We start from the raw sequence: 142269 nt of genomic DNA, 5'->3' as shown, positions 1-142269 counted from the left end.
TCCTATCAGGTACCTGAGGTGACAGTAGTTCTCCTTAGCTGTTTTGAACCCTTTATATCATATTCTTCTGGAATAAGGGAGAGAGAAGAGGGGCGTTGGATGAAGGTGTCAGGTACTCTACCCGGTCCAGGTTTGTCTTTGACCAGCCCTTTGCCAAAGGGCTCATGGTGACGCCTAGATTCCCTGGGACTGAACAAGATCTTGCCCTGTTTTTTTGTTTTGTGTTTAAGATTTGTTTATTTATTTTATGTATGTGAATACACTAAGCTGTCTTCAGAAACACCAGCAGAGGGCATCAGATCTCATTACAGATGGTTGTGAGTCACCATGTGGTTGCTGGGATTTGAACTCAGGACCTCTAGAAGAACAGTCAGTGCTCTAACCACTGAGCCATCTCTCCAGCCCCCATTCTTTTGTTACCCAGGTGTGCAAGCCTGACTCTGTTGGGGAGATCTGGGCACGCTTGTTTGGCTTTGAAGCCAGAATGCAAACCACTGAAACACAAAGTGGGTGTTTATTTTGATTCTCTCTACAATGAATATAGCAGAGGCTTTCCCGCTCTCGCTCTATTTCCTTCCTTTCCTTCCTTTCTTTGTTTTTTGAGGTAATGTTTCTCTGTGTAGCCCTGGCTGTCCTGGAACTCACTCTGTAGTCCAGACTGGCCTCTGAACTCAGAGGTGCACCTGCCTCTGTCTCTTGAGTGCTAGGATTAAAAGCATGCACCACCTCTGCCCTTTGGGCTCCTGCTATCTTTAAGGGTTAAGGTGACTTTGTATATGAGCTGCTTCAGTCCGTGGAGTCTGTGCCAGGTATGAGGGAGCAACATCTAGAAAAGATACCAGGGTACTGGTGACAGAAAAATAGGAACCATAATCAAATTGGTTTTAAAATTCAGCCCAAGCAAAGCAGTAAAACTCATCGTATAGGACTTGTGTCAGTCTGGAAAGCCGTCCCAATACATTGACTCAAAGTGCAAACAAGTTCAAGCCACACAGATGCTCTGGCAGCAGTCCTCCAGAGAGCACAGAAAACAACAGGGTACTCACTGTATCACTACCAGATGGAGGACCCAGGGAGCACCAGCTGTGACCAGGCCCGGGGCTGTTTGTCATTGTCCTTCAGCCCTTTCAGGGCAGTGAGCCAGCTGCTAAGAAGGCTGAGCTAGCCCAGAGAGACCAGTTCCAAGGCAAGAATGGTTCAAGCCTCATACTTCCTGTTCAAATCAGAATGCACTTAACCCTTAGGGCTACAGAGATGGCTCAGCGGGTAAGAGCTGCCAAGCCTGGTGACCTGAGTTCTGTCCTTTGGACCCACATAGTGGAAGGAGAAAAAAATCCATTCCTGTAGGCCTTCCTCTGGTCTGCAGATGTGTGCTATGATACATGTAGATGTATGTGTGCACGCATGTGTGCACTCATGCACACAGGCAAACACACACACACATACACACACACACACACACACACACACACACACACACACACAGATGTGGTTTATATATTTCTTATCACCCAAGGCTTCACATCCCACAATACATATACCTGATAATCTTTTTAAATTTTATTTTATGTTTAAAGATTTTTTTTACTTATCTATTTTATATACATGAGAGTATACTGTAACTGTCTTCAGACACACCACAAGAGGGCATCTCTCCAGCCCACTAATAAGATTTCTCATTAAACTACTTCAATATGTACCAAGTTAGCAAAAATGGAAATCAGGAAGAATTTTGAGAATTTACCATTAGTCCAGATAACATCTACATCTCCCTGGATTGACTTAGCTTGAGGAGGACATACCCATGTCTCACATCCAGAATCTTGGCTTCAAATTAACAGCATCTCAGGCTAGCGAGATGCTTCAGTGGCTTAAGAGCACCGACTGTTCTTCCACCAGAGGCTCTGCTGTTCTGAAGGGCACACGTTAATCCTTGAGAATGTGGGTGCACATGCCCAGATCCCAGGAATCGAGAAGCTGAGCGGGAGGGTCCAATTGAGGCCAGGCTGGGCACAATTACAGTTAAAATCAGTGTAATGTACACACTTAATTTTTTGTTTAACGTAGTAAAAATCAGTGTACCTCCTATCCCTGGTTTCTCTCTCACCACACATACATTTTTCAAACAAAATCTCCGTTAGATTTTACCAATAAAGACTCAGGAGCCAGAGGCTGAGGTGAAAGCCTTCGAGCTCAGAGAGGCAGAGTAGGCACCCAGCTGCCCTTCCTCTGTCCCAGAAGCCGTGCCCCTCTCCCACACCAACTCAAAAAAACTTTCAAACTGAATGTCCCTCCCTTCGACTTCCCATCTATCTGTCCTTCTGACTTCCTCTTAGTCTCTATTTTTTTTTTTTTTTAAATAATGCTATGTTTACTTCCTGTCAGCCTGTTGCTTGCTTCACCTCTTGGCCTATGGTTGACTTTATTTAATCCTGTTTCCAATATCCAAGCAGAAAGCTCTTGGATTAAAGGTGTGTGTTAAGGCTGAGCTATACCACAACTAAAAACAGGTTTTCCCAGTAACTGTCAGGGTGATCAAAGACCCTGCAGCACACACGCTAATTTCTGTGTGATGCAGTAGTTTTAAATCAGCGTAACGCCTTTCCCCGGTTCGCTCTGGCTGGGGCTCAGATGGAGCAGCAACTGCTACCGCCGAGTGGGCCTGACTGCGTTTCGCCTCTCATTTTATGGATCCCTCTGGCTGGCTGTAGACCGGCGAGTAAAGAGGGCTGTGGCACACAGCCGTCCCTAAGTGCGTCCCGCAATAGACGACGTCCCACAGGCCTTGTTAGAGATGATGCGGTTTCGTGTCTCAAGGAGCTACAGATTCTAATCTGGAAGAACCCGTGAACACTTCACTGTGACCCCCAGGGGGACGCCACCGAATCACAGACTATACAAGTAATCGGGGTGCCACGAACTTTCTGGAAGGCGTGAGGGAGAAATAACCACGTACGGAGCTTTGTGGCTCTGATTTTTATTCTCAGAGACAAGAGCTCATGGGACCGATATGGGGGTCTGCCCTGAGCTGAGCTCAGTGCCGAGGCGACTCTCGTCCCGAAGACGGCTGTGGCAGCCTGAACTTGGAGAGGTCCAGGTTCAGGTCTAAGAAGGTGTATGTGTTGTAGTCATGATGCTGCAGGTTCTTGTAGGTGGTCATGTCGGCCGGCTCAGGAGTCAGCGTGGGCTCTGTAGAGGAAAGTGACAGGACAGTTGTCACACACATACGACAGTCTGGGCATCTTAGGAAGCAGAAGTCTCTACGCCACCAGTTTATATCTCGTGAGCACTCTAACTAGAAGACAGAGTCCCGTATCTTCAAGAGTAAAAGAGTCACCTGAACATTCATGCCGGAGATCTTGGTCTGCCTTACCAGTTAAGCGTAATCACAAAGCACAAGGAGGCAGTGCTTTGACCGTAAAACTCTAACCCCGCCGCAGAAACCTTCCCCGAGACTGCGGCACAGGCCTGCCAGGAGACAGACGACTCTCGACTTTGTTTTTGATCATAAAATGTCGGAGTCTAACATCTCCGAGAGGGGACAGGACAAGGCTGCCTCATTTCTTCTGCCGGAACGCAGTACCTCACCCTCCCTTCGTGTATTTCCAAGTCCTGGGCTCTTACGTTTGGAAGGTTCTGGCATTATGAATGGACTCCTAGGCCATGTAAAAATTTCACAGGAGAGAAATCACATTTTTTGGGACATCTGCCTGTGATGGAAATAACCAGGCACAGACACGAGAAAAACCCGAGTGTTACACTAATGGTAAAAATGAGCCTGGGGGGTGGGCTGGAGAGATGGCTCAGTGGTTAAGAGCACTGACTGCTCTTCCAGAGGTCCTCAGTTCAAATCCCAGCAACCACATGGTGGCTCACAACCATCTGTGATGGGATCTGATGACCTCTTCTGGTGTGTCTGAAGTTATCTACAGTGTACTCAAATACATGAAATAAATAAGCAAACAAATCTTTAAAAAAGGAGCATGGGAACTAGGAAGGAGCTGCAGTTTGGCCATTTTAACTTTTTGAAGAAAATTGTTATCCTCCAAACTTCAGACAAAAGAACACTAATTTCTTCTTTTATCTTAAATGGGAAAATAAATCTATAGACCTAAGTTCTTGATAATCTTAAAATTCAAAGCGTGGGACTGAAGCAAAAGGAGGGGGCTCTTCTGCGACACAAACACAAGGCAGGAGACAGCAAAGCTGGCGACAGCCAAGGGGCAAAGTCTTCACTGAGCCTCTTCCGGGATCGTGCCGGTAGACCCGACTCAGTTTCCATTCACAAACACCCCACCACCTTAAATACGCATCTCTCCATTCCAAATACCAAAGCTGTTTCTCTTCCTTTAATTTCAAGAAAGGAAGGAAAGAAGGACAAAAGGATGTCTTATAGAGTTGGCAGCTGAGGCTCTTCAGTGTGCGGAACCCACGGATTACATACAAAAGTATCGCAGGGGAGGTGACATTTGATGGGAGGGGGCGCAGCATAAATGTTTATCAAGAACAGCCCACCTGTAAGCAAGAAGCTCTGAGCAAGGACCACTTTGTGAGCCTCAGCTGCCAGCAAAGAGAGCTGGGGTTGGAAGAGAGGCAAGGTTTGTTTTTGCAGTACTGGAAACTGAGCCCAGGACATTACTCACTAGCTAAACCCCACGTTAAGCTATAACAGCAGCCCTGTGAGTCCTGTTTCCCGGAGAGACAACCTAGAAATCTTAAGTCTGAAAACTGCAACAGGGTCCGAAAGGCAGGTTCCGAGGTCTTAGAAGTCTGGTGAGCACTGGTACCTGGCGTATTAGTGAGGGAGGAGAAATGGAAAAGGAAGAAAACAGAAATGTTGTAAACATCCTGGAAGAGCTTATGGTTAGCACACGGGATGAGGGGGTGATGCAAATTAGGCGATGAGGGGGCGTGGCTGGGGATGACTCGCAGGTGCAGGAAGGTCTCGTTAGCGATGGCGCCATCTTAAGGAGGACTCGGGAACTGTGGGTTCTAAAATCAAATAATTCCTGTTTCTCAGGAATGATGATAGGAGTACTGTCCCCTTTGAAAAGCCCCTCATTAGGAACTCACTGTAGATTATACAGCTTACTGTGCTGGGAAAATCCCTCAGATACTGTCTACGGTTGCATGCCGGTTAACACTCGCCACTAAGGCACCCGTCTGGTTCAGTTCACTCGAGGGCTATCACTCCTGGCAGGATTTCTGCTGTGGGCAAGTTCATGAGCTACGTGCGTGGATATCCCTCAAGGTTATGTATGGTGATGCTAGGCTGTCATAGCTTCCATAAATTACGCCGTCTAAGAAATAGCTAAATGAGACCGAGAGAGATGCATGAAGGATCCCAGCACCTGGGAGTCGGAGACAGCGGGATTAGGGTCGCAATGCCAGTGTTAGCTACCTATCGAGTTTGAAATTAGCCTGCACTACAAGAGACTCTTGTGTCAAAAAAAAAAAAAAAAAAAAAAAAAAGATTCTTTTTTCTAAACATACAGAAACTCAAGAGGGTTCTTTAGGATCTATACACCCTAAAGGACAAGGAGAGTCTGAACCAAGGCAAGGTGTACCCTGTGTGTCGGCTGGGGCTTCCTGGGGTGGGCCTGCATCAGTGGGTGGGGCTTCAGCGGCCGCCACCTGGAACCTCCCCTCCAGCTGTGGTCCAGTTCTGTCTTCACAGGTTTCCTTCTCCTGCGCAGGATCTGTCTTCGAATATCTCACAAGTTTCTGCTCCTCCAAGGTCTCCTCCTTGGCCTGGAAGCATCCTTCTGCTCCCTGTTTCTCCAGGCTTTCTTTTCTGATCAGGGGAGAAGCTGTCTGCCATTCAGGCTCTGGCACTTTTGGTTCCAGGCGTCTAGCTCCCAACCCGGGGGCAGCGGCTTGCGGGTGTTCTGCGCTGGCCTCCTGTGTTCGAGCTGTGGGCACTGGCCCACTGGTGGGCTGTGTGGATACTGTGGCTTTCCTGTGGCCGGGTAAGGTTCCTCCAGCTTCAAATGGCTTTGTGCTTTCCTTTACTGTCTTGTCTGGCCTCAGTTTCCTCTGCTGCTCTTCTTTCTTCACATTTTGCTCCAAAATCTCACTGGACCGTGGGCTGGATGTCATGGCCTTTGACCTGGTTTCTTTGATATCTTCCACAGGCTTGGTGAAGGTCTCTTTCTTCTTAGGCTGCAGGGGCTTCTCTGGGTAGGTAACGTCTGTGTGTGGCTTTTGTGCCTTGGACTTCTCTTTTGTAGAAACTGTGGTTTTAGGGGCCCCGTTCTTTAAGGGATGGGCGGCCTCCGGTTTGGAAAACCCTGCCTTGCCTTTGCTTGCCACAGGGCGACCAACGTCTGAGTCATGCTCCTCCCCATCAGAGTCTGAATCTGAGGAGCTGGATGAGGAAGACGAGGAGGAAGATGAGGATGAGTCCTCTGTCACTTTCTGCACATGCCGCCGCTGAGCCTCTGAGGCAGAACCCAGTGCTTGGAGTGGAGGCATAACTTTCTGAGGGAATGCTACCAAAGTCTTTCTTGACAAATGCTTCGGAAGCCCTTTGTCTGTGAGCAGCAGGCTGCTGCCAGGGTGTGGGCCTGTGACAGCCCCACCTGTGTTCTCCTCTGACGGGTAAGAACTGGGTGGAGGTGGGCTTTTGGATAGTGCCGCTGCTGTGTGCGTGACTAGGGGCTTGCCCCTCTCCTCTGCTCCCACCACATCTGGGAAACGGCATAAAGAACATTTGTTATTTAAGGAACAACTCAAAACCATAGACATTGCATTGCGTACCAGCATGTCGTCATAACGCTGTTCGGGTAATTGACACGAAGTAGGCTCCAGGAACCTCTCCACGTGCCCGGGGAGACTAGCCTGAGAGGAGCCTTCAGGGAGGGGCCTTCTCACCAACCAGAGCGGCAGACTGACTCCATTTCTCACACGCCTTGCTTCCCAGACGAAAAGTACTCTAGAATGACCTCCCCCGGATTTACAACAGGCAAACGCTAATGTAGCTGTTTTCTGTTGACTACACAGGTTTTACAAGTGCATGGCTTCTTGAAGCAATAGCACCACTGAGTACTTGGTACTTCTTGAATATTAAATCTGACCTTCCTGAACAGAGCAGCAGGGGTCTAGACAGGAGTTTGCTTGGCGCATCGCTGCGAGAACAGTCAGAGGGAGGGAAGGAGTGGCAACAGCTTTTCAAGTAAAGCTGCCCTAAAAAGGAAGAAACATCCTCAAAAGTCACACGGGTCACATGGGGACTTCTTTAGCCAAGAAAACAAGCTTCACAAAACCCGAACGTCTAGAATAATTTAATACCACACACATCACTGGAAACAGATGTTAGATGCAGAAACAAACAGACAAAAGCCCAACAGGATAAGTTCTATCGGGGGAAAAAAAAAATCTTACATTTCACGGTCGTTCATGAAAGAGCAAAACTGAAAAAAGATTGCAGTAGAGCTAACTTCATTGAGTCCTCTCAGTCGTCAGTCTTTCTAACTGTACGGATCAGGAGGAAAACACAGGACAAGTTGTTAAAATGGTACCTCTGAGCTGAAGTGGAACCGAACAGTCTCCAGATGAGCAGATGTAGAGTCTTTAAGACAGGGCCACATTTATTCTAAAAGTGCCTTCCTCCTCCTCTGTGGTAGGATCAGACCCCTCTTACCCATCTTATAATGGTGGTACCCACACAAGGGGCCAAGAACCTACAATTAACTGGTAGAGCAGGAACCAGGAAAAGTGAAGTTTCACAAGAGGGAAAAAGAGTGACAGACAGACACTGTGAAGGGAAAGGACCAGAGCCAGAGCAGTGGCTGACAGCTGAAACCAGCCCTGGGCACCCAGAGTAAGGACCGACCCACTGCCTCTGAACACAGCACTGATTGCTTGGTAGTACAGCAGAGACAGGCAGTGCAAACTCCCTCTCTCTGAGCCACAGCCGTATAGCCCAGAATTCCCAGCTCCTAGCCTACTACTCACCTACATCACTGGTATTTTCCTGAGCTCGATTCTTACAAATAGAAGACGGTCTGAGAGCTGGGGTGTGGTTCTGCTGGCACAGGGCCCTCAGCTCAACCCTGCACTGCATGAAAGCTGGTGTGGCGGTACATGACTGGAGGTAGAGGCAGGAGGCTCATAAGTTCAAGGTCGTCCTCAGCAAGTCTGAAGCTAGCCTGGACTACATAAGGCTCTATCTCAATCAAAATAAACAGATAAAGATGGCTACTTGAATAGCAAAATGATGGACTGATGCTTCCAGGATGTTCTGAGGATTTCGGGGTTTGTTCTTATGCTCATGGAAGGTCCTTGGTTCAACAGCCCCCTCAACACACACACACCCTACACTGAAAACTTACATTGTGGGTTATTTACCTACAAAACCAGAAAGGACATTCCAGACAGGCAGACCGGCTTGACCAGGAGACCAGTATTTCGGAATGAGAAGTCCTGACAGTTCATCTTCTCATTGGTTATAGGAAGAATTCCAGGGAAAGGCTAACAGAGGAGGAGCTGGTTTTGCTTTTGATGGACAGGGGTCAGTTTCTGTCCTGTCCTTATCTTCGAGCCTCAGGACAGTTGCCACCACTAACCAGCATCCCCTGCAGGTCTGAATTCACCCACCAGTGGCGTAGGTCAAGAAGGCGAACGAGGCCTCCGGGAAGCACACTTGGCGTGTGGACACAGGATGTAGCATCCTCACCCAGCCTTTTAGCTACAGACTGACTTTCCTTAACAAACAGCCTAACAGGACCCCTGCTGCCTACCCCAGACTCCCACAGCCCCCTCTAAGAGCACAGAAAGGGACCATGGCAGCCTACACACAACCAAGTCTCTGAATACTATCTAACGGCATCAGCGGGTTCTCCCAGTGGCCGCGCCATCTCCTCTCGGGACACAACTCAAATTTCCAAATGTCTGGCTGAGGACGGAGAACACGGTGTTCAAGCTTTTGGTCAAAGAAAAGGAGGCAGCTGTGCACTAGTGGGGGCAGGAAAGAGGGCTCAGTGTGTAGAGCAGGTATTGTTCTGACAGAGGACCCAGGTTTGGTTCCCTGTACCCACTCTGGGTGGCTCACAGTAGAGCTCAACGCCCCCTTCTGCCCTTTAGGGGTACTGCACTCACGCATGCATAGCCGCACAATGATATAGACACACAGTCAAATAAAAAAATTAAATAAATAAAGTGCAGAAGTAATAAGACAAATTAGCAGCCCTAAAATATTCCTACGTGGGTGTCAATGGTTTGGAAAACTAACCCAGGAACAAAGCCCTCTCACAAAGGTACCTTAAACATGGCTGGAAGAGTGAGACCTACATTTCATAGGCCTAGGATTACACAAGTGTACCGACTTACAGAAAAATATTGGGGAGAATCCAGATCTCTCCCCTTCTCATCTCCAGAAGTAAGACAGTATGACTGAAACACAGACCATGGCCACGCCACATACGGCACACAATTCACATCCTTGTTTTGGATGTTTCTTAAGTATACCGGGATTATATATTCTGTGGTTGTACTTTAAGTAGTCCTCGCGTTTATGGTTTCTGTTTTTCAGTGCATCCAAAAGAAAAGAAAAAAAAGAGAGAACCGTGTTTGAAAAGTCAGCCAGGCTCAGGCAGAACTGAGTCACATTCCTCTGGAATTCACGCCAGGGCACCTTTACAGTGGGGCTGATAAAGGTGTGTGAGTAGTGCAGGAAAGGTTGTAGGCGGGCGCTGTCTAACGGTGCCAATGCTTACTGACACCAGCACCCAGACAGGGAGAAAACAAATGAATCGTAGTTTCACGCAGACATGCAGAGGAGATGCTATTTTAGTGAAACTAACACTGAACTCAATCACCACTCCCCAATCCCAAGGTAGGATGGAAGAACTGCCAAGAGGCAGCTCCGCTCACTTGTTCAAGGGTAGTTTAGGGCTCCCTGAATTAAGAAACTAAATTCTATGGATCCGATACGCGAACTGTAAAAAATGTGCAAGGCATAGGAAATAAAACTATCCTCAGAAGACAAGCACTTAAAATGTACTGCATTGGGGTCTGGAGAGATGGCTTGGCAGTTAAGAGCACTGACTGCTCTTCCAGAGGTCCTGAGTTCAATTCCCAGAAACCACACAGTGGCTCACAACCATCTGTAATGGGATCTGATGCCCTCTTCTGGTGTGTCTGAAGACAGCTACAATGTACTCATATAAATAAATAAATCTTAAAAAACAAAAAAAGATTTAGAAAGTTTGGGCTGGTGAGATTGTTCAGTGGTTAGAGCACTGACTGCTCTTCCAGAGGTTCTGAGTTCACATCCCAGCAACCACATGGTGGCTCACAGCCATCTGTAATGGGATCTGATGCCCTCTGCCGGTGTGTCTGAAGACAGCGACAGTGTACTCACATAAAGTACCGCGTTTCAGCTTGCCTGGCGTGAGGCTATCCTACACTGGCACTCAGATAGGGACAAATGTGACAGAGATCAAAATGATTTTGAAAGGAAACCAGGGGAGGGAAAGTAGGGCAAGGGTCTCACTATTTCATGCTACCGTGTGTTCCTGAAGGCTTGGAAATGCCAGAGCCCTTCAGCTCTCCCTGTTTGGTTGGTCATTTAGGAAGCACTACTCCACATCTAGAGCTAACGCAGAGTCAAACCAAAGCCATTATCACCACTGATGCCGTCCAACCTTCCATCTAGTTATGAGCCGGAGTCTTAGGTTATGTCTGGTCCAGCTCATGTCATGCTATTGACTTTGCCCCAGAGACCATCTTTGAAATCTCACCTTGCTTCTTGGAATCTGGTCCTGTCCGCTTTCCACTCTTCTTTGAGTCTGTAGACAGGGGCACCACAGAAGCCAGTTCTCCTCGGAACACCCTTGCCTCGAGGAGCGCAGCCTAGGGAGAGTCAACAAGGGAAGATACTCACCTCGATAACAGCCATTACAATGTGAGCATTATATATTAATGTCCACGTGGCACACTTATAATTTCCCAAAACAGACACTTGGGAAGTTTTTATTAAACATCAAGACTTTGCCAGCTTCATTATACAAAGCTTCAGGGTATTTTAGGAAAGAGCCTGGTCCTGTGTTCTGCAGAAACCTGGGGCTCAGGGGCTGGTAAGTGGATGGGAGACACACTGCTGAGAAAAGCTCTTGTCACATGTCCTGCAAAGCCTCAGTTAAATCTGTGTTAGCATGGGGGAGGGGGAACGGAGGAGGGAAGTACTGGCTTCTGGAGGTCAGCCATCACCTAGTAGGGCAACTGTAACCCTCAGCCTGGATCCTGGATGCAAGGCCCAGTTGGCTCTCAGCCCAAGACTCCTAGGTCTTAGACAGGGCAGCCAGTTTACTGATTATTTGGTTACTCTACAAAATACTATGTTTCTTTTTGCAAAATTATCTCCCTACACTTGGTAAAGTTGCAGAAACACTCTCTACTAGTAAAAACGATGTAGATAATTGCTCCAGAAGTGTAACAATGTGAGAAGAATCTTACTGTAATTTCGCGGGCAAGATGTGCTAGATTTTAAGATGCTTCATGCCCGGTCCCCAAAAGAACCGGAACACGTCTATTTATACTGATGGTGATCCGCGTATGTACAAATTATGTGTACCGATACACGCTGGAAAAAAAATCGCTGGAAGCAGGATGCCTGCAGGAGTAACTAAATAGTGTCCATCTGAGGATGGCGGCCCTCTGTAACCTGTATTCTATTTTGCTGTGAGCACTTCCGGTTTGGGGGCCGGTCCAATGACAGCTCTTGACAAGAAAGCGCAGAGCCCTAGGTTCCATCCACCGAACCCAACCCAAACAAACCCCAACACTGGTCTTGCTGAGGTTTCGTTTTTAAAACAGCCGAGGAATGTCGGCTTCACTTCTGCAGAGAAAATCCTCTCCCGGCCAGGTGAGCACACCCAGGTCCTGGGACCCCTCACCGCACCGAGCCCAAGCGTGCACCTAAGGGCCAGACTAGGGTCCGGGAAGCTCTCCCCGTTCGCCCTTTACCTTCAGCGCCCGGATTCGTCCTCCCCGCAGCAGGAGAGAGACCGCCATGGCACAGATGCCAAGCGCCGAGGTCGCAACCTAGGTACGTGACCTGAGCGTGCACTCGCACCACCCGAGGCTCGGCCCGTCGTCCACGTTCGCCAATCGCACACCAGGGTGGGCCCAAGCGTCTGCGCGCGCATCTTAGGCGGGCTCCCCTGAGGCCACGCCCTGACAGAGTCCACCAATCCCAGGTGGGAGCGCGCGGTGTCCGCCCCTGGGCAGGTCCTGGTGGAAGCCCCGCCCCTCCGATTGGGGATTGCCCACCTTGCCCTGACTTCACCCTTAACTCTGGTCTGCAACCTACCAAAGCTAGAATCGAGTCCTTTGCGTTTCTGGTTCGACTTGAGAATCTTCTGTGTTTGGTGAGATTCTTGTGAGTTTGTTGTTTCTTGGAAATACAACTCGGTGGTAGGGCGTTTGTTCAGTAGGGGAGTGGCCTTGAACAAACGTGGTGATGCCCACCTACCATACCAGCCATAGGGCTAGTTCAAAAACAGTGCTTTACAGCTTTACAGATCAACTGTAAGGATTATAATCAGTAGATAAACTCATTAATAAAGTCGCGCGCGCGCACACACACACACACACACACACATCCTCACCAGTTGGACACCAAGTCTTCAACACACGAGGCTTTTTGGAGAACCATATCCAAGGCATAGCTATGGAGTATATGTTATTGGTTATCAATTCCTACTCCCACTGATTGATTGGTGCCCCCTCCCACATGTTGCCCGGTGCACAGTAAGTATTTCATGCAGATGGTTATGTCTACACCTCCACTTTCCACCAAGGAAAATGCAGTATCAGTAAAAGGGTTCGGGACACTGAATGAATTACTGGGGAGAAAAAATTATTAGCGTTATGAATGTTGTGCACAAGCAGGCAGGGGGACAACCACATGATGGGAACTCCTTGGAGTGTCCAGGCCCTGGAGACATTGGCAGGTCTCTGACAACTGGAGTCAGCCCTTGTGGTAGCATCTTCTATCTCTAAGGATGGAAGGCTTCTGTGACATGAGATTGCTACATGTATTGTGGGCTGAGAATAAGCTAGATTCTAGAAGTGTAGCCTTACAACATCCTTTGAGGCTGACTGGAAATGGGCCTCTGAACAACATCTGGAAATCTCAGGTGACTAAACTGTCACCATCAAGAACCCCTTGACCTTGGCAGAGCTTAGGAGGGCAGAAAAGTCAGGTGCAGGTCTAGACAGCAGTGTGGACACAATCCATTGTCTCTAAAGGAAGAACACACACACAGCATGCTAACAGAATTGTCCTTTTTCACCTAATCTTGTCTCCAGGGGACTCTCCTGTTCAACTTCCTGTAGTGTGCTTGCTTTCCAGGTGAGTGAGTAATACTGAAGGGAACAGGCACTGCCCGTCCTTTGCGGAACCAGAGTTGGAGCTGCAAGATCATAGGACTCAAAGTCTCCACTTCTCACAGCTGACTAGTTTAGATGTAGGAGGAACTGGGAGACGCAAGAACAAACACAAGGGAAAGACTCCTCAGTAGGAGAGCTGTATGCGTTTGCCCCTCTGAGGGCTCATGAGTTGGAAGCTCTTGGTCTCCAGGGTGGTGATGAGAGTCTAGAAGCAGAAAGAGGTGGGGCCCATGGGAAGTAATTAATCATGATGGGTGCAGCTCTTGGGAGGGACTAGTGTTGCTCGTGTGGGCTCCTGGTAATTCTCATAAGACGGGTGTGATGTTTTGGGGGTAATTGGCTTGGTTGATTTAGATTTTTTTTTTTTTTTGAGACAAAATCTCTTTATGTAGCTTAGGCTGCCCTTGAACTTACTCTCCTTAGGAATCTGCCCTTTCCTCCTTCTTCCTTCATTTCTTTGTTGTTGTTTCTTTCTTCCTTTTTTTGATTTTTCAAGACAGAGTTTCTCTATGTATCCCTGGCTGTCCTGAAACTCTCTGTAGACCAGGCTGGCCTCAAACTCACAGAGGCCACCTGCCTCTGTCTCCCGAGTTTTGGGAGGCATGTGACGGCCTGGCTTATTTCTTTTTAAGACAGGGTCTCACCATGCAACTTTGGCTGTCTTGGAACTCACTATGTAGATCAGGCTGGCTTTGAACTTACTTAGATCTGCCTGCCTCTGCCCTCATGTGCTAGGATTAAAAGTGTGTGCCACCATACCCGGTTATGATTTCTTTATTTTTATTTTATGTGTGTGAGTGTGTTGCCTGAATGCATGACTGCACACCATGTGTATGCAGTACCTGCTGAGCTCAAAAGAGGGTCATAGATCCTCTGGAACTGTAGTCTTAGTTGGGAGCTGCCACTTGGGTCCTGGGAATTGGCTCTGAGTTGTCTGAAAGGGCAGCTAATGCTCTTAACCCTTGGGCTATCTTTGTAGCCTTCCAGGCTGAGTTTTAATGTGAATTTTAGTAGATACCTTGAAACAGCACACATCATGTTAATGTTGAAGAGATTCATCTCAGCAGGAAGCCACCATCTCCTTTGTGGTGGAGGTTACCATAAAGGCAGTGTAGGAAACCAGGACCACCAAGGGCTTGGCAACAGTGACAGCTGTTGGGGATTTGTATCTCTGCCCAGGCATTCTGGCTAAACCCAAGTGGCACAGCTGACCTGAAGCCCTAGGAGCAGCCTAAGGTGATCCCTCCCTCTACAAGGGCAGATGGCCACATGCAGAGATAGCTGGCATCGTCTGCTAGCAAGTCCCAGGAGGTAGTGAGAAATAAGATGAAAATTTTATTACAGAGTTCGGCAGAAGTGCTGGGTGCAGGAGCAATTTACAGAAACACAAACTACAATGACAGGAACAATTACAAAACATAATTTTAAAAGATCTCCTGGGCTGGAGAGATGGCTCAGTGGTTAAGAGCACACTGACTGCTCTTCCAGAGGTCCTGAGTTCAAATCCCAGCAACCACATGGTGGCTCACAACCATCTGTAATAAGATCTGATGCCCTTTTCTGGTGTGTCTGAAGACAACTACAGTGTACTTATAAACAATAAATAAATAAATAAATCTTTAAAAAAAAAAAAAGAAAAGTAATTTTAAAAAAAGATCTATTAGCAAAACCCCATATATTGTGGTAAGGATATATTTAAATATTTTGTCTGTGCCCTTAAAGGATAATGTAAGATAATACTGAGCTAAGGGAAAAGCTATTAGAGGTAGAGCCAAGGTGTCTTTCAGCAGTGAGAACATGCTAATTTTATTCTAAACAGTCTAATACATTCAGTTGTTTCCTTAATGACTTACTTATTTTATTCTTATGAGCACATTGTTGTGTCTTCAGACACACCAGATCCCGTTAAAAATGGCTGTGAGCCACCATGTGGTTGCTGGGCTGGGGATTGAACTCAGGACCTCTGGAAGAGCAGTCAGTGCTCTTAACCACTGAGCCATCTCTCCAGTTCCACATTCAATTATTTCTTAATCAGTATCCCAGCAGAGGCCCCGAGGGAATCTGACAATTGAATTGTAACAGTTCTGTGAAAGTGGGAGAAAGGAACCTGAACATTTAGTGGTGAGGGAGGAGGGAGAGAGGAGGGGTCAGAGGGAGAGGAGAGGAGGGGGTGGGGACACAGGCAAAGTGTAAATCCTAAAACTGAACCTGCTGCCAGAGTTGGGGGTGGGGTGGGGAGTGAGGGGGAAATCCTTGTCTCAGGAGTTTGATGATTTGCTAGCAGCACACAACAGGATCCAGGGAGGAAGCCACAGCCACAAGGACTCTGAATTTTGAGGTTTAGGGTTTGTTTGTTTGTTTCTTCAGGTTTTCTATGTAGCCCTGGATGTCCTGGAACTGCACCTGCTTGCCTCTTCCTCCAGAGTCTTGGGTTTAAAGGCACTTATCACCACCTGCCCAGTTGGTTTTGACATTTTTAAAATTTGCTTATTTTTATTTTTAAGTTGTACATGCATGTGGTGTGTGTGTGTGTGTGTGTGTGTGTGTGTGTGTGTGATTTGTGCATGTGAATTCATGCTCATGGAGGCTAGAAGAGGGCATCAGATGTTCTGTAAGAGGAGTTAGAGGAAACTGTGAAGCTATGGGCTGCTTGATTTGGGTGCAGGTGTTCTGGAAGAGCAGCACACACTCTCGGCTGCTGAGCCATCTCTCTTGTCTCCTCCTCCTTCTTTCTCTCCTCCTCCCTCCTACTCCTTCCTCTTTCCTTCCTCCTCCTTTTTCTCCTCCTTCATCTTGAGGCAGGGTCTCACTGTGTGTAGCCTTGACTAGCCTGGAATTTGATACCTAGACCAGGTTGGCCTTGAACTTAGAGCCACCTAGCCCATTTTTTTTTATTTCTAATATTTTTATTGAGAGTGTCACACATGCATAGGGTTTATCTTTGATAAAGTCCACCTTCCATTACTTCCCTGTCCTCGACACAACTATTCCTTCCCAATTGGGTATTTATGTGTTTATGCACTTACATATGTGTTTGTGTGTATGTGTGTGTGTGTGTGTAATTTACTGAGTCTACTTAGGGCTGCCAGTATATGCAAGGGTGTGGAACCCATCTACTAGATCATGGGTCATGTGGCTTCTCAGAGGTCGCATCCTGAAGAAAGCTGACTCTCCCTCTCCTGGAAGCTATAAACTGCCAGGGAATTCTCAGCGATGCTTAAATGAGAGCTCATCTTTTCTGGGGGGGTGGGGTGGGGTGGGAGTTAATCCTGAACAGCCTTCCAGAAAGCTTCAATAAAGTACCACCAACTGATGCAAGGCAAACTGGGTAGTTGTGCATAGTTTAACACCAACAAAGGCTTCTGGGTTCCAGATTTCCTAAGGGCAGAAAGGGAGAAAATCCGCTTAAAGGGCACCTTCTTCAAAGTAGTCAAGAAGGTTCTCGAAAAGGAGAGGCCTAAGAGGGCATATCTCAGGCCTTGTCAAAGCATAACCTGCTTGTGAGTACTAAGAACTCTGCCCAGTGGGCTTCAGAACTGTGACAGACCAAGGGATCCTGGGCTTCGCCCAATGTCACCTTCATGTAAGTGTTAGTCTTGAGTGAGCTGTTGCATAAATGGTTGTTCATACCTGCCCACAATGTCAGCACTGTGTATAAGGGCATGGTGACAGGTGGGGTCTGTGATGCCTTAGCATTAGGTCATTGCTTTCTCTCTATAGTCCTGGGAAGGGGCTTCCATTTCTCATTGCTATATGGTGTTTGATAAGCTCAAGATCCAGCTTCTCTGATATGATTTTGGTTCACCCGTGATTTAACTTAATTACCTTTGTAGGTGGTGATTTCATTTGCATGTGATTTTTTTTTAAGTTAATGGTCTTTTTATTGGAAAAAAAAGACTAGCACTTACAACTTGGAATTGATGTAGATTATAATTTCCTGAACAGCAATGTTGATGGTTGTGCTCCAAGTCCACAGACACAGCTTTTGCTGGTTTTAAAACAGAGTCCAAAGATGCTCCCTTAGTAAACATTTCTTATTTAAGTTGCACGTGGTTTTTAAATTGTTTGTTTATTTATTCGGAGACAGGGTTTCTCTGTCTAGCCCTGGCCATTCTGGAACTTGATGTGTAGACCAGGCTGGCTTCAAATTCAAGAGATCTGCTTGCCCTGCCTCTCAAGTGCTGGGAGTAAAGGCCTGTGTTACCTACCACTTCACAGCTTGCACAAGTAATTCTTATCAATCCATGCTAGTCAGAGGGTGAGTGTTTACTTGCACAAGTAAAATGAAGAGTGGTTCAAAAAGTCAGCCAACTGCTGCTTTATGAGATGGACTCACTCAGAACTGCGCAGCCTTGACAGCGGTTATACATAGCATAGCAAGTGTGACTTTGAAACACTAACTGGATCAAGTAGTTTGCTTTCACTAGGATGTGTTGGGTGGGTGGGGCAGATAAACCATTTTTTTTTTTTTAGGAGCTGTCTTGGGGGGAGTCCACATCCATCCTATAAGAGACTACAGCGTTCTGGACGTTGTGAGTCACTGGGATGAATGGAATGAGTCTTTTGGTGATCTGGGCTGGCACACCGTTAGATAGACACATTTGATAGTTGGGAGGTTCAAGACATCTTTGTCCAGCCACATATTGGACCTGGCTATCCAGGACTGATGCCACGCAGCAGCTTTTTTTTTTCTTTTTTCTTTACCGGCACAAACTGACTACCAGGCTCTGTCCAAGAGGAACCACCTAACCGGTCGGGCCGAAAAGTCAATCAACACGAAAGATTCATGGTGGCTCTGTAGCCTCAGCACCTCCGAGGTACTCAGCTCAAATGAGACCCTTCCCAGTGCGCATGCTCCTGGCCCGCACGCCCTTCGCGCGGCACTCCGTGACGTCACTGTCCGGCGCCAGCAGGAAGGGCGCTGCGCGTCGCACGTGTGCGGAGGCGGCGGGCGGGCCCATGGCGAGCTCTGCGGGGCTGGCACTGTGCGCACAGACGCTGGTGGTGCGGGGAGGCAGCCGGTTCCTAGCCTTCTCCACTGAGAGCAGGTAAGAGGCCCGGGCTGAGGGTGGTGGGGCCGGAGAGGCAATGTTCCGTATCCTCCCGGACTCCCTGTCCTCGGCATTCCTTCACCCCGACCCACCGCCCCATAACCTGCACGGCGGGTCCGGGGTGCTCTCTCGGTTTAGAGTAGCGGCACTTTCGGACTCGGTGGCGCCTGCGCGGCGTCGGGAGGGCTAGGTCACGTGGGTGTCGCATTGCCCAGGCTACTAGGGGTCCTGGAGTTCAATCCTGACCCGTTTGGAACCTCCCCGACGAGAGGTTAAGGAACCCTACAGGTTCTTATTGAATACAAAATGTGCTCTTTCCCCCTGCTCAGCGTCAGCGTCCAGCAACCCGGCTTTAGTTGCTCTTCAGGTTTTTTAACCCGACACCTTCCAAACCCAGGATGCTTCCAGAGCCTGAAGTGGGCAGATAATCTCCCTAAAGGCTTTTCACACGACATAAAGTGTTGTCTTTATGTATACGTTGTGGTCTGTGAAAGGATTCTTTAAGCAAGTAGTTGATTTCCACGAACCTGGAGAATTCGTGGGAGTCCGTATTGGTTTCTTTTTTATTTCCTTTCCCGTTTAGCTTTGGTACTTAGACATGTGAAGATTAGGAATGTTCCTCAGGTTATGCCTTTTGGGGAATGCCATTGTTTCAGACTTGGAAAATGATTTTTCTTTCTGCGGTTAAGTGTTTAGTTGGAAAAGTTTTTGGTGCAGCCACTTTATAGGTTGTCAGTAGTACCAGATGCTTTACTGTGCCAGGGTGCATGGTCAGAGCAAAAGAAGGGAGCTTAAATTCTAATTTGGAAAGTATGTGATTCCGGTATGAGTAAGGGCCTGAGGCTTATGGGGGGCAGGTGAAACTTGTTTCTGAATTATTTAAAACCTCAGCGGTTTTAAATCTGGAAGCAAAACTGAGTTGAAAACTATCAGAAGGTTGGAGAGATGGCGCAGAGGTTAAGGGCACTGGCTGTTACTGGCTGTTTGAGAGGTCCTGACTTCAATTCCCAGCAACCACATGGGGGGCTCACAACCATCTATGATGGGATCTGGTGCCCTCTTCTGGTATGCAGGCATACTTGCAGACAGAACATTGTGTGTGTGTGTGTGTGTGTGTGTGTGTGTGTGTGTGTAATGTATATACATAATTAAAAAATATCAGAGTGGGCAGGGTAGTGGGGGATGGGTAGTTGGCAGGATGGGGGGATGGGGTGAGTTGGCAGTGGACACCTTTGATCCCAGCATTCAGGCACAGTCAGGTAGATATCCAAGTTTGAAGCCAGCCTGGTCTACAGAGTGAGTTCCAGGAAAGCCGGGCTACACAGACAAAAACCACCACCATAACAAAAACCAATATCAGAACATAATTCCTTAGACTTAACAGGTTGGTGGCTGGAAGAAGACTCCATTGATTCCAGGTTTGCACCACCATGCCATGCTGAACTGATCAGAACCATGTTGACTGTTCATGATGTAACCTAATAGGTTAAGCAGTGTCAGTTCTTGGCTCTTCTCTGTCATGGATAAGACTTATAATGTAATGTTTCAAGAGTTAGATGAAGTAATCCTGTGTGTTTGTTAATAACTGCTCACTCTTACCTCTTCCCCTTAGCAATGATGACTGCGTCTTCACATATGACTGCAGCACCGCAGAGAAGAAGTCCGCGCCAGAAGATAGAGGGTGAGATGGTGGGGAAGCATGTTTGTTCACCCATGGTTTGAGCGCTGAGACCTGTGAACCAGCACAGGAGTTGCACACTGGCTGAAGTCCTAGTTCCTGTTGTGCAGCTAGGTGAAGTTCCATTTCAGATGGAAACGTGAAAATAACTTTAAATGTAGGCATTCGGAATATGTAGGACCTTCTCAAGTACTTTTAAATTGTTTTAATTTTTTTAGTACCCAGTTTTGTTTCTGTATTCTCTTAAGTAATAGTGACCATTTTAAATGAAATGCATTGAGGGCAGGTATGGGAAATTAACTAATTGAAAGGTTAAGCAGTGTGTGACTGTTTTGTGTGGTGGTTTAATCTTTCAGCTCAGTTTGTTATTAATTTGTATTGGTCCCTGCCTCTCGTCTTGGATTAGCCCATGTCTATGAGGGCTAGGCCATGTGGACGCTGAGGGTCCTTCCAGCCTACACTGGATGTTAGCATGTTGAGTTAGGTTTCATGCTTGGAAAATTAGAGCTGTTCTTGGAACTTCCCCGGGTCCCCTTAATCAGTCATTATGATCTGGCTACGAGAACTGCCTGGCCAAGCATTTTCTTCTACCTTACCTGAGTTAGAATGGACAAGCCTAGCAGCTCAGGCAAGACCTAATTGTTTCCCCTTCTTTCCCTGCCCTTTCAGGGAGGACGGACAGCCTGCAGACAGGGGGAGTGACTCGATTCTGGCGTCCACCTTCTCCAAGTCTGGCTGCTATTTTGCTTTAACTGATGACAGTAAGCGTCTGATTCTTTTCCGTACAAAACCATGGCAATGTCTGAGTGTCAGGTATGAAATGCTAACATTGAGTCATTAAGATGTCCTATGCACTCCTTGTACTTGCATGTCAGTAGCTGTAGTGACAGTAGCCACTGTACTAAGCAGCTAACGTGAAGTACCAGCTACGTGTGCGACACCGATTTCAGAGCTTTACGTGTATTAACTGACGGGGTCCTAACAGCATGCGGGGTGGCATGGGCCGCCCTCTCACGTAGGGTGGTGTGGGGTTAAGTAGCCAGTTTCGGGCTCTTCAGCCTGGAAAGACAAGAGCCAGCCCATGTAGAGGATCCTCTGGCTGCAGTGCCTGCGTCAGTCCACACTGCCACTGTGTCGTCCACACTGCTGCATCCTCCTGCCAGCAGGAGTGGGACGGTTAGCCACACTCAGAGTGTCGAGGCTTTGGGTCAGTGGAAGCTTGGAGGCAGGTGTTGCACGCGTGTAAGCTAGGCGATGAGGTGCATTCTTGGGTGTCTGAGGAGATGATAATGGACTAGGTGTTGGGTGGGTGAGACCAGCAGCTGTACAGGAGCACAGGTGTCTATTCTGGTCCTCTCCCCAGGAGTTCCGTAAGCGCTCTGCATCACTTGCACATCACTTACTGTTGTTTCTGAAGGCACCTTGCAGGGAGGGGGATGTAGGTGGTGATGTTGAGGAGTAGGAGACTGCGTGTGAAGCTGTTTCCCGAGAAGCTGCCCTTTCTCAGTGCTACCTCGTCCCCGAGAATGGAAGTGGGTGTCACTGTGGTACACAGTGCTGGGCAGATTACCATTTTGTCAGCTTTGACAACCTAATACAGATGCTCTGGGTCTCTTGACTCTCAATTCTTCTGTGACATCAGCACACGGAGCGGAGTCAGCCCGGACCTCACTTGCCCCCGCTCCCACTGCACCCACCACCACTGATTTAACTCAGGTTGAGTTTTTGTTTTACTTACTCTATATATATATATATATATATATATATATATATATATATATATATATATATATAATAAAAATATTATACGTATAATAAAATAATGAATAAAAACTAGCTGTCCATCAGAAGAGGGCATCAGATTCCATTACAGATGGCTGTGAGCCACCATGTGGTTGCTGGGAATTGAACTCAGGACCTCTGGTAGAGCAGTCGATGCTCTTAACCACTGAGCCATCTCTCCAGCCCTCTGAGCTTGAGTTCATCCATCAGTTTTTCTGTTGCTGTTTCAAATTCCCCGACAGAAGCAACTCAAGGGAAGGAGGGCTTATTCTGGATGGTTGCTCAGAAGATGTGCTTTTTGGGACAGACATGTTGCTCATAGGCTGGTAGTGTCACGATGGAAGGAAAGGTGTGGCAGGCAGAGCTTAGTGCAGATCGATCATCTACGGGTTAGGTTCAGAATACAGGGCTGGACAGTGTCTCTCATGGTCCACCCTTGGGCCTCTGTCTGTCAGCTAGGCCTTATCTCTAAAGGTCCAGTAGCCTCCAGAACCACGCTGTTGCTGTGGAGATGAGGTTTCTCATTTCTAAGAGATGAGAGTTTTTTTTTTTTTTAAAAAAACCCTCTGGCTACTAGGTGGTATCAAGAGCAGACATCCACGCTGCCCTCTGTCGGTCAGCTTAGAGAAAGAGGCCTGAACCATTCCCTGCCGGTACATATGTTTTTGCATCTTAGATGGGTAGTAGATGTGTACTGTTTAAAAACAGCACAGTAAAAGAAACAAAAGGACACTCAATGTGCCAGGCTTCCTCAGGCCCTCCCACAGACAGGTAGTTCACCAGCAGGATGTTGGCTTTTTTTTTTTTTTTCAAATTTACTTATTTGCGTGTGCTGGTGTGCATGTGTGTGTGTACACACGTGTACCTACATATGTATACCTATATGTGTGCTTGGGTCACTACTCCTGCCCTGTGGGTCCTGGGGGTAAAACTTTGGTCCTCTGGCCTGGCAGCAAGTGCCCTTGTCCTGGAACCTACTTAGGGCTGGGCATAGACAGAATGCATTGGACTGGAGAGATGTCTCCTGGTTAAGAGCACTGACTGCTCTCCCAGAGGTCCTGAGTTCAATTCCCAGCAACCACATAGTGGCTCACGACCATCTGTACTGAGATCTGATGCCTCTTCTGGTGTGTCTGACAACAGCTACAGTGTACTTATATAGAATAAATAAACCTTAAAAAAAAGATGGCATGCATCTATGATCATGTGATCACAGCCTCCAGCAAAGATGGGCTAGAGACGAGAGAACTCTAAGCTGTTCCAAGGAAATGAAAACACGGAATACTACCTGAGGTTGTCCTCTGACCTTCACATGTGTGCTGTAGCACACACATGCTTGTGTCCACACCCAGGAACCCACACATGCACAGAAGGTTTTTAGGAGAATGTGATGGGGACCCTTCTAGGTTAAAGACTGACTGCAGAGGTAGGCACAAGAGTGACCCTCTGCTGTGCCAGGCTGGGGTTGGGGTGGGGTGGTCTGTGACTTGTTAGTTAGGTGCTGAGGATACAGCCTCATGCTCAGAGTGTTTCCCCCATGTGGCTCAAATAAGCTTATATGGTGGTTGTGCCCCTGGGCTGTGGGCTGCACTTGGGTGTGAGCTCAGACAGACCTGTGACCTTCCTCTTGCACTTGGGTGTGAGCTCAGACAGACCTCTGACCTTCCTCTTTTAGATCATGGGGCTGCACAGCCGGCCAGCGGCACAGCTAGGGGACTTGACAAGGAGACCCAGCACCTTCTAGGATGAAGGAGTATCGGAGAATGGGATGTAGTTGCTGTGTGTTGAAAGGCAGCAGCAGTGGGGCAGGCTGCAGGTGTGGAGAGGTAGCATCTGGGCGGGCCCAACAGTGTGCTTGTCCGTGTGTACACTGAGTGCACGCATGGTGCCTGAAGAGGCCAAAAGAGGATGTTGGGTCCCTGGAGCTGGAGTTCAATGATTCTGAGCTACCACATGGGGCTTCTGCAGGAGCAGCAAGCTCTTGAACAGCTGAGCCATTTCTCCAGGTCCTGCAGAAGTCCCTAAGTGTGTTTTCGTACGCAGCATTTTCTAGTCTCCATCTCAACTGCCAGTGGGGCAGTGTGGCTTCCTGCACAGGTGGTCATTTGCTTTTGTGAACTTCCTTTGGTATCTTTCAGGGGTTTTGCTGTTTATGTTTTTGTTTTCAGTAAGAGGAGTTTCAACCTTTTTTCAGAGTTGGAAGAGCTCTTTGGAAAAATGGAAATTGAGAAACTCCTTTGGAATTTTGAGTTCATGAAGTTAGTAGGGCAAAGTAAAGTCCTTCCTTCTCTGTCTGGTGTGAAGTCTGACGGCAGGGCGTGTGTGGGATGAGAGAAGGGAAGTCTGATGAGGAGGCAGCAGGCCTGTGGGAGTGGGGGTGCTCAGTCCCCTTCACACTGGAGGCTCTCATACGCTGTATGTCGTGGGCACTGATCTCCTTGGACTCTGAGGAGACCACCTTTACAGGTGTCGTGCAGCCTGGCTCCTACAGCTAGTTGCCTCTATTTGAGTTTGTGTGTCCTGCATACCATTGGGGACCCCAAGCTGCTTTGGGGCTCCCTGGCTGAGGCCTGGGTGCTATCTAGCTGTTGCCTTCGGTCTCTCTCTCCCTATCCCTTGCCCTCCTTCCCACCTTCCTTCTCTCCTCCTTTTCCTTCCCCCTCCTTTATTTCTCCCTCCCCCTCCCTCCTACCTTCCCTTTTCTCCTTTCTTTTCCTTCCCCCTCCTTTATTTCTCCCTCCCCCTCCCTCCTACCTTCCCTTTTCTCCTTTCTTTTCCTGCCTCCCTCTTCCATCCTCCCACCCCCCTTCTTTCCTTGGTTTTCAAGACATGGTTTCTCTTTAGCCCTGACTGTCCTGAAACCCCCTCTAGATCAGGCTGTGCTTCAGTCAGGGCGGGTTTAAGGGAGTGGGCCACCACACTTGGCTTCTCCCCTCATTCTTACGTGGGAGAGTTGTGGGTGACAGTGCATCAGTTCAGAGTGGTAGGGCCATAGAGACCACCACTTGGTGGGCCAGGAGCCCCTTATTTGCCTTTTGGACCAGAGACCAGGGTTGCCAGCTAAAGACAAAGGCACAAAGGGACAGTGAAACCTTTAATTTTGGTGGGTGTTTTTATGAGAGACTCTTGTGTGTGAAGTTGGACTATTCTAGAAAGTGTTCTTCAGGAAATTGTAACAGAACACAGGAGAAGGCTGCTTGCTCTGCACTGGGTTGCTGGGGATATGAAGTTGGTAGAGCTACTGTGGCAGGCGTTTTGAGATGGTGGCTGTGAAGGCTGGCTTGGGGCAGTACCGTACATATATGGGAACTTGAGGTTCAGCAGTGGGACACATTAGCAGAGACTAGCCTGTCCCCTCTACTGGAGCCTACCAGAGAGAATGTTCTGTGGGGCTCTTGGCTATAAACCCCGAGACCAGAAGATAGGGAAATGCCTACACCTGCCATGGCATAATCTGGGGTTCAGTGGGGCTTCTGCCTCAGCTCCTGGGGTGACCTCCCTGCACACAGTCTGATGATCTGACTTGGGCTCTAGCTCCAGGCTTGAGCCCACAGCAGATACCTTCCTGGAGTTGCCGCCATGCTGTAGTCTGGGAGGTTGGCCGAGTGCCGTAGACGTTCTGCCTGGAACTGAGTAGCAGCGGTGTAGCACGGGAAGACGATACAGGAAGCGAGTTCTGGGGCAGATGGAGCCCTCATGTGTCACTGCTGCTGGTTTGTCGGTCCCTGTGTAGAGCCTGTGCTTGAGTCTGGCAGTTTCTCATTGAGCCATTAACACAGGCACAGTTGCTGGGCTGCTCAGGCCGTTTGTTTTGGTTCATGGTCCCGGAGCCTAATTGTCTTTCTCCTGTTCTCTGTTGCACCCCTCTGGAGTACCTACTCTGCAGCTGCGCAGACAAGTGGAGGAGAGCAGCATTGCCCCTTCCTTCTTCTTTGTGTCTCTTGTGGGTGCTGTCTCAGGCCTGCATATGGCCAGCCCACTGCTGTGAGTGTGGGTCCTGTTCTGCACCAGCATTAGCTCCTCAGCAATGGCTGCTGCCTGTGCTGAGCACCAGAGGAAAGGGAGGGCAGTGTTTCTGTGGTGAGGTGTGTGCACTGCAGAGCAGGGTTAGAGCAATGGGTGCAGTTACCAGGGAAAGCTGTCTGGGTGCTGTCTCCTGGCACCAGTGCCCTTTAACTGGATCAGCTTGTAGTTAGGACTTACCGTGGGACCCGGGCCAAGGATTGCTGTGAATGGGTTGATTTGACAGATTTAAGTGGTCTCCACACTACTGTCCCTGTATCTTGTACTGGGGATTCCATGGTGATGATGTGGCTCACATTGTTCTAGGTTTGAAGGGCATCATGACACCAGATAGTACCCGTGGCCTTCCTGACTCTAGGCTCAGACCTAGCAGCAGTCACAGAAGTGGGGTGAAGTGGGTAGAGCAGGTAGTCCTGCTGGGTGGAGGCTCAAGGGCTGGGGCCCAGAGCACATGCTTTGTAGCATATGCACTTGTCTCCTTCAGATGAGCAGCAAAAGGTTCTGGGGAAGGGAACAACTTCTCCAGCCTTTTATTTAAGTTTCACACATGCAGCAAAGCTGGAGGTCTTCCATAGCAAATGCTCATGACATGGGCCTAGAACTCTCAGTCTTTCTTAGCCTCTGGAGTGTGCCTGCCTGTCTTTGTTTTTATGTTTTAGTTTTTTTTGAAGCAGGGTTTCTCTGTAACCATGGCTGTCCTGAAACTGGCTGCCCTAAGCTCAGAGATCCACTGCCTCTGCCTTCCGCGGGGATCAAAGGTGTGAGTCACCCCGCCTAGCCTTTCATTTTGAGGGGGAATTCTAAAAGTAAGATAGGTGGAAGGCATTGTTTGTTCTAGCTCATTGTGTTGCTTTGTGTTTGGGGCACCACCCTCTGCAATGTAAGGTGCAGGTTCTGTGTGTACAGTAGGTGGTCCTAAGTTCATTAGCTCTTCCTAAATCAGAACTTAAAAGCACACTTAGTACCCCAGACCCGTGGAGCATCCCGCCTAGTGTCACTTTTCAGATGTGGTCAGCCCGCAGCCGAGCAAGGCCGAGTAGGAGGCCTCCTTTACAGTCCCATTGGCCACTTGGAGTTGAGTGGTCAACAGTGGGAGCTGGGTGTGCCCTTGCCCTAGGTGACGTCAGAGCATTGTGAGTGTAGCCATTTAAAATTGGGACCATCTCTGGCTTTAGGGTCTGAGGAGGGCCTGCGCTGACTTGGGGCATGAGGCAGCTCAGCTCTCTGACTCTGCAGGACGGTAGTGCGGAGGTGCACCGCCCTGACCTTCACAGCCTCCGAGGATCGAGTCTTGGTGGCTGACAAGTCTGGAGACGTCTACTCCTTTTCGGTGCTGGAGCCGGATGGATGCGGCAGGCTGGAACTTGGGCATCTGTCCATGCTGCTAGATGTGGTATGTGGGAACACGCACTCAACACCGTCTGCTCCAGCCAAGGCTGAGAGGGGCAGTCTGTGGGCAGGGCAGGCAGGAGAAGCACGGGGTCCCAGAGCAGGAGGCTGGAGAGCCACTGACAGGCGAGTAATGCTCACTGCACCTCTGGACCACAGTTGGGCAAGGTAGGGAAGTGGTGAGAGCTACTTGGCCTGTGGTCTCCCTTCTTTCCCCTCCTAGGGTTTAGCCATGACTCTGACCTCCAGCCTGTAGAGCTGGGACAGCCTGAGGTGTGGCATTGAGGACTGTGTACAGTGCTTAGTATGACTCTGGCTGCTCTGTACAGTGGCGGATGGGAGGGGTGCAGCAGGTATAGGTGGGTGGCAGTGGAGCTGGTCTTAGTGTATAGAGGCAAGGGCTCTTGCCCTCATTTAAGCTGAGGAATAGGAACTGGGCACTTCTGAGGACCCTCTCACAGTAGGAAAAGTCCTTCTGTCCCTGCCAGTTCCCATTGCTCTTCCAAAATGCACTTCAGCTCCCTGAAAAGCCTTCAGAGTGGCCTAGAGAAAATCCAAGCATTCTGATATTTGCAAGGCCACCCGGTAAATCTCTTTTTGTCTCCCCTGGTGATGTAGGCTGTGAGTCCTGATGACCAGTTTGTGCTCACTGCAGACCGGGATGAGAAGATCCGGATCAGCTGGGCTGCTGCTCCACATAGCATCGAGGCTTTCTGCCTGGGACACACGGAGTAAGTGCAACCCTGTCCCCTCCCCAGACAGGGAAGTTGGGTCTAATAGATGAGGGTGGGTCAGGCCACTGGTGCTGTTGGTAGACTGGTAGGGGATCCATGCTAAGAGCTACTTGGAAACTCAGAAGCCCATAGCAGGCAATGTCTCCTAAAGGTGTGGGCTGCATGAAGCCATTGTTTTGAACTTACCTCCTGGGCTAGTGCTCCTCAGCCCATTTCTTTTTTTTTTTTTTTTTTTTTTTTTAGATTTATTTTTTTATTTTTTATATATAAGTACACTGTAGCTGTCTTCAGACACACCAGAAGAGGGCATCAGATTCCATTACAGATGGTTGTGAGCCACCATGTGGTTGCTGGGATTTGAACTCAGGACCTCTGGAAGAGCAGCTACTGCTCTTAACCACCGAGCCATCTCTCCAGTCCCCCTCAGCCCATTTCTACAGTCTCACATTGAAAACGTTCCTGAGCCCAGGGACCAGTGGTGGGCCTGGTAGCTGCAGGTTGTTGGGAGGAGTTAAATGTGTGGGTCTCTGCCGGTGCTCTCCCAGCAGGTGATCTCTAGATGGGGGCATTGGTGAAGAAAGCTGCTCCTTGGCCAGAGGCTGATTGCCGGGCACGTAGGGAACAGCACTTAGTGTGTCTGCTCTGAATGGAAAGCACATTATTGCAGACAGTGGGAAGCCTGGAAGACTTCAGTTCTTCTGAGTTGGCTTTTGACTTCTCCAGTGGGATGCAGAAGCTGGCCTTGGAGAAGGCTATGTCAGTCAGCTTGTACCTTGTCACAGCTTAGTGTGACTTGTATTTGTCCCATGTCATGTTCTTGTCGTGCTGTGTCTCAGTGTATGTGCTGGGTTCTGCTGAGCCTCAGTCCAGTGCATGCACTCCTGCCTCAGGATCTTGACACATTGCTGGCTCATGGAACTGGTGTTTACATGGCAGTCCTTTGCTCCTCTTCGTATTTTCTGCTTGGTGCTGCCTACTCCTTGGAGACTTTGCCTGTCTCCCTTCTGCAGGAACCTGTCACTTGAGCATAGTGACTTGAGAATGAACTGTTTCTGTTAGCCCTTCTGCAGTGCCGAGGATGGAACCCTCCTGTGGCCTTTTACATGATGGTTCAGTTTAGTTCAGCTTTGTGGACACTAGTTCCCATTCTTAGCTGCTGAGAACTTGGTGTGAATTAGGCCTATGAGATCATGTCCCTGGCCAGGAGGATTGCAGTGCAGGTGTGGGGTCCTGGAGAGCCAGCTTGCTCAGGCACACGTCTCAGAGTGGCTGCTACTATTCTGTGCAGTTGGAAGGGTTTTGTGGACAGAAGTTTCTGATTGGGTTTCTTGGGGCACTGGTATAGACTGGCTACACAGAGGTCTTGGGTCTTTTCTGAGTGCTCAGTAGTAAGGCCTGAGACTCACTGACCCTGCATGTAGCCATCTTGGAAGGAGGCAGGTTTGTGGGGCAGAGTGAGGTAGTGTCCCCAAGCTGGCAGGACTGGGCCCTGCCACCCTTGGTCCACATGTAATGTTGGGGACTCAGATGTGCCCAGCCACGTTCTTAGTACCTGCTGGTACGGGGGCGGGGGTGTGTGTCTGCAGTGTTCTCCCTTTCTGAGCAGGTAGAGGCTCCCTACCATGTTCTGGGTGACTTACCTTTGTTCCCCACAGGTTTGTGAGCCGCATCTTTGTAGTGCCCGGTCATCCTGAGCTGCTGCTTTCTTCCTCTGGGGTAAGTGTTGTGCTCTGCTGGGTAGTCACAGCAAAAGAAAGTATCCAGCCTCTTGTCCCCAACTAAGGTGCCAAGTTTGCCAGTCTCTGTTGGTTGTGGCTATTAGAGGGAGTGTCTTCCTGGTTCTTAAAATGGCCTCTTTCTTCAGGACTGTGTATATAGTTTATGTGCCCATGTGTGTTTGCCCCCCTGGTCCCAGCACAGCAGGAGTTGTAAGCGGACTTGGCTCAGTAGGGAGTCTGGACAACTTGATAAGGGAGCCTAGCTGTCAGAGGGGCTCTGTCTGCACCCGGCTGTGCTCACCCAGCCTTTCTTGCTTCTGGGACAGGCCTCTTGAGCCCAAATGCTAACCCTTTTGTCTACATATAGGATGGCACCCTGAGACTCTGGGAGTACAGAAGTGGTCGCCAGCTGCAGTGCTATGATCTGGCCAGCCTACAGGAGCCTGGAGAGCGTTCAGGCCACAAGGTAGCGTTGTGCTCATCTTGGGTACCCGAGTGTGTGCCAGCCACCTCCTATTGCTCTGATTATGGGGTCATCATTCAGAAATATTCCCTTGCTGCAAGTGTGTGGCTTCTTATGGCTTGGGGGACACACACAGGATTCCTAGCTCTGCAGTTCCTGATGGGAAACAGTTCACATCACACCTTGTGTGTACACAGGAGCTAGCTTACAGGAAGGTCTCCAGGCATACGTGATTAAAAAATGGTGTTGGCACACCAGCATTCTCTGTGCTCATGCGGTCCCCCCCTCCCCACTCCCCCGGCACCTGCTGTACCCATGATTCCTCTGGCATCAGGGATGTCCCCAGATTGATCAGCTTAAAATTGGGTGACATGGTGCCTATTCTCAGGCCAGCCAGTGAGAGGCATGTCCTTTTTCCCTATACTTCATGAAACTTGGGACTTTTAGGAACTTCTGTATCATCTCCTGTCCTGGGAAACATGGTAGCACAGAGGACAATTGTGTCTTTGATCAAAGCCACTCGTTCCATGTGTCCCTCCCTGCTTTCCCACTGTGGCTTTGGAGGCATATCATAGGCCTGGCCTGCAGGGAGAGCCAGGGTCATGTGTGAGGACAGGGGCGTTGGCTGCCCCCCTCCTGTTGATTTCAGAATGTTTCCATGGACTCTTGCCCTGCGTTGGCATTATTCGGGACCTTTGGTGCCTGTGCTCCGTTGAGAAGGAAGCATAGGTGGCCTAGGAGCAAGCCTGGCTAAGCAGCTGCTGTTCCCTGCAGGGGTTGGCCGCATCCAGGATTGCATTCTGGGGACAGGAGAGCTATGTGGTGCTTCTGTGTGAGTGGTAAGAACGGGTTTCCCTGTCAGTGGCGAGTTGGCACCTGTGGGCAGATTGAGGGGCTGGGCACAATTGAGGGGTTCCTTCTGCTGCTTCTCAGTGCCACAGCAGGTCTCGGGTCCTCTGCATTCTCTCCTGTGAAGCTTGGGGATGTTCTTTGCTGTCCTCAGAACCTGGCCTTCCCAACACTGAGACCCTTTAATGCAGTTTATGTTATGGTGACCCCAACCATAGTTACCTTTGTTGCTACTTCATAACTGTAATTTTGCTACTGTTTTGAATTGTAATGTAAATATGTATTTGCCAGTGGTCTCCGGTGACCCCTGTAAAGAGAGTCATTTGATACCTCCAAGGGTCGTGACGACCCACAGGTTGAGAAACACTGACATACACAGTTAGAACGGAGTGGCCATTTCACTTTTTGTCCTGTATTATTAGTTCTTGCTATAAAACAAGTTGCTCCAGAACCCAGACCACAACCACATACCATCTCCCAGGGTTTGGGTGACTCAGGGTAGTAGAGGCAGGCCTAGTGCTAGGATGTCTGTGAGGAATACTACATGGGCATGCTGCTGTGGTGACCAGTCTCTCTCCTGGAAAGCGTTCCCGTGGTCTTCGTCTTCCAGCTTGATGCCAGCAGACAGCAGCTGGTGTTCAGACAGCGGCTGACTTTCCCTCACCGAGTGTGGGATGTTGTATTTGAGGAGTCTCAAGGGCTGTGGGTTCTGCAGGACTGCCGTGACGCCCCCCTGGTGCTCTGGAGGCCCGTGAGCGGTGAGTGGCAGGTGAGAGTACACAGCATCTCCATGCTGAGTCTGTTTGTCTTGGGGTTATGGCAGGGTGGACTGAGATTTTCTCACAGGCTTGACCCTCTTCAGCCTGACCACACCTAGTGTAGCCTGTCTGCCCTGGTTTGGGTACTGGCTCCAATGTACAGGAGGTTCATTTGCCATCAGTGATGCGTCCTAACCCCCATCTCAGCCCACACTGCTGAAGGCAACACTGGGGGACATCCCTGCTAATCTCATAAGGCTTTGGGGGAGGTAGGACAGTTGCCTGTGCCTGCTCTCTCTCAGACCCAGCTTACTTGTCGCCTGCAGGCTGCTCCTGACGGTGCTGTGTCCCAGAGACTCTGCAGCCATCTGCGTGAGAGCTGGGCCATGCTGGAAGGTAAGAACTCTGTTAGGTCTGTAATGCACATAAAGTGGGTACAGTGAGAAGCAATGAGGCTGTGGGGCCAGGGTAGTGACTCAAAGTGCAACATTCAGTTGCTGCTTGGAGTGTTCACTGTTGTATTTACTGGCCAGAGAATGCTCATCCAGGCAGGACCACCCAGATCCAGTCTTTATGAAACAAACTATTACTCAGAAAAGATGTTGCAAAGCCAAATCTTAAAGTTGGGGTGTGCCAGCTGTGGGTCTACTCACCAGAGGGCCATCTAGTGGGGAGTTTTCTCTGTTGAGATAAATGTAGACAGGTGACCCAGGCTGGACTCTTGACTGCAGTGTGTGTCAGAGACAGCCTCTGCATCTTCCCCTGTGGGATGAAACTCGGGTGGTCAGGCTTGGTACAGGTGCCTTTCCCTCCTGAGCCGTTCATTCTGCTGGCCTCCTGCTGTATTATGCTCTGCCCGGCTGGCCCTTTGGGTCTGCTCAACACACAGTTGGGGCAGGGAGGAGCATCAGGCCAGCCTGTGCATCCTGAGCCTGGACTGCTGGAGGTCAGAGAACCACACCCACCTGCAGGATACTCTAGCGTGCAGCACTGAATGTCCTTGAATGTACCTCACCAGGGTGGGACTGGCTGAGGGGCTGTGCCAGTGCAGCTGAGCTGAACACTCTACTACAGTGGAGCTCCCCCACCCAGAGCCACAGCCTGGTGTTGACTGATCCTGGCTGGTCACAGGGTCCATTCCTGCTCAGGAGATGGTTGGAAGATTCAGGCCTTGGTTCAGGACCTGCAGCTGGCTTTGTCAGTGAATGAACAGGACAGCGCAGACAGGATGTCAGGCCATCCATTGTCTCTGCTTCCCACCTCTACATTCTGTTGGAATAAGTCCCCAGGTCCAGCCTGAGTGTGGATTCCAAGGGTTGGGTCCCATGTGGTATCAGGCAGGTAGAATTCCTAAGGCCATCCTGTGAAAGGAAATAGTGCTGGTCCTTGGGCCATGTTCCAAATCACTTTACCTGGCATCACTTCTTGTCCTTGTCATAGGCTCTGTTGGCGCAGATGATGGCTTCCGCAGCCTGTACAAGGCCACCTTTGACAACATGACCTCTTATCTGAAGAAAAAGGAAGAGAGACTGCAGCAGCAGCTGAAGAAGCGGCAAAGAAGCCCCTTCCCAGGGTCCCCAGAACAGACCAAAAAGGCGTGTCCAGGCCAGTCAGCCCTTAGTTGCTGACCTTGAGCTTGGCACAGCTCTCATCCCTGAGGCCCCACGGGCAGTTTTGTCCACCCGTCTGCCTGATTCGTTCCTAAGGAGGAAGATGGTGGCAGCTTAGTCCCTACCACTAGCCCAACAGTCTCTGGTCTGCAGAGACTGCCTTTGTCACTGAGCAGTCTCCTGCCCAGTTGCAGGGAAGACAGGTGGTGTTAGCTTAGCTAATGAGTCTACATAGCTGTGTGGAAGCGCCTTCACATTGAAGGATACACTGACCCACAGCACCTCGCACGTCTGTCAGTGCCCACAGTGACGTCCCCGGGGATCTTCTCTAGGGGAGGCCTGCAGGCAGGACCTGTCTTCACATTGCTGCGGGCTCCGGTGGAGCCCTGTATGGCTCACGTAGCTGCTTGCTGGTGTGAGGCAAATTTGCTTGGTGCGGTTTCTCTGTAGCACTGCACTCCTGTAGCCTCAGTCTCGGCTCAGCAGACCAAGCAAGCTTCAGGGCTGTGAGGGGGTCACCTTGCCAGGCCAGCCTTGTTTTACAGGAATGACTGGTGATCTCGTGGGTCTGTTGCTTTGAACTCTGCATCTACTGTAGAACAGGGAGTGAACAGAATACAACATCAATGAAGACAAGCTTTGTGTAGCTTTCTGGGATGTTCAGCCGTGGCCTCCAAAGCTGGTCCTAAGACAATGTGTGTGTATTCAGTTCGGATGACATGGTTCTTGGTGGTTAGAGAGGGGTGTCGTCCAGCTTGCCCACTCTCACGCTATGTCCCAGACCAGCTGCAGTGGAAACAGTCTTGGGCTGGAGAGATGTTCGGTGAGTAAGCTGCTGGGGAAACAGAAGACCTGAGTTCAAGTACCACCCATACAGAACAAAGGCAGGACACAGCCTGGCACACCTGTAACTAATACTGGGGCTGTAAACTAAGGCACCCTAAACAGTGACCTTTTAGGCTCAGTGAGATCCTGTCTCAAGATGAAAAACAGGAAGACGCCAGTGTCAAACTCTGGCCTCCATGTGGACATGCACACAGTAGAAACAGTCTTGTGGCCACCAGCTGCCATGATGTCTTAGTCACTCACTGCTATAGGAGCTAATGTCATGCACACTGGACACTGAGATGTTTGGTCCCTAGAGAAATGGATGGGCAAACAGTTGTGGGCTGGGTCCTATGACTGGAGTTATAAATAGTTGGGATCAATGAAAAAGGAACAGGCATTTGCTGCTGCTGGGACTCCACACTCCCCTGTACTTACTGCCAGCACTGTTGGGCAGACTGACCTCTGCCTACATTCTTGTACTTGGCCACTTTTGCTGGAGCCTCTGGGATGTACACACTGCACATGGCTTAAGCAGTCCATCTGCGAAGATAACTAGTCTGCTCTACCCACAGGGACTGGGTGGTTTAAAATTGTTGGCCAGTAGGAAGACTGCTGTTGTGAGCATTTGAGTTTCTGCTATTTGGTCCACAGGGAAGCATTTCTGTTGGATACAGAGGTATCCATCAGGGTCTGTAGGAGATTCTAGCACTTCCAGGATAATATGCCATGTTCTGCAGATGTTCAAGTCCCTTGCACAAGTGGATTTTGTAGTAGACTCTCCAGGTGCTGTCTCTCCAACCCCCTGAACTTGCTTCTGCTGCACTGTGAAGGTTCTCCCTCCAGCCCTAGCTCCTGAAGATTTTCTCTGATTTTTCCAAAAGGCTCCCGGTTTTTTTTCACATTTTTGGTTTGTTGTTTTTTTTAAGACAGGGTTTCTCTGTATAACAAACCAGACTGGCCTCAAACGCCCAAAGCTCTGCCTACCTTTGCCTCCAGTGTTGGAATTTAAAGCCACTTGCACCACCACACCCGACTTTCATTCCAGTTTTAAACTCAGTCTATTCTCATCAGATGTTCTGAGCCTCTCCTGTCTTGACATCCCATTGAATTGTTTCTGTTCGCTTTTTTGGATACATTTCTAGATTGTGAGTTTACAGCTGTTTTCCCCCTTATCCTTTACTGCCATGCTTTTGGCCTGTAGATGTCCCTCTGCTATGTTCTGTGAGCTGAGTCTTGTCCCTCAGCCCCTGAGCACCCACCCTACCTGCTTTGTTGCTCGCAGGCACAGTGCTGAGCTCTGCCACTAGAGGGAGCAAGAGGCACGCCAAGGATGAGAGACTTTTCTAGCTCTCAGTAGGGAAGGGGTTCCAGTGTGGGCCTTGGTTGTCAGCCCTTTGACAACCATACCATCCCGTGTGACATGGCCACTTTCAGCACACAAGTTCCGCATCTCAGATGCAGGGCATGCTCAGGGTCCTCGGCATCTAGGCTCAGCACTTCTTTGTGCCTGTCATGCCTGTCACCTCCCCTGTGATAGCTACTACTGAGAATGCACATTTTCTTACTGGGCACAGGGTGACTTTTCCTGCTACTTTTAAAGCTTTTTCTTGATCATTTGTTTTCTGTGATTTAATCTCTGTGTGCGTGTGCGCACATGCATGCATTCTATTTGGGGCTTCCTGATTATTGTTGAACTTAACGCTTTTGTCAAGTGTGGGACATCCCCAGCTCCTACCGATTTCATAGTTCTGACTCTGGTGTGGCTGGCTTGGTTTGGTGACTTCCAAGGCTCTTCTCTCGGTTCATCTTAAGGCTTCTTTTCCCACTGTGCCTCAGTCTGGGAAGATTTCAGTTGACTGACCTTCCCTTGTGGCATCTAAAATGCTGTTAACTCAAGGCCATGGATTTGACATAAGCCTTCCATTTCCCCAACAATCCTCATTTAAAGCTTTACATTCATCCTGTGCATTGGGGTACGCAAGGGCTTCTGCCTGCTCTGCCGTCTGTGTCATGTCTACATCTGTTTCTGGGGGCTGGTGGAGAGGGAGAAAGGGGAGAGAGACGGAGAGGAAGCATGTGTGTAATTGTGTGTGTGAATGCCTTAAATCTCTGTTCCTGTGTAAGTGTGGGTGTGTTCCGTTGTATGATGGGAGTTTTCTAGACATGCTTCTTAAAAATGTGTCATTTTGTGTAGCAGTTTCTGAGATAAAACATTTCGTCTTAGAGGAAGCTTGCTTATTATACAAGATGTGTTCTCTCTCACTCTCCCCCTCACTGTGTGTGTGTGTGTGTGTGTGTGTGTGTGTGTGTGTGTGTGTGTGTGTAGGGAAGCTCCTTAAGGAAGTAAGCAACCCAAAGGTTTCAGTAAGTTCTTGAAACTGACCAGATATACTAGGCCTTTTAACTTATAAGGACTAGCTGGGTAGTGGTGGTGAACAGCTTTAATCCAAGCACTCAGGAGGCAGAGGCAGGTGGATCTCTGAGTTTGAGGCTAGCCTGGTCTACATAATAAGCTCTGGGGCAGCCAGAGCTATACAGAGAAACCGTGTCTCAATCCCTCCCACCCCCCCCCCCAAAAAAAAAGATTTATAACCTATAAGGACTGCTGACAGACATGGTCAGACAACCTGGGCTTACTAGAAGAGGCTCAGGCCAGCCAAATCTCATGGAAGAAGAGACAGCTTCCACCCTGTCAAGCTGCTTGTAGGCTGTGTGGCACATTCCAGGTTTCACAGACTCACCCATGCTGGGTGGGCTTTGGTGATGCAGCTGTCTTTGAGTCATTTCTGCTCCTGTAGTAACCCCCAATAACCACGTTGGCTTTGGTGGTGTCTGTCCTTACTCTGGGTTGCTGTTGGTCCCGTCTGGGGTGCGGAGACATCCATTCACATCTCCCCAGGAACAGTCTTCTGTGTTGTTTGATGCAGGGTGTCTTGGTCATGATCGCTTTCTCTGGGTGAGCCAGCTCTTGAGCTTCCAAAGAGTCTTTGCCTCCTGAATTTCCAAGAGAGGCAGGCTGGGGTTACAGATGTGAGCACTAGTGTGCCCAGCTCATACCTGGCTTCTGGGACCCAAACTCAGGTGCCCAGGCTGGCCCAGATGGCGCTTCACCCACAGAGTCTCCCCTCCTCCCCCTTAAGTGCATTCTTTTAATACAGATGCTTGCAGCTACACTTGGATTTGCTCATGGTCCTTCAGAATGATGTTATGAAAGCTAGCTCCCCCCCCCCACCTCTTGCTTTAAAGTGGATGCACAGAACAGGAAGGAGGGAGGTGCGGAGAGATTGTCTCCTGTGAAAGCCACTGGGTATGAACTTGTTTTCTTACCTACAAAATAGAGTAGCTCTCAGCGACTAGCCATAAGCTTGTCTGTTTTTGAAACAGACAGTTGCAAAATTAAGACTTTGAAACATCCCCAAAAGCTGTAACCACAGCAGGAACATATCTCTGGATGCCAGTCCAAGGCTGCATGTTCCCTAAACCAAAAGCTGGCTTCTTTCTGCAGAGGACCAATTGCCCTGATATACATGAATAACAGATAGAAGATGAAGGGCTGGAGAAATGGCTCAATGGTTAAGAGCATTTGTTGTTCTTTGAAAGGACCTGGGTTCAGTTCCCAGCACCCACATGGTGGCTCACAACCAGCTGTAACTCCAGTTTCAGCAGATGCAACATCCTTAGACCTCAGCAAGTACCGGGCACACACGCGGTACACAGACATACTCGCAAAGAAATTTAAGACGATGAAGAAGATAGAGGAGGGGGAGGAAGAAGATGAAGAAAAGCTAGCACCATTTCTTTTTTTTCCTTATCCTCACAGACTTGGAAATGGGGGTAGGGCCCATGGGGCACGTGGAGGGGATTAGTGGGTGGCTGTTCTCACTTTGTCTACTTCCCCAATTTCATCTTGTGTGTGCTGCATCTGCTCCCTTCCCATCTGGCCATATCTTCTAGCTAGGACCACCCTACCTTAGTTTCCCCCTTCCATGTTGAAACCTGTCTGGTTTCCAGTCCCCTCGGGTCAAGTTGCTACCCGTGTAGGTAGCACTATTTGATAAACAAAGGACGTGGGTCATAAATGCCAGCCACCCTGTGACTGAACCGTATTAAACAGCCAAAGCTCAGGAGAAAAAAGCTTTTTAATCAAAATAACATGGCCAAAAGTGCCATCATTCAATGGGTAATTGATATAAAATCAATGAGATATTTTACACCATCTCATCATACTTGAGTGTTAAACCTGGTGGCTTTCTGCTCTTTCTGGGGGTCTGGCATGGCACACCAGCTTTGGCTACCTTCATAAACTGGACCACAGACCCACAATGGCACAGGTATGCAGTCACTGAATCCAGGACTTCACACTGTCACCAAAGCACACCGGGGAAGACAGGGTCTGCAGTCAGTGGAATGGCCCCGGGGAAAGGGAGGGGCTAGATACCTGGGGTCTTGAAGGATCTGGAAGCCAACCAAGATCCTTGACTTTGCTTCTGAGTGTTGGTCATTCCTGATGTCTTTCTCCCTTAAGTTGCTCTAGGTCGGGGGTGCTTTTAGCAGAAAACCGGAGGTGAAACTCAAACAAGCATTCCAACTCTTGGGGGCGAAAGGAGAGTGGTGATGCCAGAGGCTGGGGAATCAGTGCTTGGGAGGATGGAAAGTTCTAGACAGCGATGATGGCTGCATGGTAGTATGTGCGGACTCTTACCAAGCTGCACCGCAGACAGTTAAAGGATGGATGCTGTGTTGTACAAACGATCCCATGTGCAGGCATGTTTTTCCCTGCCCAAGTGAACTCCAGCTGCAGGGGGCCATTTCTTGAGGATTCCGGAGGCGCTGACAGGGAGTGGCCAACACGAGGCAGTCCTGGTCCTCAGTGGCAATGACATCTGGTCTAGAAGCCTTAGGGACATACCTCTAGTGGGTGCCTAAGGCATGTAGGAGCCACATACAACCTGACCTGTTCCTGGCTGAGGCGGCACACTCTCAGAGGCTACTAGGTAAGGTTACCCAAAGTGGGGGCTAAGCTGTTCTGCTTAGCTGTTCTGTTTCTCCCACGGCTTAAGGATGCTGATCGTGTGTGTGTGTGTGTGTGTGTGTGTGTTTCTGGGGTTTGAACCTAGCGTATTAGCACAGTAATAGGTATCATGGTGAGGGTTAATAATCAAATTGACAGACTTTAGAATCACCTGGGAGAAGGCCTCTGGGAGTGCATGTGGGGGGGGATTATTTTGATTGTGCTACACTGATATGGGAAAGGCCTTTGGTTGGTTGGTTGGTCTTTGTTTTGTGGGTTTGTTTGGTTTTGCTTGTTTGCTTATTTTGAAACAGGGTTTCTCTGCTTAGCACTGGCTGTCCTGAACTCTTAAAACTCCAAGATCTGCAGCCTCTGTCTCCCCAGTACTGGGAATAAAGATGTGTGCCACAAGGTCTGGTGGGAAGATGCATTTTAGTTGTAGGCAGTAAGAACTGTTCCCTTGCCTGGGATGCTGGGCTATATGATTAGGGAACCAGACAGCAGCCCATGTACCACTCTCTCTGCAGGAAAATAGGCAGCTCTTTCCAGTTGTGCCGCCTCAACTTCCCCACCATGAACTGTGCGCTAAGATCAGTTGCTTCTGGTGAATAGTTTGTCATAGCAACAGAAAAAAACTAAGGCACTAGGTAAGAGCTTTACCAACTGAGCTGTGTCCCCAGCCCTCTGATGGATTTGTTCAATCTGCTTAATACCCCAAATAAGCCGACTTTAACAATAAAACTCAGGTTGAAACAAGTTGATAAGAGAAAAGGTACTGTACACACACACAAATCGCAAGGACTGCTGGAGTCATCTGGCTGGTTTTTTGTTGTCGCTGTTTTAAAGATTTGTAAGCACACTGTCATTGTCTTCAGACACACCGTAAGAGGGCATCGGATCCCACTACAGATGACTGTGAGCCACCATGTGGTTGCTGGGATTTGAACTCAGGACCTTTGGAAGAGCAGTCAGTGCTCTTAACCACGGAGCCATCTCTCCAGCCTGTAATCCGGCTGTTTAGGAGGCCATCCCTAAAGGTCAGGGGCTGCCAGGGCAATGCAGTGGGGGTGGTGCCTTATCAAGCACATGACTGAATGAACGTAGGTAAGAACACGGCTGGAGTGTAATATTAGCCCCAGACATAACCAGTTTCTGTCCCAGGACAGCAGCAGGGACCAAGATGGACACCATTAAAGGTAAAAGCTGGCCTCACCCAGGAACTGGCACAGGCAAGTTAAATTCGGTTCTAGGGAGCCACTGTTGTGTGTGTGTGGTATGTGCATGTATGTGAGTGTGTGTTCTCAACCACCAAGCAAATGACCCTTTAAAAACTAACATTTAGCCAAATCTTTCTCGTCTGTCCATATTGTTGCCACTTCCCTTTTGAGCACCGTGATAAAGATTCTCTTCTTAGCCAAACTTTCCTTGACCCTTCTCCTAGGCCCCATTGGTGAACTTCCTTGTAAAATCCAGTCTTCACAAGAACTTTTAAGTTTATCAGGGACACCCCACCCTCATATCTGATTACTGTGTGGGGTTGGGGGTGGCAATGGAAAGGTCTTATGGAGTCTAGAATGCTGATTTGTTTTGTAGCTGAGGCTTGCCTTGAACTCCTGATCCTGCCTACATCTGCATCCCAAATGCTAGGGTTATAGGAGTGTGTGTCTGCTTCCACACTTAGCATGCTTGAAATCTCTGAGGAATTCCTTGGCCTCTTTGTCCTCAGGACAAAGGTGTCTGGTGACTGGAGTCTGGTCTTTATCAGGAAGCTGGTCAGCTCAACGGGCTTGACCTCAGTCAAGCCTATAATTTCCCAGTGGTTTTTGGTCCTCTGCTCTGGGGCTGTACATCTCCAGCCTCCCTTGCTGCATAAGGGAAGAGCCAAGTTCCCTGCCTGGTCCCTGCACCCACTGAGTTGTTGAGGAGCAGTCTGCCTTGATGAACTTTGACCCCCACCTCCCACCCTGCCAGTAAGTTTTCCTTTCGCAGAGGTGGAGAATTAACGTCTCTATGCTTGTACACTAGTTCGGTTTCTTTGTTTCCCGTGACCAGAGCTCTGCTGGTTTGAAGGATGATCTGAGGAGTCTCCCTAATTGTGTGGGAACAATGCTCTTTTCGGCTTTCTGAATTAGAAGAGGAGAAAGAGGTCACTTTTATGGAGCTAGAACCTAACAAGCTCCCTTGGTGAGCTCCTCTCCTGCGGGATTTCCTCCCCAGGGGTCCCGAGTAATGGCAGTCTAAGACATTATTCGATAAGCCCACAGCAGGAAAGAGATGGTGCCTGAAAACTGGGTCACCCAGGAGTGGGAGGTTAGAAAAACCCTTATTCTAATGCACAGGGTGCAGGCAGCTGCAGCTTGCTTTAGGTCTCAAAGGCCAAAGAGGACCTTAATCAGAGGATGAGCTGTGGTGAGGCCTGACCAGTTATGAGCTTTGGTCCTCACCAAAGATAAGGACAGAGAGAAGCTCAGTGATTCTGCCAGCGAGGTTCACAACATAGAGAGACATTCCATCCACTCGAGGAACCAGTTTTCCAGCACGGAAAAGTGGGTGCCAGGACAGTGCGTCACAGTTCATCAAACAGAGCTCAAGACACTTGCAGGGACTGAAATGTTACAGCGTGGTCTTTGTCCACAGTGAAATCAAAACTAGGTGTCAATAAGGGGAAAGCATCAGGGCCCAGGAAACCTAGTTTTAAGTGATCCAGGGCTAAGTAAGAGTCTCAAGGGAAATTTAAGAAGCCTGTGAAGTGGGGGCGGGGGAATGAAAATACATTGTGTCAAATTCAGCCCCGGGGCACACGCAGCTAAAACCTGGCTGGGAAGGAGATTTACAATGGGAATGCCAGGAGGGAGACAAAAGATCAAGTCTCTTAACTAGACTTCGACCCAGATAAAAAGGACCAAATAATAAACCCAAACAGATCAGAAGGAAGAAATCTAAGAGATGAAATTAAAAACGCAGGAAGTCGGTGCAATGGAGCTGCCTGTTTGAAAGATCAATGCAGGGCTGAGAGAGGAGGAGAGGTCCAAATGCTGACAACAGGGATGGAAGAGACTCTGTGGCAGCAAGGGTGTGACCAAGGGACCCTTCAAAGCACCCACACCTAGAACATTGACAGCTTATGTGAGAGGGACCGGCTGTTAGAACTGCACCAATTAGCAAATACATCTATCACAAGGTACTGATTTGAACAGCTCCTTACACCGTGAAATCACCACTGCCTGGCCATGGCACAGAGGCAAGCGGATCTTTGTGAGTTCAAGGCCATGGTGGGCCACACAGTGAATTCCAGGACAGTCACTCTATGTAAGAAATGATGCGTTTTAATTCCCAGCACCCACATGGTGGCTCACAACCATCTGTAATGGGATCTGATGCCCTCTTCTGGTGTGTCTGAAGACAGCGATGGTGTACTCATATATAATAAATAAATCTTAAAAAGAGGGCAAAATAACTAAAAGCTTTTTTGAAAAAGAAAGTAACATGGGAGGAATTGGGCTGGATAATTTAAAGAAAACTGTTGTATTGCTACAAAATTTTAAAGCTGTGTGATACTGGTAACAGGGTTGGTGAAAGTCAATGGAAAAGCTCCAACTCCACCCCCCCCCCAAAAAAAACCCCAAAAACAAACCACCAACAACTAAAAACCAATCTAGATACAGATAACGACAGGTGTGTTCCATTGGCTTCTGAAAAAACAGAACAGGGCATTCCTGGAGGAAAATGAACTTTTCTTTTCAATGGGGTTTCTCAGTGTAGCCCTGATGTCCTAGAGCAGGCTGGCTTTGACTTTCAAGACCCGCCTGCCTCTGCCTCCTGAGTGCTGGGTTTGAAGGCGGGCATCACCACAGCCAGCAGAAAGGAAGCTTTTTAAAGAAAGGTGCCAGAGCTACTGGACACTTTCAAGCACAAGCTGTACCTCAGCCCTCTATGCATGGCCAACTCTGAAGGCATCATGGACTAAAACCTTCAACTGTAGAACTTTAGGAAAAGACAGAGAAGAAACTCTCAGCATGCAGGGGTAGGGAGACTGTGCCTGGACTTGACAATGAGCTTGGTGAGAGACCTGCCAAAACTGTATTCTGGCAAAATACAAAAATTTGCTTACTTTAAAAAAAACTTTAGCAGAGGTTCTCAACCTGTGGGTCAGATAACCTTCTAACAAGGGTCTCCTAAGAAATCATAAGATGGGGGCTGGAGAGATGGCTCAGTGGCTAAGAGCACTGACTGCTCTTCCAGAGGTCCTGAGTTCAATTCCCAGCAACCACATGGTGGTCCAATGTGTCTGAAGACAGTGACAGTGTACTTCATGATTCATAACAGCAGAATTACAGTTACCAAAGTACAATGAAAATAATATTATGGCTGGGATGACCATAGCGTGAGGAGCTGTATTAAAGGGTCAGAGCTTAGGAAGGCTGATGAGAACAAGGCTTACAAGACCAGAAGTCTAGGAGGTGATGGCACACACCTGTAATCCCAACACTTGGGAGTCAGAGGCAGGAGGATTTCTCTGAGCTCAAGGCTGGCCTGGTCGAAAACGTGAGTTCTGGGACAGGCAGAGGTACACAGAGAAACCATGCCTCAAAACAAATCTCCTGAAGAGAGAGAGAGAGAGAGAGAGAGAGAGACAGACAGAGAGAGAAGGAAGGAGGAGCAGCAGTCTGGGGTGAGTGCACATAGAGACTGTCTTGTCCAGCAGCATACGTGAGACGGTTTGACCCCTGTCCTAGCTAGCTTCCCACTGCTATGACAAAACACCGACCAGAAGCAGGGAGGGAAGGGGTTCTTTGACTTACACTTCCAGATAACTCTCCATCATGGAGGAAAGTCAGGGCCAGAACTCCAGGCCAGAGTCTCGAGGCAGCAGGTGAAACAGAGACCGCCCTGGAGGAGTGCTGCTCACTGGCTAGTTCCTGATGGCTTCCTGAACCCTATACAAAAAACCTAAACCCAGGTGAGGCAAGACCCGCAGTGAGCTGAGCATCTGTCATTAATCAAGAAAATGCCCCACAGCTTTGCCCACAGGCCAATCTAATGAAGGCAAGTCTCCCCCCCACCCCCAATCAAGGGTTCTTCCCAAATGATCCTAGTTTGTGTAAAATTGACAAAAACCCAAAAGACAACTGGCCAGTGTAATCCCCAGTGTCACACACCAATCACACACAGTTTATTTAAAGGGAGGTTGGAAGGCAGCTTCACCCACAAGGATTAGTTGTACTAAGACCTTTTAAAGCCTAACAACAAAGAGAAGCGAGGGAGGTTCGGGCGGGCAGGGGGTTAAGTGCTTGCTGTGTAAACCCTAAGCCTGAAGGCCTGTGTTCAGAGCACAGAGAGAAACAGCTTGTGTGTAATCCCAACACTGAGGGGGCCAAGCCAGGCAAAATCAATGAGGACAGGCTCCTGAGAAATGGCTGCCAAGCTTGGTGTATGTTTTAATTGCATTTTTTTTATAGCTGTGATGAGACACCCTGAACAAGGCAACTTATAAAAGAAAGCATGTAGCCGTACTCATGGATGCAGAGAATTAGAGGCCATGCCTGCCATGACAGGCAGGCATGGTGCTGGGCAGTAGCTGAGTAGATCTTGATCCACACCGAGGCAGAGGGAGCTAACTGGGAATGGCATAGGGTCTTGTTTGTTTTTAAACCTCAACACTCACCACAGTGTTATACCCCCAAAGTTCCCCAACAAGGTCACGCCTAATTAATCAAAAACTGTATCACCAACTAGGAACCAAGTAATAGGTGAGCCTATGAGCGACATTCTCATTCAAACCACTGATGTGCATATGTACATGAGGGTACACACACTGTCTCACCCCCCAAAAGGAGGAAGAGGAGGAGGAAGAGGAGAAAGAAGAGGCAGATAGGAGGAGGAAGAGAAGGAGTAGGAAGTGGGGGAGATCAATTTAACAGAAAGTTCACACTTTCCTGATGTGTTCCTTCCAGAGAAATTGATCCACAGCCACACAAGCACCTGCTGGTTAATTACACAATTATCAAAAGCAGGAACCAGCCTAGGTACCTGTTTACTAATCACCTGGTACACCTGCTGGTTAGCCCACACTGTGTCCATGTGCTGGACATCAAGGAGGGGCAGGCTTTCGACAGGGCCGTGACAGTTAACCTCATCTGTCATCTTTGCTAGATTGAGTCTTCAGAGAACAAACCGCTGGACATTCTTGTAAGGGGTTATCTTGATTAGGTAGTTGGGATGGAAGACTCATGCTAAATGAGGAATCCATCATTTCTGGGGCTGTGGTCCCAGACAACACAGGAAGGAGAGTAGGTAGAGAGCTAACATCATCTCTTTCCGTTCTCGACTGTGGAGTTAATGTGACCAGCTGTCTATGTTCCTGCCCCCATGCCTTAGCTATCATAACGGGATGTACCCTCAAACTGAGAACCAAAACATAACCCTTCCTTCCACAAACGGCTTTTGCGAAGCACTTTGTCCTAGCAATAAGAAAGGTGACGCTCATAGATGTGATAACCTCCGTGAACCCCCAGGGATAGCCCGGGAATGATGCTGAGTACAAAGGCTAGCACAAATATTCCTTACGGTTCTGAGGTATAGTCCGTTATTATCATGACGGGAAGCATGGCGGCTTGCAGGTAGACACGGTGCCAGAGAGGTAGCTGAGAGTTCTACATCTGCACCCATGGGCAGCAGGGAGAGAGAGTGAGCTGCTGGGTCTGGCTTGAGCTTCTGAAACCTTAAAACCCAACCCCCAGTGACACACTTCCTTCAACAAGGCCACACCCACTCCAACAAAGCCACGCCTCCTAACAGTGCAACTCTAAGCCTAGGGAGGTCTTTCTCATTCAGACCACCACAAGCCCTTATTTCTCTGCAGGAGAGGCTGGCCTAGAGCTCTTCTGGCCGGGGCAGGTGCAAGTGGAAGTGGGTGGAAGGGTCAGGTGTCTGGAGAATCAGCTGATCCCTCTGAGTTTTGTTTCTTTTTCTTTCTTTTTGTTTTTTGCTTTGTTTTTCTTTTGAGTGTGCATGCTTGGTAACCACTCATCTTGGTTAGGGTTTTTCTGCTGTGAACAGATACCATGACCAAGGCAACTCTATAAGGACAACATTTCACTGGAGCTGGCTTACAGGTTCAGAGACTCAATTCATTATCATCCCGGTGGGAACATGGCAGCCTTCAGGCAGACATGGTGCAGGAGTAGCTGAGAGTTCTACATCTTTGTCCAAAGGAAACCAGGAGAAGACTGACTTCCAGGAAGCTAGGATGAGGGTCTTATTGCCCACACCCACAGTGACACACTTCCTTTAACAAGGCCACACCTACTCCCAAAAGGCCACATCTCCTAACAGTGCCACTCCTCGGCCAAGCATATACAAACTGTCACACCACTTTAAACAATGTAATTAAAATATTATTATCTCATTTCCCCTCCCTCCTACCCTTCCCATGTCTGTCTGCCACCCCCTCAAAATATATGGTATCCCCTTTAACCATTACTGTTTCATATACATATGTATTTAATCTGGAGCCTCCTGGATGAAACTGACCTTTGACCCAGAGTCTGGAACTCTGAGAGTAAAATGTCTGGGGGAGAGGAGGAGGCTGCAGATGTAAGAAGGGAGACCAGCAGAAGTGGGAAGGTGAAAACATCACTTTCTTGTCACCCTTGGCTAGGAGCTTGCTGCCCCTATACACTCTGTAACGATAGCACACAGCAGACAGACTTCCTCCCAGTTCCCAGGCAGGAAGCCAGATGTCTGGGTGGTCCTGCTGCAGCAGGCACTTTAGGGGCAGGACCGGCTCTGTCTTCCCCGGGGTGAAGAGCGTGCAGGGCTTCGTACCCACAGCCTCTTCAGGGCAGCACAGCACCGAGACCGTAGGTAATGAAGATGTAATAATAACCACAGGGGTTTAGAGTTCAGAAAATAAAAAGCCCCTGAGCTCGATAAAGATGGTCCCAAGAGGAAAATTAACAAAGGTTTGGTTTCAAAGGAAAGGAAGCTATATGGCCAATGAGCAAACAAAAAGCTTCCGGCTAAAAAGAAATAAAAATTAGAAAAGACCCTGACTTTACGTGCCATCCATAATATGCAAATTAAGGGGGTGGAGCATCCTGCTTCATGAGGCATGATGGGAAGCCAAATCGTATGACTAAAGACTATGGGGAAGGGTGGCCCGAGTCCTGCACCCAACAAGCTGGAGAGTAACTTATCTGAAAAGTGAGCAGCTCAGGAAGAGCTCTGTTGTGACATAGAGTCTGGCGATGTCAGGACAAAGGTTAGCACCATAAGTTGGTTAGCTGAATGGTTTAGGAGTTGCTTGTGCAGAGAGGTTAAGTTGCTGAAGCAACATCGGCAGGTTGCAAGTCATCTGAAGGCCTTCTGAGTGACTCCAGATAAGTCTCCAGTCTCAGCTCCTCCTGGTGTGGGTGGGGCAGTATTTATGGTCATAGCTCCAAGTAACCTCAGGCTGGGTATGGCTCTGAGGTCTTGGGAGACTCCTAAGTCCTGATGTCCCCAGGCTGATGCCAAGGTCCACCTGTCTTCTGTATTCTATCAGAGTAGAAACAGTGGACTTTACCAGCTTGTCACTAACTCAGACATGGCCTCCTCCTTCTTCTCCATTCATTTCCAGCTGCTGGCACCAGGTGTCCCTGAGGATAACCAGAAACCAGGACTCAGGAGTCTCCTAGAGCAGTCAGTGCAAAACTCAGAACTCAGGATTCTAGGCCTGAGGGTTGGGGGTCGGGGGAAGGCCTTGATGGTGAGGTGGGAGGGACAGATGGGACTGGAGAGTCTTTTTTCAGTCAGCATAGTAGGTGACTGTCCTGTTCTGTAGGGTGACGGGGGTGGGGGTGGGGAGCATATGGGCTCTGAGGTTCCTCTGGATTAAGGTGGAGAAGACATATGGTGTGAGGGCTGATCCAAGTGGGTCAGAGGAGATGGGAGGCTGAGGTGGAGGGCTCGAAATTCAAAGGCCAGCCTGGGCTATGTGGAAAGTTTGAGATTAGCCTCAGCAACACGGTGAGGAAACACACACACACACACACACACACAGGCACATGTGTGTATGCCCTACAAAAACAGAAGGAGATAAAAAGAGACAGAGACAGACAGAGAGACAGAGAAAGACAGAGACAAAGGGACAGAGGCAAAGAGACAGAGACACAGAGGCAGAGAAAAAGAGTCAGAGACAGAGAGACAGAGGCAGAGGAAAAAAGACAGGGAGACAGATAGGGTCACTACCCCCAGTGAATTATTCAAAGATGAGAAGTAACATTCTAGAACTTACCCAGAGGGATAGGTACTTCAAGGAAAGCCAATCCAGGGTGTAAGGGTCTCACAGTGGACCAACTCCTCATGGAGTGACCTCTCTGGTGGGTCCTCTGCCCCCCCCCCAGGGGAGTAGCACTGGTCTTGTGTCCCAGGAGATGGCTAGCAGCTTCTTCATGCTTCTTGTAAATTGAGGATTCAGGGTCCAGGTGCATGAGAGGAGAAGGGGGCCACATAAACAGGGTATGTGACCATCTCTCTTGTGACTTGTAGGAGCTGGGCTCACTGGGCAGTCACCATGAGACTTAGAATGTCTTCACTGTCTGTCTTCCAAAAATGAAGGACAGAGTCCCACTGAGAATTGGAGGGTAAATCCCAATTCCCTGTGTGCATTCAGCAGTTGTCCAGGTGGTCAGACGGAATCTGTTCACCACCCTGGTACATGGTGCCTCAGCCTGCCTCACTCCCCAGCTTCTACACACATCACTGATACCCGATCATAAACACGGGGCACGCATGCATCCCCGAGTGTTCCCCTTGTTCATAAACACAGGACACACGCACGCCCCTGTACTCGGGCACCGTTCTGACGTTTAATGTGGAATTTACATGGACCCTCACATCACATCCCACGGTTCAACCACATGATCACATGTCCAAGAGAAAACCAGAGTCCTTGGAAGCCCGAGTCTAAAACCCAAAGAAAAAATACAGATCCATTTCTGTATAAGAATATATTATTTAAAAGACAGTTTAAAAATAAAAATTCTGTACAGCATCATGGATTCCTGCTTTTTTTATATATATATCAGTGAACAAAATGGTTCTTAGAAAACATGGTCTGTGGCAGGTCATCAGGGGATTGTGTGGGCGCGACCATCCTTGGGTGGAAGATCCTGGAAGCCCGCTTGGCTCTGTCCACTCAGAGGGCACAGTTTCATCTAACTGGTACAGTCTGCTGGAAAAAGAGGAAGATGGCATGTTTTTCTCTGCGGGGCCTGGAGAAAGCACAGCCACAGGACCAAGTTCGGGGGGGGGGGTGTTGAGAGGGTAATAGAATATATTGGATAAAAAAGCAGGAAGACCTGGGCCGGGGAGAGCCAGCACTGCTCTTGCAAAGGACCCAAGTTCGAGTCCCAGTAGGTACAACTGCTTGTAACTCCAGTCCTAGGGTATACAATGCCCTCTCCTGTTCTCTATGGGCACTTGAACTCATGTGTACACACACACACACACACACACACACAAATTTAAAAATAAAATTAAATCTATTCTCCTTCCTTCCTTGTAGGATGATGTCATTATGCAGCAAGGAGGGTCACTGGATAAGAAGGAAGGGTAGGCGGGGAAAAGTCTAGGAAAGAGAGAGGAGGATGAGCAGAAGAATCAAGATGGAGCTGGAGAAGGAGGATCTAGATCCGGGTGATCTTTATTGATCATAGGTAGAGATGAATATTTTTAAGGGTTTCTATAGGTTAATTTGTCTGATCTAGGTGGGTGGTTTATATCTTTGTCAACTGGTTGTAAGCTTATTGTATGGATGTATTGTGGATTGAGAATTTAACATATAAATCTGATTGATAAACTATTGATTACTGAGTTATGATTTTACCACACTGTAGGGAATGTGAGCTGGGAGAGACAGCCGGGAGAGGGCGGCTAGTGGACCACATGGCAGAGAAGCAGCCGGGGTACACAGATCCAGCTCTGTGGCCTGAATCTCCATGCAGATCCATGCAGTGTGAGAACACATAGAAATTGGTAGCTGCTGACCATTTTTTTTAGTGTTTACTGCAACCCTTCCTTCCTTCCTTCCTTCCTTCCTTCCTTCCTTCCTTCCTTTCTTCCTTCCTTCCTTCCTTCCTTCCTTTCCCTCAACAAAAGTAAGACTGGAAAGACATGCAGCAGTTAAGAGCACTGGCTAGTCCTCCAGCAGACCAAGGTTTTAGTTCCCAATATCCACATGGTGGTTTACAACTGTAACTTCAATTCCAAGTGACCCAGTGCAGTCCTCTGGCCTCCATAAGCACCAGACATGCCAGCAGTACACAGACACAAGGAAGCAAACACACACACACACACACACACACACACACACACACACACACGAGAGAGAGAGAGAGAGAGAGAGAGAGAGAGAGAGAGAGAGAGAGAGAGAGAGAGAGAGCGCCAAAGGGGCTACTAAGTGTAGAATGAAAGGGAACCATCTGGACTGGATTGTGGGGGGAGGGGCAGGAATGGACGAGAAGGGATAAAGACACACATGTTTGAAGACACCAGGGTGAAAACCACGGCTTTGTATACATGAATCTAAAAAAAATGAATAAGCTATAAAAGAACGAGGTTGTGGCTGACATCTTTGCTGTTTTCACCTCATTCCCAGCTTCTCCCTTATCTGACAGACCCAATAGCCATGCGCTTAGTGAGAGTTAGGAAACACTGGAGCATGCGCTGGAACAGTCTCTGGAGCAAGCGCCGGCTGATGGTTGTTTGGAGTGGAGCACCGTGTCAGCAGAGGTCAGGGGACATGCCTGTGGTGACGAGGGCAAATGCTTTTTAAAAGCTGCTCTCAATACCCCCGATGCGCTTTACAGACTATTTCATCTCAAGAGTGGCACACATCCTGATAATTAATCTTTTCTCTATCCAACCCTTCCAAATCAGAGCCCAGGTTCTAATTGGGATGCACAGGATTAAAGTTTCACTTATTGGAAAGCGGGCTGCACGCTGTGGCTTGACTCGGCTCTTGCCCTGTAAGTGTATCAGGCAATTGATACTTTGTAAGTGTTCCCTGGAGTATTCTGGTGCTAATGCTCAATCCCCACTGTGAGGTTAAAGGTGAAAACACCTGACTGTAGTGTTTGGAAGGAGGCCATGGGAGGCAATTAGGATAGACAGAGGCATCAGGGTGGACATCCCATGACTGAGTTTCTGGTGCTTTATAAGAAGAGGATGGGGGCTCTTGGCCTCTCTTGCCTCCTGGCTCTCTTGCTCTCCCAACCCTACCCCTCCTATTCCCTTTCCCTTCCCCCCTCTCTCCATGTGCTCATGGCCGGCCTCTACTCCTCTATTCCCCTCTCTCTCTCTCTCTCTCTCTCTCTCTCTCTCTCTCTCTCTCTCTCTCTCTCTCTCTCTGCCTCTACCACCTTCTTAACTCTCCCATGACCTGAATAAACTCTATTCTGTACTATAAAAAAAAAAAAAAAAAGAGGATGGGGGAACCACACGTGTGCACTCAAATGAGCACATACACACATACAAAAATGCATACAAAAACACAAATGCATGCATGAGCACACACACACACACATACTTGCACACATGCTCCTGCACATATGCACACACACATAAACTTGCTCACACATCCTCCGTCCTCCCCACATATAGAATTCCAGTGGGCTCCCACTTACTGCACACACTGAGACATCCATCAGTTTGGAGGAGAATGGCCTTCACTGTCCTTCACGTCTCGGTTCTTCTCTGTGGCGTTTTCGGTGGCCCCAGATGTTACGTTCTCTGTCTTCTTCTGCAGCTAAGAGAACAGAGGTCAAAGTTAGCCCCTGGAAAGGCTTAGCATCCATGCCCACTGGGCAGCAGAATGTAAGACTGCAGACTCGGGTCCCCCAGAGCAATGGCTGATGGGAAGGCCAATGATAGCAAGGCCCCCTGCCTTCCTGGGAGAGTCCGTACTGGGAGCACCCTCTTGCTGTGGCCCTTTGGTGTGTTTTGTTCTTAGCCTTTTCCATGTTCAGAGCTGTCTTGTGTCTGTGGCAGGAGATGGCAACCAGGGAGATTGGGATTGCTGGTCTGTACTTTTAGTCCATCTGTATACCTTCACCATATGTCTGTGACACACCTGGCATTGCGAGAGGCAGATGTGGATAAGGGGGATGTGACCAAAAACAGGCCACATCTGGGAAGGAAGGCAGTTTGGGTGGAAGGGTACTGAGTGGGAAATGAGAGCCTGAGGGGTACCCCAGCTTGAGTGGGCGGGGACATGGTGGCCAAGGAGAAGTCTGGAGCATATGAGAAGTGGGGAAGGTTTTCTGGGTCATGGGTGTCCTGGTAGGAGCAGGGGGTCATGTGGGCGTAAAAAGACTACACCAGGCTGCCATACCAGGCAGGAGGTGTGAATGGAATTTTTAGTGCTAGGGTCTCTGGAAGAAGAGATGCTCACACAGGAAAGCTGAACCCCTTTCAGGAATCTGTTACGACTGTAGTGGTTCCTATCTTCTCCTGAGAGCCAACATCCAACCGCCCTAAAACCTCTCCATCTCCCAGACCACAAGGGTAGCCGAGTGGCCTTGCACACCTTGTTTCTGAAAGCAGGGACTTTGGGTGCTTGCTTTGTTCCCTTGTCTTTTTCAGTGCAGCCCCTTGCTGAACAGGCATCCTGGCTATGAGGAGGTCAGGGAGGTGCTGAGAGACGCCCAGAGGCAGTTCTCCAGGGTCGCACAGCTGTGTGTTGGCTCTCATTGGCCAGTAGGCTCAGCACTGTCCCGGGGGAGAAACTCTGCTTTGACAGAGCTTAGTGTCTGGGCTTCTTGTCTCAAGGCTTGTCTCCTGCGCCTACCCTTTGTATGCCTGCGTGCCTGCCAGTTCACAGCCCGCCTGCCTGTGCTCTCTGTATCGCCTTTACCTCCTTCATGGCATCGTCCAGCTGCTTCAGCTCCTCATAGTGTTCTCGGGACTCCCAGAGTGGCCGCAGCATGGTCTCCTCGACAATGGGGAAGAGCTGGGGAGCAGAGGGTCCTAGGTCAGCCCCCATAATCATGCTAATCTGTGGAGAATACTGGAGGAGGGCTGCCAGGCCCTTGTGGGTACTTGTGAACCTCAGGAGTGTCACTTTCTAATGGCCTCAAATCAGGGCCTTCAGGGAAATCTATGGAGTGTGAGTCTCCTGGCCAGCACTCCTCCCCATCTCCGCCTCTGGCCCCTGTCATTCCCTGCAGGACCTCAGAAAGCCTACAACTTTCTCCTGTCCCCACTCCGTCCAGTAAGGCATCCAGTAGGGATGGCCTCAGAGGGGTTTAGGCAGAGGACATATCTGATCAAATTCTTGGTGGTGGTCCTAGTAATCGAAAGGATTGTAGGTGTCTCTGAGACACCCAGAGAATGATGGACAGGGGTGAAGGTGGGACAAATGGGGTAGCAAGAGATGAGTGTGTGTTTGGGAGCTAGGGGGCTGGAAGTGGTGGCCTTGGACAGGACACATGGGAAGCTTGGGACCTGGAAGGTGGAGGCTAGGGTCTGGTTGTGGGCACTGATTCCAGTGGTTTCTTTAAGGCAAGGTCTGGAAGGACAGGAGAGCCAACAGTTGGCACAACTGGCTGGGTCTTAAAGCTGGCAGAGATGGGCAGTGGAAAAGTGGGCACTGAGGGCCCAACATGCACACATGGAGCTCTTAGAAGAGCATGGGGGGCAGAGCACTGGGCACAGCAGAAAAGAATGGCTGCCAGGCAACCATCACCATGACAGCAGATTATGATGCTGTAGAGGGTGCATGCGTGTGCGCATGCATATCCCTGAAGCATGTGTGCACATGTGTGTTTATTGCTGCTGCACCCACTCACCATGCACATCCTTGAAGTGTGCATGCATGCCTATGTGCACGCGTGTGTTTACAGCTACAGTGGCAGCAGCATGATCACTCACCTTGGTCACTGTTTCAAACATTGGGATCAGGACAAACTTGATGAACCCAATTTGGGCTGTCGCTTTGGTCACTTTGTCTCGGTCCATGAACGGGGCCACAGGAAGGCCTTCGGACTTCTCTCGGTCACTCTGCAGGAAACACAGTGACGGTGACATTAAAGGCACAGAGGCCCGTGGAAGAACAGGACATGCTGCCCAGCTGTGACCCTCCTGGTCACACAGAGACAGTATGGCAATGAGGGTACAGTGTAAAGGCTGCATATTAGCCAAGGTGAGGTGAGCAGGTTGGAGCCGTAGGGACCAAGTCTAAACACAGGCTGAGTGTCTGTCTCAAGGGCCTGACAGGGCAGCTTACAAGGCTGAGCCTGACAGCTGCTTGTCTGCATCTCCCATCTTATCCTAACCACTATCCTAGGTCATAACTACTATATGGAAAATCTCGTTTATACTCACCCGTCTATGGCGGCCGCCCCTTCCCTTGGGTCTTACTTCTCGACCCTTAGCACTTTTCTTGATTCTGTTTCTAAAAGTGTCTCTATGAGTGGCCATGGGTGGCAATTCCATCGCACTGGCTTTTTCTGGTGGCTACAGTCCCATACCTACAATACACCCTCATGAGGGCTGGCCTTGAACTCCTGATCTTCCTGCCTCCCAGCTGCTAGGATTACAGGTGTGTGTCACCATGCCTGGTTCTTAAAACAATGCCAAAAGCAAAACTGCCACTTCTGTCGGATGTCTACACAGTGTTGTAGAGACTGTTGGGGTGTGGGACGGATAAGCCGGTTGCCCTGGTCTGCTTTTCCCAGCATAGTGCTGTCCACAGAGCTGAAAGGAGTGCCCGTATTCAATGGTTCCGTGTTTCTTACCTGCATAAAATACTCTTCCAGCAAACAGTCCACCCACGGTTCTGCCACCTCCATGGGACGGACCTCATTGGAGATATCACAGCATTTTATGAGAATCATCTTCAGCTGGAAGGAGATGTGGCATTTAGGGGGTTGGTAGATACAGCCCAGCTACCGTTACTGTGTGGGTTGACTGGATCTGCCATCATAGGTGGAAAAAGGATGGGTGGGCGAGGGGTGGGGGTTGGGGAGCAGTACTGGCCATCAAGCTCTTTCTCTTCACATACACACACACACACACACACACACACACACACACACACACACACACACACACACAGAGTGCTGCTTTGATCTTGCAGTCTGGATTTCCCAGTATCCCCAGGGAAGGATGGGGACCCAGCAGATACACAAGCTTTTAGAATACCAGCTGCAAACTGTCACGTTAAAAGGTGAGGGAGGGGGCTAGAGAGATGGCTCATCGGTCAAGAGCACTGACTGCTCCTCCAGAGGTCCAGAATTCAATTCCCAGCAACCACATGGTGGCTCACAACCATCTGTAATAAAACTGGATGCCCTCTTCTGGTGTCTGAAGACAGCTACTGTATTCATATACGTAAAGTAAGTAAATATTTAAAAAAAGGAAAAAAAAAAACATAAAATCAAGGGAGGACCCCCCCTTCCCCGTGCTCTCTCATTTTTCAAAAGGTCTCACTCTGCAGCTCATGTTGACCTTCAGAACTCCAGGCTGGCCTTGAACTCCTTATCTTCCTGCCTCCCCAGCTTCTAGGATTACAGGTTATGTGTCACTAGGTCTGGTTGTCAAAACAATGCCCTAGCAAGAGCAAAGCAAGAAGATGAAAGTTCAAGGTCTGCTTATGTGGGCAGCCTGGACGGCAGTGAGACTCCTGCCTCAAAGTGCCAAGTATAGACGGGGCTGGGGCTGTGGCTGAGTGGCACAGCGTTTACCCATCGCGCAGGAACTTTAGCGTCTTGACACATTAAGTAATTTTGTGACTGAGGAAAACAGAAAAAAAAAATATGGAGAAACAAGGGTTTAAAAGGGGTGTTGAAAAGAGCCCCGAGGAGGAAGCCCTGACGGGGGGGGGGAGGGCACCCAAGTGATGGTAAAATGGTGTCAAAAAGTATGGTAGCAAAGGCCTCGAATTCCCACATTTGAGGACAGCAGGGGTGGGGGTGGTCAGTCCTACACTGGAAATTTGCACAAGACTGTGCAAAAAACAAAATGAAACAAACCAAAAACAAAAAAAACCCTACCACCACCAACAATAACAACAACAACAAAAAACAAAAAAACAAAACAAAAAAACAAAAAAAACCCCAAAAAAACAAAAAACAAAAAAAAACAAAAACAAACAAGCAAAAAAACACAAACAAACAAAAAACAAAAACAAACAAACAAAAACAAAAACAGACAAGCAAAAACAAAAAAAAACAAAACAAAACAAAAAAAAAAAAAACATGGCTTCAGTTCTGCTGATTCCAAAAGCAGAACTTTCCTAATCAGCTGCCTCTATGCCTGGGGCTACATGTCCTGCAGACACATCTCCCAAGTGTATGACTGGATGTGCCTGTGTAGGTCCCTGCCAGCCTTCAAGCCACCTCAGACAGAGCAGGTGTCCCTTGTGGTATTGTCTTGGGCCCACAGCAACCTCTTGGGTGTGGTCTCCCAGGAGGAGGTACCTCCTCCCAGGCAGGAGGCTGGTCACTCGCTGGAGTGTGGGTCACACCAGTCAAAGGATTCTGCACAGAGTTCTTCTCCTGAGCTAGAGAATTAACTTTGCCTGGCTGTGGGGGGCTGGTGTCCTGGTGCTCTGTCCTTGTAGCAGGCACAGACATCATGAGATACCGTGACCTTCCTGCATGGAAGTGTGTGTGTTTGTGTGTGTGTGGGGCTATCGTCCAGGGTTTGAGGGTGAACAGGCAGGACCATCTATCTGAGGCATAAAACCTCAGGCCACAGATCCAGACGTACTTGCTTGTTGACTTTTTCAAGTAGGAGAAGGGACATGGCCCAACTATGCCCAGCAGGCTGGATCAAAACTTCTATTTTGGCTGGGCCTTGAAGGACTTAACGGATATTTGCTGGGCAGCCCCATTTTGGGTTCCTGGGCATTGACCCTTCTTTGACGTTCTGTACTGGAAACTAGCTTCAGCCCAGAGGCAGTTACAGGCTTAGTCTGCTTGGCCTCATGGGGAAGCTGTCCCAGACTAGACACTGTGGCCTCGGCATAGGCTGGGTCAGGCATGTTGCTTTGTCTTCGGGCTGTGTTCTGGGCACCTCCGCTCCCTTGGCTCAAGAGCCCTCGGCAGAGGCTTAGACTTTGAACTCTTTCTCCCAGACCTTTCTCAGCCCCTCCCCCAGCCTCTGGGGGCCCTGCACTAATGCAATTTTAGCCAGCCAGATCCTGTCCTAGGGGAGAAGTGGAGCTCTGGGGGGTTATTTCTCCTGTATCTTCTCATCAGTGGGTGGGTGAGCAGAGGTAGCTGGGCAAAGCCTGGGTAACCGGTGGGTAAGCTTTGGCCTGGGTTATCATCCTATCTAGCCGACTGCACACTGGGCAGAGTCCTTGGCCTTTTGCCTGTCACGCAGCCCTGAAGCTAGTTTTCTTCATGTCACAGACGGACGTATGCATGGTGCAGCCGCCTTGCTTCCCTTAGCTCTTTCCCATCATCCTTTGCTTCATTCTTGAGTCTTTCCCCAGACTGTATCAGGTCTTGCCACAGTTGTACACATGGCTGTACAATAAATAGTCCTCCTTTTGTCTCTGCTTTTGCTTTCTATGTTCTCAGTTACCCGAAAACATATTAAATAGAAAGTCCCAGAAATAAAGAGCCCGTCCATCTTAACCTCCATGCTGTTCTGAGCAACACAGAAAGATCTCGCACCCTCTTCACCCTACCCAGGATGGGGTCTTCCCTCTGCCCTTGGTCCATTTTGACATATCGCCTGCCCATTGTTTATCGCGTGGCCCCCTTGCTATTCTACCTTATTTTGGTGTTAAGCTCCTCTGTGCCTGATGTGTAAGTTAAACTTTATTGTGGAGATGTGTGAATGGGAAAAAGCATCACTATACAAGGGGTTTGGCCTTCCCATGGCTTCAGGCACTCACTGGGATCTTGAGAGGTGTCTCCTGTGGACAAGAAGGCAACTGCGCCTCTCATCTTTCCTTGGAAAGGGGTTGCTCTTGGAGGCCCCAATGTGGGGAAGACACAGTCTCTCACTGTTCAGGTCTTAGCCATGAGGGCTCTTGCCTCTCTGCACCCTTGTCTGTTTACTGGGATTCGGCTTTTTTGGAGTAATGGCCCTACAAAAGCTCTGTGTCAAGGGATGGAAGCCACAGATTCAGCCTGACCTAAGAAAGGTCACCTACTGTCAGTCACTTTGCCTCAAGAGGGGAAAAGTGGAGGTATTGATTTTAAAGACATTTATGTGTATGTGCACAAGTGTTCTGCCTGCATGTGTGTATGTGTGTGCAATACCTGTAGAGGCCAGAAGAGGGCACCAGATCCTGCTGGATCTGGAATTCCATGTGGTTGCGAGGTGCCATGTGAGTGCTGGGAACTGAACCCGGGTCCTCTGCAAGAGCTTCAAGAGTCCTTAATTGTTGAGCCAGATCTCCAGTCCCATGATATTAGTTTTAAAGAAATTAAACAGCTTAAAAAAGACTACAGTGCATGTCTCCAAGGTAAGGTACAAAACAATTAACATAGTCTCTGAATGGGATGGGATATTAGTTGTTATTTATTTTGTTAACGAGTTTTGCTCACTTCGAAATGAATTAATTTTTGAGAGAGGGTCCTACATTATAATCCAGGCTAGCTAGGAACTCATTTTTTTAAAAAGATTTACTTATTTTCTATATATAAGTACACATTATTCAGACACACCAGAAGAGGGCATCAGACCTCATTACAGATGGTTGTGAGCCACCATGTGGTTGCTGGGATTTGAACTCAGGACCTCTGGAAGAGCAGTCAGTGCTCTTAACCTCTGAGCCATCTCTCCAGCCTGGAACTCATTTTTTATATGTAGCCCAGGTGGATCTACAGTTGCTGTAATCCTCCTGCCTCAGGCTTTCCAGTGCTGCAGATTAGAGGGATGAACCAGCATGATAGGTTTGCATTTTGCTTTCTTGGAAGGGACAGACATTGGACACAGTCAGGCCATCTCCTTAAAAGCAGAGGCAGTACTTGAGTCATGGAATACTCTCCAGGAGGTAGCCTTGTCTATTGCTGGCCTGGGAAGGGTTAGGACACTGAAATATAGTCACTTCAGCACTCCACGGCCAGGTAAGTCACCCAGGCTCCTGGGTTTCCCACCTGAGCTATGGCTCAGCTTCCCAAAGACACAACCTACCAGGGTCAGGTGCTCCTCATTGCTGTAGTCAAAATTCTCCATCTTTTCTTTGAAAGAATCCATAATTTCAGCGTGCCTTGCCATGTCGGTGGCCAAGATCAACGTGATCATTCCCTGAACAGTAAGAGGACATGGTGTCAGCACATACCAGAACTCACTGAGTACTCCTCACACTGTGCTCTGACCACTGCCCCCATGTGGGTTCTGTCTGTCCCTGTGCCGTGTCCCCAGGCTGCAGATCACAAGCTGACAAATGCTCACTTGTGAAACCAAACAGATCTTAGCCAAGGCTAGAAGTCTCCTAGATTTAGTCACCAAGTCTACAATTGGTCCCGCTCAGAGCTCACTGACAGGTACCAGTAATAGAGTTTCCAAGATGGTTTTCCCATTGCCTCATTTATATGTGACTGTGTATAAATTTTCTAAGTCACAACATACTTGATAACATTCCCACTCTGAGGTTTGTAAATGAGGATTCAATGAACTTGGAGCTACAGCAAAGCTGTGGTTTGAACATGGTTAATGTCCTCCTAAACTCAGGGTGAAATCTGGTCTCTGCGGTGACTGTATTAACAAGTGGAATTCTTAGGGAGTATATGAGTTCCACCCCCATGAAGCAATTCATAGTTTTGCCTGACCCACGCAGCACTGGGTTCAATCCACAGAGAGTGAATTCTCATGCTTGTCTTGACCCTCTGTCTGTCCACATCCCTCACCAGAAACAGAGCAGATATGGTTGCCAAGCTCTTAGACCTCGAGAACTGTGGGTGAACACAAACCTCTTCTCTTTTTATATTTCCCAGCCTGTGGGATTTTATTATAGTGTAATTCGAAATGATAACTTTCATTTCTCCTGCCCACCCAGCTTTCCGTGCATCTACAGAATTCTGCTTGTCTATATGTCTATCAGCCTTGCTTCCATCCATCATCCATTTACTGTCTAGCCATCTGCCTGCCACCCATCCAACCACCCATCATCCAACCATCTGCCACCCAGTCATCCACCCATCCTTCCTTACATCCATTGCTTAAGCATCTGGTATACACTCCTCCACTCATCCCTCTGCATCCAACTCTTCTAGCCACCTGCCCATCAATCCAGCCACCGATTTATCATCCATTTGCCACCACCCATCCATCATCTATTTGCCGGTCCATTCTCCATCTATCATCCATCTATCCATTTATCCATCCATCTATCCATCCATCATTCATTCATCCATCTATCATCCATCCATCTATCCATCCATCCCTCTATCCATCTATCCATCCATCCATCCATCCATCCATCCATCCATCCATCCATCCATTCATCATCTATTTGTTGGTCCGTTCTCCATCTATCATCCATCTATCCATTTACCCATCCATCATCCATCCATCTATTCATGCATCCATCTATCTATCCATCATTCATCCATCCCTCTATCCATCTATCCATCCATCCATCCATCTATCCATCCATCCATCTATCCATCCATCCATCCATCCACCCATCCATCTATCCATCCATCATTCATTCATCCTCCATCTATCTACCACCCATCAATCCATCCATCCCATAAACATTTACGTAACACCTCCATGCCAGGTATAGAGCTTCACTCTTCCAAGAAAACAAGACCACCAGCCTCAAATGCTAATGTCAGACAGTAGATACAAAAAAATCTCAAATGTATATTTCCTGCATTTTAAATTATGAACCTTTTTTTTTCTGTAAAGACTAGAATTAATAAAACATTTGGTTACCACCTCATAATCATTAATGACAAAACTATTTTGTGTGTGTGAGTGTGGGTGCACACATGTTGCAATTAGCACATATGGAGGTCGGAGACAATGGTGCTGCTGGTCTTTGCCAACCACTGTTGTTTCTTGTAGTGTACACCATGCTAGCTGGCCTGTGAGCATCAGGTGATTCTCCTGCCTCCACCGCTTATCTCCCCATAGCTGTATGATTATAGCTGCCTAGTGCTACTGCATCTAGCTTTCATGTGGATTCTGGGGAGCCTGAACTCAGGTTGTCTGGCTGTTTGACCTATTAAACCATCTCCCTATTCTGTGATAAAACATGTTTTTAAACGTGGACAAATTGTTTTAAAATCCTAAGCTTCTGGAGTTGGCCAAGCCTTGCTGTCCCCATGGTGACCAGCATGAAGAAGATTCTGTTTGTAAGGAATTTATTGTCTCCTCAGCCAATGTCTTCTGGGATGCTGCCTGATGCACCTTGCTGGGGAAAGCTGCATACTAAGGGACTGCCCCATCAGGCCCTCTGGGCAGTCACTGGGTGGCACTGGTCTGTGTGACCATCTCCCTTCCTAGCATTGCCTTTTAGCCACCTTGGAGAAGGCTCGTTATAGTCCTCATAGCAACCCATGGCATACACCAACAGGGTGGGGCTGAAAGAAAGGGCAGAAGCCTACAGAGAGAGGAGAGGGCAGAGAGGCCTGTACTGGGAATCCTCGGTTCAATATTGACTCCCATAAACATCACAGCTGGCTCCGAACCCCTCGGGGAATGGACAAATAAGGAAATAATGGAGTTTGAGGCAGCTGCTCTTTGATAGAGCCAAGCTTGTAGGTTCCCCAGGAGGCAGATGAACCTTTTCCCCTGCATCAGTACAGTTGTGTGGGGGAAGGAAGCCAGCCAGCTGAGACTCAGAGATGGCAACAGGCTACTATCAGAGAGCCTGGAGATGCCCTTTATGTGTACAGGCTGGATGGCCTTGCTGAGTGCTGCCAGGTATGGGGATATAGTCCCTTATAGTTCTGGGGTCTGGAAGGCCAAGACGAAGGTGCCAACATCTTCACACTCCTTGCCAGGTTTGAGAGAAGGCTCCTTCCTTCCCATATGACTTCTGGCAACCCATGACCTGGCTTGTCTATACCAGTATCTGTCTCTATTGTCCCATGGCCTTTTACTATGTTCACGTCTCTTTCTGCTCTGTCTTTCATAAGGATACTTGTCATCATTGGTTTAGAGCTCCATCCACAGTGGCACTGGGAGATTCTAGTTCTGTAAGTATGTGTAATGGTTTTGCATATGCTTGGCCCAGGGAGTGGCACTTGTAGAAGGTGTGGCCCTGTTGGAGTGGGTGTGTCACTGTGGGTGTAGGCTTTAAGACCCTCATCCTAGCTGCCTGGAAGTCAGTATTCTGTCAGCGGCCTTCAGATGAAGATGCAGAACTCTCAGCTCTGCCTGCACCATGTCTGCCTGGATGCTGCCATGTTCCTACCTTGGTGATAATGGATTGAAACTCTGAATCCAATTAAATGTTCTTTATAAGAGTTGCCTTGGCCATGGTGTCTGTGTACAGCAGTAAAACCCTAAGACAGTATGCCAAGACCTCCTCCTCCCCCCAGATAAGGATTCAGTCATAGGTTCTGAGGGTCAGCTATCTCTGAGCTGCTACATGTTGGCCGGGAGTCACTCTGGGTCCCTCTATCCCCTGTAACTAGCACCAGTGGCTCAGTTATGGTTCCAATAGGACTATTGCATGGGGTTAGGTGATGTTTTAAATGATTAGAAGTGTTTGTCTCAGAGCAGGGGTGACTAGGCAGCATAATTTGCTAGTACATAATTCATGGGGGAGATAAATGACCAAGTCTGGTGGGTAACAGTAGCTGAAGCTACATGGCAGATACCAGCTCTATCAGGTTGCATATAACATAGTTGCTTGTCCAGAGTGGGTACTGTAGTCTTGGGCCAGATATTCCCCTTTCTCTCCTCAGCCTCTTCCCTGACTGCAGGGACACAGGAATCACCTTAAAGGGTGTATTAATGGGTTGTGAATATGGTAAAGGCCCATCTTCTTGGGGACCACTCTGGGACCTGGTGGAAGAGGGGACAGAGGGCTAGTTTCATCCCTGACAAGCGCTGTTGTAACCAAGAGCCTCTGCAGAATGGAGCTCTGCTCTGACCTCGCAAAGCTTGGCCCCACACACCTGTCTGATCTGCCTGAAGCCCTCAGGAGGCACGTTGGCGAAGATGTTGCACTCGGGTCTCGCCAGGATCTGGAAGGCAATGGCGCAGTGGTGGTTCTCCAGCGGCGAGATGTCATTGTAGCGTACAGCCAGTTCCGTGCGGGCGTTGATCTGGTATCTAGTGGGTGGAGAGAGTGGGAGTCTCAGGCGCCCTGATAATGGCATTTGCACGCTGTGGTGTGTGTGGTGCCTGCAGAGGCTGGAGGGAAGGGCTCAAAGGCTAGTGACCGGGTACAATCTGCGGACACCTGAAAGGAACCTCTGACTCTCATGCTTCTCTAACTAGATATCCTGAGCCTTTAGGTCCAACCTGTGACCTCAGCTCTCTTCCTTGAAGATGCCTTGAAGGGATCAGAGTTCTAAAGACCAGGTTTTTAGTAGAAAGGATTTTGGAAAAGGGAAACAGGTTTAATTCTCTCATCCTCTGTCTGTCTGTCTGTCTGTCTGATTAGCCATATAAAACAGGATCTCGTTCTCCAGCACAGGTTGGCCTGGAACCTGGTAGCTTCCTGCCTCTCTCCAAGAGCTGAGGTTACAGGAGAGCCCCACTGTGCCACTCGAAGGGCTGAGATTTGTGTGCATATGTGGAGGTGGGGGTGGTAATGCTAAAATGAAAAACTCTTTGCCAGCCTCTTGTTGGCAGCTGTGCTGACCACTACAGAGGTAGAAAGGTAATAACAGATATGTTCTTGGGCAGCCCCCGAGGAGTACTCACAGCCATGGCTGACATCTATTCCGTTCCGACCAACCTCTGAGGGACATGTGTGGCTAGACCCGGGACCCACACTGTTCTGACAAATGGTGACCCTGGCCCCAGGTGCATCTGATGTTGATGCATATTCACAAAGATGGACAAAACCCAGGTGTCACTGAACGCAAGCTCACACCATGAGGGTGGCTTGTCAGTCCCATGAGATAGCTTAGTGTCCCAGATCTGGGCCCATCCTCTTGGCTCCATCACATGCATTCCTTCTGCCCCACCCTCACTCACCCTCCCCTCCCTGCCATGTTTTTAAAAGCCTGGGTAAGAAGCTTCCAGGTAGAAAACAGTGTGGAGACCTGCTGTCTCCACTTTGGGGAGGGGACAGGCTGCTGCTGCCCCTGCACCTTCCGATTCTGGTCTCACACAAAGAGACTGTGGCTGCCTGTAGGGTTTGGTGGCCTTGGAGGTTTCATCCCGGGGGTGGCCTAGAGCCCTGGACAAAGTCCAAAAGCTGGGAACTGCATTCTACAGGGCTAGCGGGTGGTCTAGGTTGGCAGCTCTGTCTGAGGACTGCTGAAGGGCGAGCTGAGTTTCCCCTGAGAGTAGGAGAGATGAGAAAGAAATCCCGAACGTACGTGTTGTTGTACCCTGGGTGGTCCAGGTCATGGCAGATGGCCGCGGTCAGCAGGACCAAGATGTCCATCTGGGAAAACTTCTCCTGGATTAGGTGAGAGTCAGGCGGTCTGTCCTCCTCATGGGAGGACAAGGAGGGGGTGGGGACAGACCGGGCTGCAGTGACAGGGGAGGACACAGTCTCCCTGGGCTGGGGGAGAGGAGGGCCCAGCCACTTAGCAGGGTTAGGGACAGAGGGCGGGGCTGTCAGGACCCACCTGGAGGCCACAGAGCCAGACCATACTGTACATCATCTGCGTGACGCAGAAGCAGTGTCGGAAGTTGTGGAAGGGGTTGTTCCTGTAGTTGTCATGTACACAGAGCTGTGGGGAAGGAAAGAGTGAACTTCCTGAGCTTGGTGCTCCCCCTTTCCCCCAGCTCCTGTAAGGCTGCCAGGCCTTTGAGTGCTCAAGCCTAATAGGAACTCCCAAGTTCACCAACACAGGACAATGTGTCCCAGGAGCCCTGCAATGTACAACTGCTCTAGCATCTGAGGCAGGGACTAAGGTGTCTCCCAGGTGCCTGCTGAGCCACACTGGGAGAGGAAGGTGGGAGCGGGTCAGGGAGCATTTCACCAGGAGCTCTAGGTTCCCGGGACTATGGGACAATGAACAAGATTTCAGATCGTGGTTAGCAGGAACATTCCACCCCTTAGAGAAAGGTCTACTGCTAAGTACTCTATACACCAATCTACATACAGCCACCCACATGATGCCCAACCCCAGACAAATACACTCTCAAAAACTCCCAGATACACACTCTTACACCCACACCGCCACAGAAAACACACCCCTTCACAATCTCACACATCCTCCCATGCGCACTCCCAGACACGCATGCACACACAAACATTTACACACTCATGGGCATAACCCCACACACTCATGTGATCTCGTCATCCACACACACTCAGACGCACGTGACACCCCCAACTCCACACACCCTGCTTTCGTGTGCTACCTTGTGGGTTTCTCCCTGATGGTTGTATGATTCCCTCACGCCTCTGAGAGGCATGGGAGAACAAATGACCTCATAGGACTTCCTTGATACCAACACCCACTATAGAAGCCTACTCTACCAGGGCATGCAGGGCGGTCCACTCCAGTGTGATACAGAGGAAGTGACAGGTCTGAGTGTGAGCTCACCACTTACCAGCCATCTGCGTAGTGTGATGGGGTTGATGCTGAAGTTCCTGACCAGACCGAGGTCATGGTACATATGTTCTAAACAGCTCAGCATCTGTAGAAACAGAATCAGGGGTCATAGGGAACAGGTATACTAGCTGCTCCTCCTTCTCATGTACTGTCCTGGACAGTGCCACCAGGGTGACCTGGAAAGGTGAGTTTTACTCATGGGTAGGAGAGGCCAATTATAAAATCACCCAGATGGGCTGTGGGTCTGTGACAGCCTATAGGTCTCCTGGGAGTGAAGTGACAAATGCAGAAACCATGAGCATTCCAGGTAAGACAGCAATTCCATGCATGGTGACACTACCTCAGAGGACGATACCAAGATGACCATAATCCAAGCAGAGGGCTAAGGGTCAGGAGGAGGTCATCTACCATCCGCCATCCACCTTGCTTGCTTAAGGCTAGAGATGGGAAGGGCTTTGATGAGCTGAAGTTCGCTCCTCTTAAGACCTGAGATGCTTCCTGATCTAGAGGGTGAAACCTCTTGTCTGAACTAATCTTATTTCCAGGAATTCTGTCATCTGTGGACACTTGGCCGGGGGTGAGACAGACATGGTATTTAACCCCACTGTTATTTTGCAGGTCTTGGCAGGCATCTCCCAGAGTTTTGACATTAACTAAGCCAGCGAGAAATTTGTAACTATGAGCCTGGTTAGAGCCGCTTTGCTTCTGGGAGGAGAAGGTCTCGGGGATTCAGGAGATCTACAATACAGGGCTGAGTGAGCCAGCCCTGTGGGCACATGGCATGAACCAGCAGAGAGCATTTCCCTAATGGTCCACATACCAGTGTCTGTCTGGTCCTGAACACCAGTGTCCCAATACTTGCACAGGGCAACAATTGTCAGCATGCCCAGTTTTCCCTGCATCTGAGCACTGAATTGTGTCCCATGCACACAGTATATTGGGACCCACAGTGACCCTCCAATGTGACCATATTAAGGATAGGTTTTCACGGGGGGGGGGGGATCACCAATGTGATCTGACCATGACTCTGTAGGGACATATCAGAACACAGACACATGCCTGAGAGAAGCTAAGGGGCGGGAGAATTCAGGAACGACCAGCCCAAGACACCTTGACCTTGAACTTCCGGTTCTGGGGAGTGAGACAAATTACACTGGTGTTGTTGAAGCCGCCCAGTCTCTGGTAGTTTGGCGCCACTAAAGCCAAAGGGAATGCCACCGAGTGATCGCTATCCTTTTTTGGTTACGTGATATGTTTGGGCTGGTCATGCTGCAGTTCAGGCGAAGTTTTGTGACTACAATATTTCCACTTCTGTCAGGAGCAGAGAATTCTACGTAGGGTATTAAGGTATAAGTTCATTTAAAGAACAAAAAGAAAAAAAAAGATCAGGGAGACTAAGCAGGGAGGCTTTAGACTGTCACAGAACATCCGGAGAGCATGCTGGACATGCATTCATCTTCCTCCAGGAGCTTTGAAGCCAAAGGTCCCAGAAGGGGCTTTCTGCAGAGTGACAGATCCTGGCTAGAGGCTCCCAGGCTGTAGGTAGCTGCTGTCCAGAGCTTCCAGCCTCTGTACCATTTTGCATGTCAGCTCTCAGGACCCTTGGGCGACAGCCCCAAACCATTGTTTTTTTTTTTTTTTTTTTTTTTTTTTTTTTTTTTTTTTTTTGTTTTTGTTTTTTGTTGCCTTAGAGGCCCAGACAGAGTTCTGAGCCACCCTGGAGAGATGGAATATCTGCTGTGAAATCCGAGTTAAGAGATGCAGAGGCCTGCCAGACAAAACCATCTGTGCCACTTCTGTGACGGACAGACGTGGTTGCTTCGGAGAAGTAGTGACGGTCTGTTTCCCTGACAGTCCTCAGCCCCAGCTGAGTGAGTGAGCCAAGTGGCTCCTGGGTGTGGGAGTACCGAGTACAAGATGGCAGTGGGTGGCCCTTCAGTGTGACGGAGCAGCCACCTTACTGAGTGCAGCCTTGGTATGAAGCCAATGGATCAGAGGCATCAGAATAACATGAGATCACATCCTGGGTCGGGGTTGACAAGGACTGGACACTGGGTAGAGATGTGGGTCGATGTGGCATGACACCCATGGGAAAGATAGGTGAGCCCGACAGGGCCCTGATGCGCCTTGACATCTCAGAGTTGGGTGGCTGCCTAGGTCCTCAGTGAATCTTCAGTTATACACCATTGCTGTCCACACTTGGATCTGCCAGAGGCACTTCTGGCTTACTACCTAATGTCAGTGAGAAGACTCCAGATGCATTCTGGTAGCCTCCCTGGCCAAAGCTATGGGTAGTGGAAGATGTCACACGGCTGGGTCAAGCTGTGAGAGACACTCGGCATGCCCACGTGCCGGTCAGAGAGCAGCTATGAGTTCAGTCTCCAAAGTGAGGGCAGAGGGGTCATACTTCTGTTACAGATGGATGAGTTCTCCAGCCTCAGGGACAACCTCCACCTCCTACCTCAGGCGGCACAGTGCTTGGAGGTCCCACAGAGTGGGTGGTGGTGGCAGAAAAAAACTCAAGTATTGGTCTCTAGGTAGCCTTTCTCATGGGTGACTTTGTCTGGTTAAGGTCAATGACTGGGCATTGAACCTTCCTCGAGGATGCTCCAGAAACAGGTCTGGCCACCTGCTGCTGGGAGGAGCCACTTGGCCTCTTGCTGCGCCTTTATTTGTCATAGTTCTGCTCTGTTCAGGTCCAGGAGGAATGACACTGAGATATCGCCTCAAATCTCTATCTTGGTTTCTGGTATCTGTGCTCGGGGGCACGTGACCCACAATGACCCAGGAGGGCTGCCTATCTAAGATGCTGCCTGAACTTTTGATTTCTGCGTTTCGGCACCACACCTCAGCGCTGGAGTGAAGAACTCTTTGCAGCTGCACCTCTGGTGGCATGCTGACGGCTGCATTTCCAAGTGAGCTGGGCTGGGTTCTGCTTTTTTGTCTTGTTGGATATGTACTTGTAGGAAGTGTGTGTGTGTGTGTGTGTGTGTGTGTGTGTGTGTGTGTGTGTATGTGTGTGTGTGTGTGTGTGTGTGTGTGTGTGTGTGTGTATGTGTGTGTGTGTGTGTGTGTGTGTGTGTGTTGGTGTGCTCCAGTATGAGAGGCTTAGCTTCCCTTGTGCTGAAATTACAAGCAATGGCCATACCCACCTGATGTTTACAAACCCTGGTCCTCACCATGTACAGCAAGTTCTTTTAGCCACTGAGCATCTTCCCAGCCTGTTCTCTGCTTTTCTGGCCAACAAGCCCCAGCCAAAGGCCTTCTTACCCTGGGCAAGCACATGCTGAAAGGACTTTATTTGGGAAATTTGGGTCTAGAGGCACAAAATCTCATCTGTGACTGATCTTGTCACAGGCCTCAGGGAGCATTTTTGTCTATTTCTATATGTCCGTGCTTTAGAAAAGCTAGGAAGAGTCCTTAGGTTTTGGTGAGTTGTCCACGAAGAATGGCTTATTCTTCCAGTCTCCATACTGGTATTTCTTAGTGAATGAGAAAGGTTGAAGGAACGTTTTCCTGTCAGAAGTGACTCCTTTCTCTGCAGACCTCATATATCCACTATCTGTGTCTAGCTGCCTGGGGGCTTCTGCTGGTGACTCTTTCCACGGCTCCTTTGGAGGTCCCTTTCTGTAGAAAATATCTGTTCCAAGTCGCTGCTTTGCCTCTGTATGACTCCCTCTCCCCACAACTGCTACATATGTGTGTGTACCCAGCCTGGGGCCTGAGATCAGCTGGTGTTTGTTTTCCTTGGGGAAAGTCCTTTTGCCTTGGGCTCTGTCTCCTTTATTCCCCCTGAGCCCATCAAATGTCCATTTGAATTAAAATCTATAGTTTTTTAATTCAGGGGGTTTTAATAAAAAAAAAAAAAAAAAAAAAAAGACAGGGGAAAGGCACAGGAGGAACAGCCTGGGTTCAGTCTCCATTCATGATTTGTGATCCTGAGCAGCTGTCTCCAGTGACCGGGGAACTCGGATGCCCCTCACCTACCTCGTTGGGTTCCCAAAGCCAGACATCAAAGGTGGGCTTCCGTAGGGCTTCAATGGTCTCTGGGGAGAGCAGGTACTGGAAAGGGTGAGAGTGATATGTTAGCTAGACAGAGAGGCTTCTGTGACCGACAAAGACTGTGACCTCAAGAGGTTTGGGTGAGCATTTTCTTCATTTGCTAGTCCCTCTCATAGACACTGTATACAGACTCAAGCCTGCCTTTCTCTGGAAGCTGTCAATGGATTCCCATCTATAGTGGCTTAGGCTAGGGCCCAAGGGGCTTCTTAGTGACGTGAAGGCCTTGTCCCAAGGTCAGCTACACTGGGCACTGAGGTTTGGGATGAACTTTCAGAATCAAGGTTGATATTTTAGACGTGAGGCAGCAGTAGGAAGCCATTTGGTTTAGCCTTCTCCATTTCCTTAAGAAGGGACTGGTGTGGAGGCCAGTACAGTTTGTTCTAGGACTGGGCTGTGTAATCTCTGGAAAGATGTAGGCCATATTTTCCTTTGTGGAAAGGTATTGATCTCCGGGATGATAACTCAGTGTATGGCTTGGACCCATATGGAGTGAATCACTAGTTAGTAGTGGGCACTGGGGACCTAGGAGGATTTTCCAGGAGGACCTGTGGGTGGCCCAACTGCAGAGTAACTGTGAGCCAGGGTTTAAGTGGAAGCATCTAAAATAACTTAACTCCAGGTCACAGCTAATTGACTAAAGGCTTGGCTACTTTCAAAACTCTCTCTCTCTCTCTCACACACACACACACACACACACAAAGCTTTCAAAAGCGTTCGTTCGTGCAAAGCTTTTTATAAAAACTCTGCTCAGGAACAGGGGAGCCAGTGAAGCGGGTTTTTAACAACCTTGTTAAAGTTTCTTGGTGGAATGTTTGTATGCAGATGTCTTTTACTGTCAGCTGTGGGTCCGGGAGGGAGCCAGAAGGCCCATTACCTCCCCACTCTGGAATCACGTCTCTAAACAAATGTCCAAGAGAAAAATTTCCTGCCTGAGAACCTCCCATCCTTCCTCAGCCAGAGACAGGGATAGAGCACAGGGCTTGTTATCACTGTGCAGGGTGAGGGGCCAGATCTGGGTTCTCTTGTCCTGGTGCTGGGGGAGGGGGGGTGCACAGAGCTGGATTTATCCCTGGGCCAGAAATCTATCTCACCTTGGGGTAAGTGGGGACATCACGCCGAGGCGTTATCTTCTTGTTTTCCAAAAAACTGTATTTACAGGGACAGTTGGTCCTGGAGGGGAGAGGAGGAACTTTGGTTACAGCCATGTACTCTGGCTCGAAGATACCATGTGTGCTGTTCAAGACATCAGAGCAAACGGAGCACACAGCCACCAGCCCCAGCCTCAGACTTGTAGCCCCAACCCTGGAACACACAGACCCAGCCCACTGGATTTGTCCTGGGAGTATCAGTCACAGAGCCTGTGGGATGTTTGGCTCTCAGTCTGCAAATAGGAAACATCCATCAAGCCAGATGCTAATGTAGCCAGAGTTTAGGGTTAGTTTAGTTTCTACGAAATCTTTTTAAATGGTCCAAGTTAAAAAAAAATCTTTTTCTTTTCCTTTGCTTTATTTCTGAGATAGGATCTCATGTAGCCCAGGCTGGCCTCAGACTTGGTATGTAACCACAGATGACCTTGAACTTCTAATCCTCTTGCATGGTAGGATAATAGAGGTGCCTTACCACCCCCAGTTCATGTGGTACTGGAAATAGAAGACAAGGCTTCATGCATAGCGGGCAAGCACTCTACTAATTGAATCACATCCCCCACTTTTGTTGCTGCTGTTGAGACAGGGTTTCTCTCTGTAAACCTGGCTGTCCTGGAACTCCCATTCTAGACCAGGCTGGCCCCAAACTCACAGAGATCTGCCTGCCTCTGCCTGCTGCGTGCTGGGACTAAATGCATGTGTCACTACTATCCTGCTCATGGTAGAACATGTTAGCTCTCAAAGACTCGGCTGCACATGACGATACACAAGTGTAATGTCAGCACTCAGCTAGTGAGGCTGAAGAATCATGAGTCTGCTGCCAGACGGGGCTATAGTAGGAGATCTTGACTCAAAAACAAACAAACAAACACAGGAGAACACCAAAGGGAAACCCTGAAGTCCTTGGTCATCCATTTCCTCCCCAAGTCCCAACCCCTGGACGCCACTCTGAGAACAACTTGGAGTGTCCTTTCAGAAGGTTCTGAGGCATGGACCACAGACATGGCTAGACATCCGAGCCTCCCAACTACGTTTGGTGTTGGGTTAAGAAAAAGAAAAGGGCTGGAGAGATGGCTCAGCAGTTAAGAGCATCGACTGCTCTTCCAGGGGTCCTGAGTTCAATTCCCAGCAACCGCATGGTGGCTCACAACCATCTGTAATGGGATCCAATGTTCTCTTCTGGTGTGTCTGACAGCTACAGGGTACTCACATACATTAAATAAATAAATAAATAAATAAATAAATAAATAGATATTTTTTAAAATTTTTAAAAAAGAAAAAGAGAAAAGGGCTAGAGAGATGGCTTAGTGGTTAAGAGCACTCACTGGCTGCTGCTCTTCCAGAGGTCCTGGAGTTCAAATCCCAGCAACTACATGGTGGCTCACAACCATCTGTAATGAGATCTGATGCCTTCTTCTGGTGTGCCCGAAGACAGCGACAGTGTGTATGTGTATGTGTATGTGTGTGTGTGTGTGTGTGTGTGTGTGTGTGTGTGTGTGTGTGTGTACTGTGTACTTATATATAATAATTTTTTTAAAAAGAAAAAGAGAAAAATCTATGACCTGGTAGGTTAAAATTGAATCTACTTATTTTTCACAGTGTTACACATGAAAAAAGATCACAAAACAGTATATTTAAGTTTCTTTTTTTTTTCTCCTTCAAAACTAGATAAATATACCTATGGGGGGAAAAAAACCCCAGGAACGGGGATTTGCAATGGATCTCAACTGAACCAGTGACCCCCTGGCCTCCATCTAGGTTGTCTGGTGTCTCCCCCAGGCCTGTGCTGTTTCCCAGCCCAGAATCATAAATCTTTTCCCTTTGATATATAGCCTTTGGTTACCTCTCTTCCAGCTGCATCATTTGCGAGAACTACCAGGCTGTTGTGACGGTTGCTGTACCAAGGGGATTCTAACAGATTTAGCAAATTTACAGGATTTGCTATAGGAACCAGCAGAAGGAGCCTATCAAATGTCCCAGAGAAGCCATCTCTACCTCTGTCCTGACCACAAACCCACCCCCTCCCATTTGAAGTCCCCTATGCTCTTGGCTATGTACCATTCCATTCCTTCAGCCTTGCTCACACACACACACACACACACACACACACACACACACACACACACACACACAAACACACACGCCGGTTCTGTTCTGAATTCTGTCTTCTGCATTCTCTGGGAGCATATGGAAGCCCTCCCCAGGCGCAGTGTTGACTGCTGGAATCCAGCTCCTTCCTAGCAACTGAGACCTCAGGGGCAAACTGGGCTGCTGGGTGCCTGCTGACCCTGTCTTGGCCAGCCCCTTCCCCCTCTGAGCCCTGTTGCCACAGGAACCAGCATCCTCCAGCAGGCAGAGCAGCTGGCATAGAGCCTCTTCTTTTTGTTCTGTCTGAAGCTCATTTTGCTTCGTTTCCTGGGCTTCCCTTTCTCCCGTCCCCTGGGGTTCGGTTCATGGTCAGGGCCGCTTGTCTGAGACGAACACAGAGATTACAGACCTCAAGCCTCAGTCAATACTCTGTTTCCGCATTACCCTACACTGGCCTCGCAGGATAGTCTTTCCCTCCTTGCATGGTGCCAGAAACAAAAGCAGCCATATTCCCCAATAAGATGCGCTCTGCCCTGAATGTGAGCTGGCCATCGGAATTTGTTCCCAGAGGAACCTCAGTGAGTCTGAGGAAAATACAGCCTGCCTAAGGCTCTGGCAGACTGTGTACGCCCCCTCTCTTGTCTCCGGGTAGGTTCTGGTGGACCCAGCCCCCTGTCAGGGTGTGTTCAGAAGTGGACAAATGTCAGTCTATTCTTCAGGCTTATGAGCTACTCTAAGTGTAGAGCAAGGCTCATCTCACCTTGTCTCCTGTCCCTTCTGCTCCTCAAGGAAGGCAAGAATGTGGTAGCTGCACCCCTCAAGGGTGTGACCTTCCTCCACAGTCTAGGTAAGTCTACACAGCCTCATCCTGGGTGGGAGGCTTGGTTACTTAGTGTGCTTCTGCACTCAAAATGGGACTCCTTCCATCCGTGAGACAAACAATACCACAGTCTCCATCCTGCATCCCGAACATTAAAGCACCGGGTTGGATAGAAAAGTAGCTACAGGTGCTCGAGCCAAGACTAGGCCTGGACTACACCACAGGCCAGAGCTTCACACCTCACCCTCTGTGAAGACTATCAACATCCCAGTGGCCTGTCTCCTCCTGACAAGGCAAGCCTCCAGTGCTGTCTGCAGAGAATGCTGTCCCTGTGAGCTTGCTGAGGCACTAGAGGGGACCTAGTACTTGTAGGGGGCAGAGGCACACTCTCACTGAGACAAGCCAAAACCCCACTACAAGCAGACCGCCAGCGCTGCTGATGGGGGCTGGCACAGAGGTCACTTGCCCCTACCTGGTCCTGGGAACCATGCCTTTTGGGGTGGTCACAGGCTGAGTGAGGTCTTGGGTCAGAGGCTGTTGAGGTGGTTCCCAGCCGAATGTCTGCCATTCCCCCTCCCCCCCACACGACTCTGGTTCTTCTTAGAGGTCACGTATAATGGACTCTCCTGGCCCCTGAAGAGCTACCTTCACAGGGACAGCAGAAGTGAGCTGATCACTCCGTGTCCTGTGGCTGTAAGCTTCTAATGGAACAAGAACTCCTTAACTCTACGCCGGCTAGCCCCGCCACATGATCCTGAATGTGACACAGTCCCCATAGGACACCATGGTTCACCTCTCTTCCCTATACTGTGCCCTCTCTGTGACAATCAGGCTGGCCATCATTGTGGGACTCTATGAGGACTAGATTTCCCAGTACTCCCTACTTTTAGGTGAGAGGCACGCCCTACCCCCAGCAGGCAGCCTGGCTTTGTTTCACTAGGGGTGTGGTCTCCAGAATGCTTAAAGTTGGGGTCCTACTGAGATAATTTGTTCAGGACTGGTCCTTACTTAGGATGCTGCACAATAGCTGTGGACCCTGGCTTTTGAGGATATTCCTACTGACAAGGCACACAGGAGGCATGTTTTACTTGGACTATTGGACACTGGTTTCTGAGGACATCACCCTTAAAGGGTTATGTGATCCAGACCATAGAAATGGGAGTACCCATTGTGCTCCTCTGACAGATGGGGCTATCCTTGGGAACTAGGACACCTCAGGGTGAAGACTGGGTACTTGTTCACTATAAACCAAACACCTTTGTCTTTTTACCGTCATCTTTAAAAACAGGTATCAGTTGGACATGGTGGCCCATGCCCTTAATCCCAGACAGAGGCAGGTAGATCTCTGTTAGTTTGAGGCCAGCCTGGTCTACATAGTGGGTTCCAGCATAGCCAGAGCTCAACAAACAAACAAACAAACAAACCCTTCCTCCAATCAAAATAACAAGAAATGGACATCCACACGTTCAAGCGTGGAATTTACTGTCACTCAGGGCTCTGGAGAAGAGTTATTTGCCTTATATGTATGAACATTTTCCAGCGATGAAACCCCTTTATAAGAAAATGTAGGGGTCTGGAAAGATGGCTCAGCAGTTATGAGCACCTAGTGCTCTTGCAGGGAACTGGGTTTCTATTCCCAGCATCCACATGGCAGCTCCCAGCTGCCTGTAACTCTGGTTCCAGAAGATCTGATGCCCTCTTTTGGCCACCACGGGCACTGGACATGCAAGTGGCACACAGATGAACCTACAGGTAAACACCAATAGACATAAAAACAAAAATATCTTTAAGAAAATGGGATGGCAGGAGTGTGGAGGGTGGAGAGATGGCTCAGTGGTTAGAGCACCGGCTGCTCTCCCAGAGGTCCTGAGTTCAATTCCCAGCAACCACACAGTGACTCACAACCGTCTCTCATGGGATCTGATGCCCTCTTCTGGTGTGCACAAAGACAGAAATCTTAAAAAAGAAAAGGAAAGAAAATGGGATGGAGTCGTTGATCTCTGATACAACAGGCTTATGCCATCCACGTTGGAACCAGATCAAGGCACATTAGCCTTTCTTTTGGGGGCAAACAAAGCCATAGCCCACCCCACGGTCTCCAGAGGCCTCCTTAGGACCTGCTGCCGCAGGCTCTGGACACAGTCTTACCTGCTGTTTCTGGCTGCCAGCTCCTCCCGCATCTTTTTAATATCGCTCTTGCATTTTTCGATCTCCACCACTTTAAGTCCTTCCACTGGTGACAAAGAGACACAGATGGGGGTCATCAGAGATAATTGCAGGGGTCCAGCCAGACTGGTAGCTGAGATCCCAGAAGGATGCTGGTTTGCGGCAAAGGTTTCTCTATCTTCCCATACTACTGATATCAGGGGTTCCCTCATTTCCCCACCGGCCCAAGAAATAAACAAAGTCAAGGAGGAGCGGGGCCGGACTCAGTCATATCCCTGGGGATCCAGATAACTGGTAAAGGAGCCTGCCAATAAGCCAGTAGCCAGCATGCTCCCTCAGAAATGCTGGGAATGCTGCTGGAAGTTGGGTTCTCAAGGAAGAAAAAAAATTACGTCTGTTACTTTATGACTGTGCCTCATTTCCCTGCTAAAGGCGTGAGCTCAGTTTCCTTCTGGGCTTTCCAGAATTTTCCAAGGTAGTGTCCAAGCTAGGATAGGGTTTCATAGGGATACTGCCTCTTCTGCACAAAGGGACACGGTCAGCTCTAGTCTGGGTGACTTGCTTCTGGGACAGAGAAATTTCTGCCCCTCCCATACAAGGCTGGTATATGCAAACCAAAATGAAGGTCTTAGGCACCAGTGTCTGGGGACAGGGCGGTGGCAGTTTCAGGGAACACAGAGGCTAGGCATATTTAGCCACCCATGTGGTCACCCTTCCTTTAGAGTGGGGTTCTTCATGCTTTCTTGTATAACTGGTATCCAGAGTTGTTAGAGGCCATTGGACGTTCTTCTGAGGACATCACTCAGACACCCTTGGGGCTCCCTAGTCATGAGTTCAGTATGGCCGCCTCAGTCTTGTGCTTTGCAGGCTGAAGGCTTGTCTCTGGGATATGGATGTAACATTCAGCAGATCAACAAGCAGAGGAAGCTGCAGCTCAACCAATCGATGCATCAAAGGCAGAACATGGAGGAGACCCAATAGATCCAAGGAGACATGTGGCAGGTTCCATTCGCCACGTGTGTGTCGCATGTAGCACAGCCTGGCTCTAACGCATGCTCTTCCTGTCTTGGTTTGTAAGTGGTTGGGATTATTGGTGTCACCTACGACTACACTGCAGGTCCCATTCACTCCTCCCACCATCAGATCCTGCGGCAGGAAGCCTGTCCCAAGGGGCGGGTGCTCCATACGGTGAGGCCTTCACAGACAATGGTGGAAGGCCACTGGGCTCATGGCCTGACCCAAGTATCATCCATAAGGGTCCTGGGGTCCTTTGAATATGCTTGGCCCAGGGAATGGCACTCTTTGGGGGTGTGGCCTTGTTGGAGGAAGTGTGTCACTGTGGGCGGGGCTTTAAAACCCTCCTAACCATGGAAAGTGGGGTGGGGGAGCCAGTCTCCTAGCAGCCTTCAGATGAAGATGTAGAACCCTCAGCTCCTCGTGCACCATCCTGCCTGGATGCTGCCATGCTCCTGCCTTGATGATAATGGACTGAACCTCTGAACCTGTGAACCAGCCTCAATTAAATGTTGTCCTTGTAAGGGTTGTCCAGATCATGCATGGTGTCTGTTCACAGCTGTAAAGCCCTATCTAAGACAGGTCCCCTTATCCCTCTCAAGCTTGACCTATGGGTAGGCACAGATACTCCAATCTAAAGTTGAGGTCACCCTGGGGACACAGCCAGCATAGGCCATCTGACGTGCTGGCCTGCAGAATTATCTGCTTTGGAATCTGGCAAGTGCTTGTGGACTTCGGAAGAGGTGCAGTGCCTGCTGAGGACAGAGAGGGCGATGGATGCCCCTGGAATTAGAGTTACAGATAGTTATGAGCTGCCACGTGGCTGAGTGGCTGGAAACCAGACTCGGGACCTCTGGAACTGCAGCCAGTGTTCGCAATTGCTGAGCCACCTGCTCCAGCTCCAACTGCAGAAGGGGTCTCTGTGGGCTTCTGTACCTTGTTCCCTCCCCCTGCCCAAAAAAATAAATAAATAAAGATTCAAGAGTGAATTCCTAAGGGAGATGCTGGCTCTGTGGAAAACGGCCTTAGCAGTAGCTAAAGGAGATCTCACCTTCTTCCACACTAAGAGCTAACAGGAACTGTGGGCATACTCTCTCCTATCTGCAAAGCTAAGGGACTCCACTCAAAGATGGATCAGAGAGCTAGCTACTTTTCAACCCTTTTTCCTGGGACTGCTCTGAAGGCTTGCCTCAGGCACACTTCCCGAACACACCGAAAGACTGGTTCAGTCCAGTTCAGTAAGGAAATTCTGGATTGTTTGCATATACCCCCTGCCTACCTCTGTCTTCGGGCGTCACCTGTGTTTAGGTTTTGGTTTAGGTCCAAGGCACAAGTACAAAGAGGAGACCGGCAGAGATGCCCTGTGTCCCCACCACAACACACCAGGAAGGAAGTGAATAGCTCCCGGCAGGACGGGAGGCAAGGGTCAGGCTGTTCCATGCTTATGAAATCACCTTTGACCCCCCCCCCCCCCAGTAATCCCAGACTCCTTAAAAGCTAAACATTTACACAGAAAGGGAGAAAAGAGCTGACAGTCACAGGAGAAACGTGTGTTTGGTTTAAGGTCAAAGAGCAAGCAAAAAATTCCGTTCACTTACAAGGTCAGCGTGACGTGGGGGTTTACAGCTGGATGTCCCTTACCCTGAGACGCAGACAACAGTTAATGACACCCAGACGGACCTGCAAGTGCACACCTGCCTTCCAGTGTGTCAGTCCATGCCTTTGGGTACATGTTTGTGCATAGTTGTGTGTCTGCATGAAGAAGAGGCTTTAGGTGTCTCCCCGGCAGCCTCCCAGCCACACAGGGCCAGGATCCTGCAAATACCACTCGATTTCAACAAAAGATCCTTGGCAGATATTAGGTAGCGTACTTGGAATGGGAACACCTTTGATTCAAACGGTGGGGTCTTTACAAGAAACTGATAAGGTGAACTTAGAAATGGGAGCCCGAGGCAAGGAGGGAACTATTCGAGGACAGGGGCAGCCGCAGCCATGTAGTGATCCCAGCCCGGGAGAGGAAAGATGGCTGCTAAGCACCAATGGCCAGAGTCAGGCTAGAGCTGACTGTCCCTCAGATCCCAGAGGAGCCAGCCCGGCTGACACTTCCTGACCGGGAGCTTCTCAGAGTGGGCATTGCTGTGACCCACACGCGCCTCCTGTGTGCTTCCCTGTGCTGGAGTGACCACTAACTTTTCTGTGGCTCCTCATCATCCTCAGGTAGGACAAGATAGTCTTGAGGACCCAAAGACCAGCTGACTCGGGGAAAACCAATGTACTTTGAGAGGTACACATGGGACCATGGGAAATATGTGTCTGCTTATTCCCCTGAGCCAGGTCTTACATGATAGAAATTTGGTTTCTTGAGGGGGGGGGGAGAGAGAGAGAGAGAGAGAGAGAGAGAGAGAGAGAGAGAGAGAGAGAGAGAGAGAGAGGGGCAATTAAGAATCAAGGGGGGAAAAAAAGGAAAAAAATGGCACCCACTCTATTATACAAACAGAGTCAGCCACATGTCTCCTAATGGCTTCCTGTTTGAATTTTGTTTACTCAGCCCAAGATAATAAATTGGGTGCCCGGGTATCACTAGGCTGAGCCTGACAGTGACAGAGGGGCCTGGCTGTGGAGCTGAGGGTGGAACGCGGGCTCCGAGGGCCTGTGGAGTGGAAGCATCAATCCTTCATGGATCCTGTCACTCCGGATGAGGTGACTTGAAGCTATTTTCCCCTCCCCCGAATCTGGCTCTTTGGAATCGGAATGGAAGTTGGATTTGACACTCTCTTGCTTGCAGTGGTCAGAAATGGAGACCAAAACGTCCCATATTCCAAAAGCTGCAGAGCCGTGTGAGGAGAAGATGCCCCTGCCCCACCCCCACCCTGCTCCCCATTCAGAGAGCCACAAGCCGTACAACTCTGGCAGAGGTTCTAGTGGGTCAGACAAAAGCCACTTGGGTCTATGGTTTGTGTTCTGTGCACAGACAAAGCTTCATGCAAGCTGCGCTGTAACAGAAACATGTGCTTAGATGCGTCCTTGTCCACCCTCTGTGAAAATCCAAAGTGGCACAGAGGAAGGACGCATTTGCCTTCATCGCTGACCTGCTCACGCTTCCAAGCAGCTAATTCCGACAGAGGTTAACAGAACATAAGCAGGAAGGAAAAAAAGAAAGAAAGACTCCACTCACATTCTACCCGTTTCTCCAGCACGGCCAGGTGATTTGCAACTTCTGCTTTCAGCTCGTTGATCTTAAATGCTCTGTGGGGCAGAAGCGGGAAGAAAAGATAAAACAGGACACCCAGGCCAGCAAATGTTCATAGGTCTCTACCTGGGGTGAGGTCTCCAGGGAGGCTGGGGAGGGGACCAAGAGAGCAGGAGGTGCTTTTAAAAGAATGCATCATGTCCCTGAGTCTGGGGGTCATCACTACTCTGTCGTGGGCTCTCTGAGTAGACTTGAGCTGGATTGACCCATGCCATCATCCTGCCCTGCCCAGTACGAACAGCTGTGGGGTACTGTCCTGCTCCATGGTGGTTCGATCATTTGGTTCAAAGTGACAATAACATACCACATAGGAGTCACGTTGGGAAACTGACTACAGAATTATACAGTGTTGGCAAACTAAAGGGAAGCCATCTACCCACACAGCAGCATCTCAATGGGAAACACTCATTTGTAAAAGGGTGTTTTGTAGATGGCTCCGAGCCTTAGAAGAACGAGGGGGATGGATTCGCCACCTCCAGAACTCATATTTTACAGGTGGCCACCGGACATGGTTTTGGGGATACGGTGAAGGTTTGCTAAGATAAGCTGGGCCAGGCTCGCTACAGAAGATGCAGAGGCCCGACTATGGCGAGCTCCTGTAAGTCTGGAAAGGAAGTACAGAGAGCATACGGTACCTGGAGAACTGTTCTGCCACCTGGGCCAGCACACCCTGGATGAGTTCTTCTCTTTCTACAAACCAAAGAAGAGAAATGTGGAGACAGGCAGGTGGCTAAGGGTACTCTCCCTGTGTGAGCTACAGGCAGTTCCGTAGAAGAATGTTTGGCCTGTCCCTCACGGGCAGCAGGGTCTTCCTGGGTACAGGTTTCTCCTCTTCTCTGCTGCCTGCTCGTTCTGGTCCGCTGCCAGTCAACCAGGGAATGATGTTCTCTGAGCACTGCCACGGCTGATAAGATAGGCAGGCAGGCTTCGGGGGCTCTAAATATAGGCAGTGTTCTCTTGGTGCTCATTTTATGGGGACAATAACCATGGCAGAGTGGGGTCAATGCACCACTGAGTGAAAACGTGGTGTTCTCAGGATGGGCCTTCAGAGAGGAAGCGGGCTGGGTGGAGCAGGCCTGGCCTCCTCTGGCCTGCCCTGTAAAACTGGGCTGGAAGGTTGCTTTTACAAGGTTCAAGTCCCACGCTGATTATAAACTTGTCTCTTTCCTATTTCCTGACCAGCCCAATTCTGTGACTTGCGGATGGTCATGACATCACCCTTTGAAGTGATTTCTCTCTGTGCTCTTGAGAAGGGAGACCTTTGTGTCCCAGCTAACCACTCACTTGGGGCCCCAAACTCAGAGACTCTATAAAGGAATTTATAGCCTCTTCTTTGTTGGCCTGATGCTTAACTCTCACCAGCAACCGAAACATAAGAAACCAAACCAGCATAGCTGAGACAGTATTTCAAGAATTTAGTCTGCCAGTGGGACTCAGAAGCTAAGAAATGGTCCTGTGGGGCTGGAGAGATGGCTCAGCGGTTAAGAGCACTGACTGCTCTTCCAGAGGTCCTGAGTTCAATCCCCAGCAACCACATGGTGGCTCACAACCACCTGTAATGTGACCTGATGCCCTCTTCTGGCATACAGGCATAGATTCAGGCAGAACACTGTACACATAATGGTCACAAACACATAGAGAAGACGATACCCGACAGCATCCTTTAATACATCGAAAATCAGCACCGCTTGTCTGTGTGTGGCGGCGGTGGTGGCACATACATGTTGTGGCACATGTATAAAGGTCAGGGGACTACTCGTAGGAGTCAGGTCTCTCCTTTCACTATGTAGATTTGGGGGACCAAACTCAGGTCACCAGGCTTGTTGGCAAGTGCCTTTAACCACCAAGCACCAAGCCATCTTGTTACATTACATATGATGTATTGTAGACTCACATTCTATTGTTGGTAATAAATTCAACGCAATACACCTTTATATCTCAGTATATGGAAGGGTGGGTCAGGAGTTGGAGGGCCAGGTAGGGGGAGAAGAACAAGTGTAAGGTTAGCTTTAGCTGCACAGTAAGATCTTGTCTGAAATGGAAAGAAGAGGAAAAGCTAAACAATCATTTAAAAATCTTCATGTCTGGGAGGCAGAGGTAGGGGGATTGGCAAATTCATGATAAGCCAGCTAGGGCTACATAGCAAGACCCTGACTCTAAAAACAAAACAAAAACCAACGGAAAAAGTTAACATCTGTTATTAGACTCAAAAAAGCGGTTTTTAGGGGCTAAAGAAATCTTCCAGAGATCAGGAACACTTGCTTTCCCTGCAGAGGACCAGGGTCTGAGTCTTAGCACCTGCATGGAGGCTCACGGCCAACCATCGGCATAAATCTCCAGTCCCAAGTGATCAAATGCTCCCTCTGGTCTCCATGGTTATGAGGCATGTACACAGACAAACATGTTCAAGTCAAACACTCCCCCTTAAACAAACCTCAAAAACTTCATTCAAATGATTTTTTAAAAAGTAACCTAGAGTGCTTCAATTTTTTAGACATGTTGGGAGGGAACCTTCCAGAATGCCAGTGGTAGCTATCTTTTGTTTATGAGATTTCCATTTTCTTATTTTTGATGCCTCAGAGAACCTTTATCCCCCCCCCCCCCACACACACACATCTTAAAACACCATCAGTCTAAGGAAGAGAACATTGCTGACACCAGAATTCTCCTTGGCTTCCCTTAGCCCCCTTCCCCCCACAGGCCACCTCTGTTCTGATCTAAGCAGATGCTGGCCCAAGGCTTTCACAGGAGTGCAGATGTGCTGTGAGTGTTCTCCCGTGTCTAACGGTGTCTGAGCCTTCTGAGGAGAGACTGGGTTTCGTTCGTGCCCCGTAGGAAGGATCTGCCTTGTTAGTACCACCAGGCTAAGGCCCCTAAAAACTCCAAAAGTAGCAGTTCAGGTCATCACCCGTGAGAACACCATTTTAAGCAGCACGTGTCGGGGTGACACTGTGCTTGTGCAGGCAGATGACATGTCACCGTTGCTTGAGGAAGTTCTGCTGTTGGGGCTGGATGGTGTGGCCCGCTATGTGAGCCCCGGAAGATGTTTCCAAGTGTGGACACCACACTCCACCTCTGTGTGCCCTCAACAACAAGCTGTCTTAACACTCCCCCCTGTGGACATTCAACATGACAGGAGCAGTAGCCCGGTCTACCCACTTCCGGGCATTTTCTGCTCCTTTCCTTTCTTGCTTCCGGCAGGATTTGCTATGTAGTCCAGGCTGGCCTCTGACTCGGGCTGTCTGTACTGCAGCTTCCCATTTGCTGGGAGCATCAATTTCATCATGTCTGGCCCCTACCTTCTCCTCTCCTCTCCCCTCCCCTGTCTTCTCCTCTACTTTCTTCTCCTCTCTTCTCCCCTCCCTTCCTCCTCTTCCCTCTCCTCTCCTTCCTTTCTCCTCTCTCCTCCCCTCCCCCTCCTCCCCTCTTTCCTTTTCTCCCCTCCCCTCTCCTCTCCTCTCCCCTCCCCTCCCTTCCTTCCCTCTCCTCCCCTCCCCTCTTCTCTCCTTCCTTTTCCACCCTCTCCTCTCCTCCCCTCTCCTCTCCTCTCCTCCCCTCTCCTCTCCTCTCCTCCCCTCTCCTCTCCTCTCCTCCCCTCCCCTCTCCTCTCCTCCCCTCTTTCCTTTCCTCCCCTCCCCTCTCCTCTCCTCCCCTCTTTCCTTTCCTCCCCTCCCCTCTCCTCTCCTCCCCTCTCCACGCCCTCCTTCTCTCCCTCCACAACATGAGGGATTGTAGGGTCACAGCACTGGGAAGGTTGAACCACTAATCAGCCTGTTAAGTGTCCTCTGCTTTACTGCCTATAGGAATCCTTCCTGTGTCATGTGACTTTACGCTCCCTGTGTGTTCACTCTGTACAGGTTCAGAGCAGGTTCATTAACCCCAACCCAGCTTCCGGTTGTCTGCCTCCCTCCCATCTACCCAGGTGTCAACCCAGATGTCTGCCTTAACCCACTTCCTCCTGGCGGCCACCTCCCTATGGGCAGCTAACTACAATCCACCTGACTCAGAAGCTGTCCTCACATCCGGCACACTCTGTGCAGCCCCATGCCCTATGCCACAGTCACCATTTCGCCAACACCGAGACCTCTCAGAACTCATGTCTGCTTGCTTTAAATCACCAATTAAAATTCCCCACGAGGAACCCTATGGGGGTAATTTCAGGACACAATAAAGGCATTAACCTAGGGTCACAATAAAGGCATTAACCTATAGGTCATCTTCTGTCTTTGCTCTTGAGCTCCTGGCCTCTCTGTGTGGCCCACAGGCAGCTGTCTATCCTAAATAATGGCATCTTTATTTGACGCCTGTGTCTCCTAATCATCTAAACAGTGCTTCCTACCTAAGACCCAGAATGCTTTCAAGCGAGTGGGTGTAGATAACCCATGGCCCCCGGCTTCATATCCTATCAGAAGAGAAGTTGCTTTTTATAGTGTCTCTTAGAAGCGCAGCTCAAAGTGTCAGTCAGAGAGGCACCGTTGAATAGTTCCTGAGTCTAATGACTGGTTTTCTGAGAGGCCTGCCCCTACCACGAAAGAGAAGGGCCTCTCTGAGCCTCTGGAAGGGCCTCAGTGAGCGTTCACAGCCTCCTTGATGCAGTGGGGTCTGAGGTTACTTATCAAGAAATCTTTAAAAAAAAAAAAAAAGCAGCAGTTGGAATTTACATGAGTTGCTGATCTCTGAGTATTCACAGAAATCCAGAAGTCATCACGCAATTAGTATTGTGTGTGTGCATATGTATATGTGTATGAGAGTATGTATGTGAGTGTATGTGTATGTGAAAATGTGCATGTGACTATTTGAGAGTGTGTGCATGTATGTAAGTGTGTGTGTATATGAGTACATATTTATGTAAGCATGTGTGAGTGTATATGTGACTGTGTGTGTGAGTGTGTATATGTGAGAGTATGTGGGTATATGAGTATATGTGTGTATGAGTGTGTGTATGTGACTGTATGCGAATGTGTGTGCGTGTATGTGAGCATCTATATGTGACCATGTGTGTAAACATGTGTATATGGCTGTGTGTGAGTGTGTGTGTATGTGAGTGTGTATGTGTGTAAACATGAGAGTGTGAGTGGGTATATGAGCATGTGTGGGTGTGTATATGTGTATGTGAGTGTGTGTACATATGTGTATGTATACATGAACGCCACATTGCACCTGTGTAGATTCAGGGATGACTTGCAGGAGTTGCTTCTTACCTTCTACCATGTAGTTCCTCAGATTCAAACTCAAGTGGTCAGGCTTGGCAGCAAGTCTCTGACCCACTGTCCACATTTCTATTTATTTCTATTTTATTCACAGGTAAAAGAGAAAGTTTCCAGAAAAAAAATAATAAAGACATTGAATTTCATGAAAATGAGCACACATCCATCAACGCTCTGTCATGGGACGAGGCTAACGTAAAGCTGAGAAGGGTATGTAACCCTGCATACTGGAAGAGGAAAAACCTCAACATAGTAACCCAGGGTCCCACTGTAAGAACCCACAGACAGAGTACAACACAGCAGGAGGAGAGACAGGAAAAAGCAGGACACAGAGAGAAAGCAGTGAAAGAGAAAATAATTAAGCCATCAGCTCTGTAAGAAGGGCCGACAAACCAACAGACTTTCAGGAAGAGCGTCAGAGATAAAGACAGAGCTATGGAGGTCGGGGACAAGCAAGGAGCTATCACTATAGTCCCTATAGACACAGCCTGCCAGGGGCCTGTGAACACCTCGCACCTACCGACTTGACAACCAGTTCCTGCAGAAACCAAACCACAATGCATCCAGGAAAAAGTATTTTGAACAGCTTTCAACTATAAAGGAAAGCAGATCTAAAGCTTAAAACTCCACCCCTCACCACCACCAAAGAGATCTCCAGTCCCCTTGGTTTCTCTGCAGAATTCAATTAAGTATATAGATGTCTTACAATTTTAAATATTTCTTCCCCAAAACAGAAGAGGAACCCACCCCCCCCCTTTGTTTTGGTTGTCTCTGTGTAGCTCTGGATGTCCTGGAACTCACTCTGTAGCCCAGGCTGGCCTCAAACTCATGATCCTCCTGCCTCCACTTTCTTCAGCAAACCCTATCAACTTGCACCACCACAACCAGCCTCTATTTATTTTATGGAGCTGCCATCGGGGTCTGATACCAAATTCACAAAGGCAATAGCAACAGATAGAGAACCGTAACCAACACCCTTCATGAAGACAGACACAAACTCAACAAGAAAAAAAATATTAAAAAACACATTCAGTAACATAAGAGAAAGAAAACCATACATGGGGGTCAGACGTAATTTGTGCCAGGAATGTGAGTTTGGTCCAGTGTTTAAAAACCAATCAATGTAATCCACCCTGGTAGCAAAGAAAAGGAAAACCTCATTATCCTGTCAATTAAGTTGCAGAAAGGCATCTGGTAAAATCAACACACACTCAAGATGAAGTTCTCAAAGAGGCAGAAACGGGGAGGAAACTCATTAAGCTTATTTTTACAAAAGCATCAACAGGGGCTGGAGAGATGGCTCAGCCTTTAAGAGCACTGGCTGCTCTTTCAGAGGACATGGGTTCCAGTCCCAGCACCCACATGGTGGCTCACAACCATCTGTAACTTTAGTTCCAAGAGATAGGATGCCTTCTTCTGACCTCGGTGGGGACTATATACACATGGTACATATGTGCATGCAGCTACAACACCCATACACACGAAATTAAACTATAAAAGCATTAACACAACTCTTCAGCTACAGGTGTGACATGGAGGGATGGGCTTCTCGTAATTATCGTTCGACCCAATGATGAAGGTTTAAGCACATGCAATAAGGTAAGAATAAGAAACAAAAAAAGCACACGGGTCAGAACGGAAGAAATAAATCAGCAGTCCTTCGCTGCTAACGGCAAGATTGTCTACACAGAACAGTCCAAGAACTCTACAAAATGCAACAAGCACCTGTCCTGGAGCTAACAGGTGAGTTTAAATGAGGTCATAAGATGCACACACAATATTAATAATACGTAGTGATTACATTAAAAATTCAAGTCCATTGATAAGTCACTCAGAAAAGCTTCCTGGCTTAGGTATGAACATAACAAAACAAGCAGAATTTATATGCTCAAAATTGCAAATGTCACTGAAAAAATATGTAGGTAAGTAATAACTCATGTTAGTGACTTAGTAAACTCGACACAGCAAAGATGTCAATTCTCCCTAACCCAGCATTGCAGGCTTAAGTTTCCGTCTGTCAAAAACCGCACTGCAAGCTCTTTTGTGGAAATACATTACTCCACAGGGAAAAACCAATGCAAAATGAATTGCCCATGGCTATAAACCATAACACACAGGGTCAGCCTGCAGAGTATGGGGACATCAGGGACTTCCTAGATGTGACTCCCAAATACACAGGGGGGGAATCACTAAGCTACTTCATCAAAACTAACTGTAGCTGCAGGAAAGAACAGTCTGAAGGGGAGGAAGAGACAGGAGTAGTTGGCCCACACAGGACAGATTTCATGTTTTGGTGTGTGTGTGTGTGTGTGTGTGAGTTTGTATGAGTGTGTGTGTGTGTTTGTGTGTGTGAGTGTGTGTGCGAGTTTGTGTGTGTGTTGAGTGTGTGTGTGAGTTTGTGTGTGTGTGTGTGTGTGTGAGTTTGTATGAGTGTGTGTGTGTGTTTGTGTGTGTGAGTGTGTGTGCGAGTTTGTGTGTGTGTGTGTGTGTGTGTGAATATGAAGTTGGGTGGGTGGCTGGGGATATCAAAGGAAGTGATGAAGGGGTAACTATAAGACCAAGATATATTTAAAAAGTAGCTGGGGTGATGGTGGTGCACGCTTTTAATCCCAGCACTCAGGAAGCAGAGGCAAGCAGATTTCTGAATTCGAGGCCAGCCTGGTCTACAGAGCAAGTTCCAGGACAGCCAGGGCTACACTCAGAGAAACCCTGTCTTGGAAAAACCAAAATAAGTGAATAAATAGATAAATCAATAAAAAAAACTAATTGAAGTAAGTAAAAATAAGTCACGCCACCCCCTTCCCCAAAGGAGAGAAAAAAAAACAAACCACAGCTCCAGGAGGAGTATTTGCAAGCAGAAGTATCAATGATTTGAATACAGTGTTCGTGAAAAGCTGTCAGGACTCAAAAGCCGAAGACAACTGGGTGTGAAAACAGGCAAGAGGTGGCACACTGTGTGCAGACAGGTGTGCCGACACACTGTGTGCAGACAGGTGTGAGCATGAGACCTGTGCAGCATCCACCCTCACTAGGAAAGGCAAGCCAGAATGCTTATCCTAAGATGAAAAAGATGGCCCACACCCAGGGCCCTGGAGGACTAACCCTGGGTCACTCACACCCTGCTGGTGGTGTGGGGAATTCTGTGGAGAAGTTTGACAGTAGCGGACCTTCTGGGTAGAGGGGGGAAAATCTACGTTCCCATAATCACCTGTGAGCTAGCAATCTGGCTGGAAATGGTCCCAACCTGGAAACAAGCCAGACACCCTCCTGCGAGACTGGATAAACACTCCTCTGATGACAGGGAACACTAGGCAGCCATAAAAAGACCTACTTCTATAGGAACAACTTGGACGGATCCGAGTGTTGGTTCCCAGTGAAGCAGCTAATCCCCCCCAATTCTGGGTATGACTGTATTTATTCAAAATTAGAAATCTGGTGATCTCGGAGTAGTGACTGACAGGGGTCGGGGAGGAGTGAGTTCAGAAAGGAAGTAATTACCAAAGAGCAGCCAGAGGGATGGGGGTGGGAGAGGGGAGTCGCACACCCCCAGGGGTGCGGCCGGCTGGTCACTGTGCTGTTGGCTGTGCAAGGTGAACTGGGAGGGTTCTCATGAGTATCTGGATTTGAACTCCAAGCCACCTCAGAATGGGATAACAAGATAAGGAAGCCAGGAGAGAGGGCTCAGAGGTAAGGTGCAGTGGCTGTTGAGCAGCAAGTCTGGGGCTTGGTTCCCAGCACCCACTTGGCAGCTCACAACCACAGTGACACCAGTTCCAGGAGAATCTGATGCCCCCTTCTGGCCTCCTTGGGTATGAAGCACACAGGCGGCACACAGGCATCTAGGCAGGTGAGAGTCAGACGCATAAAGTAAAAATAAATAACTTTAAACAAAAGAGTTAATGAAGAGCTGCCCTTTGGATTCCTGGGGGTGGGGGGGTGGGGAATGGGGAGTGGGGGGTGGGGGGTGGGGATGTAATCCCTTGGGTTTCGAAGCAGCATTTTACACTAGGATTGGATTCTCAGGGGAAGCCGGAATCAGGGCTAAGGCAGACACTGTATTCCCTTAGCCTTAGCCCATGTTTCTCTGCTGGTGTCTTTGTTCAGGGACAAAGTGAGTGACACACCCGCGGGGGGCCACAGTCAGGCTGTGACCTATACAGAGCGCTCACTGGGCTGATTATACAGAGTGCAAAGAATGAATTCTTCTCCAAGAGAAAAGAGGAGGAAAAAAATAACCACGCAGCACAGCCAGCTCTGGAAGTGTCCATAAACAAAAGCCCTGCTCTGGGAGTGTTGTCCACCTTCTTGGGGATTCCTGTGCTGGCGCTGTTTCCTCCCAGTGACCCGAGAGCAAGCAAGGAACCAGTGCAGAACCCCCAGGGCAGTGTGTACCTTGTGGCAAATGCCACTGCCTATGTTCCGGTCACTGAGGCTGGCTGACAGACAAGATTTGCCCTGACATCTCTTGTGGCTTGCCCTTCCCTGGTGTGTCACACTCTTTGGGGCAACAGGATGCTCAGGACACCCCCCATTAGTCTGGGCATCCAGGGTCTGTCTGTTAGCATTTTGTCTAAGCTGTACCTCACAGTTACCTGGCAACAGCCAGGTATGCCTGACTTGCTATAAAAGGGGCTGCTTGCCCCCTCCTCTCTCTTGCTCTTGCCTTCCTGTTCCTGTTCTCTCCCTATCCCTCTCCCCCTCTCTTCCCCCCTTCCCTCCTTCCCTTCCTCCCCCCATCTCTGCTTTTCTCTGCCCCTACCACCCTCTCAACTCCCCTTTTCCCATGCTGTGAATAAACTCCATTCTGCACTATACCCGTCATGTGGCTGGTCTCTGGGGGGGGGGGGTGGGGGGGGGAAGGGATGCTTCAGCATGGGCCTGCCTGAGGCACCCCTTCCCCCACACCTGACTGCACCTCCATAGAACATACCTGTTAGGAAAAAGGATGAAGAGAGTGGGGGAAGAGGGTACCTCAGGCAGGCCCATGTTGGGCATCCCTGCCCCCTGAGGGACCAGCCACACGACGGTATAGTATAGAATAGAATTTACTCAGGGCATGGGGAGGGAAGTTAAGAAGGTAGTAGGGGCAGAGAGAAAGGAGAAGAGAAGAGAAGAGAAGAGAAGAGAAGAAGAGGCCAGCCATGAGCATGTGGAGTGAGAGGGAGGAAAGGGAACAGGGAGAGGGACAAAGGGATAAGAGCAAGAGAGTGGGGCGGGGCAAGCAGCCGGTACCTGTGGGGCGGAGCACACCTGGATGTTGCCAGGTAGCAGTGGGGGGGTAGTTTGTAAGAATCCTAACAATACCCCCTCGTTATCTTTTCACAAACACATCACGGTCCGCCGTATCTTTCACATGCTCCCCCCTCCCCGTCGTAATTATAGATGGAGCTTGCTTGCACAGATTGAAGGCATTCGCTGTGACATTTCCACACGTGCACGCACTCATGCTTTGATTGCGCCCATCCGTCTTCGCGTCCTCCTCGCCTTCTGCCTCCAGAACAATTCTTTCTTTGCCTCCGTTATCGTTTGAAAAGGTTTCCACATGAGAAAAAGCATGCATTGCTTGCCTTTATCTCCTCAGGTAGCCAAAACCCCCTGGATTGGGGGTGGGGCGGCAGTTTTCAATCGCCAAGTGTTCATCCTTCCTAACTTGGTGGCAAAGTCATACTGTTAGCATTCTGTCTGAGCTCCTCTCCAGTTACCTGGCACTGTAAGAGGGTTGACTTACCCCTCACTTGCTCTTGTGTCTTTTGCTCTTGCCTTCCTGTTCCCTCTCTTCCCATTTCTAAGCGCTCATGGCCGACCTCTTTTCCTCTATTCCTCTACTACTCTCTCTCTCTCTCTCTCTCTCTCTCTCTCTCTTTCTCTCTCTCTCTCTCTCTCTCTGCCTCTACTACCCTCTAACTCCCTCCCCATGCCCTGAATAAACTATTCAAACTTCCTGCTTGTTGTTGCCTTGGCTCCTGCTGGCTGCCGAGGGCTTCCAAGGCAAGCATGAGGCAAAGCACCCACAACAAACGCTGCCCGGAGCTGGGATCTCGCAGATTAGCACAGGAGTGCTGAGTTTCATTTTAGGACAGTCTTAGGAGAATCTAAGAGGGCCAGCAGGGGTCCCGCTTCGAGGATGTTTGGATAACACATTAGGGCAACAGAGGAAACCCGACTCTTGAGTCCTCTGAATAGGTGTCTGAAACAGACCAAAACCTTTCTGTCAATTCTCAGGAAGCTACTGGGGTGTCAGATTCGAAGGTCCTGGACAGACTCCAGCTGGTAGGCACACAGACACAAACGGGATAAGTGCCCTGCCCCATGGGGTTTCCCCATGCAGCAGACTATGGCCGCCGAGTCTTAAGTCCGACTCCAACTTGGGTTATAGGGGGCATTCAAGGAACCTGTCCCTGCCTCGCCCACTTCCAGGAACTGTTTATGTTTCAGACAATTCCTGACCCTGCCCAGGACTCCTGTCATTCGGTGGTAGAAGGACACAAGGATTTGGTTAAAGGGACAGCCGGCAAAGTCTGTCATTCTCTTGTAAGGAGCAATTGTATACAACATGCCATTTGGGGCAAGCAGGCTGGTGTCTTCAAGTTCTTTGCACACTGAGTTGCATAGGACAACAGCTCTGTCAGTTTTTCCACCTCCTAACTCCCCTGCCCCACACCCAGTTTGTAAATCTCCCCTCTTTTCTGTCCCAGTGGCCTGGTTACCGTCATGGACATCAACATCTCTGACCCTGTAGAAACGATTTTAAGAGCTGCAGGGGCGGTAAGCATGCTGACACACACCTGTAATCGTCCAACTGGGGAGGCTAAGGGAGGAAGATGGTGAACGGGAGGCCAGCCTGGGCTACACAGTGAGATCCTTCCCCGTAAGAAACGCACTGCCAAGCCCAGCATGGCGGGCAGTCAGCAGTGGCTCATGACTCCACTCGCTACTACTCTATTTGGAGTGAGGCACGGGCTCAACTGTAGGCAGCAGATGGGGCTCTGAGCCTTCTCCCAAGTGCATGCACTCAATAGAAACTTCCTAAAACTCTGAAAAACCGAAACCAAAAACCTGATCAAGACCCAAATGGTAACAACAGTATTTCTACCTTTTTGGGCATTGTCATGGTCACCATCGCCACCACCACATTAGGGAAGATAAACCCCTTTCCTTAGACTCAAAGAGACAACCCCCAGGGGCCCTGAAGTCAAAGGGAGGTGTGGATATTTCCCTCTCTCTGTGCTACCCCCTTCCCCTCAACAGAGAGCACAGGAGCAACCGACTGACTCTCTGCCCTTGCCCTGGAACCAAGAGGGACCAGACTCACCTCCTGTCCCACTTCTGGTCTCTCCCAGGCCCAGCAGCTGCCTCTGCAAACAGTCTATCTTCAAAACAGCCTGTGGGGATGTTCTAAGGCTGGAAGGGTCACTGGCCTGCCTCATTGTTTATTGGCACCATAAAACTGACATTCAGAAGGAAGGGGAGGGGAGGGGGGAAACACACTTCCTTTATGACCCAGGAGGACAATAAAGTATATGATTAACAGTGACTATGCCTGGCCTTCTTAAAGCCACAGGTTCTCAGGGTTGCCCTGCTGGGAAACCACACAGTCTCTCAGCAGCCGAACGACTGGCAAAGGGCATTTCAGTAATCAACCAGCCAAGGTGCCAAGGACTCTGATGTCCCTGAGCCAGCGTCTGGCAACTGCCTTGGCGGTTCGGAGCCATCAGGCATGGGGGTGTGTATACAGCACTGGCGGGGAGTGGGGGGGTCTGTCCCGTTCTGTGTGGTCTGCAGGGTTGTGATCTCAGGTGCACAGTACACTTTCCTTCCCCGTCCCCACCCCCTCCCTAAGAATCTGGGCAGAGGAGGACAGAGCATTCAGAGCTGCCACCGTGGGAAGCCACCACTCTGCCTGCACCAGGAACAGAAATAGACAGTGGAATATGGACAAGGGCTGTGAAAGGCTGAAGAGCAGGGAAGGGCAGGGAAAGGGCCCACTGCACAGGAGCTAATGAAAGAAGCTGGTCGGAAAGGCTCTGACTACAGGACACTGGAAAGGGAGCAACCACGGAGATAGGGAAGATGAGTGGTGGAAGACAGCAAGGAACAGTGAAAACACACACCACACACACACACACCACACACACACCACACAGACATACACCACACACACACAACACACACACATACCAAACACACACACACACCATACACACACAACACACACACATACCAAACACACACACACACACACCACACACACAGACATACACCACACACACACACACACACACACCACACAGACATACACCACACACACACACCACACACACACATACCAAACACACACAACACATACATATACACATTACATACATACACATCACACACACCATCACACATACCACACACACATACACACATACCACACACACATATACATACACACACCACATATACACACCACACACACCACACACACACACACACACACACACACACACACACACACTCTGCAGGCCACGATAGTTTTGAGTTCCAAATGATTCCCCACCCTTGGCTTCCTCAAGAGGCAGGACTGCAGGTGCCATCGGACTTCTGGAAGCCGAGGTTAAAGATATCCATTGTGAGGCCGCACTGGGGGACACTTGGGTCTGTGTGGAGAGTGTGTAAAGCCAAGGGTGGCCTCACTGAACTGTGGACTCCAGAGAGTATGTCCGTCACTGAGGGGTAGGGAGCGGGTGGATAGGAAATGCACTTTCCACTCAACTTGGCTATAAATATAAAACTATCAAGTGGGTTTGTTGCGGATCAGTGGAAGGTGGAGACCACACTGCTTACAGAAGCAGCCACGAGAGATGCTGAGGGGAGGGAGCAGGAGTGAGACAGAATGTAGACATCTGTCCAGCCAACAAGGGCAGCAGCAGAAAAGGAAAAACAACAACAACAACAACACACCAACCAAACAAACAAACCAAATCCTAGCACCCTCAAGGGTGAGCCTGTATAACTTGATGACATGACCACTCAATGGTATGGGGAAGGGTTTTGTTGTAGATGTTCTGCTGAACATGACCAGCAGGTGTGTGTATGTGTGTGTGTGCGCGCGCATGTATGTGCGTGTGCATGTGTGAGTGTTCTCATGCACCAGTGTATGTGTATTCCCATGTGTGAGTACATGTATGTTTGTATGAGTCTGTGTGTGCCTGCATGTGAGTGTGTGTGCATGTGTATATCTGTGTGTGTTCATGTATATGTGCATGTATGTGTGCATGTGTGTGTGAGTGTGTGTGCATATGCATGCACATCTATGTGTGTGTATTTGAGTGTGCATGTGCATATACATTTACGTGTTATGCATTAACTCCGTTGGTAGACGGGAACTGCCTTTACAACTTCCTGAGGTATGCTGGCTTTTGTCTAACAGCCAGTATGTGGGGGAATAGAGTTTCCTTTGTACTGACAATGTCAACCCTAACCTCATCTGTAGATGTGTATAACATGCATGTTCAAGGACAGCCTGGTCTACAAAGCAAATTCAAGGCAAAGCAGGGCTATATAGTGAAACCCCCAGACAGACAGACACCAGCCAGCCAGTCAGCAAAGTAATCTTCCTAGAAATGTGTGTATGTATATAAACATATATGTGTGTGTATATATGTGTGTGTGTGTTTATGTATATATGTGTGTGTGGTGTGTTATTTTGTATGTAGTCTTTAGATGTACCTACATCTATTTGTGTACCTATTGCATGCAGTAACCTCTGGAGGCCACAAGAGGGAGCAAAATCTCCTGGTATTGCAGTTACAGGCAGTTGCAAGCTGCCGTGTGGACGCTGTGAATGGTACCCAGGTCTCCTGGAAGAGCAGCCATTGCTCAAGCACCGAGCTGTCCCTCCAGCCCTAACAAGACAGACTTTAAGAAGTCAAAATGATTATAATACAGGAACTAAAACTGGATCTTCCAACCCATGATTGTCTGCATGACCAATTTCTAGACTCTTATTATAGAACAACTACTAAGAATCAAGCAGTGTTCACAAGATAATGTCAACATACATGCATCCTGATCAGATGTGCAACCAGTTAAACATCTTTAAAAAAAAAAACCTCATTTATAGTTCAGAGGGCAGAGAATACTTAGGAATAAGTGATTTAAAAAGATATGCAAAATATTGGCTAAGCCGTTAGCCAAGACTTGGTTGGGAAGCCTCAGTATGGTAGAGAAGTCAATGTACTCCAAATCCATCAATACATTGAAAGTACTCCCAATCAATGTTGTAGGTACTTTTCTTTCGAAATTGACAATGGAGAAAACAATCCAGTTACTTAAAATCAACCCGAAAGGAAGACAAATGTATAGGGTTCTCTCTGCCCATACCACGTAGTTTGTTTAATACTGATGTTAATACTAGGAACCAGGGTGGCAGATGGGAAAGGAGCTGGCTAATGGGCTGGCCTAATTCAGTGTGTATTCTAATGCTAGAGATGTTTATACTGAGTGACCCCGCCCCCAGCTAGTTGTGATTGGTGAGTAAAGATGCTGGCAAGCAGAAGAGAAGCTGGGTAGGGTTAAGGTGTGGTGGGTTTGGGAGAAGCAGAGAGAAGCCGCCCTGGAACAGAAGAAGAATGTGCAGGAGAGGAGAAAGGAATAGCTGCCACCATGGGCTAGCTGAGCCATAGAAAACATGGCCGTGTGGGCTGGCCCACTGGAGCTAGGAGCCGCCCAGATGGCACACAGAAATTGGTAAGTAGTAACTCGGAGTTTTCATAGGAAAGTGGAGGTGAGGGACATACGGAGCTCAGAGAGGAGGCAGCAGGATGAGGCTTTGGGGGGAAGAGAGAGACTTCCTTCCAAAACCGAGAGGGGCTGCATTTAGAGTGACAGCTGCCCATCACAGCGCCATGGAGGGCCCGGAGGGAGCAACATACTATCCATTTCCTCAAAGTCTTTACTTTTGCAGGTTTCCAGGCAGTGGCAGGATGTCCCCACCTCCTGATTTAGCCGGATGTCCCCACCTCCTGACTTAGCCTGGCCTTAGCCTGACCTAGTCACCGTACCAAGGGGCAAGGTGGCATGCACCGGGCAGGACTGTAACTTCTTATAGTTACAAAGGGAGAGGGACTGGGCTGGTTTCTGCAGCACTAACAGAGTGGTCCAATCATTCCCAGCGGGGGGCCTGCCAGTTCCCTCCCACAAGATGGCGTGGGAGGTGTTTTCCCTCGGCTAGCAAACCTGAGTCTTCAAGCAACAGGTTCATGACCTAACAATCAGAGCAGGCAGAAGGACAGTTACTGAGAGTCTAGAAGGAGCTGGGTTGAGTGGCAGTCTGTTTCCACACAGGTGCCAGTGTGTCCGGAGCAAGTCCGGCTGTCACAGAGCGGGTGTCCTTAGAGAGAAGGCTGGATGGTGACCCCTATGTAAATTGATCTGAGCCGGTTCCCAGCTTTGAGACGAAAGCTGAATCTTGAGAGAAGACAAAGGGAACACTAAAGGTAAAAAGAAAATGAGTTAGCTTCCAATGTCCTCAGTTCGCTCTCCCCTCTGATGACCTCATTCAGAGCACGGATGGTGGTGGGGGAGTTGGGGGGAATGGGGGGACTTGAGAAGAGACGCAGATTATGGCTTCTTCCATCATAAAACAGCGCCAGCGAGTTTAGGAATGACCTAAAAGCTTAGAACACAAATTCACCAGGTAAGATATTCAAATGGCCGGTACACAGACAAATCACCTGCCCAACAGCCTGGGAAATACGAGTGGGCCTGCACTGGGGACGGTGGATCTCATACCCACTTGAATGTCTCAGCATCTGAGATTCACAGACTAGGGCTGGGTTTCTGTGGAAGACCCAGGCACCGAAACAAGAAACGGTGCATCTGCCCACAGCAGTTGCCTCCTCGGGAACCCACTCTCCTTTGCCTCAGTTTCCCCTTTCTCCAAGAACTTCCTAGGATCATCTCAAAAACATGCTAGGAGAGCCTAGTTTCATTCCTGGGCGTGTGGGAGGTTAGCACACATGTAGGGCACACCCACCATGCAGTCCGTAAGCATGACTACAGGAAGGCCTTCACAGCAATCATGGCAGCTGAGCCCCACACTAGAAGTGACCCCCACACACACCACATCCACCCACAGGAACCTAGAGAGAAAGCATGTTCAGCAGCCCAGAAGTGGTCAAAGGCCCGCGAATCTGGAAACAGTGGCATGGAACCTGAGAGTCCCAGACTTCAAGTTAGACCGCACACAGTAGGACTCTGTGCTAGTGGCCCCAGGGAGCTGACATTGTAAGCTGCCGAAAGGGGCAGGGGTGGTGGATTCTTAGGTGTGCGTTTAGAGAGGCTTTCAAGGGTGATTGGAGATACCTATTTTGACTTTACCAAATTCTCTGAGTGGCACCCTATGGAACTGAGCATTCAGGTTAGATCTGGCAGAAGGCTGTGTTCTGTTGGGCCTCAGGGGTGTCTCAGTACAGAGGGGAGTCGGACCATGCATGGCCCTTGCAGCACTGACCGTACTCAATGCCAGAGCTGCTCTTCTCTAAAAGGAACCCTGCAGTCAGGACAGGTACTGGCTGTGACCTGCCGCCGCCCTGGCTGGCTAGACCACCCCGGAGGAGAAGCGTGAGCATGCAATTTCACCAACAGTTATATTTCGCGTTTTCTATGCTGCATGCACCCTATTTGTTTTTTTAAAAATAACGCAGGCAAAGATGATTAAGGGCCTGCTGATGAAGCCTAAAAGCCTTAACGCTTTGGGCTGAAACTGCCCTAAATATAGAAAATATTATTAAGAGGCATTATTATGGCTCACGCGCAACACATCTGCCTTCAAATTCAGAGCAGCCACTTGGCTTCTGAGCAAAATCTGAGCCCACATTCCACGCGTCAGTTTGGCCCTCAGGGAGAGCCCCTGCCCCACTGAAATCCCGCAGGTTTGTTGAGGCAAACTCTTGCCTGTTGGTTTGCCCAGGAGGTTACTTTAACTGTTCATTGAGCATCCGTAAGTGGCCGGCCCTCAATAGGCATTTTGCATAAATCACACCATTGACCCTCTGAAGAACCCTGCGAGGTGTCTATTTTAATTCCCGTTCTGTACAGGAAATGGAAGCTCATGGGGTGATAATTTTCCTAAGGCCACTCTGGGCAGCTGGCTGGTTGGTGGATGAATTCGGCTTCAGACTGGGACCTTTATTCTTGGATTCCTATTTTCAAGTTCAAAGCTCTGAGTCTGGGTTCCACAAAAGGGACCCCGAAGATCATTTCTCAAAGTTATCCAGAAAGTCTTCCAAAGGAGGGGAAACTGAGGCACATTCGTGAGGAAGTGACCAGTGTGGGAGTAGGAAGATCAGGACTCTGGGGTCCCTTTGGGCTCCTTCTGGCATTAGTGATATCAGAAGACTGTTTTCTGGGAAAAGATGTCTGGAGAGCTGGCTCTCCAGTACTCCTGGTCTTCCTCAGGCAGGCAGGACACGGGGATGAAGAAGGATGTGGCTGGTGGGTTTCAGAACTGCCCACTGCCCACTGAGATATGGGGACTTTAAGGATGGATGAGATTGGATCTCCAATGTTTTTTGGGGAACCTTCAGGCCCTTCCCCGCATGGCTATTAGACTTCTAAAAAGAGGGATGGGCTTATTTAACTCCCTGGGCATCTCAACACAGTCCAATGCAACATCCACCCAAAAATATGCATGAAAATTCAGAGCAGTATTGTGAATAATAAGTTACAACCCTCAAGTGTGTCCCTTGATGAACGGGGGTCAAAATGTGGCCCACCCACATGAGGCAGCATCAGTCACCCCATAGCAGCTTTGCGATGTGCAGAATGTGTGGGCCCCCAGATGCCCCCTCCCTCAAATCCCACAGTGGCATATCTGAAACATGGGGACCAGATAGGTCTATAGACAATGCAGGCTGGAGGCTGCCGGAGCCTGGGACGGAAGGGTACAGAACAGACTTGGGACCCACAGATGCGGGCTTCTATCTGGTGACGTTTGAGGATAAACTGTGACAATAGATACACAACAAAATACACGCACGCAACGTGCTCCACCTCACGCTGAACTGTGGGTGTCAGCATGCAAATTATGTCTGAGCTAACAGGGAAGCTGAATGCAAATTCCTGAGGGATGGACCTTATCCTTTAAGGTAAGTGTGCACACCAAGCTGACAGGGCTGCCTTCCCTGGTCCATGAGGACCTGGCAGAAAGCTCAGTGTGGCAGTGCCCGGAATTCCGTGGACACGCTATAGACACCCCTGAAGCCTTCTCAGGGGCACCTTCTGGGGCTGGGAGGCCTCTGCTGCAGCCACTGAGAAACTGTGCTTACAGCATGTGAGGGCATGCACAGGGTAAAGTTTCGCCCTCATGGATTCATGACTCCTTTGACCCGGTCTTCCCAGATCTCCAGGAAAGGCTGCCTCTATCTCGACAAGAAAGGGGGAGGGTGTGTGCCTGTCCCCAGTAGGTAGGAATTCTGAGCACTATCTACCTCTGGTCACCTGCCACCTGTACCCTGCCCTCTGTCCTTGGAAAATAGCAGTGGTGGCAAGGAAGCTGTGGTAAACGAGGCTCTGGACCTTTCCTGCACTATAGCCCAGAGACAGAGCATCCAAGCATATGCTAAGATAAAGGACCAGCCTCAAACCAGCAGGATAACCAGACTGGCAGGGTATGGCTGCACAGGCCTGAGCTGGACTCCGGGGGAAGGCTGGGGAGGGGAGGGAATACGGAACTGCAAGCTCTCTGCACGGTTCAGAAACTGAAGATGCCTGTGTCCACGTTGAGTGTGATACGGTAGTCAGCAGCTGCTGCATCTTGAGAAAACCACGGGCACGCAGCTCTTCCAGGGATCACAGGGGCACTGCAGGCCCCATCAGCAAGAAGTGAAGCTAGAGTCTGTTTTCCTGTGGTAGCTGTGTGGTGGTGGCCATTGGCCATTGCTTTGGCCTTCGCCTGAGGGCAGCTCAGACCAGGGTAAACTTGCTTCTTTCATAGGATTGCACTGTGCTCCTTCCTACATGGGTCTGAGGGCCCAGGAATGACGTCTTTGTCTCTCTCAGACAGGCATGCTGCAATGGGCATGCCAACCACCACGGTACACATTGCCACTGAGAAACACCTTAATTTGAGGTGCTTAAAATAAAATGACAGACTACGTACACCAGTGACATAGAAAAAGCCAGTCCGATGGCTTCTGTCACAGCTAGTGACATCATTTCCCTCATAAAAGGAGAAGGAATCTAGAATCAGAACTGTCCCCAGTGCTAGGTAAAAGAACACCCCCTCAACTCCCCCTTTTGCTGCCTTCCTTTCTTGGTTTTTAAGGTCTCTGTAGTCCAGCCTCATCTTAAAATCTCAGGATCAGGCTGTTTCCTTTCCAGCCTCCTGAGGCAGTAAGGTAAACACAGACTTCCTCATTCACTGTTGCTACCTCTGCCGGGAGAAGTCAGTCTGCCTTCCCTGGCTTTTTTGTTCTCTGTGTGGCGCTGGCTAACCTAGAACTCACTCTGTAGATCAGGCTGGCCTTGAACTCACAGAGATCTGCCTGCTTCTGCCTCCCAAGTGCTGGGATCAAAGGCTTGGGCCGCTACCTTCCAGCAGACTTGTCCTTTTCTGATGAGCAGAAGTTTATTGCTGCTGGCCACACCCACCCTGCTGGCATTCCCAGAAAGCCACTCTCCCAGGCTCTTCCCTCACTTAAAGGATGCTCACACTGATGGGGTGAGGCAGGTGCTTTCTGGTTCTATCCCACCCTGGCCCACAGAGAAGATTCATCCATCGCTCTGTGATCACTCTGGCCCACTGAGAAGATTCATCCATCGCTCTGTGATCACTCTGCCATCCTGAAGCTAGAATGTGCACATGGAGCCTTGGTCCCCTGCAGCGCTGTCTTGTTTCCCAAAGTCCTTGGTAACTCCCATGGCCCCAGCTGAGGGAGGAGCTTCAGCAGCCCTGGACCAGCTGCTCACTGTGCCACTGTCCCTCTGCACCTGCCCTACACTAACCCTCCAGGGAGCTCAGCTCTTGCAGCCCAAAGGCTGCTTATACTCAACTCTAGCTTTTGTTAGAGTCAGAACTTGACTCCAATATGGCTTGGCTCCAAAGTTACACAAAACCCCATTCTTTGAATAAGTATCAGAATTGGATTTTCCAGCACAAAAGCCACATGTATATGCATGTGTATTATGTGTATTTGTATATGATGTATATGCATGTGTATATGATGTATATTTATGTGTATATGATGTATATGTATATGATGTATATGTATATGATGTATATGTATGTGTATATGATGTATATGCATGTGTATATGATGTATATTTATGTGTATATGATGTATATGTATATGATGTATAGTATGTGTATATGATGTATATGTATATGATGTATATGTATGTGTATATGATGTATATGTATATGATGTATATGTATATGATGTATATGTATGTGTATATGACGTATATGCATGTGTATATGATGTATATTTATGTGTATATGATGTATATGTATATGATGTATATGTATATGATGTATATGTATGTGTATATGATGTATATGTATATTGCGTATATGATGTATATGTGTAAGTGCATGTACATATATATGTTTATATATAAACATTTTGCAGTGGATTTCCCCACCAGGATGGACTGCGCTTGTCAGAGCATTTTATCAAAGCAGCAGGAGAGACACTAAATGTGACTCTTCAACGCATTGAGAGGCCTCACAACTCAGTTAGTGTAGGAGAGGACACTGAGAGCTACCAAGGAGCTTGCCAGAGAGGTCATAAAATAAATATGAAGCAGATACTTCAAAGATACTCACGGTCAGTAATCATTAGGGAATCGCAAATTAAATTAAAAGAAAATCGCAAATTGAAACGGCAGTGCACTCCACTTCTGTAGCCATCAAAGTGACTATAACATAAAATGCTGACAGTTACAGAGCTCCAAGAAAGGAGCTGGCTGGAGCGGAGATGCCCAAAAAGGGAAACAGCAGGTTTGGATGGAGCTAAACTTATACTTAACCCCATGACCCCACAGTCCTGCTCAAACCCCACCCCCACTCTGATCCACAGCAGCTTGACTCATAAAAACAATGACCCAAATGTCCATCGGGAAATGGCGGAAAAACATCAGGATGACCTTTAGCAACTACCAGGCACAATGGCCAATGCTCACAACACCAATGGGTCTCAGAAGCCTCATGTGGACTCACTTCCTGGGTCATTTTTTTCTGTGTGAAACTCTGGAAGGGGGCTGGGGAGATTGGCACAGTTGGTAAGGTGCTCTGACTCCCAGAACCCACATAAAGAACTGGGCATGACAGCGCATGCACGCACGCACGCACGCGCACACACACACGCACACACGCATGTGCACAGGCAGAGACAGGAAGATGTTTGGGGTTCACTGGCCAACCACCCCAGCCTCATCATTGAGACCCAGGACAATGAGAGACCTTGTCTCAAGCAAGATGGAAGCTCGTGAGGAACCAGCTCATAAGGAAGGACATCAACTGGAGGTTCAAGTTTGGGCTCCATATGTATACACACAGTCGGGAGTGAAAATACATTTACACCCCTCCTCCCTGACACCTCGCACAAACTCTGGAAAACACTGTCTATTGGATGGTTTCCAAAAGTAAGGCAGCTGTTGACCGAGGTAGCAGAGCAAGGGACACGAGAAAATGTTCATGGGGACATCAGTCTCACCCACGGTGACAGCAGTGTGAAAATTCTTCAGAACGCATCCAGGTGCATGCTCAAGGGGGATCTTTTTATTGCACACAAATCACATACAAATAGAAGTGATTTTATAAAAAAAAAAAAAATCCAAAAGGAAATGGGATTCTGTAAGAATCCCATGCCTGGCTGAAGCACCCTGGGAAACCTGGTGGAGAGGAGAGGCCTGACTTTGCAGCTCACAGGAATGGGGGTGGGCCTGGGAACTAAGGTATAATGAGGTAAAACAACCCCAGGACCCATCATGCTCTCTGGGTCAGGGTGGGAACTCAGAGGGGCCGCCTGGACTCAGTTTCAGATTATGCAGTAGTAGCAAATTCAATCGCCTAACCAACACTCATTCCATGGCACGGGGAGGGGTTGGGGGAGGGGTTGGGGGAGGGGAGGCTGGAATTCTGGAATTCTCTGTCTCTCTCTCTCTCTCTCTCTCTCTCTCACTCACTCTCGCTCTTGCTCATTATTTAAAAGGTGATAACAGGGTCTTACCAGACACTTGCTTGACAGCCACAGGTCTCACCTTGTAGGGAGTTCTGCAAGAGAAGAGTGAGTGTCCTGGTGAGTGACTACCAGGGGCACTGGCTGCTACCAGGGATAAGTGCTCCCTAGGGAGCACTACAATTCAGTTAACCAAGCTCCCGGTGATTTGTTTTTTTATCTTGAGGGGCTGGAGATGGAACCCCAGGGCCCATGCTGTCCCACCGAGCTACACCCCAACACCCCTTCCCTGCAACCTGGCCATTCTGAGTCCTCTCGTTTGGATGCATCTAATGTTCACAACGATATAATTTACCCAGCGTTCCTTCATAGTGCTCACATTTGGTTATCAGGAAGCACATTTCTGCCGTCGATATAATTAAGAACCAGATGTACATTATCAGGCGGTACCAGAGGACTCTTGACATTCTTGCCCAGTTCTCGTCTCTGTTGGAGCTCACAGCACTGTACTGGTACTCGTGACCCTGTTATCTGCCATCCTGTTTGAAGCTGTGCAGAGGACTTGGGCCGTTTGATTGGCAGGGAAAGACTCTGTAGGGATGGCTAGGGACAGGGGCACGGGTGGGGGCAGGGGCAGGCCTCTGAGACCAGTGGGAACCAGGTGACAGTGGGTGATGCCCAGCTAACCCCAGGAGATATTGGTTGACTGGGCCATTTTCTTTTTTTCCCACTTAGCAGTTTAGCAGAATTTACAACCTGACAGCAAGAGCAACACAAAGCTAAGAGATAGCCCACAGAGATGCTGCAGATAGGATGTGTGCTAGCGACGCGGGCAGGCGCGGGCAGAGAGTTCAAATACCTGACCCTCACCGGGGCTTGCAAATGAAACCCGGAAGTTAGATGTCAAGATGAGCCTCAGGGTCCAGGGACCCTCGGTCTGTCCCGAGAGCCCACTGTGGTATGAGCTGGCAGTGAACAGGCTAAAAATGTTCCTGTTATGAGCAATGATGGATTGCCTATGTTCAAGTGTGGGTTTCTGAAGGGACAGACGTTCTGTTACGGTGTCTGTCTTTGCGACGGGCGACCCGTTCATCATCCCATGATGAGATGATGGCCAGAGGCAAGGTGAGTCTGGCAGAGACTGCAAGGCCCTCAGACCACGGGCAAAGCTTCCTGGCTACACCTCACGGGCTCTTGCTTAGTCTTGGCTCCTGGTTCCCAAGTCCCTGCATCTCAGTTCTTCAGAGCCAGTGACATGTCTTCCGGGACCGAATAAACTCTGGGCTCCATCTGAATTGAGTTATAGCTTCCTCACGATCTTCCTGGACACTGTTAATATAATGCAAATGACATAAACCCTTCCCTCTCTGGAGCTGATAAACGACCCTGGACTTTCATTGCGTGTCTCTGCTGCAATCTTAACTGCCTGGGCGCTGGGAGGCAGCAGCCTGGCGCCAGCTGGGCATCTATTAAGAGGCATGGGCACTGAGCGGAGGGACGGCTGAACAGTCCTTCTCACTGGCACCCGGTTGCTTTACCCAGCAGAAGGCTGCACGTCTCACAACTTGGCTAAAATCGGAAACCCAAGATGTGTTTATGTTATGTCAGAAATGCGCGGTGTCAATTCTGGCCCTCTCCTCTCTCCGTATGCTGCACCATATGGCCCCACTCTCCTCTCACCATAAGCATCTGTTCCCCTTCCCCAGAGAGAGGGTAAGGGCAGGGTCCAAGTGGGAGCTCCAAGACACTGTCAGACCTACAACATTCTTCAGTCAGAGAAGGAGTCAGATGGGATAAGGCCCCCTGAGAGCAAACCTAGAGCTCCATTGGCCAGACTCTGATACATTGTTCTCACTTATTGGTCCTGAGGAACAGGCCACTCAGCATGTCTTTGCCAGCTCCAAATGAGAACAGATGCCAACCGGCCTTCCATCTTACTGCTGAGACTTGGGGTTTGAAACAGGTGCAGCGGAACAGCCCAGAAAGCATGAAGCTGGGAGAAGTGGCCAGGATGGAGGTGGCTGGCCAGGAACTTCGGAGACATGGGAGTCATGGAAAATCCACCCCAGTGAACAGGAAACAGCTCCAAGTGTGGGAACGAGGGTTGCATCTATAGCCAGGCCCCTTCCATCAGAGGTGACCATGTCCTAGCCAAAGAACCACATGGTCTTCAGAGGTGGGGAAAGTTAAAAACTTAAAAGCAAGTGATCAGGCATGCAGCAAATGTGGCTACGTGGAACCATGGGTGAGGGTGGGTGGGGCTGGGGCGGGCCTGTGTGTGTGAGGAAGTTGGTGGGGGGGGGGGTCACACAGACCAGAGAGTGTATCCTGTACCTTCTGAAAATGGTACCAGTCTGAGCAGAACTTCCAGGTCACAGGCCCACATTTAAATCCAGAGTGGTTTCAGGGGTTCCCCTCGGCCCATGGGTCCCACCCTAGGTTCCGCACTCTAGAACCTTTTTGCAAAGCTTTACAAAGACCTGGATTAATAAATCTTAGAGGGGCTTGAGGGTTAACCAGATCCCTTGAAACAAGCTTGCCAGTTTTAATGTATAGCAGGGGCCATTTTTCAGCTGCCCTGGTTTATATTGAGCCTCTAGTGTGGGTGAGTAAATGCATGTCTTCACGACAGACAGACATGCCTCTAGGCTGGAACCCCTGTGGAGACCGGGATTGGGAATTTCCAGACCAGACGTGTCCTGACCCCACATGTCCTTACACACGCGGAGCCTTCAGCAAGGTGACAACTCCTTCCCAACACACAAGCTCAGGAGGAGATACTGAGAAGTGGACAGAGACGAGGGAGGTGGAAGTGTGGGAGGACACAGAGACCCCAAAGCCAGCAAACTCGTACCTCGGGCAAGTGCGGTCCACCATGTCTCCATGTGTTACCTCCCCACCTCCAAGCGTCCACACGGGCATCTCACTTCTACCTAACCCACAGCCTGTGGCCACCACCAGACCTCAGATTTAGGACTGAACCCACAAATGTGTTGTTCATGTTTTTGCCTCACTCAGCCTTCTGTGTGGCTAACTCTGCCTGTCTCCACACCTCTGCAACCCTAACACGCAACGGCAGACGCCCGTCCAACCCCATGCATTTCCATCCCCCTTTGCATCTCAGAGGTGGTTTTCAGCATGCCACAATGATGTGGTGCTCATTATGGATACTTGGACTTGTGTGTCTGCGCGAATGTGTGTATGTGTGTGCATGTGCGTGTGTGTGTGCATGCATGTGTGTGTACTCATGTGTGTGCGTGTGTGTGTGCATGCATGTGTGTACTCGTGTGTGTGTATGCATGTGTGTGTGCATGTGCATGTGCGTGTGTGCATGCATGTGTGTGTACTCGTGTGTGTGTACACATGTGTATGTATGTGTGTGTGCGTGTGTGCACTCTCATGCTTGAATATCTCTGCAAGCTAAAATTCAGCAAACCCCACATGGCTTTGTGGGACTGAGGCTCTGCTGACACAGACAGGGCACAAGTTTGAGAGAAATCCCACCCCCAACATGGCTACTTTAGGATTCTGGGTGTTGAGGGGAAGGGCAACTCAGTCCCTTCCTCTTGATGGAGTTCTGGGTCAGACAGGCTGGAGGTGACACACGTGATGCATGTGGCCGTCACTGGGGTCTTTGGGGATCCAATGAGCCACGAGTCTTGTAGGAGTGAGGGCCGGTGGGTCTGACTGGAACACAGACTCCTGGGGACAAGATGAAGGAACAAAGACATCCTGTTCCTGAGAATTATGCCTAGTGTGGAGACCTGGCCAAGGCCGAGGGTTGTTGGGAACAGCAGCAGCCATGTTCAAGACAAAAGTATGTCAGCCATAATCACTGGGGCCTCACAGATCTGTGTTTCTGAAAGCAGGAAGGAGCTACAAAGTTGCCTTGTGCCTGTGTTACTCATATGGGGTGCAGAACCACTCTGGGGGTTAGCTGGAGGTCCCAGCTAGCCCCATCTGTGAACTCAACTATTGCTTACCCAGAGTAACTAAGGATGTTGGTGTATCTGACTGGTATCTGCTTTCTCCTGTGGGCTCAGAGCTGGCCATAGGTTCATCACAGGAACCAAGATGACCAGATTGAAAGGCCCCCAAATGTCCTCTGAGTCCTATAGAGTGGTAGTCAGGAGGAACAGAGAGGACCCAGAGAAGACCCCGAGGACACATCTCCCCGATGGCTCGTTTTCTAGCTCCTGTACTCTTCTGAGAGCATATTAAATTTTTTAAATGATTGTGTGTGTGTGTGTGTGTGTGTGTGTGTGTGTGTGTGTGTGTGTGGTGGGGAGATGCAGGCATCAGAAGTCAGTGGACAACTTTGTAGACTTTGGTCTCTCCTTCCATCTTCACACAGGTCCTGGGTTTGAACTTGTGTCTCTAGGCTTGTGTGCAAGCGCTTTACCAGCTGATCTATCCCCCAGCCCCAGAGGCTGCATTTGCAAGTTCTGTTTTGCTGAACTACATAAACATCATGGAGACTACAGGGACTTCCCAGGCCACCTGGAAAGTGACCTCCTTGATTTCAGGGTCCTTTCCGTGTCCTATAAGAGGAAACAGATCACTGGACCAGCTGGCTTATCCATTTTCATAAGGGCACACACAGCCACTGGCTACCCTTGACCTTCTGTGCTCTGTGCTCAACCTTCTACCTGCTATGCACTGAATGTCCTGGTAAGGGCTCAAGTGGGGAGACAGAGTCCCCAGGAAACCGTAGACCCCACAAGGATCCCCCATGCTGGAGTATGCTCCTAGCCCAGTCTCCTGTGTCTGCACAGTCTCCTCACAGGGAAAATGGTTTCCCGAGAAAGAGTGAGTGAACCAAGCCTCCGCCAGCTACCCATCTGCCTCTTTCCCTCTCTGCTGAAACTTCACACTTTTTAGCAGTAGTAAACAAATCCAAACTGCAGACTCCCCGGCACATGGCGTGGACAAGTAAAGACACCCCAGGAGGAGACGCTTACCGCTCTGAGTTCGCAGGCATGGTGGGGTCGATAGAGACCATGGCATCGTCTGTGGTCAAAAGGGAGATGGTGGTATTCCTGCAAAACACTCATGTCAGCTCCGCTTCCCCCATCACTGCCCCCTGCGATTTCCCCACTTGCACATGGACCTCACGTGACAGAGTCCAGAGGAGCCAGGACCTGAGAGCAGGAGACCAGGTGTCCTTTGTTAAGGGCAGGTGAGAGGCAGCTGGTTTTCCTGCACAGATGTGCCTCCCCACCCCCACCAAGTCAAGTGAAAAGGGCAAGTGTATTCTAAGAGCCTGTGAAACTTTAAATAATTTAAAGTGGGAATTGGAGCGAGGATAATTTATTGAGTTGGGAGATTAAGGAAGCTGCGGTGCACAAAGCTAACATAGACCAAAGCTAGGAAGTGTCACTCAGCTCGCTGCTTCTAGGTCCTTGGAGAGACCCCTGAGCCTGCTCCATCTCTCTCCCATAAAGCACGGACTTAAATGGTTGAAACCTGTCTCCTCCCAGCTCCTCATCGAGGTGTTTCTGATAAGCCGATACCTTTGACAAAAGATCTAAGCCTTCTGATTCTCAACTCCGAATGTGTATTACTGTATTTTAATTTGTGTGTATAGGATGAATGTGTACCTGCATGGGTACGTGAGGTCAGAGGTCAGTCTCTGTGCCAGTCCCCAGGCACCATCCACCCTGGATTTTGAGACAGGATCTCTCACTGGAACTGGAGCTTGCAATCCAGCTTGGGGAGCTTTCAAAATCAGTACAATAGGAATGGGACCCAAATCCCATAGTGTACCCACAGATGTGAGTACAGCGTGCGTTTTACAGTTATTTTTACTTATTTAACTTTATATGAGTACACTGTCACTGTCTTCAGACACACCAGAAGAGGGCATCAGACCCCATGACAGATGGTTGTGAGCCACCATGTGGTTGCTGGGAATTGAATTCAGGACCTCTGTAAGAGCAGTCAGTGTTCTTAACCACTAAGCCATCTCTCCAGCCCTATTTATTCCTTTAGTTGTCTCTGAGCCAGGGTCTCATTGTGTGATCCCAGTTGGTCTCTAACTAACAATCCCCCTGCTCCAGCCTCCCAAATATCAGCATTGCAGGCATATACCATCTCTAATGGAAAATTAGACGCGAAAATGGGTCAAGTGTCTCTTACCCAACATTTTCATGACCAGAAGTGTTTGGGATTATTATGTTTTTTTCTTCAGATTTTAGGCTGCCCGTATATATAGAATGTGATATTGTGGGGAGCTGACCCAAGCCTAAACATCCAGTGTACATATTTCACTCTGCATCTTGACATATTACACCATACCAAGGATACTACTCTGTACATTTGGTATTGGACCAGTGCTAAAACTGTTTCAGGTTTCAGAAAACTTGGAATTTGGGGTTTGGGGACTAGTGGGGCCCAGCCTCTAGTTAGAAAATTCCCCATGTGAATACAGGCTGGATTTGGAAAAGAAACCATAGGGTGGCTTTTTGAGGATTTTGTTGGCTAAACACTTGCTTTTAATGCATCTCTGAAGGGAGCCCTGTGTCTAATGCTGATGGGGACAATGATTCTGGAGACAAAGGCACTTAGTTATTTGTGGCTGGGGCAACTCCAAACACAGAGGTCCTCCTTCCTCAACAGTGAGCGAATGCATGAGAAGGAAAACCCAGCTCTGAAGATGGAGTTCTAGCTGAGATCAACAGGGCAGCTGGACCCTTCTGCTGGAGCAGTGGTCGAGCCCAGGACAAGCTTCCCATGGGCTTTGCTTTCTTTGCTAATTTGAGAGACGCCTGGAGGATTCCTCTGCCCACTAACTCCAACTTGTAGCTCCACCCTTGTCTGATCCACTGTGGGGATAACACAGCTGTCATCACAGAGCACAGGAGGGGACGCTCACCGAGGCAGACCGGTGGCAATACAGAACAGGTCCATGATGTCACTGGAGTTGCAGTACTTGCTGAAAACCACCTGCAAAACACAGAAGTCGAGAGTTGCCTCAGTGGGTAATGTGCTTCCTACCTGGGCTCGTGGACCCAACTTCAATCCCTAGAGCTTACGTACATAGGGCTCACAGGTCACCTGGGCCAGCGAATATCCCCTAAAGTTGACTGCCGGTTTCCCACATGCATGTTTTCACCTGTGCGGCTACATACATACAAGAACACACATGTGCACACATGCACATATGTGAAAAAGCACAATCTACAGGCGGTGAGGTAGCTGAGCGCCCACTGGTTTCCATGGAGATGCTGGGTTCCATTCACTCCTTTGCTGTTCAGAACTGAAGGTTACTTTTCAAAGCTGTAGGATGTAGGATACCACGTGGGCATCTTTTCATTTGGTCGGTGTATATGGATTGTGGAAACGCTCACTTCCTTAGTTAGGTGAAAATAAATCACTCGGCTGCTTCTCGCTTCTCTGTGCCTGCGGTGATTCGGGCTGTGTGCGGCACAAAACTGAAAATGAAGTTCCAGTGTACCATAGCACAGCTTGTCTCCAGGCACCTACTTCATGGAGTAATTACGGGAAAAGCGCACTTAAATTTCTTGGACTTTTTTTTTTTTTTAAAGATTGCCTTTTTGTCTTTGGGAGATGAGGATCTGGGGCTGAGTGACTAGATCAAAGGAGGAAGTCAAAACGGTGAGAAAAACAGCTGTGAGTGGCTATTTGCCACAGCAAAATGTAAACCGTTCGCACTATGGACAGCAAGGGCTTGCTTCGCATCAGCCTGGTCTGTTCAAGAGCCCTGATGTGAGCCTCAGCTTGTTTCCTCTGGTAGTTCATTTTATTATCCCCACCAATGTCTTCTTGTACATAATTAACAGATCAAACTCTCTCATAACAAACAAACAAACACATAAATAAATAAGGCTTTCTTTCTCCCATCCCTCCCTCCCCCTCTCCTCCCCCTTTTCCTCTCTTGCCCTGGGGAATCAAACCAAGGGCCCCGCAGAACAGGGGACGGTGGCCCGACACTGAGCTATATCACCCAGCTCCCTCTTTGAGACAGTGCCACACTGTGTGGACTAGAATTGGAATCCCTGTCTCCAGCTTTGGAGTGCCGGGATCACTGGCACCCCCAAGCCCCACTTTCAGCCTGTAGACGTTTATTTCCCTTGGATGCTTCTTCCTGGCTTATTCCGGTAAATGGGTAAATGCCCTTCGGCTCCTGCGTGTAGGGGAGGACCAGGGCTGATAAGACCCAGCACAGTCTCTTCGGCTGAGTCGCTTCTTGCTCTACTTCAAAACAGTGACCTAGAGCAAAGAGCCGACTACTCTGACTCGCCACCTTAGGCACCGCAGGCTGCCGGGATCAAGATACAAAGTGATACAAAACCATACAAAAGATACAAAAGCAGAGCGAGTGTTCCTGCCTTGTCCATTCCACCCTTTGTGTATCAGTACTTCCCGGCCACGGTTGTGATCTGCACCATCCATGGGCTCTATCCCTGATGCCCTCAGCTCCGGATGCCATTGCAGCTTACCTCTGGCATCCCCTGACTCTCGCAGTTTCTTTCTCCCTGGCTCAGTTTCCCTCATCCTACCTCTGCCACGCCCCTGAAGAGTGTCACTTTTCTTTGCCTGTCCCTGCTAGCTCCTGTCACCCACAGGGGAGATCCAACTCTCGGCTGGCCACGTAATGTCCTAGGGCTTGCCCCCTCCCAGCCTGAGTCCTGGCTAAGTGTTCGAACTCTGGTCTCTGGCTCCAGCCCCACGGATGCTCCTTCCTAGCCCTCCTGCCCTCTCTTTATCCTGCTCTCTACACACGGCAGCATTGTCGTCTTTGGTTCCTGTTGTCAGCAGAGTACACCTTTACCCAGTACCAGCCTTGTTTGTTTGTTTTTAGCATGAGCACCCCTGGCATGGACCCCCAGGCTGTGGTTTATGCTGCGGATTTGCTGGCACAGCCAACCTGGAGCCCTGAGTCAGCTTGGGGTTCTAGGGATCAAGGTGGACGGGGTCTTTCTCGTAGCTCACTCTGCCTGTGCAGTTGGTTCTTGATGTCTCACACTTGTATGAGATGGAGGTAGGGGCAGCAAAGGAGGTGGGTATGAAGGCTCTTTCTAAGATCCATCTTTCTGGGAGACTTTTAAAAATAGGAGGGCAGGGTAAGAGGCTCTTCAAAATGTGCCTGCAGTCAGAGAAGCAATGGCCCCTGGGCCAGCTCAGAGATGGGAAGCACAGCGCCTGGGTGAGGCAGAGGATTCTACACTTTTTTATTAGGCTCAGGGTGGGGGTCTCTGAGGGGTGGGAGAGGCTACAGGATATTAGATGTGGAGTTGTGGGCCAGCTATCTCTCGACAAAACGTCTTGCTTTCCACCTCCCCTGGCTGGGAGGGGCCTCCCAGCACCCCAGAACCCACAGAGTTGATCCTAATGTTGCATTTCTCTCTACAACTAAGAGTCACTTACACCATGGCCTCTTGGAGCCTTGTGGTGACCAGTGGGGCTCTCTACCCTCCTCGGTTCTGTGAGTCGGAGAAAACTCCCTGGCATCCTTTGTTCTAACTTTACAGTTATTTAGTTGTGAATACACCTGTATGCCATGGCTGCAAGTCAAGTCCCTTTACCATTTCTCTGGGTCTCGCCCACTTTTTTGTGCTTTGATTTTAAGTCCTGTAGAATGGGCCCACAGAGGCAACCACTGTCACCTAGCAACAGCTAGCCTGAGTGACGGATGCTCTTTTAAGATTCTACTGTTTTGTGATTCTGAAGAAGTTCGGAGGCCACAGTGAAGGACCACACCAAGAATGAAGGGTAAACTGCAGACCCCATCCCCCCAGCCCAGTCCAGACAAGCTTCCAGGCCCCACCTCCACAGGATGTCCAGAATGCCCAGGACAAACAGCATAGTGAGACTCCCAGCCACACCCAGCAGAAGTCACCCCAGAGCACAGTATGAGCCCCAAGAAAATTTTATTTGTTTAGTCTTAGTTCCACAAAGAAGCCCCTTTTTTGTTGTTGTTGGTTTTTTTTTTTTGTAAGCATTTTTAACAAACTGGTAGTTAAAAAAAAAAAAAACTGAAATGAAACATTTTAAAAATAATATCTGTGTTTTACTGCCATCTCCGCCTCCTCCCCAGATTCAGAAAGTTGTATTAAATAGTCTTTCTTTTCCATGGCAACGGGGTTATCTGCTGAGGTTCCTCTAGAGCAGTGGGCGACTAGAACAAAGCTGGGGCTACCGGATCGGGTCGAAGCTTTGAACTTCCTCTGAGGGTGGGTGGGTAGGTAATAACCTGCTCTGGCCCCCGAGAGGTCAGCGTCTTCTCAGTGAAAAGACACACCTAAGCTTTCCTCAGGCCAAGCGCCTTGCACTGCCCTGGCGAGTCTTTGAAACGTCTTTGCCCAGATTTATAAAGTGTGCAGAGGACGTGGTGATGAAAGAATTTCCTTTGTGCTCAGGCTTCCAAAGATAGGAGAGCAAAGCTTTTAAAAGTTGAAAGGTAATCTCCCAAGCAGGGATGGTGATCTCTGCCCACAAGCTCTGCCTGTGCTGAGCAAGACCTGTGCGGGTGGGGGTGGGGTGGGTGAGGGGTAAGCTTTCCGCCCAATCAAATAGAAGGCCCGGTGGCACCAGACAAACAGCTGGGCTGCATCTCTGGAAGTCAGGCTTTGTTCTGGGACCAAGATCCACCTCCTGACATCATTTCTGACAGATGGCCTAGGGAAGCTGTATAGAAACTCAACGAGCAGAAAAGACTGTGTGGGGTACTCCCAGCGGAGAGCAGCCACCCCACATTCCTCCGTTCTACAGCCACGATCGCTTTTTTTGAGGTCTCTTTTGAACGGGCTGCAACAGGAGTTGAGCAAAAATCCTGTGGGTCATCTCAAATGAAGGAGAGTCGAGGTTCTTTGTGGTTAATTAGTCTCCAGCAAGGCCAAGGCCGGGAGAGTCTGAGTAGGAAGAAGCCAGAGGACAGGATGCTGGGGTGGCTGGAGTCATCCAGCCTGGACCGACTGTCTCTGACTACCAAAACCAGCTGGCTTCAGTGTGCGGCCGTGAGAACTTCAGACTGCCTCATGAGAAAGAGCACAAGGCTGTCCGTCTACATGTTGAGTAATTTCCTAGAGCCTTTGTCCCTGGCTCGGAAACAGACAGCACAAGAAAACAGAAGTTGAGATTTTAACAAGATGCCAGGGCAAGCCAGATCCCCAGGATCCCATACCTAGCCTTCCAGCTTCCGGAGACAGACCGGGGCTGGGGCTCATAAGCAAGCATGAACAAATCACCCCAAAGTCTTTCATGTGGCTGGACGGGCAGCCCTGTGATATGAAAACACGGAGGAAGCAGAGAGCTTCTCCTCACCAGGTATTTATCCTTCTCGGTCTCAGCTGAGACCTGTGACTGTCACAGAGAGTCTTTGTCTGGGAGCCCCGCACCCCAGAGTTAACAAAAGCCGAGCACAATCCAAAGAGTGGAGCAAAGAAACAGAGGCACCCAGGCATGGCCAACTGCTGACCCTGGTTACTTAAAGTCTATGTTCAGCCCCCTGCTGGGGACCTGGTTATAGACACAGGGCTGGATCTGGACTAGAAGCTCCATCCTCAGTCTGAATCACCTTCTCTCTGAGCTAGATCCTCTTGTAAACGGTAAGCCAGACTGTAGCCACAGGACCCTCAGCTTACCATTCTGCAAATGGGCCAACAGAACTAGAGCGCCACTGGTTTCTCTGGGAAGTAGTGAGCAGCAAGCAGAGGAGAACAGGAAATGAACTACAGCACACCATGTTGAATACCACGCCATCTCGGTTACCCATGAGGCTATTGACTTAAGTCTCAAGGGTCTTTGAGTTGCCAAATGCAACCAGAATATCTTCCAGGCACAAGTCTGTTCGGCACCCAGTTGTGTTTTAATGAGACTGTAGTGCACACCCCGAGGAATTTCCAGGGATGGGGCAGAGCTCCTCTGTGCCCACAACTTCCTTGGGAAGGAGCTACTCTTGACCTGGCAAACTAAGATTCAAGAATGGACAAAGCTGTGTGTGGTGGAGCACCGTAGCTTCGAATAGATGTTCTGGCCCAGCTCAGTGATTCTTGGGCTGCATGGCCTCTATTCAGGAGGAATGGGGGAGTGGGGTCAGGGCTCTGAATAATTGGCAAACAATGGCCCTGTCGGCTTGGTTGGATAGAGACCAGTGGTTCTGCAGCCCATAAAATTATTCATTGCTACTGCATAACTGTAATTTAGCTACTGTTACGAATCATCATGTAAATATTCTTGGAGACAGAGGTTTGTCAAAAGGGTCGAGTAAGACCCATAGGTTGAAAGTTAGTGGCAGAGACTTCCCGATAAACATCCCTCTACACCTTCTTCCAAAAGCTTAGAGAAGCAAGATTTGGAGAACCACAGTAACCTGGCGCAGGGTACCCTGCAACAAGCACTCTCTAGATAGACCCTCTAGGTGGCCCAGCTCCTGATGACTCCATCCCAACATTATGCTGATGCAACTGAGCCTGGGGCCCCTTCACACTACTTCAAGAAAGTTCCTGAGAGACTTGGAGCTTGCAGAGATGGATGGGGAGTTCAGCAGGAGCACAGGGGCCACCAGAGGGATGCGTCAGGAGTAGGGTCAGGACACAAACTGTGGGACGGAAGAGTCAGCCACCTGAACTTCTGATAGGAACCCTGTTGTGGCCTTGTTGGAGTGGGTGTGGTCTTATTAGAGGAAGTGTGTCACTGGGGGCGGGCTTTGGGGTTTCAGATGCTCAAGCCAGGCCCAGTGTGTTTCTCTCTTCCTGCTGCCTGCTGATCCAGATGTAGAACTCACAGCTCTTTCTCCAGCACCATGTTTGCCTACGTGCCACCATGCTTCCCGCCATGATAACAATGGACTAAATCCCTGAACTGTAAGCCAGCCCCAATTAAACATTTTCCTTTGTAAGAGTTGCTGTGGTCATAGTGTCTCTTCACAGCAATAGAAACCCTAACTAAGACACTGTCCTTCAGATAAGCAGCATGTCACACCAGGGGGACTGGCTGACTTGACAGGCCTAGGTTCCAAGCTCCAAGGATCAGAAGTCAGGCTCCAGCCCTCACCCTACTGGAAGGGCTTCTAGACCCCACTCTCAGCCTTCACCTGTGTTCTGGTCCAAAGCACCTATGGTCAGACTCAGTGTGTTGCCCATGGTGGGTGGGTTGGAGGTCAAGCCTTCTCTATGGTGGATAACTGGGAGGTTCTAGTGTAATTCCCAAAGTTAACCTGTAAGCTCCACCTATTGAAGGACCAGGTAGTTTACTGGAATGCTGGGAGTTGTAGTTCTTGGAAAATAACAATGCCTCATAGGGAAGTATGGTGGCCTATGGGTTTGCCCTTATAAGCCCCTGCAACATGTGACTAGAGGCCATTTCAGGGAAATTCCAGGGAATAGTCCTGACAAAAACCCTTTTTATTTTTTTTTTTGGTCACTACTTAATATTTAATAAAGCTTGCTTTAAATTTGACCCCAAATGGTAGAATTGGCTTTTCTGTGGCAAATCTCAGGATTGAAACTAGCAAGGCTACTGGTAGTGTGCTGTTCTGTTTTGCCCTGGCTCAGTTTGAATTTCTGTAGCATGCATGTAAAATGGATGCTAAATATCCACGTAGTCATAGAATTTTTTTTAAAAGTCTATGAAGAACTGCTTTTCATTTCTATCTGCACTCCCCCAGTTTTTCTAACAGGGTCTTGCTATGTAAGCTCTAGTAGGCCAGGAACTCATTGCAGAACAGGCTGGCCTTAAACTCAAAAGCAATCCTCCTGCCTCAACCTCCCCAGTTCTGGGATTAAAGGCACACCTGGTTGTCTTTTTAACCAAGTAATGCTAGACAAAGATCTGCCCTAGAGGAGACTTCTGGAACCCAGCCCGGCTTCCATGGTGGGCAGCTCACAGTAGCTGTTGGAGCGCTGATGGGACGAAGCCCACACGGGTGTGTGTGAAGCCTGGTAGGGAAGCCTGGGTTTGGGTTCCAGGCACAAAGTGACTTCTTGGATCCCTATCCTGTTTTCACTTGATATTAGGGTTCTATTTATTTAAAAAAAAAAAAAAAAAAAAAAAAGGCCGCCATGGCAGCTGTGCAGAAGAGCCAGAATCCAATAGAGAGGGGCCCAGAAGCCAGCCTCTTGCCTGGCACACTTCTGCTGGAGGCTCCTCTGTGAAGTCCCCTACACTGAAGTGTCATGGACTGGCTCGTCTCTTCAAGTCTACCTGAAGCACTCCCCTGAAACGTCTATGCACGTTTCTTGCTGGTTTGGATTGTGTCAGGTCCAAAGGAAACTCCAGTTCCCCAGACTCCAAAAGGCAGGCCAAATATCCAGCAAGGAGCTCTGCCCCATCCGGGAGGGATGTCTGGTGGTTAGACAAAAGCCAGCATTCCTCAGGAACTTGTGAAACTGGGTCTCCTCTGCCAAAAGGAATCCTGTCCCTCACCTCCAGCGAAAGGGACATGTGGCTCTTTGAGTAGCACACACCTGTGGTACATCGAGGTCCATGCTAGCTGACCTCCAGGTCACTCAGTCCCAACCTACAGGCATGTTATACAGTTCAGTGCCACCAAACCAGTCTCCGGGCCCTTCTCTCCTGCCTGCTGCTCTTCCTGTCTGAAGGTCTTGATACTGTCTTGATAGTGTTCTATTCTCAACACCTCCTGCTGCTGCTATCTTCCCTGTCCCCCGAGATTCTTCATTTCAAAGACAGTCCATGCCATGCCCAGTCTTGGGGTCCTGTTCAGTCTACTTCTCTCTGCTCTGGACAATTCCAGATGCCTCTAGATAGTCTCTGTCTCTCCCCCTCCCCCTTCTCTCTCAATAAAAGCCTTCCCCTTTAACCAGACCATGGAGGAGTTATGTGGTCAGTTTATACAGATTGGCCTTAAGCCAGAGACCACCAGAAACCGTGGGTTTCTAACACAGGCCTTCGTGGTTCTACAGTTGCGAAATTCTCCCAGGGCCCGGGCAGAGTCGATCATCAAACAGCAATTGAGGTTTTGGGTTGAGTTGACAGGCTGGGAAGAAAAACCCAAACCAAACTTAGTCCAAGCAGCAGCCTGACAGCCAGTGCCCCCCGGGGAGCTGCAGTGCCTGGGAACTTCCTCTGTGGTTCGGCTACACTCCATTAAGACACAGGCACCATACTGCAAAGCTGCCGGGTGGGAACCAGGGTGGCATGAGTTTCCTCTCCACACTGCTGAAAGCCTGTGCTACCTTTCAAAACTTTTTTTTTTTAAATCCATGCTAGGGAAGTCCCACTGAGGAACTGACTTCTGGAAAACATACAGCATTTCATGTCTCATAGTTGCTGTAACCCTGATGGTAGAATTTTTCCGACAATTGCCTCAGCAACAGTTTTTCACCAAGTCTCTTTGAACTCAGAGTAACAAATCTCCAGTAAAAACCCTCTGTGTGGGAACTCTGTAGTCTCTGCCCCACCCCACCCCAGGAGTTTCACAGCTACTGTGGAGGATGAGAGCCTGGGGTGCTGGGACCCTACAGAGCTCCATTTCTCCTGCTGCTGGATTCCCACGGTCCTCTACCTCAGCCCCCCAGACTCTCGAATCTCAGATTAACCATTTGAAGAGTCTTCCCTTTGCTCTCTTAACTCGATGACCCTGCTCACTAAGCCTCTGTGTCAAGCTAGCATCGGGAAGCCATGGGGTCAGAAGTCAACCATACTGCCCCCACCCCTGAAGAATCAAAGCAAATACTAATGACAATCGAATTGGTAACAAGAGTAAAGGGCAGGTCCCCTGTTGGGAACAGCCCAGTGCTTTCTGGGGTGACTGTCAGTTGCTACCACCACACCCCATCCTGTAGGACACTGTTCTCTAAGAATATTACAGGGCTAGTGCCTTGTAATCACAAGGAACCCTCTAGATCTGGCCTATTACGACTCTTATAGGAAGCCGGGAAGGTCATTAGACCCTTAGAGATGACCCTGTCCCCTCCTGCACTGAGAACCTGAGAGAAGAACCTGGCACAGGAGGTGACTGATGTGGAACAAATGGGGTCCAGGAGTGAGGAGGGCCTGGACCCCTAGGTGAATCATGACACACTAGGTGCCTCGAATGTGTTATGGACGTGGGGGTGGCGTGTGTGTAAGATGCCACGCTGAGAAACTGGGTGTATGGAACTCTGATCCCACTGTACTGTACAGGAACTTATAAAGCCACCTTAGTCCTCAAGAATGGGGAAAACACTACGTATTGTAGTGGTTTGGAAGACGCTAGCTAAGGAAAGGGTTTCCTTGAAACCCTAGGAGAGCCATTTGGTAAGGAGTACACCCTTTCGCTTAGAATCCCCTTCCCAGGGAGAAACCATGGTAACAACAGTAAGAGCTTTGACCTCACGCTGGCTAGACACCATTTCGCTCATCCCAACCGTCCCAGCAAACCAGGTCACCTCCTGGATTTACACCCACCCCAGTGCTGGGCACAGCACCCCACCAGCAGTTGGGGATGCTCCTATGGTACAGTTTACCACCGACACATGGAATGAAAACCATATGGGTCTCAAACAATGAGATGGTTTCAGCTGAGTGCATCTCCAGACAGAACACTACAAACTCGTTCAAATGGTCCCTCTGAAGACCGTTTAAGGCAACAGTTGGGGAGCTGCCAAAGGGAGGCTGTGAAGGGGTAAAAAACAGGCACAGCTGAGGGCAAGAAGGACACACATGCACCCATGCATCCATGTGCACACCTGTGCACACCTGCATGTGTACACCCTACAACTTCAATGTAGGATAATGGATTCTTTTCTTTCTGATAATACTCTGCATTTCCTCATCTTAAGCTATGAATACGTGGGGGCTTTTAAAACCAAGGAAAAGGTTATCCCACTCCCAAAGCTGAGCTTAGTGTCTGATAAGGGCCAGAGCAAGGGGCTCTGTATGTATAAAAATCTCAAGTGAGGAGAAAAGGTCTTTCTTCTCCGTTTTTATTCGGAACGAAAATTTCTTGGCGCATAGCCAAGAACAAAAGAAAATTAAACAGTTAACCAGAGGATGGAAATTGGAACTTAAATAGCATATGGCTGGGTGTGGAGAATGTATGAGCGGGAGGGACCCAGAGAAGATCAGAAGGGAAGAGAGGCATTGGAGAGGCTCTGGGCATAGAAGACACAGAATCCAAAGCAGGGTTGGTGATACCTCAGGAAGGCAAGCAGAAGTTGAACACGGTTTTACAAAGACCGAGGGCCTTGAGACAGCGCATGCCCAGTGATCTCAAGGGCGTGCAGGCCAAAGGGAACAACCAGGTGCTCCTAATGGTGGTACTGAATTCAGAAAGGGAACCTCGTGGGTCCAAGCCTCAGGTGCTCCCACATGTTCAATGTTCCAGAACCCCAAGTGTCCCAGATTACTCTCCCGGTAAGCCGCAGGCCATTGTCTACAGGTATTCAGGCCTCTTCAGACTTGAGGACCTAACCAGCCAGGATCATCTTAGCACAACCTATGGGTCGGGGGGTTGTCTTAATTTGAGAGCAGCCATGACACATGGAGTCAAAGTGTCCCCGAGGCTGACATGAGCCTACAGTTGCCACCTGGGCCCTCAGTTCCAAACTCCATGCGTGGCCCTCCTTCCTTATTGCCACTAATGCTAGACTGAGTGCTATAAGCTTGGCTTGCAAAATAATTGATATTTCAGACGTGGTGCTTAATGCTTTAAATATTAGGCCTGAGTGCAGGCCTGTGAAGAGAAAATGGGTCAGTTTTGGAGACTGGGCAAACGTCTGCCTTATACTCCCCAGTCATAAGGGCTGAGGAGGGTGGAGTCCTGGCAGCAAGGGTGGCCTAATAGCAGAGACTTCTGGGACAGAGTGTCTGTGGCTGGCTGTGCCCCACCTCAGGAGGCCCAGGACTGTCTACAGCTTCTGCTCTCTCGGCCGTCTCAAACCTCCAGGATTGCTCTGCTCAGGTACTGGGGGTTATACATTGGTTCAAGTATACGTATGGCCGTAAAAGCAAGTAGAGAGAAACCCAGCACATGGATTCAGGGCTGCTTGAGCAGCGCAGATCACATGGATTCAGGGCTGGTTGAGCAGCGCAGATCACATGGATTCAGGGTGGCTTGAGCAGCGCAGATCACATGGATTCAGGGCTGGTTGAGCAGCGCAGATGGCAGATGTAGTAGCCCTTCTGAGGCTCTGGTTCCCCAGGTAGAAAGTGAAGACCATCCTACCTTGGCAACAAACAGGCATGCTGTGAGAACCCACCCGTGCAGATGAGAGCTGTACACCTCAATGGCTTGGTGGAGTGGCAACTGTGACTACAGGATGGTTGGTCCCCTTAAATCCAGGAACTTAGCACTTCAAAGACCATTTTGCAAGCAACAGACACCAAGGACACGTGGCCTCAGCATGCCGGCCAGGATTTCTGGGTGTTTCCATCAGTGTGGGACAAGAGGAGGCCAGCTCCAGAGTTCGGTCAACAAGGCTTCACTTGCTCTAAGTGGCCCACTGACCTCTACTGACAAGCCACTGTATTCTAATGTGTCATAAGGGTGGCAGATACTGGAAGACAGAAGGGCTTAGTGAGAACCAGGACTGAGAGTCCGCAATATTCCAATGGTGGCAAGTGAGCCACTAGTCTGAGCTCCCTCCAGGAGGGTTGAGGTCTCCCCTTGTTCAGCAATCAGACTCTAGACACAGGTCTAGACAAGCTCCTCTGAGTAACCGGCCCATAGGCATAGGTCCTCTCAGTGAGGACCACTAGGGTGCACGTTGTGTCCCTTGGTTTTATGCTATATAGTTCTATCAACGTTGCCACTGCCATTATTATCAAGAGCTACTAGGGCAGAGGCAATTTGAAAAGCCAGAGACAGAGCAAGTGGGTACCGGGAACCTACTGTATTATCAGCTGCAGATACAGGAAGGATGGAGAAGGTTCTGGTTCTGATGCAAACCTGAATTGCATGTTTTGGAGCCTGGGATGCAGGATCACTGGTAGTGTCCGAAGCTGGTTCAGTTGCTCTCGAAGGGGAAGAAGGGGTCTCTCAGTTCTGAGCCATTGCTAGCCCACCCAGGATGGATGCATGGTTCAGGACTGCCCGACTCTCAACGGCTAGTATTTAATGCTACATCCTCAGAGTGAGTATTGACTTAGCTCCTTCCTCTGTGGAGAACAAACCAATTCATAGTCCTTGTACTTTGTCCATCACAGACTGATTCATTTTCTAAAGCGTTTGCCAGCTATTAAGCCTTTACATAAGCCTCTGTGGGCTTGTCAGGCTTTGCCCATCCCCAAAGCTGCCAGAGCCTTTCAGGCTGGTTGCCGGGTGAGTGAAAACCAGCTGGGCCACTTTCCAGAACAGCCAACTCCAGCACAGGGGCATTGCCTTCACATTTTTGGAGGGATTAAAAGGTGTGTGTGTGTGTGTGTGTGTGTGTGTGTTCTACTGCTTTTACAGTGCCTGAGAAACAAGTGTTTAACATGAAAATATTTGATTATTTAATTTTAATTATTTAAATATTTATCAAGATCGGTACCAAAATTGCACATTCTATCTCCAAATAGAAACATGTTTACCAAAGGAAACGTTGCAGACTATCTATATATTGTCTCTCTATCCATCTGTCTACCCACTGATCTGTCTTAACACCTATCTCTCCATAATCCATTTATCCATTACCCATCTGCCCATTCATGCATCATTTATCCATCCATCCATCTAATCATTATCTATCTTAAGACCTACATCCCTGCCCATCATACATCTTACCTGTCTTTTTATCTATCCACTCATCCATGCATCCAACTCCCCATCATCCATGCATCCAACTCCCCATCATCCATACATCCAACTCCCCATCATCCATTCTACTACCACACATCTACTTACCCAGTATCTACACTAACACCTAAATCTCCTTCCTCACCCATCTTATCATCTATATCACCATCCACCCACTTAGCCATCACCCATCATTCATCCATCTGGTCTACCATCTATCTAACCATCCATCTACCAACTAGCCTAACATTACTTATCTATTCACCCACCCATCAGCCATCCCTTTATCTATTCAACAACCCATCCATCTGCCCACCATCCATCCATCTACCCATCACCCATCCATATTGGAATTTGACCCCCAGTTATAAATTCTACATGTAAATTTCAGCACTCCATTCTCTCTGCTCTGTCTCTTGCTTTGGAGTGCTTAGCAATGACGTCATACCCAAGATGGTTACAGCTAACCAGCAGGCAATCACGGTTTTTTGTTTGCTAAAGTAAAAACTGTATTAGACCTCATTTCCCTTTCTAATGCAGGAGATGCTTTTCTGGTCATTGCGTTTGAAAAAGAGTATGAAATAATAGCAGAAATTTCCATTTATTACTGTGTTCCAGACCTATTACTGAAATTATCTCTGGAGGAGGGGGTTCTAGAGGCAAGATCATATGTGTGCTGAAGTGGAAAGAAGTGAGCTACAGCCTCAGTTCCCCACTCCCAGCCCCAAGGGATTTCAACACCTACCCTCTGGCCCCACCCCTGCTCAGCCCACTGCCCACTGGCCTGACTTTAAAGCTCAGGGCCGACATTACTTTTTCCCTGTGTTTCATGGTATATCTCTAAATGTAAGGGCTGCTTCTTAAGACAAACATGATGTCATAGGTGCGCAGAATAAAGCCAGTGGCAATCCCCCTGGTCAGGTCCTGGTGCAGAAACTGATGTCTCGTGGACAGGGATGGTGGTGGCTGTCCCATTGGTGGCTGTCCCATTTACTGAAATGCATGGTACACCTGATCTCTAAAGCACCCATCCAAAGTGGATACTCTAAGGCTCAGAGAGTTAAACAACTTTCCCAAAGCCGTACAAGGGCAAGGGAAAGAAATGAAGGGCAGAGTGATGTCCTACAGGAAGTGGGATTCAGCAACTCCAGCAACGTCGGCTGTGAGCTGATCTAGCCTACAGCACATTAAGCGCATGAAGGGGAGCAGCCAAGTCCAGAGCTGCCTACATGAGAAGCTGATGTTCTGCACATACAAAGAGCAGCCTCCAGACATCTTGCCTTCCCCACCCCACCCCCAACTCCCTGTCCCTGGAGAGGTCATGAAATGAGAGATCCAGCTAAGCCACTGTGTGAGCCAGTTTTCCGTCCTGGAGCAAAGAGCCTGGACTGTCAGCTTATTAAGGGGGTGTATGGTTTAGTGGCTCTAGTCTGCAGTTGGCCAGCAGTAACGCAGCATGTTTGTCGGGCAGTGAACGCATCATTGCTCGCTTTATAGAGATGACAAGAAAGGAAGCAAGAGGATGGTGCCAGTTCCCAACATCTCCCCGGAGGGCACAGTGCCCTAAATACTCCCATTAGACTCCAACTCCCAATGAGCCCTCCACTCACAATGTTGGACCAAGCCTCCAACACATGGGACTTTGAGGACTCAGAATCAAACCACATCCACCTAATTGATGGAAGACAGTGTTCCAAGGTAGTGTACCAAGACTTCCCTACCCCCAGGGTAGGAACAATACCAACTCCATCTGTTTCCAACTTCCTCCCTGAGCCCAAGATGTTGGGGCTGGGGGAATACATTACCCTAGGAAGACCCAATTATACTGCAAAGGAATCTAGCATCAGGGTTCCTGGTCCCATGCCAGCTCTGACCTTGGGACAATGGTTACGTATTCTTTCAGCACGCAGAGTATGTCCCACAAATGTGACGCTCAATCACCGGGGAGGATGTGGATGTTGGGAGCATCCTGCAATGCTAACAGGCAGATATTACACCTCTCTGATGGGCTACACCCCCAAAACCCTCACCAGTGGAAGAGGCTGGTGTCTATGGAAATCCCACCTTGGGAAGTGAGGCAAGGCCACTCGGACCCGCTGAACCTCCTCCAGCTCCCCAGGTTGCCTGGCTGCCCGCGGACTCCAGGATCTGTGTCCCCGTCTGCCCTGCCCAGGATCCTCTGCTTGGATTTGTCTGTCATGCTTGATACACGTGTCTCGCTTGTCAAAGCTCTGGGTCACTTTGCTTTTTCTTTTTCTTTAACACTTTTAGTGTCTGAAGGCAATGTCGCCGCTATAAATAATGAATCACAGGTGCTAACTGGAAAGAGAAAAAGAACGAGATCAAAAGACTAAGAAAGGTGCTGTGCAGAGCTCAGAGCAGAGTTTGTGGGGGGACATTGCTGGGGGTTTTCTAGTAACAGTCTGGTGGCTTTCTTTTTACCAGGTTGCCCCTAGAGAATCCTGGCTTCCAGACAGCACCTGAGACGGAGCAATATGAAGACAATGAGACCTTTGCAGCTCTCCCTGACCCCAGATCGGCTTTTCCAGTGTCTCCCACCAGCTAAAGGCTTGTCCCCAGCTGATGAAGGCTCTGGGAGGTGACAGAGTCTTCAGCAGATGTGGCCTCATTGGTAGAAGGAGGTCTTTGGGGTTATGCCCTTGAAGGGATGCTGGCCTCTTCTCGGCCTGTTCTCTGCTTCCTGCCCTCCATGAAGAGAGCAGCTCTACCCTACCACAGGATGACCACCATGATGCCCTACCTCCCCATGGGCCAAAGTGATGGTGCTCAGTAGCCATTATGGAAACTTCTAGAAGCTTTCCTCCATAGAAGCCATGATAGAAGGCTGGGGGTATGACAGGCAGCCATGGATCCTGCCATGGGTTCCATGGGAATGGTAAGGAGGGAGCTTCTACCAGAGCTGCAGAGGGAAATGCTGTTCAGTCAACAAGTCCAGAAAGAGAGGCAGACAGTCTTCATGATCCCCTTGGGGTCCAGGGAAGGCCAAGAAGAAGGCAGGAAGATTCATAGAGGTATTGCTATTGAAGCTCTGAAGAGGGCCTGGGTGTGGCTGGTATGGGTCACCTGCTGGGAGCAGAGGGTCTAAGACCTCAACAGGAAACTCCCATAATTGAAGCTTCTATGATGTGTCTGAAAAGCAGGCAGAGATTTTCCTTCTAGCAAGGGGCTAGTGATGGCTTCCTGGCCTGGGTCCCTCAAATGTCACTCTACTTCCATACAGCCTAGTGTTAGTATATATTGCTTTCAGCCTAATTTAAATCCCCATCAAAGTACTGCACTCCACTTGTCCAGTTAAGGACCATGTCCAGACTGGTCCCTTCTTTCCCGTTCTGCCTGCCAGGAGCTTCACCATCTCTCTCCTTTGATACCAATGGATAGCCCCCATCCTCTACAGATCTGGTATCTGAACAGTTAGGCCCAATAGACTAGTAGGCATCTGGGGGTAGAGAGGTGAGGGATCCCCAGAACCTTTTTGGCTGCAAAACATTCTAGGTGTTTGCATTTTCCTTATCTGGCCCTCCTTGAGCCAAGAGGGTGGAGAGACGAGAGTATGTAGAAGTCCTGAGTGGGAAGGTGTCTGTCTCAGTATGGGGAGAAATAGGCAAGGGCAGCCTGTGCCACAAGATAGCAGGGAAGCCACCACATATGGGGGGGTCACTATAATAACTCTGGTGACCTGTGTTCATTCCTTTTCTTTTGCCACTTAGGACTCCAGAGTCTGGGAGACGAAAAGAGGCTTGTTTCTACTTCTCCAAAGAGAGACCCTGGGGGCTGAACTGTGTCTCCCTCAAACCCCTGCACTGCCTGCACTTTAGATTGAGTACCGGGGAGGAGGCTTCATGAGGTGTTGAAGTCACAGCTGTCGTGGTGACAATGTTGGAGAGATCCAACACTACTCATAACCTTCTAGGAGGCAGGCGAGCAGGAAGGACCCCGGAAGCTACTGCCTGAAAGCCAAGGAAAGAGGCCTTGGGAAGAACCAGCCTTGAGACCCTATGACCTTGAACCTTTAACCTCTAGGACTCCATTTCAAAGCTGAAGCCCCCTGTGCACGAAGATGAGCCCCCTTTCTTCTCTGAGCTGCTCTGGTCATAGTATTTCATCACAGCCCAGAAGTGACTCTGGGGGTGAACTGTATCTAACTCCTGCCGCCATGCCTGCTGCTTGCCCGGCCATGCCCCTCCCCACAACACAACTCTCAGCTCTCTGGACCTGTAAGCCAAACAAGTCCTTCTTTCTCCAAGTCGCCTTGGTCACAGCAACGGAAAAGTTACTGGTACGGACCCCCCAGAGGCTGTGTGGTCATCGGCTGTCTCCACAGCCAGACTCCGAGCCGTGGCTTTCCTGTCGTTTAGCAACAGTGGCACCCTCAGCTCTCGGTGAGTCTCCAGGTATGCACAGTCACCGAGTTTCCGAGCCTTTAATCACAGCTTAAGGTTTAATTCAGCCCCGCAGGACCTGCATGACATGGATCGCTCCAGGGCTGGGGCTGTGTCCTGAAACCCAGCCTTCCCGGCCACGGGCTCCTTAGGAATCTGAGTTCCAGGTTGAGGGATGCCAAACGTGCCATTTTCTCTGGCTGTGTTTGAGACCAGAGAAACGACTGCAGAGAAAGGCATCACGGGAGACAGCTGGAGTAGACTGGTCTCCGCCAATGATCTCTTCATCAAAATAAGTAAGCATAAAATCAGCCAGATGCAACTGGCTACCTGACTATAAACAGGCCCACATGGTGACACTTGGACACTTCTTGTGGTGACTTCTAGACTCTCAGCTCAAACTACCTTGGAGGAGCAGCCTGCCCACATGCCAGAGTCCTGGGCTAAACAGACTCTCCAACTTCTACCTCTCCACAGGTGGGCTCTGTTTTTCCAAAGCCCCGTGGAAGACTGGCCAGCCCCACGAGGCTGTAAGTGAGGGTCTGGGAACTTGAGGTAAGTCAGGGGCCAGATGGCAATGTGGTAGAGCGAAAACTTCCTTCACTGCCGGGCTGGCTTTGCCTGTAGATGCGTCGTTCTGTTCCCGGGCAATGCTTTCAGCCTGTCACACACACACACACACACACACACACACACACACATACACACACACACACACACACACACACACACACACACACACACAAATGAACCTGAAGCCCACAGTCAGAAATACGAGGAGGTCAGTGTGTCCTGTTCCACCCATGCCTTTGGCGGGGCTGTCTTCCCTTCCGGCCCCCTCAGTGATATCCAGTCATGGAGACTGGATTTAGGGAGAGAGTGCCAGAACCCAGACATGGGACAGAGTCTATGTGTCATAAAGACCAAGCCTCTTTTCTGTTAGAGAAAGTGCTAGAAGACCTCAGTGCTGGCTACAGGACACGGTGAGTTAAGTTATTGCTGCTGAGACATGCATTTAACAACGTTGCATATAGTTTATCACAATTAGAAAAAAAATCAGACGGAAGGTCTAAAGGGCAAAGACTAAACGCTACAGGGAGTTTCTGTTTGGGACAGATGTCCTCAGTCAGTGTGTGACCGGAGAAGAGGCATAGAGGTGTGCAAGGTGAGATGGAGAGGTTACACTAACTGCACATCCCCTGTGCTTCCAGCGTGAACACCAGCTGCCCGGGCCCAGGAGAAGCTGATGCGCACACGCAGGAGATGTAGTACTGTGGGCTGTCAGAGGTTATGGTCACTTCTTAGCCCCTAGGGGTTGGTCAGGTCACAGAACACACTTTCTGTGGCTGGAATTGCCAGACTCCAGCTGGGCTCCTGGACAGGTCTTGAATTGGAGCCATCAGGGCAGGGACCCTGCAAGGAGGTGTTCCCCTGGTGACTCAGTCAGTCCTCCCCGTCAGTCTTCCGTCCTTATCCCCCCTTCTCAGGGGTGTGGCTTGCTGGGTTTCCTGAAGCCTGATGACTGGATGGGAGGGGCTTTCGTGTGCAGTGAGGAGCCATGGGGCACACCTACCACTCGGTCAGTCAGTCATACGGCAGAGTCCAGCCGGGATGCCCCAGGTGCTCCCATTGCTGGCACTGAGACCTGTACCAGCCTCACCTCTGGTGTGTGTCAGTTCCACTGAGCATGCCCTTCCCATGCTCTTGAGGGACTCCAGCAGTGACCAGAGCTGTGTTTCAAACATTTCTGAGACCAGATGGGCCCTCGCTTGCAATGCACTCTGGTGAGGTTTCTGACCCCTTTGAGTCTGGGCATGAACTGAGATGGAAGGGTCTGGAGCATACGGTCTTTGGTCCTGTCTTTCTGTTCCTGGCTGCTTTTGGTCAGACTCCGTGGATTGGGGAGAATCGTGAGAGACAAGGTGGTACCTGCCACAGCTTACTCTGGGACACTGTACTTGTCTGGTCTCGGGTACAGAAGGTGTTGAGAAACAGGTCACTTAGGTCTGAGGAGCAGCTCAACATCACTTAGTTTCCTAGGTCTCTGCCTGCCCTGTGAGTCACCAGCCCCTGCATAGTCCCTTTTCGGGAATGTCACCACCTTCCCCATTTCTCCAGAGAAGAAAGCTACTTTCATATCGGTCCTGATTTGGTTATTGAGGTGGGGGTCGGTCAGAGAGGGTTTCTCAGTGTCCTAGAACTCACTCTGTAGACCAGGATGGCCTCGAACTCAGAGATGCACCTGCCTCTGCCTCCTGAGTGCTGGGATCGAAGGCAGGTGCCACTACTGCATGTGACACCACCACCCACCCAGCTTTGTCCTGGTTAGTTTTTACTGTCAACTCAACACAACCAAGAGCCACCTGGGAAGAGAGTCTCCAGGTCCAGGGACCGCCACATCAGATTGGCCTGTGGCCATCTCTATGGGGAATTGTTTACATTGTTGATTTGACAAAGGAGTTCCCAGCCCACCATCAGTAATGCCACTCCAGGCAGATAGGCCTGGACTGTATAAGAAAGCAAGCAGAACTGGGTGTGGTAGGGTACGCCTTTAATCCCAGCACTCAGAAGGCAGACCATGAGGCAGGGTGGGTGAGCCAGTAAACTGCATTTCTCTGTAGTTTTCTACTTCAGTTCCTGCCAAGACCTCCCTCAGAGATGGACTGTCGACCCGAAGCCTTAAACCAAATGAATCCTCTCCTTTCCAAGCTGCTTTTGGTCATGGTGCTTACCACGGCCACAGAGACCAAAGTAGGACACCACCTCCCAGTCCGAAAGAGCAGAATCAAACACAACAAGGGACCAGGGACGCGGCTCTGTAACCATCAAGAGCAGAGCCATCACTTTGTGCCACGGGGCAACACCCGTGTTTCCGGAGGGCTGCAGATCCTCAGCAGTCACCTCAGACAGTGTCAGGCTGGGCTGGAGCCTGCAGCATCCCCTCCAGGCCAAAGGTTGTTGGGAATGTTTGGCTTAAGAGGAACCTCAGATCAAACCCGGGCATGGACGGAGGGTCAGGACCTGGTCTCTGATTTCTCAGTGACCGTCCAAGGTCCCCCGAGGATACTCCTATGGTACTGCCCCCAGGCCTGTAACTGCAGCTTGCTTATTGCAAAAGAAACGGAAAGTTGAAGAGATCTTGCTTATTACCTTTGCAGCCAGCGCTAATCCTGGCAGAGAGACCTGGGGGCTGTCTCAGGCCAGTGGTGAGGACAGACACAGAGCTGGCCATCTATATGGCCCCTGCCACCTCCCTAGCTTCACACCAGTCCCTGAAAGATGAAGACGCCCCTTTTCTTCTGGCTCTCTGCACTCAAGGTGCAGTGCCCATTACCCGTCTAGAGAGTCCAAGTCACAAACATAGCATGGGAAGGAGACATGTTGCTTATTCTGGAACTGCTGGGACCAGCCAAGGGGAGCCGCCGAAGCTAGTCTGACAAGGGAGAGGACAGCAGGAGCTAGAACTCACAGGACTGACCCAGATCCTCTGGCCATAAGAAGCACATGAATGTGAGTAAGAGAAAATGAGGGGCCTGGAGAGATGGCTCAGCGGTTAAGAGCACTGACTGCTCTTCCAGAGGTCCTGAGTTCAATTCCCAGCAACCACATGGTGGCTCACAACCATCTGTGATGGGATCTGATGCCCTCTTCTGGTGTGTGTGAAGATAGCTACAATGAACTCATGAATAAAATAAATAAATCTGAGAGAGAGAGAGAGAGAGAGAGAGAGGAGAGAGAGCAGACAGTGGCAAGATAGCCACTGTGTGTCTACATGATGGGCAGGCCTACCTATTCTGAAATGAAAAGTCAAGACAGGCTCTCCCTAGGGAGATAGATGCTCACCACAGAACCAAGCTGAGGCAGGTGCATTCTTCAAACAGCAGAAGGTGGAACCACTGGAGAGATAGAGCCACAGACTCAGAAAGAAGACAGAGTTCCCAGGGGGCCCGGGCAGCTGGAAAAAAACTAGGCAGGGCAGAAGGTGCCAGAGAGCTTCCTGCCACGGTTCCAGTGAGTGACCCAGCAGGGTATGCATGCAGGGCATGGGAGAACTCTCAGTGCAGAGGGGCTGCACCAAAAAGAAAACCTTCATTGTGGAGACAGTGGGTCAGAGCCTGTCAGGTCCATAAAGGCACGATAGGGCCAGGCTGGGTGGGGCCCAGGAGTGTGGTGCCGAGCCCCAAGTAGGCCTTGGCACCTTGAGCTCTGGGCTTACACAGGACAAAGGCCAGGCAGCCACATCCCCAGGGACAGGCCATTTCAAACAGGGATACTGACCAGTTTCCTGATGTTACTGTGACCTGGCTGTGGCTTTTCCCATTTCAAAGAGAAACAGCTCAGCAGAACTCAAGTGGCTGTTTCCATAGTAAGACCAGGGTTCCAGCTGCAGAGATGGGCTGGAACAAAGCCACAGGCAGCTTTGAGTGGCTGAGGGGTGGTGCTTACCAGACCAGGGCTCCAACAAAGGTTCCCAAGCTTCCCCTTTGCCCAGCCACTGGCTTTTCGACCAGCTCAAGGCTGGTTGGCTTGAGGCCCCCAGCCTTATGTTTTCCCTACAACCCAGACCTGGCTAAGCTACCAGGCAGGGGCTCTCTAGTTCTCTGATGCAAAGTGCCTTATTCTTGTCATCCCTAAGTGGGTAATCTCAGTCTTCCCATCCTCTGCAGATAAGATAAAGGGCCAAGTACTGAGGTCTGGGGGTATGACCCACCCCCTCCTCAAGTGGGAAGTTAAGAAAAGGCATGGAAGAATCCTCAGAACAAAGATAGCAGGGGCCTTGTTTGAAGAGAGCAGATCCTGCTCCCAACTCCCTGCTTCTTTAACGGCCTACTTGAGGACCTCTTGGTCCCCATCTATGCATCCTGGCAAGCCGAGAAACGGTGGGACAGAACTGAGACTTGGTTAGACAGGCCACACTGCCCCTTGACCACTTGGAAGATCTTTTTTTAACAACAGTATGTCCTAAAGGCTTCTTGGGTTGCTTATGGGAGCCTTCCCTACCTTCACAGAGGAAGGCCGCCAATCCATGAGGTCCCACCAGTAATTTAGACCCTGTCATGCCCTTCTGTAAAAACGTTAACCAGCTGGAGATAACTTTTGATGCCTACCATCTGTGGCTTGCCATGCCCAGGCCAGAGGGACAGCGATGGCTCATGAAGGCTAATGTAGTACCCTGAGCATCTCTGGTCATGCTGGGCCCCAAACATCCAACTGTAGGGCTGTGTGGCCCACTGGCTACCTGATCTGCCTCATCCATATGAGGTGTATAACAACATGCCCACTCCTGCCCTCATGTCACAGCTGAGAAAACATACCTGGCAACTAATCAATCAGAGAAGTGGAGGTCCCGAGAAATGAGATCCTGGGGACACATGGTGTCCACCCACCTAAGGGCCCTACATAGGGTTCGGGAGGACAAGTCCTTGCTCTGGGCTCTCCTAACCTCTTCTATGTGAAATGCCCTATAGAAGCCAGAATCCCCCCCCCCCACTCCAATCCTTGCTGCCATCCCCATTAAAGAAAGCTGGGCACTGTGTGCATCTGGAATTGTCTCCAGATGTAGCACCATGCGGCAGGCAAACTGCTATGCTGGTTCCTTGGAGTCCAACCCTGGTAAGACCAAAGGGCCTGGAGTCTTCTCCCTGAGCTTCGCTGGGCAGGTAAACACTGGCAAGAGCCAGTGTTAGCAACATGGCCTCTCCTGTGTCTGCCTGGAGCTGTGATGAGCAGGAGTTGGCAGAAGCCATGGGCAAGCTCCTCACCAAGATAATGGCTGTGTGACAGAAAGCAACATAGAGCCTTATCTCATCCCAAGCCTTTTCTCAGGCTTGCTCCTTGACCTCCCATGATGAGGAGATGGAGTTGGGTAAATGTAAACCAGGGACAGTTGCATGCTGGGAACTCTCAGATATGCCCAGTGCCTAGGAAGAGGAAACACTTAGCCCTGGTGTACAAGGTCCTAGCAGTGTGGATGGGTGCGGGACTGCAGGGCGTGGAGCCTGAGAAGCAGACACAAACACGGGGAAACCCGAAGACCTGGTTCTCAGCAGGGTAGTGGTTCACTTCAGCACCCAGTGCTAAAGACAGAGTGCCCAGGATCAGTGATGGGCTGACCACAGTGACAGGGTGGAATCCCACTTACTCCACCAGCCTCTGCTCCATGGTGTGAGTGCAAAGATGTTTATGAGCAGGCAGAGACAGAGAGGAGAATAATGCCTCTTGTGTTCTGCGATGTTCCAGGCACTGTTTATATCTCCCATTTGCTCTCATTACAGTCTATAAAGCAGATACGATCATCCCTTCACAGAGAGGGACGCCAGCCAGAGGAGCCCAGAGCAACAGAGCCAGTGCCCACATCAGGTCTGCCTCTACTCAGGGCCATGACTTTCTGCCCTAGTGTCGGTGCCTGTCCCCACCCACCCCAGGGTTGGTTTATAGATGAGCATTCCAGTGGTTACCAAGTTCAGGTATATCCACTGGGAAAGACCAACTTAATCACAGTGACAGACCAGTCTGATCAGCCCCCTCCTAAACCTTTCTGCTGAGCAGATCTTTGAGGAACTTTGAAAGATTTTAAGAAGGACCTACCACTGCTAGCCAGGTGACACCCCATCTTTCCTTAGAGAGAGAGAGAGAGAGAGAGAGAGAGAGAGAGAGAGAAGAAGACCAGCAATATGACTTAGTGGTAACGTATCTGCCTCATATGCATGAAGCCCAGGGTTTCATCCCTTGAACCAAAACTTGAAAAAAACAGTTTTAAAAAAAGCAGATCTTTAATAAATTCTCATTTAGTGGGGTGTGAGGAAATTTATGTGTACAGATATGTGCTTTGTATACACATTGTGTATAGATACATGAACACATCTGTGCATATGTTTGTGTGCTCAAATGGACTGAAGCAGGAAGATACACAAGGAGAGCCCTTCCTTCCTCTGGGAGGAGGAGGAGGAGGCTGTAACATCTGCATGGCTGTGCTTTGGGAGTGAGGAGCCTGGATCTGGTCCTGCACCTGCCCTTCCTGCTTAAGAGGCTGACCAGTGATGCCTGAAGGTGTCTCCCAGCTCATCCCAAGTCGCCGAGCTTATCAAAGGGACCACCTTGGAGGAGGAATGGGACTTCCCATTTTCCTAGGATCAGGCTGAGGGTGGAAGGTAGGTTTCTCCTACTGGTGAAGCAAGCCAACCAGCCAGCTAAGAGAGCGCACACCTGAGAAAGAAGGCCCATACCCAGCAGGGTGGCTTTCTTTGCTGGGTCCACAGCAAGCTGCCCGGCTTCCCTGAGATATCCAGAGGCGGTCTGGATGCAATTTCCCCACAACGCTTTTCCATAGGCACTTTAGGAGAAGCTAATAACCCTCCTCCCCAACCGTCCTCCAGGCCAGCTTGCCCATTGTCCCTTTGTCAATATCAACAGAAGTCAAGGGCACTCGGTGTCCAGAGGAGGGTCTTTGGAATGGGAGGGGCCACGAACAAAAAAGGGTCTGTGGCGAACCGCACTCCTACGTGGCTCAAGTTGGTTGGGAGGGCAGTGCACAGCAGAGCCAAAGCGGGTCCCTTCAGTGCCCGCGAGGCCACAGGGTACAGCGGCGGGATTCCCCCCAAGACGGTGGCCGTCTATCTGGGACCTGCCTCGCGGGTCTGCAGCGCGGGCTGCAGTGCCTCCCGGGGACCCTGCGCTCAGGGAGGGCCGCCAAGATTTGCTCGGTCCGTGGGCTCCGAGCCCGCGGTGGGGACACCTGCGCCTATTAGGGCGCACAGAGGCCGCGGAGGGAGGGGGTTCCGGGTACCTTCTGGATGCGTCCATCGATGTCCAGGTAGATGGCCTTGGGCCGGTAGCTTGAGGAGCCGGCCCCCATCGCGCCCGCAGCTGCACTTGGACTTTTTCACCTTACTTTCTCGCCGCGGCCGCCGCGCCGGGAGGGCGGGGGCGGGAGGAGGGGCGGGGGAGGGGCGGGGGCGGCCAGCCAACCAGAGCTGGCAGCTCGCAGCCTCCACACGCCCCTCCTCCCCACGGCGCTGGCCTGCCCCGCCCTTCCATCGCCTCTTCTTCCCTCCCCTCCCTTCCTCAACCCCTCCCCTTCTCCATCCTCCTCCTTTCTCTCCAGGGCTCCTCCCAAACGCCTCTCCCCCTCCTCACCCACTCTCATCTCCTTCCCTTCCCACCCTTTCTCCTCCCCCTCTCATTTCTGCCCACTCCCTCCCAGCCTTTTCCCCATTATTCCTGTATCCCAGACTCTCCTTTCTCCCTCCCACCTCCTCCTGCTTTCTCTGCCCACCTTCCTCTATCCCGTTTTCTCATCCCCTACTCTGCTACCTTTTCCTCTCCCCTCTCTCCTTTCTTCCTCTTCCTCACCTCAGTCTTGTCCTTCCTCACTAGGCTCCCCTCTCTCATCTCTTTTCTCTCCCCCACCTCCCTCTTCCCCTCCCTCCTCCAGCCCTCTCTTTCAGTTTTATCCCTCCCCCATCCCTCCCCTCCCCATCTTCTCCTTTGATCCCCGTTGCTGTTTCTAAGTGTCCCCTTCATACATGCCCACGGTGCCCTTTAGCTAGATCAGAGATCACCCCTATATACACGTCAGTCAGTTGCAGTCTCTGTGACTGTGGCCCACAGTGCTGGGAAATCAGCCCTCCCCCCCATCCCCTCCCCCATCAGCCCTCACCACCCCCACCCCCAGTATAGGCCACCCTCACTTAATTTGAATCGGAAGTGGAGAAAGTTCCTTCCCCAAGCCGCCCTGTGCATTCCTGGAAGGGCTGGGAAGGTTGTTTCCCTCCACCTGGAGTTGACCGCGCAGCCTCTTTTCTGTTCCTGCCCTTTAAGCTGAGGGAAGGTTGCCCAGTCGACTAACTGTTAGATGCAACACTTCCCTTTCCACCGCCCCCACGACACTCCCATATACTTTTGCTATTTTCCATGGGGGTTGGGGGCTCCTGGTAAGCCCAACGGGAAAGAGAATTTCGGGTCTCCTTAGCCTCTGGACACAAATAACTCTCTGGGGCTTTCCTTGTGGGAACAGCTGGAGGAGGGGATCTGAGCTTGTTGCTCTTGGAAGCCTCTGGCAAACCGCTGGAGAAGAGCCTATTGTTTGTCTTGAGTGGATTACCAGCCGCACTGTCCGTCTGCTGCCGGGGGTTGTGCTCACTGAAAATGCCTGGGGCTCCTTATCCTATGGGCCTGAGAGGAACCAGCCTAACCAAATAGCCTGGTCTATGGCCTTTTCCATCCCCTCACTTGGCCTTTCTGGCCTCTACCTGGTGGATAATCACTGGCCTTGTCCAATCCTCCAGAGCTATTGGAGTCCAGACCAGGGAATGAAGCCAGGAACTTCCAAAAGCAGCATGCATTGCAAGCACAGATACCCTTGCTGTTGGCCCTGAGGATGGAGAAGGCTCCTTGCTATGCGTATTCTGGTGACTGTCACAAGGGAAGGAAGTAGCCACCTTCAACCTGCAGGCTGTCTAGCCCTCATATCACCATGATGGTTCTAATCCACCCCGGGGCTGTCTGGGGCCCCTGCCCATTCCCCTAGTACAGTTAATGAGCCCTAGACAAAGCTTGACACCTTGAAAATCACCTAAAAGTTACTGGAGTAAGTGGGGGGGGGGGTGGCATACAGAACTAAGGTGGGATTTGATACGTCTGGGTGGTTATACCCAGCCATTTGACTTGCACGATTGTGATCTGGTGTCCTCAGAAAATCAAGCTGGTGTTTGTTGTCAGACGAGCTAATGCTATTGGAACCCATGGGCAGCCTGTTGTTCAAGCCACCTTGTGCCCCCCCCCCCCCCAGCCTGCCATGGAGAACTCTTCAAGTGGCCAATAGCTTTCTTCTCCAAACCTTGCTGTCATCTGGCCAAATCAAGACCAGATACTTGTCCCCAGTGCAGCTGACCTGCAGCTTGAAGGGTGTGGCTCTGCGTGTCCTGTTCTGTGGGTGTTGTGCAGAGGGCAGGCTGGCTCTTCCAAAACCAGGCTAGCTAGGAGACCTCTGAACAGACACAGTCACCGAGCCAGCAAGTATCGCCCAAAGGAGAACAAATACTTGCCCTGTCCCCCTGTCTCCCCCAGAACTATGGTTTGTCCTTTGCCAGTGACTTCTGTATTCAGAACTGTTGCAGGTACTGGGCGTTCGGGGTATGGAGGTGAGCAGAATTACCCAAATCCTTAGGTGGGAAGAGCTGGTATCTTGGAGGTAAGACTGGATGAATAAATATAAATGTGGAGTAATATCTCATGCCAAGGAGAAAAGTCATTAGAAAACAGGGGAAAAAATGTGGGGGCCATGAAAGCTGGATTTGATGGGTCACTTGGTCAGCTGGTTACCTGAGTAACCAGCAGTTGCTAAGCACTTGTTCAGGAGGCCAGCAGGGTTAGGATTGAGGCACAGTGGGGTGGGCGGACTGGGGTACTGCAGGGGCGAGGGGGTGCTGCAGGACAGACAGGTACAAATGGCAGCTTCTGTGGTTGACACAGGTGAGCCCAGGCTGCTGTGTATCTACCTGATGCAGCCTCATGGGGGTTTGTGCGGAGGAGCGATATGTCTGACTAATGGTTTACCAGCTCTGCCGAGTGGATAGTGGAGGCATCCAGCAGGGGCACCAAGTGAGAGGCCAGCCAGGAGGTGGTGATATCTTCAGAAAGCATGATGGTCATTTGGACATCACGAGGGTAGGGTTCTACAGAGAAATGGAGCCACTAGAAGATAATATATGTATTTAATATGAATATTTAATAATGATATATTTAAATATATAATTATATACTATATCATTATATATATTAAATGTATATATATTTGAGATTATGTGTAGATATGTAGTTAGGGTTTCTATTGCTGTGAAGAGACACAGTGACCACAGCAACTCTTACAAAGGACAACATTTAATTGGGGCTGGTTTAGTGTTCAGGGATTTAGTCCATTGTCATCATGGAGGGAAGCGTGGTGGCACGCAGGCATGGTGCTGGAGAACAAGCTGAGACTTCTGCATATTGATCCTTGGGCAGCAGAAAGGGACTAAGTCACATTGGCCAGGTTTAAGCATATATAACCTCAAAGCCTGCCCACAGTAACACACTTCCTCCAACAAGGCCACGTCTCCTAATAGTGCCACTTCCAATGGGCCAAACATCCACAGGCACGAGTCCACGGAAGCCATGACTATTTAAACCACCACATAATCCTTGTTCCTCAACTTGGGGTGTGCCTGATAAACCTATCATTAATTGGAAGTGTTTTAAATCAAACATGTCTGTCACTCCCTTAACGTACACATTGTCACACCGACACTTTCCCCTTAAGGATCTTCGAGCATTGAGGTTACAGTTTCTGCACAGCTTGGAGGGGGATGGCAGAGACAGACAGATTCACACAACCTGTCATTAGCACAGGGAAGGAACAGGATGGTTTCTCTCGAGTGAATGGGGCTTCGCACTGTAGTAAAGAAAAATGTTAAGTTGAACTACCATCGAAGTTCAGGACCATTGCTTCCTACAACGGGTGTTGACTAAGTACAACGACAGGCGGACACCAATGCCTGGCTTAAGCAGTCAGGAAGAACAGACTCCTCCATCCCTGTTCTTCTGTTCTATTAAGCCACTTGATGGGTCCACCAGCATGAAGGTGGACAGCCATCAGATTCAACCTCACCCAGATCCCCTGCAAGACATCCTGGATAAGGCATTGTGCCCCATCAGACTGACTGGTTGAATTAACCCTCCTGGGGTGGGAAATGATTTATGTCCATGTCTAATGTCTCCACGCCAACTGCCTTCATGGGTGGCCATTATTTCTCTTCTCTCAGACCTAGGCATCCACAGGATTGGGTAAGGGCTGGTCTCTCTGCACTTTCCACAGGAGCCCCGAGGCTCCTAGTGTCCTGACTTGCATGTAGCACGTAGAGTGCCCCAGAATCAAAACCAGAAGAAACCATCTGCCCTTGCCAGGTAGCCTGGGAATCCTGGGTCGGGTGAAGGACCCAGGACCCACTCTTGGGTTGGCCTTATATCTTTTGGGAAGTTGGTAACCATCTTAGTCAGGGTTACTGTTGCTGGGAGGAAATGCCATGACCAAAAGCAGTGTAGGAAGAAAAGGGTTTATTTTGTTTACACTTTCTTATCGAGGTTGATCATCAAAGGAAGTCAGGAACTTAAACAGGACAGGAATCCGGAGGCAGGAGCCTATGAATGAATGGACCATGGAGAAATCCTGCTTACTGGCTTACTCTTCATGGCTTGCTCAGCCTGCTTTCTTATAGTACCCATGACCACAAACCCAGGGGTGGTGTACCTCACCACCGGCTTGGCCCTCTCCCATCAACCACTAATTAAGAAAATGCCTCAGAGGCCTGTCTTCAGCCCCATCTTACAGGAGGTATCTTCTCAGCTGAACTTTCCTCCTCCCTAGCTTGCATCAAATTAAAATAAAAACCACTGGGGGCATTGACTGAACTCAGTCAAAAGGTGTGTTCAATAGAGGGACCTTCCCAGGTGTGTGGACTCTGATTGTCTCTCATCCAAAAGGAAGGTTGTAAAGAAGGGCAGCCAGGATAGGACTGGCCTCCTCCCCAAGCCCCTGTCAAAGCTGTAGTTGAGTCTGGTACCTTCTAATGTCTTTTCGGTGTAGCTCACCCTGTCACTAACAAAACGATCCATTAGGCTTTTTCATATTAAGACTTCAAATAGTAGCTGAATGGGGAGGAGCCAAGACAGGGGCTGGGGAAGAGTTAGCCAGCCTCTGGTTTCCTTGCCCACACAAGCTTCCTGCTCTTGTTCAGCAAGAGGCAAAGCCATGATGAGGCAGGACAGCACCCTTCCTTGAAGTAGGGAGACTGGGAAGGACAGTTTGAGCATTTGGGGAAAGCCTACAGGGCTTCCCACCCAAATTTACCCAGGGCCAATGGCACACTTGTCCCTGGCCGGTCTGAACATTGTGACAGCAGGCTGCAGTGATGATCCTCTTGACTGTCCATCCTGAAGTCTAGCCAGTGTTTCTCAGGACTACTCTGAAAAGAGTCTAGCTGCATTCTAGTCTACATCTTGGAGCAAGGGGCTGCAGAAGAGACCATGCCAGTTTCTTAAGCAAAGTGTGCATTCAAGCTCATATTTGCTAGGGATGTGCCCCTATGGAGGTCCTCCGGGAGGGACAGGAGTCTATGAACGCACACAGGGCACACTGGCTGAGGTTACGGCGTACACATGTGTAGATGCTTCGTTCTTTTGAAGAAGAACGAAAGGAGGACCCTGCTGGGTTGGCACAGAAGCATGGATTTGAACACCAAAGCTCTAGAGGCCGGTGAGATGGCTCAGTCCACAAAGTGGACTTGAGTTCGATCCCAAGTGTCAATATTTAAAAAAAAGAAAAGAAAAAAAGAAAAACAGAAAAGCAGCTTAAACAAAAGGTGAACTGTGCCCAAAGAATGATACTGAAAACTGCTGTCTATCCTTCCTATATACCTGCAGACGAATCCATGTGCACACAGAAGGCTGTGCTCTTTGACCTGATCTGCCCTGAACAGTAATGTTCTAGGGAAAGACCCATGTAAACCTTAGGCTCCATTTACACACCTCGGTGACTATTCTTTATGGCCTCTGTCACTACAAACCAGGGCCAGCCATAAACATTTCAGACAAGACAAAGTTCCTCCCAGGCCAGAAGGTAGATGGTCCTGTCTGGGTCACTCAGTATGGGTCCCCAATACCTTGGGTTCTTGCCTATGCAACTAGCCCCCCTGGTGCTGAGGACTTGGAGTCCCTCACTATGGTGATGTGCTGGTGTGATTGTAAGTGCCAGACACTACTGGTGTTGGCTTCTTTTCTTCCCCCTCCCCTTCTCCTCCTCCCCTTCTCCTCCTCCCCTTCTCCTCCTCCCCTTCTCCTCCTCCCCTTCTCCTCCTCCCCTTCTCCTCCTCCCCTTCTCCTCCTCCCCTTCTCCTCCTCCTTGGTCCTTTTCTATCCTGGTCTAGGTGTTGCCCAAGGTGACCTCAAAATCCCAGTTTTCCCCTGTTAGATGAGATTACAGGTCCACACAATCAAGCCTGGTTCATGTTGCTATTCCAAAAAAAAAAAAAAAAAAAGAAAAAAGAAAGAAAAGAAAAAGAAAAAGTGGTCTTGAAAATGAGATTTGTAAGCCAGGAGGTGGCGGCACATGCTTTCAATCTCATCATTAGAGACAGAAACGGAGGCAGGGGACTCTCTGAGTTCGAGGCCAGCCTAGTCTATAGAAGGAGAGCCAGGACAGCGAGGGCTACACACACACACACACACACACACACACACTCACACACACAAAGAGAGATAGAGGGAGAGACAGAGACAGAGAGACAGA

General features: G+C 49.6%; 3 protein-coding genes across 6 annotated transcripts; 1 reads left to right on the top strand and 2 right to left on the bottom strand.

Annotated features, from left to right (window-relative positions):
- Nucleotides 1-2961: 2961 nt before the first annotated feature.
- On the bottom strand, nt 2962-12119 carry NDUFV3 (NADH:ubiquinone oxidoreductase subunit V3). Of its 2 annotated transcripts, XM_080938457.1 has the most exons (4): nt 11968-12119; nt 10743-10854; nt 5568-6689; nt 2962-3189 (listed from the first exon to the last, which is right to left on the bottom strand). In XM_080938457.1, the coding sequence occupies exons 1-4, from the start codon at nt 12013-12015 to the stop codon at nt 3035-3037; spliced, it is 1437 nt and encodes a 478-aa protein (XP_080794583.1). In that variant the 5' UTR covers nt 12016-12119; the 3' UTR covers nt 2962-3034. The 2 variants fall into 2 exon arrangements, with proteins under 2 accessions (XP_080794583.1, XP_080794582.1); XM_080938456.1 differs by lacking the exon at nt 5568-6689.
- A 6106-nt stretch (nt 12120-18225) lies between these two features.
- On the top strand, nt 18226-34191 carry WDR4 (WDR4 tRNA N7-guanosine methyltransferase non-catalytic subunit; the record flags this gene model as incomplete). The annotated part of the gene is made up of 11 exons (XM_080937529.1): nt 18226-18443; nt 20059-20127; nt 20794-20937; nt 27166-27322; nt 27937-28049; nt 29708-29768; nt 30138-30236; nt 31008-31072; nt 31668-31851; nt 32167-32236; nt 33281-34191. The coding sequence occupies 11 exons, from the start codon at nt 18226-18228 to the stop codon at nt 33466-33468; spliced, it is 1368 nt and encodes a 455-aa protein (XP_080793655.1). The 3' UTR covers nt 33469-34191.
- Nucleotides 34192-49322: 15131 nt separating this feature from the next.
- Nucleotides 49323-135818, bottom strand: PDE9A (phosphodiesterase 9A). 3 transcript variants are annotated; one of them, XM_080937675.1, is made up of 19 exons: nt 135733-135818; nt 110737-110807; nt 108824-108901; nt 103914-103957; nt 81121-81175; nt 80411-80481; nt 76204-76288; nt 71094-71172; nt 69928-70002; nt 65939-66025; nt 65005-65109; nt 64750-64832; nt 63373-63529; nt 59429-59542; nt 55069-55173; nt 54203-54331; nt 53187-53282; nt 51958-52079; nt 49323-49505 (listed from the first exon to the last, which is right to left on the bottom strand). In XM_080937675.1, the coding sequence occupies exons 1-18, from the start codon at nt 135799-135801 to the stop codon at nt 51978-51980; spliced, it is 1605 nt and encodes a 534-aa protein (XP_080793801.1). In that variant the 5' UTR covers nt 135802-135818; the 3' UTR covers nt 49323-49505; nt 51958-51977. The 3 variants fall into 3 exon arrangements, with proteins under 3 accessions (XP_080793801.1, XP_080793800.1, XP_080793802.1); XM_080937674.1 differs by having other exon boundaries at nt 49323-49502; XM_080937676.1 differs by lacking the exons at nt 103914-103957; nt 108824-108901; nt 110737-110807; nt 135733-135818 and adding an exon at nt 93005-93115 and having other exon boundaries at nt 49323-49502.
- Nucleotides 135819-142269: the final 6451 nt, after the last annotated feature.

Source organism: Micromys minutus (genome assembly GCF_963924665.1).
Source record: "Micromys minutus genome assembly, chromosome: 25".
NCBI lineage: Eukaryota > Metazoa > Chordata > Mammalia > Rodentia > Muridae > Micromys > Micromys minutus.
Note: the sequence above shows the minus strand (reverse complement) of the source record. Positions and strands in the feature narration are given on the sequence as shown.

Coding starts and splice junctions, on each gene's coding strand:
- NDUFV3 (XM_080938457.1), bottom strand. CDS start 12,015: ATGGCGGTCTCTCTCCTGCTGCGGGGAGGACGAATCCGGGCGCTGAAG. Junction 6,690..10,742: donor ACCAGATTCCAAGAAGCAAG/GTGAGATTTCAA, acceptor GCCGTTTCCCAG/ATGTGGTGGGAGCAGAGGAG. Junction 3,190..5,567: donor AGCCCCAGCCGACACACAGG/GTACACCTTGCC, acceptor TTTCCTCTACAG/AGCCCACGCTGACTCCTGAG.
- PDE9A (XM_080937675.1), bottom strand. CDS start 135,801: ATGGGGGCCGGCTCCTCAAGCTACCGGCCCAAGGCCATCTACCTGGAC. Junction 81,176..103,913: donor GGCTGTCAAGCAAGTGTCTG/GTAAGACCCTGT, acceptor TTTGGTTTGTAG/AAAGAGAAGAACTCATCCAG. Junction 59,543..63,372: donor GCTTCAGGCAGATCAGACAG/GTGTGTGGGGCC, acceptor CTTACTGTTCAG/GGAATGATCACGTTGATCTT.